Here is a 118,530-nt window from a genome sequence, read left to right on the forward strand (position 1 = left end):
CCTCCAGCACCCTCCACCTCAGGAGCTCAGAGGAAAGAAGACAGATCACAGTTGGAGGAAAAGTGACCAATGCTAATTTAAAGGACAAAGAAATAGTAAAAAAGCACACCAACTCAGGAAACAGTCTAGAGGCTTCAGGTGACTGAAAGTGACTGTTGTGTGGAGAATGAACTGTAGGAGCACAAGCAGAGGATACTATCAGGGGGCTGTTGTGGTCAGCAGTACAAGCAAGACAGAGTGTCTTGGCTAGGACTGTGTAAGTGGAGATTGTGAAATGTGGTCAGATCTGGGATATATTTGGATGACAGGGCTGATAGAACTTGCATATGGATTGGGTATGAGAGATGAGGGCAAGAGAGTTAAACACCATTGGATTTGGGGCTTGAGCTTCCTAATGGATTAAGGTAATACAGGTGATCTGGAAGAAAGGTTTGGAGAGAAGGAAAGACCTAGGGCATAAAATGGGGAAGAAGAGTCCATGTTGGGAAGTCAAAAGGAATCAAAGTGAAGAAATGGGAAAACGATTCAGAGGTCCTTAGTTCAAGCTTTTTGAGGGCAAAAATTGTTTCCACTGTACCCCTTAGAGTCCTCCATTGCTATTCTGCACAGAGAGTGTATACACACATCTAGGTACTCAGTAAACATTTGTTGCTTTTTAAGAAGCGATCCAAAAGGCAGCATGCGATGATGTAAAGAGCACTCAACTATGTCTCAGGAGCCCTGTCCAGCTACTGGTAGAGGGATCTCAGGATGTCAGTTTCCCTACTGGCAAAGCAGTAAAGGTACACCCAGATCTTGAGGTCCTTTTCTACACCAATTCTCCTTCCCTGTCTCTAAGACCAGAGTGCTGAGCTTCAGGAGCCCTTGAGCATGGTGGCATGAGGTGATCAGTCTGGCTGCTATGTGGAGTTTGGATGAGAACAAAGTCAAGGCCCAATGAGTGTGTTGGGACCCTCTAGATTTGGGCTGTGAGGGTCTGCCCACCAGGGTGGCTGGGAATGAGGAATGATCAATCCAAGAGCCCCCCGACAGCCCATTCTCAGAACTTCTTGCTGTGATGTCTCAGGTTTTCTCTTTCTTTCTTTCTTTTTCTTTCTTTTCTTTTCTTTTCTTTTCTTTTCTTTTCTTTTCTTTCTTTCTTTTCTTTCTTTCTTTCCTTTCTCTCTCTCTCTCTCTCTCTCTCTCTTTCTCTCCTTCCTTCCTTCCTTCCATCCACAACTTCTAAAAATTGAAATGTCTGGACTTGGTCAACAGATGTTCTTTATTTTCTATCTGTGCTTCTTCCTTAAGGGATTTCATTCAGTGCCACTCATGATTCTCAAATTTATACCTCCAGCCTGAACTTCACTACTAAACTCCAGACCTGTATATCAAATCTGCCTACTGGACACTTCTACCTGGATGCTTGACAGGCATCTCAAACCTAACATGTCCAAAGCTAACTCCCCTAAAACCCAGCTCCTACTACAGTATTATCCATATCCATTCATGGCAACTCCATGGTTCCGACCACTCAGGCCAGATCACTTGGTCTCATCCTGACTCCACTCATTCTTAAAAAAAAAAAAAAAGAAGAAGAAGAAGAAGAAGATTTCATTTATTTTTTTTTAGAGAGAAGGGAAGGAAGAGAGGAAGAGAAACATCAATGTATGGTTGCCTCTCGCACACCCCCTACTGGGGACCTGGCCTGCAACCCAGGCTTGTGCCCTGACTGGGAATTGAACCTGTGACCTTTTGCTTTGCAGGCCTATGCTCAATCCACTGAGCCACACCAGCCAGGGCTAAACTCCACTCTTTCTTGCACACCCTCCATCTGGCCTATCAGCAAATCCCTTGAATCTCTCTGCCAAGTATATCCAGAATTTGACCACTCACCACCACCTCCACTGTCACTTCCCTGTCCAGGCCACCATCATCTCTTACCTGGTATTATAATAGGCTCCATAAACTGGTCTCCCTGCTTCTGCCCTTGTTTTCTCAATCTAGTCTCAATAGAGCAGTAAGAATTTTCTGTAAAAATACATGGCAGGCTATGTCACTCCTTTACTCAAAATCCTCCAGTGACTCCTCATCTTACTCAGAGTGAAAGCAAAGCCCTGCTGTGACTTATTAGTCTATACATGATCTGGTCTCCATAACCTTGACCTTTTAGACCTATCACTTCTCCTCCCTCATTCTCTTTGCTCCAGCTGTATCGGCCTCATGGCTGTTCCTCCAACATACCAGATACACACACATCGGGGCCTTTGCCCTTGCTGTTCTGTTTGTCAGGAATCCTCTTCCCCAGAATCTGCATGGGTACAGAGCATCTGGTAAAATGGCAGGCTCCATATGCTGAGGGGACGGAGAGGGATAAGAAAGGAAGTGAAGAGGGAGAGGAGACAATGGAGTCTGATCCCACACAAGAAACAAAATGGTTCATTTTTCTTTCTGTCTTCCTCCTTATGAGGGACTTGCCCCACCCTGGTTCTTCAGGAAGGACCCCACTCTCCATCCAACCCTCAGAAGAGCCTCAAGCTCTGATGGCATCATTTCCCTCTAATACTTGCCCAGACCTCCTGAAAGGGAAACACCTCAGTCCCTAGTACTGAATGTGCTCAGCTCCTAAAGGCTGTAAGGAAGAACAGGTCTGTTCTAATCATGCACTCCTGACATTTATTCCCACCATCAGCCACTTGGGCCTGAGCCCATCAAGTCCGCCATGCTCCCCCTTCTTCACCTATGCTTCCTTCCTCTGCCCTTCCCACTAGCACCCATTTAGAGGCAGGCTAGGAACTGAAGGCTGGTGTGGTGAGGCAGTTAACAGCCCACCCACAGGGCTCTGAGTAGTAGTGGGGACTTGAGGGGAAAGGTTTGGGGGTGGGAGGGTGCAGAGACCAGAGAGGCCCCCCAAAAACTAAAGCAAAGAGAAACAAAAACTATGATGAGACGGCAGTTTAGGGAAAAGCAGAGAGACCATCAGCCAGGAAAAGGGGTCACAGTCAGAAGCAGAAACAGAGAGAGAAGCAAACGCTGACAGATGGCAGAGCTAAAGACAGGGCGTGCAAGAGAGAGTCAGACACCCAGAGAGACAGACAGACAGACAGACAGACAGACGGAGAGACAGAGGGAATCAGAAGCAGACCATAAGAAAGAGATGAGGAGCAGCCAGATAGGGAGGGAGGCAGAGGCTACCCAAAGAGATGGAGAGACAGAGACACAGAGGGAGCCACACGCTTGGGGAAGGACCAGAAGGCTGCAAAGAAGGCGAGGGAGAAAAAAAAAAGAGTGGAGGCGGGAGTGGCGGGAAGCGGGGGGCACAGGGCGGGCGCAGCAGAGCGGGCGGGCTCCGGGAGCCGGCTCGTAAAAGCAGCGCGGAGCGGGGAAATTGCCGCCAGAATCGCTGAGCTCCACAAAACGCCGCCCGCGCGGCCCGCCACTGCGCCCGCTCCAATCTCCAGCCTCATCGCTGCGCGGGCTGGTTATGCATTTAAATGTTATTTAATTGGATTGCGGAGGAGCTGGGGGCCAGAGCGGCCCGCTCCCGCCCTGAATGCTCCGCACGCCCGGGCTGCTCGCCTCCTCCGCAAATCTGTTTTCCAAGTCACAGATTGCAGTGCACCCCCACCCACAATGCTTCCCCTCACCCCTACAGCTCCCCTTCGTGTCTGGGCTCCTTCTTCTGTTCTCCCCTCCCCAATGAGCCAGAGGACACTCAGAAGACACAAGTCCCCTGAAGATACATGAAAATGCAGAGACTACACAAAAATACTACAGACACAAGAGCACCCAAAATGGGCAAAATGACACGTGTCCATCTGAGAGGTTTTTAAAAATGCAGAGACAAAAACAAATGCATGTAATACAATGGAGATTCACCCTCCAGAGGGAACACTTCGTCCTACCTCTAAGGTGATTCTTACAAAGTCGTATTACCCTACACCGTAACTCAACAACCTTACAGGGTCATACACATACCTTCTTCAAAGTTAGGTAAGGAGCGAAACACACACTCTCACACTCAGAGCAGAGCCATCACCACCCAATCGTTCCACTGTGTGCCTTCCCATAGTTGGAAGTCAAACCCTTCCTTAAAGGACATCTTGTTCTTTTCCCAGGCCACAGCAGAAGGTACCACCTGATGAGGTTCTCACAGGCAACTGCATCGGTCATCAAGTTTCTTAAAACTGAACAAAGAAATAAACAAAACTGAGCCAAAATTATAACAGGTAGGCTTGAGAGTAGTCACCAGGAAGGCCTTCCTAAGACAAAAAGTTTGAGATGCCGAGAGGTGAAGCTGGGACGCCAGGCTTCTCCTATGTCAACTGCAATAGGAGAGCCATCTCTGCAGTTTGGACTAGGAGTTAGTCAGCACCATCAAGATAGATGGAAGGTCAGAATCACCTGCAGAGGCATGTCCTCCCCACACTCCCAACTGCAGACAGGAAATTGCTGGCCTGAAATGATAACGGTCAAGCTGCTTCAATTAACGAAAATGGAAATGGCAACCTGACTTGGCACAGGCCACCATGCAGGACTGTTCTGGGCTCTCAGCCACCCTCTCTGCAAGCTGGACCTAGAGACTGGCATCAGTCTGAGAGCCTTGAGCTGGATGTAGGGGCAGAAGAATAGGCAGGAAGGTAGGTACGCAGGGAATTTTTATTGCAGTTGGTTTGTTTGGGTTTTGTTTTCGACAGAATGGGGGTCAAAACGAGGAGGTAAAGTTAGTTTCCCCAAATACATTATAATTCAACCTTGAGTGGTGAGGTTGGGCTGGGGCCAGGCTGGCACTAAGGCTGCTGTAGAAGAAAGCAATTCAGCTTCCTCCGAAGCAATTTATTTCTGCATCACCTGATGTTCATAGTGGATAAGTTTATTCATGTGTCTAACCTCAATGTCTCATGCTCCAATTGACATTATTCTATTTCTTTCTTTGGGGCATTAGGAAAAAATAGAAAACAGCTAGCCTACATCCTCCTAAACAAGAATATTTGAAGAGTTGAGATTTAGTCTGTGCTGGGCCATGGTCTCTATTCCCTTCCTTCATTCCATGTATTTTTCCTGTACAGCTATGCCCAGGTTGAGTTGCTGGTCTCTTTTGGCTCCAGCACTTGGACACCTCCTGACACAACCTGGTGTACAGTTTTCCATCCTGGAGGTTCCCAAACAAGAGATCAAAGAGGAAGCCCCACTTCCTGTCTCCCATAAAGCCACGCCCAACCCTTGGTTCCTGCCAATTCCTGGCACCAAGCTCCTCCCCTCACCCTGTTTTCTATCCCCTTGAAGGGAGGGCTGAGAAATTCCTTGGAGAGACCTGACATGGTGGCCCCCTTTTTGAACAGCCAGTCCATGGAAGTCGCAAGATTGAACAAGTGATGAAAGAAGAACTCTCCAATCACTGTCCTGTTTTCACAGGCACACACACCTCCTACCTACACTCTAAGGGTTAATCATTTCCTCAGTGTGCCCAGAGCGCTGTGTTTAGAACCTGTTCACACACGTGTTCTATTTGATTTATACTACAATTATATGCCTGTGTCTCCCAGCACCAGTCGGTGAGCAACGTAAGGGCAAAGGACCACCTAATTTACCTCTGTCACTCCCTACAGTGCCTAGCAAGTACTCATTGGACATCAATAAATGTTTGTTGAATTAAGAAAGGAAAATGACCACACAGTGGTCAAACTCAGGACAATCTTTCTTTAAGCCATCCTATCAGTACAGGAAAGAAGAGGAGGAAGAGTCTCTTTCTTCTCCAACACACTCCATCCGTCAGTCTCAGAAGCACCCAGCCCCAAGCAGAATTTGGCTTCTGTCAAGGTGAATGTTTTGTGTGTTTGTATGTGTGTGTGTGTTTGTGCGCACACACACATATACAGATTTTTAAACCTCCATCACTCCTCCGAACCAGAACTGAATCACCATCACTGGGAAAACACAACAACTCTGCAGACACTCATGTTGCTGCATGGGTACCCTCGGGCATGGCTCCAAAACCAGGTTCCTGTACTACTTGCACACTTGTCCTGAACACATACTTTGTACCAGGTGTGGAGTTACATGCTGGGGAAAGAAAGAGACCCACTTCTTGCTTTCAAAGCACTAGTGAAATCCTGTCTTAGTCTTGGCTACAAAGCCATAGTACAAAGAGAAAGATATCAGGTTGCACTTCAGACCTCCGAAATCAAAATCTCTTAAGTGGAGCTGGGACACTTGCCTTTTTTTAAACTTCCACAGGTGAACCGATTCACAGGCAGGGTTGTAAACCACTGATCTCTAGATCGGTGCTGTCCAACAGGACTTTCTGCAATGATGGAATCTTTCCTATCTGTGCCACCCGGTCAGTACCCACTTGCCACGTGTGGCTATTGGGCACCTGAAATATGGCTAGTGATTGAGGAATAAAACTTATTTTAATTAATTTAAACTTAAAACAGCCACACATGGCTAGTGCCTACTATATCAGACTGTAAAAACTCTAGGTGATCCCAAATCACTTCAATTTGGTTTTAAAATACTTTTGTAGCAGCCTAAGTCTCCATTCCCTTTGGCTCAGATGAAAACAGAGCTCCCCCTTACTAAGGACACTATTTATACTGAAGAAACTGCTCTGGAATGAGTTGGGGGGTGTGGGCCAGTTGGTGGGTTGGTTAAGTCCTATCAGCTAGCTAAGCCACCTCATCAGCTTCTACCCCTAGGCTGGAGAAAAGGCACTCCTGAGTACCTTCTTTTGTTAGAGGTTGGTATTGGTGGGGGACAGAAAAAACGGTGACATGACTTTAGGTGCCTATTATGGACTGAGTTGTGTCCCCCCCAAATCATACATTGAAGTCCTAATGCCCAATGTGACGGTACTTGGCAATGGGGAGTTTAAAGAGATAATTAAAGTTAAATGAGGCCATGGGGGACCCCACCCCAATATCACCAGTGCTCTCATAAGAAGAGATCTACCACGGACGTGCACACACAGAGAACAGGCCATGGAAGGACACAGGAAGAAGGCAGCCATCTGCAAGCCTAGGAGAACAGCCTAGAAGAAACCAAGCCTGAGGACACCTGCATTTTGGACTTCCAGCCTCCAGAACTGTGACAAAATAAATTTCTGTCGCTTAAGCCACCCCATCTGTGGTATTTTCATTACGGTAGCACACTAGCACAGTCCCCTTGGAAAAAGGCAATGCCAGGACCCTAACCAGCCCCCTGACAAGATGCACCCCAAGAATAGTGATTCTGTGACACCTGTCTTCAAGTCATCACCCTGGTCACTGCTGTTCAAGGGCCTCTGTGAGCTGCACCACCCCACCCCACCATCTCACAACACTCACCCCAAATCTAAGCTTTCACCCAGACTCTACTATCCCCCATGACGTCTTCCCTACACAGTAACCCCCGCCCTTTCTATTTCTGACCCTTTTCACCTACACTGTCTGCTACATGGCATATCCCTTCATCGCAATCTGTGGGTTTCCACTTACTGTTGGGTGTTTTGAGTGTTTTCTGTGCATCACTTTCCCAACTGGACTTCAAATTCTCTAAAGTTGGTCTAGCATTCAAGACCCTTCATAAGCTGTCCCCCACTTCCCTCCCCAGCTTTTCCTCTCAACTGGGCCAAGTCAATGCTAATCTGCTTGCCACCCCTTGAATATAGCAATGCTCTTCTCTAAGCTCTCCAAAACTTTCCCTCTAAGGCCACCTGAAATGCCACCTCCTCCAGAGAGCTTTCCCTGACTGCCTCAGCTAAATGCATAAGGGAACAATGGACTCTATCTTTGTGAAGTTACTCCACAGTGCTTAATCCAGTCCTCTGCAACACAGAGCAATGACTACTTATCACTATAGTACTGACAGCAGAGAGAGAAAAGACATCTAAGGCATATGGGGGTACAAAACTGTAGTACAATTCTGTCACTACACCCGGAGTTAGCCCTACTCCACAGGTTTAAGAGCAAAGTCCCCTTATTGGGGGACTGCCCTCATTTCAGATGCCAGCTGCAAGTCTGGGAGTCCCCAGGCCACCTACATACAAATGCAGGGGTCTCTGTGAGCCCCTCAAGTTCAATAATTTGCTTAGTAAAGCACTCTACTCAAAATTACAATTTTATTATAAAGAATACAAATCAAGGCCAGCCAAATGAACAGACACATAAGGGAACATCTGGGAGGGTCCCAAGCACAGCTCCCATGCCCCTCCCCCACAGAATCATGACACATCCCCCTTCAAAACACCCATGTGTTTGCCAACCAGGAAGTTCACCAAAGCCTCAGGGTCCAGAATTTTTTACTAGGATTTCATTATGCAGGCATAAGTGACTGAAATCATTGGCCTCATGGTTGAACCCAATCTCTAGCCCCCCTCCCCTCCCCGGAGGCTGATATCATCTGGCTCAAAACCCCACCCCTCTAACCACAGGTTGGTCTTTCTGGCATGGTCACCCTCATCCTGAGTCAAACTACATCCAAATGGAGGTGTGGCCTGAGTGATCCACCATGAACAACAAAGAAATTCCTATCACTTGGGAAATTCCAAGGATTTAGAGGTTCCCTCCAAAAAATCAAGGACAAAGACCAAATTTTTTATTATACAATGTGGGGTGGGGAGAAATGGGGGGGGACTTGGACACTTATACTAAAAATCTTAATTTTGAAAGCTGAAGATGACCTGTCCCAGGAGAGTCCATGTGTTCCTCATTAATGTAGTCTCAAGACCTGCTCCACTCCCAACTTGATTCACTTTCTTGGTAAGGTCTGGGCACACCAATCAGATATGCAACAGACTTATAAAAAATTAGTTAGCTAGAGATACCAGGCTCCCATCCACCCATTGGGGCACTTGTCTGCTACAGTGCCCTGAGCAGCAGACAAGCCCCTGGGCAGGCCCCTAACAGAGACCTTGCTGCTTTGATAAGGCAATTAGAGATCTGTTTACATCATCCCCCAGCTGCCCAAGAGAATCCTTTGCAAGCAGAGAAGAGGTAAGAAGGGAAAACGCAAGAGAGGGGGAAAAAGCACCAACGCAAAAGGATTTAGGATCTTTTAATGCTTAGGCTGAAAAATCACAGATTGGGTTTTTCATAAAGTCATTGGCCCAGCCCTGGCAGGGCAAGTCTGACCCTCACCCAGGCCACATGTAGAAGCCAAGACACCTCCTCCCCCACTATCTGCTCAGCAAGGCCTTCAAGTGGAAGGGCTGCCTTTGTAGTGCAGTGACTCCCCAGCCCAGAGGAGGCAAGAAAAAAGAAGTATGATGAGCACCCATGTGTCAGGCACTATACAAGGCACTTTTAAGTGTTGCCTCAGTTAATCCTCACACCAACCCCATGAGGTATGTAGGGATCCCCACTTTGTGGATGAGGATCCTGAGCCTTGGAGATGTCAATCAACTTGCCCAAAGTCATAAAATTCACAAGTCTCAAAAGATCTTTGAGCCTTTCCCACTCTGCCCATTGAATTCTTTCTCTCTCTGATCCAGCCTCAGTCTTCCACAAAAAGTTCATTCTTAATGCCCATGTTCCATGCTTTGTCCTGGTCCCTGTGAGGAAAGGGGTCAGCTGAAGACCACTGTTCTAGGAGAATGGTGGGAATCCTGGCAGGATCTTTCTTCTACAACAGCAAATATGGCCTTGGAAGTCACTCTCAGATGAACAGAGGCTTCCAAGGAAACAGTAAAGTAAGCAGTTTGCAGGTGTTGCCTCTCGCTGGAGTTACGTAGTACAGGACCAAAAAGGCAATGCTCAGAGGAAGGGGAAGAAAACAGGCATCAGGAGGGCAAACAGGAGTAGTGTCAAAACTGCCACGGCAGGTCCCAGCAACCAGGCAACCAGGAGGACCTTCTCACTCTACTCCAGGAGGCGTGTAGTCATCTGCTTGCCCAAGAAGGATTTGGGGGCCTTGAATGTGTCCTGTGATGGGCCCCAGGGGCACTCATTTTGTTAGCAGCGGCAGCAGCCCCAGCTCATTCAGTCTCTCCTTGGCCACTGCCTCCCAGCCCCTGTTAGCCTGTGGGCTCCGAGGCGAGGGGTGAAGAAGCCCCTCCACCTGGACCTCAGGCACCAGGCCAGCCAGAGCCCGCCGCGCTCGCTGCTCCGCCACCCGCCCCACTCCCACTACCAGCCGCACCCCCAGCAGCTGCACCTGCCGGCAGAGAGCAGCATCACAGAGCGAAAGAAGCTGTTCTCGCTGCTTGGCAGGCAACTCAGCGGGGGTGAGGTTTCGCCCACTGGGAGCCAGGAAGAGCAGAGGACACAGATTGTGGACAAAACAGTGACGGAAGAAGACCTCGGGCTGTCCACAGAGGTTCCGGAAAAAGCCCCAGAACCGGGCACCGCTCACCTCTGACTGTGGGCACTCCAGACCCAGCACTGGTCGCTTAGGGTGCTCTTGGGGAGGGGTCAGCACAGGGCCCTTGATGCCCAACCAGTCCCGGACTATACTCACTTCCCCAAAGGGTACCTGTGGGGAAGGAGAGAGACATAAGGGCTTCAAACTGAAGAACTGACCCTTGTTCTCTGGACCAACTGACCCCTTTTCACCCTCCACAAGGATCCAGCCTGAACACCCCATGCACACACCCTGCTGCCTTCACCCAAAGGCCTGAGATGAGGACTCCTGTTCCAGTAGTTTGATTCTGTCCTTCTTGCTCCAATTTTTCATTGGGGACCATGGTCCAGAAGAATCTATTTGTTTGCCTCTATCCCCACTAGCCTCTGGGACCACATGCAGGGAGTATATGAGGATATCTGGCCCTTCACAGGGTGTGATGGGTAGTACGAAGGACAGACTGATGGTCTGAGACAGAAAGGCTGCCGAGGTTAGAGAAGGCACAAGGACAGGGCTGACCACTGCTCTCTGGGTGTCCTGTCAGCCCCAAGCCTCAGGCTGTCATTTCCATCGGTCATCATTGATCACCTTTCATCCCCAAGTTGGGGTCAATAAAAACGATTGAGACTCCTGCCCTGAAGCCTCTTCTCCTCCCCCACCTGCCAAGCACCCCCCACCGAGGGGCAGTCACTCATCCTGGGGTCTGAAAAATAAGCAGGCAGGCCCTGGAGCCTGGCTCTGTTATGAACCTCTCCTCAGCTAACTAACAGAACCCAGCTTGCCTGAGTACTCTGCATTAGTTCCATACCACCCCTGTCAGCCAGTTCTCCTGTGGACTCAGTAGTCCTGGTCCCTCCCCTGATCCCAACCACATTCTAGGGAGAGGAGAGATCCGGCAAGGTAAGGTAAGGATGGGGCTGACGGAAGGAAGGGCCCTCCGAAGCAATTAGCAGACAGCACACAGGGGAAATGGAACTACCATTAATGTCCTTGATTAACTATGGGCAGTGAGGCCAGGAGAGTGTCTGAGACCCACAGGAGCCAGTGTGTGTATTGGGAGGGGATGGGAGCCCCACGCACTCATATGTGTCCACATCTGCACACATGCTCCTCCTCCACAGCACATGCAGTTGAGCATCCACCCTGGAGCCTCCCACTCCACCCACCAGGTGCAGCCATGCCCTTTACCCCAGTCTGGGCCATGCCAAAGGGTCCAGGATTCATGCCCAGGAACAGCACTTCCTTGGGGCCCTGGCAGTAGCGGGTCACGTAGCTGCGATGTGGCTCCCATGCATACTCCACAGGATTATAGATAATCCCCACAGGCTCAGGAAACTGCAACTGGCTCAGCTCAGCATTGAGCCGAAGTTCCTCCTCCAGGAAGCCCTCAGCCAAGCTTCGAAGGCAGGGCTGGGGCTCCATCAGGGCACCTGCAGGCTCGTGGAAGGGCCCCAGTGGGAAAGCCTGGGGCACAGCCCTGTCACCATCACCTGGAAAAGATAATGGACAGAGGCCCCCTTAGTCCCACAGTGGGAGGGATCCAGGCTGTCCAGGGCACCTACCACCACTTCCTGGGCTCAGGAGAAACTGTATCAGTCATCCCCAATCTCTAGGCAGGACTGAGCTCATTTCAGTTCTTGGTAATGAAAGGACCCCTTCTCTCTCTACTTCAAGTATCCTTCTTCATTCACCATCTGATGAGAATAACCCATAACCAACCATCTCCCGTTCCAAAACTCCTTTCCAACAAGCAGAGGTCTTGAGTCACTAGTTCCTAGACTATGCCAAGCATATTAAGTTTCCAATAAATATTTACTGGTGGCAAAATATCAGCAATTTTAATGTCACTGTTAATAAAACAAGCCCAGCCAGGATGAGCTGCATCCTGGAAACCAATGTGCTGAAGAATGAGATGCAGGTGCAAAGCCATAGCTCAGAGAGTAATTACAGAGAGCTCATTATAATAGCTTCCAGGTGGCAAGTGCTCTGTGCCAGATACACCACAGTGATACTCATAACAATCCCATGAGGCTAGGTATTACTGCTCCCATGTTACAGGTGAGAAGACTGAGGCTTAGCAAGACCAAGCAACTTGCCCAGGGTCACACAGCAAGTCATGAAGCTGGCATTTGAACCCAAACTACCTGACTCAAGGCTGTGCTGTTAATCACACACACCATCTTGCCTTAGATGGTTCAATCAGCCACCCTGCTAATTCTACAACTTCCCCAGGCCAGTCCAGCTTCCTACCCACATTCAAGAATTCTTAGTGGTGAGTGGGATGACTACCAGACTTAGAATAGACTCTTACAAGCTATGTAACCATGGCCCGAGTCTCCAGTTTCCTCATCCAAATACTAAAAATAATAATATCCACTTAATAATATTGATACAAGAGTGATTTCACTTAAATGTATAGTCTAAAAAACAAAACAGTCCTCACTGGTGTGGCTCAGTGGATTGAGTGCTGGCCTGTGAAACAAAAAAGTCACAGGTTCGATTGCCAGTCAGGGCACAAGCCTGGGCTGCGGGCCAGGTTCCCCAGTTGGGAGCATGTAAAAGGCAACCAGCTGATATATCTCTTGCACTGATCTTTCTCCACCTCTTTCTCCTTCCCTTCCACTCTCTTTAAGAAGTAAATAAAAATCTTTTAAAAAATAAATAAATAAGCAGAAGAGAAACAGACTCTATTAGATAAAGAGAACATTTTGACAGTTGCCAGATGAGAGGGAAGTTAGGGAGATGAGTGAAAAAGATGAAGGAATTAAGTACAAATTGGCAGTCATGGGAATGGAAAGTACAGCAAGGAAATATGGTCAATATTTTAGTAACTATGTAAGGTGTCAGATGGGTACTGGATTTATCAGAACGATCACTTTGTTAAGTTATATAAATGTCTAATTACTGGGTTGTACACCTGAAATGAATATTATTGTATGTCGACTGCAATTAAAAATGTTGATATGAGAGAGAGAATGAGATGTTATGTGTCAGAGGGGAGGGAGGAAGGAAGGAGGGAAAGGGAAGTGATAAAGAGGGAAGAAGGGGGAAGGAGGCAGAGGGAGTACTCAGGCAAGCTCTGTAACCTGTAAAGGCCACTCCTGCCCATCTTCCCAATCTCACCATTCCTCTGAAAACCCAGTATTCCGGCCTGACCACATCATTCACACTTTCAAAATGCCTTTCCTACCCCAACTGTCAAAACTTTGCACGTGCCATTTGTACAAACACTTGAGTCAGCTAGGACTGAGACTCCCCCACTCTCCATACACCCAAATTATACTCATCTTTTAAGATGCAGTGCAAACCACCCCTTTGGTAAAGCCCTCCCTCCTTAACACACTGCAGAATTTGCCATAGCTTCCCAGCCTCACCCCACATGAGTCGGTCTGGCATGGAGCTTGGGAATCTCTATTTTGAACAAGCTTCCCCAGGTGTTTCTGATGGTTGGTAAAGGCTGATTGTGTGTCACCATGGTTACCAGCTTCTTCATGAATTCACACCTCGAGATCAGAAGCCAGTCACTATTCAATTTCCCCCCCTATAGCCAAGGTCCTAGCTCTTACTATGAAGTTAACAAACACCTGTTCAGCTCTGTCCATCCCTGTTTAAAACTACCTTCTACCAAGGAGGCTTTCCTGATATATTGCTCTCCACTCCTACACATTCTGATTCAGTGAAGGCTCAGCTGCCCACTTGTAGTCTGCTTGCTTCCCAGGGCTTGCCAGGCTCTGGGTGTGTTTCCATCACGTGCGGACCTTCCATAGGGAAGACCATGGTTCTTTCTCCCTCTCAATCTCTTGCCCAGGTTAAGAATAACCCAGATAGGAACTCGGGTTTGACTCAACGGCTTGATCCATCAACCTGTTCTCTGACCCTAGCCTGGAGGGAAAGAGAAAGAGAAAAAAAAAAATCAGGGGCCAAACCTAGGAAGTCCTTTCCCAGAATGATCTCAGAAGTCTTTAATTAATCTATCCAGGTGGCTACTCAAGGCCAACTAGGCTCAAACACATTCTGAGAAGGAAGCTGTGGAGAACTCAAATGTCTCAGGGGCCCTTGCTTTGTACCTCCCCATGTAGCATCAACATTGGTGGATTGGCTGCTCCAGATGTGGAATTTCTCCCAAATCTTAAGTTGGACCTACCTTTGATTTTTAGAGAACTATGCTGGAGACAGCAAGGCTGGGGGTACACAAAGTAACAAGGCCTTATTTTCAGTGTTTCAGGTTTCTAAGCCTAATCTGATAGCAAAAGCCACAGAATGTGTGTCATTTTACTCAAATTCTTAGTTTCAACTCTAAGGAGGTTCTCTGAAAGAGTCACTTAACTTTCCTACCCTGGCTGTTGTGGCTCAAAGGATCGAATGTCCGCCTGTGAATCAGAGTCACTGGTTAGATTCCCAGTCCAGGCACAGACTTTGGTTGCCAGCCAGGTCTCCAGTAGGGGGCGCGAGAGAGACAACCACACGTTGTTTCTCTCCCTCTCTTCCTCCCTTCCCCCCTCTAAAAATAAATAAAGCTTAATTTTTTAAATAATTTAACTCTCCTATCTATGACATGAAAATGAGAGATTCTACCTGCCACAAGTAGTTAACTCATTAATTTTTTTCGATACTTATGAATCTCTTACATATGATAGGTACTGTAACGGTCTTGCTCCTGGTGAAGAAATCCAAAATGGAAAAAAAGGTAGGCCAGGCTCATAAACTACCGAAACTACAGATGAACAACTGTAATACACTGTGATTCGAGCTTTAATGTCCCAAACGAAATACTGTAAGACCCCAAAAGAGAAACTTGGAAGTCCTATCTAAAGTCGTCAAGAGCCAGAGACTTCAGAAATACACATACTTCATAAATTACAATGTGCAAAGGAAGCCGAGGGCGATCCAGTGATAAGTTTGGCCACCTAAACTTTATGACATTAAATCCAGAGAGTTAAGGGACAGTGCCTTATGGGGCACTCCAGGAGCCCACAGGGACAATCAGCAAATAATTAATTATAAAATGATAATTAATAACTATAAATGGACTAAAAAATACCACTTAATCTTTCCTCCTGATTCCGAGGAGGCAGACGACTGAAGCTCCAAAGAAAACCTCTGCTAGCAACCAGCTCAGGCAACTTTATTTGTGAAACACGGAAATTAAGGCTTAATTCTCTTTACAAAAAAAAGCTAAACAAACAAGAAGGAAAGAAAAGAAAAAAAAGAAACCTCCGCGTCCGCCCACGGGCTCCGCCGAAAGAGAAAGCCTAGTTCCCTCAGGGCTCCGGGGCAGTTCCACGGAACCTGCGCTACCTGCGCTGGGGCGAGCCACAAACAGAATGAGGAGCCCCCACAATACAGATTTTACGACCCCCGCCTGCCGCCGCCCCAGGGCCAGGTGAGCGCCCCCAGCGCTATACCTTCCCAAGTTCCCACTCCCTCACCTCGTCCAGCTCCCAACTCAGTTTCCGACTCTTCATCCCACCCCCGAGCGCGGAGGACTCGGGAATCGTAGTCTACTTTGTTTTGGGAAGGGGATTGGCCTAGCCCCAGCCACTTCCGCCGGAAATACCCAAATCCCCGGAAAGGGTATTAAATAAGGGCTAAGCGATGCTGGGACTTGTAGTTTATTCTCTCCTTAAGGGCTAAAACAAGAAGGCTTGCGAAGCGAGGGTATCGCCCTTCCTAAACTCATCCACAACATTTTTTCCCAAAGGGATTATGAATCAAGGACTTTCAGCCATCCCCAACCTCTCAACTCAACTGAGGGTGTTAACAGCGGCTAAAGACCATTTCTAGCCCTCCTGCTGCCCCAGGTATAGGAGACATCTCCTTTGCAGCCCTCCAGGGACTGTGTACAGAACATCCACAGAGCCAGTTCTGTCATGTACCAACAACTCTTAAAAATGTCTCTTACACTCCCTGTCTCCACCTAACTTCCCTCCCTCCTCTGTCCTGCTATTTGCCCAACCAATCTCCCATCATTCCCAAGTCTCCCCTTTATAAACTACCTCCGGAATACTTTCTCTAACCCATCCCAACCCCATGGCTACACCTAACGGTACATTCCCTCCCACCTCCTCCCCAACCCAATACCAATGTGCAAAGCTGTCCCACTCCTAGTTTTGTTTTTTAGATTTTTTTTTATTTAGTTATCTTTAGAGAGGGAGGAAAGGAGAGAGGGAGAGAAACATCAATGTATGGTTGCCTTTCCTGCGTCCGCTGCTGGGAACTGGCCTGCAGGGAACTGGCCTGCAGGGAACCGGCCTGCAACCCTGGCATGTGCCCTGACCGGGAATCGAGCCGCGACTGTCTGGCTTGCAGGCCCGCGCTCAATCCACTGTGCTACACCAGCCAGGGCCCACTCCTAGTTTTGTTTTTGTCCTCTCTCTGGGTCTGTTTCCGTGTTCTGACCATAAGATTTTCATTGGACTGGAACTGCCCCTGAAGTCAGTTGTCTTCTCAATTCCTCCCACCTCCACCCCCTGCACACTTCAGAACAGCCATGACTGAAATCAGGAAAAAGCAAGATCTTCATGTAGGTAGTAAGGAAGGAGAACAATAAACCCCAGAATAGAAAGAAGTTAGAGAACAAGGATGCCGCCCTCTTCCCAAGCTTCCCTTGCTCTCCTATGTACCAATAGAAAAAAAAAAAAAAACCTTCTTAATGAGTGCAGCAGAAGGGAACTTCAGGGAACTGCAAGCAGTGATCCTCTGATACCAAAATGAGAAACCACTCTCACCCTTGCAAGATTTTGGAAGCCAGATTAATCTACTACCTCACGAAGTCCATTACTTCCTGAGCTTTCGTTTGTACCGGATTCACTCCCTCTCTATCCCTTTGCCTTTCTCTCTATCTCTAGTCTCTTGTCATCTGTGTGCCTCTGTCTTTCTGTGTACATCTGTTTCCCTGTCTTTGCTTCTTTCTCTGGAATGACTGAAATAAGAATATCCTGAGTTTCTAGAGCTGACTTCCCCATCAGGCTCCTCTGTCTCTGTAGATCCATATACTTGTGTGTCCCTGAACAAAAATTAGTGTGGAAGTGGGAACACTAGTTAAGAATTCTAGGAGCCTCACCGCCCCTTAGACAACCCTCCTGCCCATCCCACCCCTCTGCAACTTGCTTGCTAAGCACATTCAGTTTTTCCTTGTGGTGGTCCCTCCACACTTCAAGGCAGCTTCTGACCAAACAGGAATGAGTGAACTGAGGGACAGACAAGAGGAGATGCCCTAAACTCCCACTCCCAATTTCAAACACCTGAAGGAGTTGGATAACTGTTTCTGTCCCCATAAGCCCATTCACCCCAGGGAGCCCAGAAATAGGGAGTCCGGACACAGAAAGAAACTGAGTCTTGGGAAACCCACAGAGAGTCCCTATAGCTGACCCCAGGGGGGTCTGGGGCCCTTCTCTGCCTCTAGTCCATGTTACTCCTCCCCACCGAGACAGTCCCGCTGAGGGAAGATGGAAATGAAGAGTTCCACACCTCCATGGTGTGAGCTGCTTAGAAATAGATACCCATAAACTTTCAAGAGACAGAGCTTGAGAGGTGAACTTGGGCTGAGGTGGGGCCCTCCCAGCCTGTGTTGTCCATGCCTCAGTCTCCTGGCCTACTGAGAAGTCCCCAGGGGGCTACCTGACTGATTTATGGATAGAGCCTTATGAGGCATGAGTAGAAGCAGACTTAGGCTGTGATGGGGACAGGGCCTAGAGAGCCGGGTCACTTTCTAGGAGCCAGCCAGTCCTGGGACAGGGCCCTCTGCCACATACCAGCCTGTTCCTGGAGCCAGAGCCCAGGCCGTAAGGGGTTAACTTACTGGCTTGTTTTCCTTTGGTTTCCTTGGGCTGTCAGGGCTGTGTTGGGCCATGAGCGCCATCTATGGGCCTCTAGAGGTAATAGCTCTGACTCCCAACTCAATTTAGGCTCGCGGATCTTTCAGTCTTTCACCTGCCTCCATGCTCTCAGAGTAGGAAGGAGTTGTCTAGCTGCTTGGCTCCAACACAGAAATAGATATTTGGGGTTGGAGAAGTGATAGCCATGTTTTCCCCTCCCCAAATATCATGTGTCACCCTTGTCAGCAGCTCCTGCCACTTCTGGGCTGGGGAACCCCAAAGGTTTTCCTGTTTGAATTTCAGTGTAGCCATCTCCCCTAGTTCCCCTGCACTGGACAGTTACCCTCCCTTAGCCCAATGAACATCAAAAGAGCATTGGAGAGGAGAGGCGACCTGGCAGAATCCTTTAGAATGTGGACTCTGGACTCAGACTGCCTGGATTTGAACCCCAGCTTTGCCAATTTACTTGTGATGACCATGGGCAAATTACTTAACTTCTCTGTGCCTCAGTGAACCTAGTCGTTAAATGGGATAATTATTGTAGCCCATGTCTTCTTTTGTGATAATTAAATGACTTAATTGCATAATGTGCTTAGCACTGTGTCCAGCACAGAGTTAATGCTCTGCAGGGCTAATGGTTGTTGCTATGACCATGTGCCGGATTCTCAGGCAGATGCCAGTCTGAGGGTTCCAGATCCAGACTGTAGAGGCATGTCACACACACAGGCACAGAGGACAAGATGGGCCAACTCATCTCTGGCTATTTCCACAAAGACGGTGACCCATTTGGGCTAGGGTTGGGGGACGGAAGTTCAGAACTACAAGAAAAGTACTTTTAAAGTGTCCAAGATCAGCAGGAAACAGAATGACAGAGTCAAAGAAACAACTTGAGGTAAAGATATACAAAGGGAAGGTGTCCAGAAAGAGGCATTAACAGACCTGTAAAAGGACCTACGTTTAGAGAAGTGGAGAGAGGTTCCTGATGTGTGGGGTGAGCAAGGGCCACTGCATCTAAGCACAGATACAAGGTCTCAAGTTTTGATGAGGTTCTCCAAGCTTCCCAAGATATATTGTATCACAGCCCTATCCTAGCTCTGTGGGAACTTTACCTTCTAAGTCTTTCCCCCAGCCTGGTTAAATGGAGAACACCATCTGCAGGTCCTACAGGTCCCATTCCCACCTCCCTCTTGGAACTAGAGCACCAGGGCAGGCAGGCTGTGAATACAAGCATCTGTTCATTAATAGGTTCAGCCATCTCCCTGTCTCTGTGTCTTCTGTGTCTCTGCCTTCATCTACTTTACTGGGAAATGGGTACATAGGATTCTTGTCCAAGGGGAGACAGTGATAGGGAGAGTGACACTTTCCCAGCTAAGACAGAAAGGCAGATCCAGTGGAGTCCCTAGTCCAGCCTAACCACCCCAATCGCTAACCCCAAGGCAGCACAGACCAGCTTTATGGATTGATGGTCACTTAACTAGAGTCAGGTGACAACTTCCAAGTCTCCTCAACTTAGTTGTTCTCCCTCTCCTGGAGCCTGGATGCCTGGGTCCCCAGGAGAGGAGCAGTGACAGGCTGGATGGGCTGATTTGCATCACTTACTTGGGAAGCAATTATTGGAGAAGCTGTCAGCTCAGCGCAGCTCTCTCCTTGCTAATCGGATTTCACCAGAGCCCGGGGCTGGGGGGGCCGAGTAATTTGGCTTGATGCAGTGGTGGGAGATGTCGGGCCAGGAAGCTGGCCAATCTGTCTGAGTGGTGTTAGAGTTGTCCAGAGCAATTGTTCTGAGAGGACCACACAGACATCAGACAGACAGAGAGCCAAGGGGACAGGACTGGTCCCCCGTCCTGCAGCAGGAAGATGGAAGTTACATGTTTAGCCGAGTGGGAGGAGTATCTCCCCCAGATTGAGCCGAATCAAACAACTAAGAGAAGTCAAGATGAGTCTGGGAGGGAGGCCAAGTAGCCAAGTGGGAAGAGGACCGAAGAACCCCAGCTTCCAGCCAACCCATCACCTGGGCCCTGCCCTCCCCTGTGCTCTCCCATGAACCAGCGACAGAACAGGGACTTGACCAGGGATGAGTCTTTACAGCCCTGCTCTTCCCAGGCCCCGCAGTTCTCCCACACCACACTTTCTCTGCTCCTGGCGCAGGCTCTGTCACTTGCCTTCTCTTGTCCCCACAGCCCTCTTGAACCTGTCTCCTTCCCACCCACACTGCTTCATTTCTATCCCTCCCCGAGTTTTGCAGCAGACTGCTGACCCTTCTCCCTGCCTCTGTGCTCCATTCCACACCTTTCGAAAGAGTGAGAAGGATGATAACAATAGCTAACGTTTACTGAGTTCTCCTGCAACACCCTAATTACTTGATGTGGATTCTCCCATTTAACCCTCATGCTAACACTGTGAGGGGCCCACTCTTGTACCCTATTTACTGATGAGGACACTGGTGTTGACCGAACTCCCTGAAGGAGGGACACACCTGATCTTTGCATCCCAATCTACTAGGGAAACCCTGGCCTGTTGTTAGTGCCCAATAAATGTCTATTTACTGAATCAAGGATCAAATGAATGATTTACCCTGTTCTTTACTTCTGGCTGGCCTCCAGGTTACATCCTTTTCCCTGGCTTGGCCTCTCAACCCTCTCACATCCTGACCCTTACCATCTTAGCCTGACCTCCCTCATACCTCTCCACACACTCTGGGCTCCAACATGGTGGAAAACTCCACTTTCCAACCTCATCCTCTCCTGCCTTTGCAGAACAGCCCATCTCGTCCCCTCCCCTGGTACATTCTTGCCTTCTCATCTCTGCCACTGAATACGTTCTACCCACTCCCCAGCCCATCTCCAATGCCAGCTACTCTCAGAAACATTCCCCGGTCTTCCCTTTGCTTGTGCCTCCTTGGTGACCCTTGTCCCCAACTGTGGAGTGTTTCACTAATTGCCAAAATGCCTTATGGCACCTACAAGACCATGTGTTTTAAGAGATCAACACTCAGTCTCCTGAGCACAGATCCACTGCCTTGTATCTAGTACTTGCTCAATAAATGCCTGTTGACCACATGAATATCCACTCTCTATTTTTGTCTCTCAGTCAGACACGCTCTTATGGTGGGTTGAAAGGAGTACTGAACTTTCAAGGAAATTTGGAGTAGGGGGTCTGGCACTTACCAGAGGTATGAACTTAGGAAGACCATTACCACTCTGAACCTAGGGCTGGTCATTTCCTTCTTCATCTGGAAGAGAGGATGACAATGCTGACCTCGGAGAACATGGGACACATCCTCATCTTATCTACTCAGGGTCTGTCTCTGAAGCTGTAAGGATTTGACTGTCTCCATCTTTCTGCCTCACTGCTGAACCCGTCTCACTGCTGAGCCTCTGCCTCCCTGAGGCCCATAAATTCAGGCACAGAGCCCAGAAGCCCTACCACTGAGCTCCCTCACCCAGGCATGTCAGTTTTCCTGATGCTACCCACCACTCCCAGGAGTGGCCTCACCCTTTCCCAGGGAGCCCAGAGGACCAAGCCCGCCTTGGCTCCAACAGCACCTTAAAAACTGAGACCTTTGAGTTCTCCCTCTGATAATATTAGTAATAAAGAAACAAGGCAGTGGGCTCGGAACTGGATGCAAATTGGCCCCAATTCTCAGCCCAAGAAAGAGAATGCCTGAGCTATGGACCCAGAGAAATACTGTGCTCGTTTGCATGTCATTTGCATTATATTTACATGTGATCAATTTCACGTTCAAATGCACAATCCTCCCTCCCCAGTTTTTCTCCCCAATGGTCCCCTCAGCTGCTGCCCCCATCGTTCCCCCAGCCCCAACCAACTTCCCCTAGGCCCTGTCACAGTCTTCCTCATCTTTTCCCTTCTTCCTGCCAGGGTCCACAGCGTCCCCCTCCCTTCCTTACTGCAAAGATCCACTTGCTCAACACCCAGAATAGATTCCTGGGGTCTTACCCCTAGTGCAAGAGGGGCATCCTTGCCTGCCCCCACCCGCCATGAGCCGGGCAGGCGCAGCAGACAGCAAGCGCGCCTCTCAGCAAATCCCAGCCCCATTCAGCCTGGTGATTAATGGCGCTGCCCTCCCCATGAACCTGCCTTTAATACTGAGGAAGTTATGAAACCGCTATACATCAGCAGCTCCGGCCCCGCTGCCCCCGCCCGCCTCCTCCTCTCCTCCACCCCCCATCCTCCAGCTCCCTCTTCAAAATCTCATTTGGGCTTCTGCGCCTGGGCCCACCCCTCCTCTGGCCTTTGCTGCCGGGAGGGGGTGCCTGCCCCTGCTGTGGTCCAGTGAGGACCCACATCTCATTTTCCCTTCCTCTTTCCCCCCTGCTCCGCCCTCTCTCCCTCCCCACCCCCCACGGCTGCATCTCCGGACCCATTTAGAATTGCTGACATTTTATCTGCATTACATACATCACTCCGTCCCCAGCAGCCATCTCTCATGGATTGTCGGAGGGGGGGCGCGGGGTGGTCCTGAGGTTGGGAAGATGGTGAGGAAACAGGGTGGAGATGATGAGATAGCACTTCTTCTACACCCCTTTCCCCTTGGGCTCTCTCCCCAGCTACCTAGGAGGCCGCGCGGGTGGGACTCTAGGGTAGGTGATGGCAGGAGTTGGTGCCCTAGCCTTCTCATGCACATCCCTGCTACCTCACATCAAGCCTTTTCTTAGACTACACAGGCTAGGGATAGTCATGTTCCCCATCTCCCTCCCCACCACCATGGGACTCCTCCATGGGAGACTATTTTAGCTGACCTATTGTAACATTATCCACACTGCCCTTTGGGGAAGTCCCTCTGAATGTCTAACCAGTGTGTCTCATGCTGCAGTAATTTTCTTCTTCTTTTGGCCTTAGAAGACTGAAATGCAGTATTGCCTCTCACATAAATTAAACCCTTTGTTCCTATGCCTGAGCAATCATACTTGTATTCACCTGCTCACATTTCTGAATCTTATGATGGGAGGCAGAGGATGAGCCACCTAGAAAACAGGAAATTGAGACAAATTCAGAAGGAAAAAAGGCAAGAACTTGCCCAAGATCAGGAGACAAAGACCCAGGAGTCCCACGATCTCAGTGGGCAATTTTCTCTCCATAGAGAGATGGCTAAGGCAGAAGGCTGCAGCAGATAGAGAGGTCTGGACCAACAGACAGGGCGGGGGTGGGGAGTGGGGAGAGGAAGAGCTGGGGGAGAGAGAGGCAAACAAACAGCTAGACAGGCGAAGGGACCATCAGCCAGGGACAGGTCAGACCGTCTTCCAGGGAGGCACTGGAGGCCAAAGGAGAGGCACGCGTCCCAGGCTGGACACATGAGAAGGGCTCTCTGTCTGTGTCTGTCACTCAGGTAGGGTCTCTCTGCTGGACTGTGTCTCTGAGGCTGTTGGATCACTGGGTTAGCATCTGCCCATTTTCCTGGGAATCTGTGTTCCCCAGGCCCTGTTCCTCCTCCGGCAGCCTCCCTGTCTGGGTTCCCACCCCAGCCGCTCCTTCTGTCCCAGGCCATCTTTCCGACCTGCTCTTCAGTCTCAGAAGATTCGGACGCTTCCTGTGGGCGTTGGGAGGCTCCCACAGGAACCAGGCCAGTCCTCCAGGGTGGAGGGAGGGGGAAGGGCTCTAGCTCAGGGGACAGCTCCAAGTCTGCAGAAGGAAAAGAGCAGTACAGGACTGTCCTCAGTCGTCAGTCCAGGCTTAGCCAATGAGCCAGAAGGAACTGCAGCAGGGAAGGTGAAAGGACTCTCCGCCCCACCCTCCTGCGGCTGGACCTCAGAAACAACAGACTACTAACAGGGGGTCCAGCTGGGAGTGGCTAATTTGGATGCTGTTTGCATCTCATCTGCATGTCCCTGATTCTCAGTCAGCCTTTTCCAAATCCAGGCTCCCTCCACCTTATTCCAGCCTCTAGGGCGATTGGGGGCAGACAGAAGGTGGGTAGGAGTAAGGGCAGAGTTCACACACTGGTGTCCATGAGTCTTTCTCCCATAACCCCTGCCAGCACAAGTCACATTCCTGCCCTGCCAGGGTCTCTTCTCTCCTGCCTTAGAGCCAGCCTCTCAACCCACCTGTGTGTGCCAACTACACACTGTCCTCCAGACAGGACTTTCATTGTCCTACCTCTGACCTTTGTCCCCACGTTTCCCCCAGCCTTTCCCACCCCTCCTTCTTTAGCTCAACATTACCATAGTTTAAAGCCAGGCACCAAGCCCTCCTTTTCCATGAAGACTCCCGTGGTAACACGGCCCAAGGTGATCATAGAACTACAGTTCTCAATACTGGAAGGCACTTCAATACCTGTCTTCAGGTAGATGATGCAACGTTATCCCCACTTTATAGATGAGGCAACTGAGGCCCAGGATCAGTGAAGTCAATTTCCCAGGACAGTATAGGCAACAAGCAGGGAGAAAATGGGAGCTCACTGCCCTCTCTGTCATTCATTTGGCCAAGAGAAATGCCATGTTCTGAATTTTCTTGTCCAGCCAGTGAGCTAACCATTAAACATTGTTACTTAACTTTTTATGGATTGGGATTCCAGTCTCCCACAAGTTCCCTGGGCTCCAGCCCCACAGAACTCCTGGCAGTTCCCTAATCCCCCCTGCCCTTTCTTGGCAACATGTCTTTGCCCTTGGTGGTCTCTCTGTCAGGACTGCCTTTCTTCCCATTATGAATGGGGAATACTCCAATTCACCCTTCAAAACCCAGCTCAACTACCACCTCCTCCAGCATCTTCCCTGATATTCCTTCTGGGCTCCCAGTACTATATTTAAGCCTCCGAGACGGCACTCCTCACACTGCTGTTGACAGCCCAGCCTCCCACCTTCATGAGTTTTTCAAGGGCAGGGACCATCATGTCCTGTTCAGCTCTCCCTCCAGAGCACACATTGTTTAATTGGACCAGGTTTCATTACCACCTTCCTTCCCCAACCCAGGCCCATGGAACAGTGGCATTGAGCTACTGGGGAAGTCAACAAAGACCAGGAAGTTGGGCCAATTTGCCAGTGAAGAAGTCCCAGGGACAGCCCAGAGGGGCAAGATGTGCATTTCTTGATTTTCTTTCTTTTTTTTTAAGGCTTAAATTATATTTTATTGTTTATACTATTACAGTTGTACAAATCGTCTCCCTTTGACCACCCCCACCACTCCCTCAGGCAATCCCCACACCATTGTCCATGTCCATGAATCATGCATATATGTTCTTTGGGTGCTCTATTCCCTGTGCTGTACTTTACATCCTCATGACTATTCTGCAACAACCAATTTGTACTTATTAATTCCTTCACCTTTTTAGCTCATCCCCTTGATCCTTCTCCAATCTAGTGACCATCAAAATGTTCTCTGTATTTCCAATTCTGTTTCTTTTTTGCTTGTTTATTTATTTTCTTTTTTAGATTCAGTTATTGATAAGCACACATTTACTGCCATTATATTGTTTGCATTTTTTGATCTTCCTTTTTTTGAATCTTCGTTTATTTTATTTTTTTCTTTTATTTTTTATTGATTATGCCATTACATTTGTTCTATTTCCCCCCTCCGTTCCCCTCCACCCTGCATACCCCTTCCCCACCATCCCCCCCTTTAGTTCATGAACATGTGTCTCAAGTTCTTTAGATTCTGTATTTCCCCTACTATTCTTACCCTCCCCCCTATCTATTTTCTATCTACTGTCTATACTACTTATTTTCTGTACCTTCTCCCCCCTTCTCCTCCTCCCACTCCCCTGTTGCTAACCCTCCATGTGATCTCCATTTCTGAGGCTCCACTCCTGTTTTAGCTGTCCACTTAGTTTGCTTTTGTGTTAGGTGTGGTTGTTAATAACTGAGTTTGCTGTCCTTTCACTGTTCATCTTTTTTATCTTCTTTTTCTTAGGTAAGTCCCTTTGACATTTCATATAATAAGGGCTTGGTGATGATGAACTCCTTGAATTTGGTCTTATCTGAGAAGCACTTTATCTGTCCTTCCATTCTAAATGAAAGCTTTGCTGGATAGAGCAATCTTGGTTGTAGGTCCTTGCCTTTCATGACTTGGAATACCTCTTTCCAGCCCCTTCTTGCCTGTAAGGTCTCTTTTGAGAAATCAGCAGACAGTCTGATGGGAACTCCTTTGTAAGTGACAGTCCCCTTAGCTCTTGCTGCTTCTAGGCTTCTCTCCTTCATTTTAATCTTGGCTAATGTAATGATGATGTGCCTTGGTGTGTTCCTTCTTGGATCCAACTTCTTTGGAACTCTCTGAGCTTCCTGGATTTCCTGGAAGTCTATTTCCTCTGCCAGAATGGGGAAATTCTCTTTTATTATTTGTTCAAATATGGTTTCCACTTGTGACTGTTCCTCTTCTCCTTCTGGTACCCCGGTTTAGCTGAGCATTTCATTGTTTTCGGACTCCATATTGTCGATTTTCTGTGTGGTTTGGTTGCGTTTATTGTTGTTAAAACTTTATTGTTTTTAGATTTGATTGTGCGAGGACGCAAGGTGTTTCCACCTACGCCTCCATCTTGGCAGAAGTCTGATCTTCTTCTTCTGCATTTCTTGATTTTCTAAAGAACCCCTCTCGCTTCACCAAACTTAACGGTGACTGACTGAATGAATGAATAGAGGAAGGTAGAGGAACAGAGGAATAGACTGAAGGGGAGAAGGAGAAGAAGGAAGAAAAGAGGTGGGTGAGGGAGAGAAGGGAGAAGAGTCAGAGGACAATGATGAAAGAGGGAGGGAGGAAACAGAACCAAAGAGAAGGAGGGAACCCAAAGTTTTTATCCTCAAGCATGTCCAGCAGAGACCCCAGCCTTGGGCCTTGGTATCATCCCTGCCCCCATTTTCCTATCTAGAAAATGGGTACATCTCCCCTTCTCCAAGAACAAGCGAGGCTGGGGAGGGGTATGGAGGATGGAAGCACCTGCTGTGCTGAGCGTCCGAGGCCCTTTCACACATGCTACCTCCCAAAGCTCACCTGAGAGGCAGGAGCTTTTATTCCCACCCTACGGACATAGAGGCTAAGGCAGAGAGGTCTGCCATTTGCCTCCATGAAGTGGGCAAAACCCCTCTCTCCCCAAAAGCCCAGAACCCTCTCAGCATTGGAGACCGACCAGAAAGAGGTAGATGACATTTCACATCACACTTGGGAAGTTGAGGTGCAGAGGGCAGAAGGGGGTCAGTCACTTCCACACCCTGTGGGGCAGTGTCACTGCGGCGGCGTCTCCCACCCCAGGAAATGCCCCCTGCAGCAGCTGAGTCTTTGTCTAGTAGGTCGATGATGTTCAAACTAAGAATATAATGACCTATTGGGCTCTGAAGAGACATTTAAATGGATCCGGAAAACTGCTCTGTCATTTCATTCTTCCCTCTGCCAGTGACCATCTGGGGAGGGAGTGACAGGGAGAAATGGCTCAGATATTTTCCTTTGAAAAGCTCCACATAGATCTCTTCCCATCCCCGAAGCCCAAGGATTCAGTAGCATCCGTGGTTCTCTGAGGTTCAGAGATGCACAACAGCAAGCAACTGTGCTCAGCCCTCCTCCTCTCTAACTCCACTAGGGAGTATAGCTGGTGGCTGTGGCCATACAGGTCTTTCCCCAACACACAGAACAAGGGCCCCTCCCCAGATGAGCAGCCAGACTCCCTGTTGTCAGCCTCCCTCAGATGCTAAACCCAGTGGTTCATGTCCCTCTCTGTCAGGAAGTCCCTCCTAAATTATAGCTTACATGTTTCCTGCTGCTGCCTACCCAGTCCTCAGCTGTGATGGTAGAGCAAAGTCTGAGCTTAATGGCCAGGGGATGTGGAAGAGAGTAAGTACTTCAGTTCAAGCCTGGGAGAAGGAAGGAGAGGTAATGCAAAAAAGAAGGAGCGGGAGGAGGAGAAGAAGAAGCTCAGTCAGCCTGATCTCTTCCACCTAGTAGCAACAGAAATGGAGGGTAGACAGCTGCAAGGACTTCCTGACAGAGAAGCGAGTTACTTCTGGAATGGGTTGATGAAGGGCAAAGGCTGAATCTCCTCTACCGGCCTCCCAGCCTGGCAGAGACCCTTCAGTGGCAGCTGCAGGAAGATGGCCAGCACTTCCAGAAAACCTCAGGGTGCTGGGGCTGCTGGGAATCCTTGCAGCTCTAGTGGAAAGGAGAAAAACCTGGTCCCGGAGCCCCCTTGTGGCCACGTGGAGGCAGGACAGTCAGCTCTGCCTCCAGCCCCCTGAGCAGTTCGTGTGCAGCCTGAGGGGGGGGGGGGAAGCCCTTGGTGCCCCACCTTCGGAGAGTGGAAGACAGGCCCAATCTGCAGCCCAGAGCTCATCACACCCACCAGCTGACCCCAGGGGCAGAGTCCAGAAGGGCCTGAAAAGGGGAGGGACAGTTGAAGAAGATACTGAGGACACTGGTGCCAGAGCAGGAACAATGGGCAAGACCAGAGTGGAAGGTGCCTCAGCCCACCCTTCAGCATCCGTGGGGCTCTGAGGAGCCCGTGAGCACGGACCCCTCCCCCAGCATCCATGAAGAGGTCAGAGGACAGGGCTTGGATGTGTGAAGAAGAGGAACTAGGGAAAGGAAGAGGATCTGTTTCTCCCCGGGATCCACAGCCCCCTTTCGGGACTGCTCTCTTTGGCTATTGGGAAGTTCTCCCAGCATCTAACCTCAATCCTTCCTTCTGGGATCAGAGAGCATTTCTCCCTAGGGATTACTCTGGCTTTTTCTTTGCCCCTGTTATAAACCAAACAAACAATTCTGAAACTTGAAGAAGGAGGGGCAGAAATTGGCAATAGATGAGAGGGAGGGAGCAGTAGACAAGGGGGAGTTGGGTAAGACAGGTGATGTTTATGACCCTCTCTCCTTCCCATCCATGAGGACGGAACAGGGAATATGGACTCCCCTTGGGGGAGGGACTTGGGGCAGATATCAGGGAGAAGTTCCCATAAAAGTGTTGATAAGGGCATTCTCTGAAAATACTTTCAATGATTAGCACCTGGAGATGACAGTCAGCGAGAGGAAAGGAAGAGGAAGGGAAGATGTCAGGGCATGAAAAAGGGACGTGTCATATCCATAAGGAGAAGAGAAACAACACAGAGAAGGGAGGCGGCGGATAGACCTGAAACAGAAAAAGCTGAGGATTGTTCCACACACCAACTCTGGGCTTCAGTTCCCCTTCCAGGACGGAAGTGACAGTGCCTGTCTAGGGTCTAAGTAAGTGCAGCTCGGTGCCTGGCACTGTTGCAAGTCAAGCAAAGTGGCTCCCTCCTGAGAGCAGTGGGCAAGTGAATCAGGGCAGGAGGCAGGAAGGGCCCAACGAGGCCCTCCAGCCCTCCAGCACCACCACCCATCACCTGGCTGTCCATCAGAACCATAGATGGCCTAGACAAACAAAGCCGGGTACTGACCCTAGAGCTCCTGGATCAGAGAGCCCCAGGAATCTGAATCCTAAGCCCCAGGTGATTCTGAGCCAGCACCTGAGAACTGTTGACTTTGTTTCATGCTGTCATTTTTCAGGGAGGGAAATTAGGCCCAGAGAAGCAGAGCAACCTGCCCAGGTCCTGATCTGCATGCTGGACCCCGCGGGTGCAGGCAGGAAGGGCTTCTCACTTGTCCATGCCTCCTCAACACCAACTTCAAGAAAGGTCTTCTTGGCTTTGCCTCTCAGTTCTAATGTGAGAAAGGCAACCCTCCCATTCTCTGGTCCATGTAAGAACCCCTCCTCTTTTTTCTCCAGGACCTGAGCTGGCCCTGAGCATCTGATATCCATCCCAGCCCCAACCATACAAGAAGTGTTCAATAGGCAATGTAGGATGAATGACTCCATCAGTCAACCTCTCCTGGCCTCCACCCCTGGAAGAGGGGGCAGAAACTTTACTAGAGTCCCTGGGAAAAGGCCAGGAGGAGAGCTGCTTGCTCCTGTTCCCTCCAGTCTGAGTCCTGTAGGGAGTGGGACCCAGATGCTTTGACTCCCAGTCCTTCTTCAGCCAGCCGCATTTGGTGCCAGGAGAGCAGCAGGACCCAGCTTTGCTATGGGCTTTCTTGGTGAGCTGCTGGTTTACTCATTCCCCAGGTAAACACATTAGGTCAGGAGACCCCTTGGAAGGCCAGGCAGTGTCAGTGGCATGAAAAGCCAAGGGTCATAGGTGCTCTACTGCACCCCCAGCAGAAGGCCAGGAGAGAGGTCAACCCGAATGCTTTCTGCTGGACACGGTGTGAGGTTCTGGGGGCCCCCATCTAGCTTGGCTGCTGTAGGAGCTCCATCCCAAGCCTAGATGGGACCTATCTTCTTGCTCTAGGCCCTCCAAGTTAGACAAACCCCACTCTGTCAGCCTCAGGAGGTTTGCCTGCCCTGAACTTCTTCAGCTGCAGAAGGCCAGAAGGGCACAAATCATGAGATCAGACTGAGCAAGAGGAAGGGACAGTGGAGCTGTCCATGCAAACTGGTCAATGCCATTCAAAATCACATGTGGCTCTGCATGCTGCCAGGCAAGGAACAGGTAGAATAGAGTCAGTAAGATTGAAACAGAGACAGGGTGAGATTCCAGGGCACAGAGTGTGGGTATGGCAAGAAGCAAAGAAGGGAGGGGAGGGATGAGAAACCAAGGGAGAAAGGATGGTATCAATGCCAGGAAGGCTACTAGCTTCCATCAAGGACTCATCCTGCGACCTCCTATGGGAAGCCCCAGCCCTCCCATCGCCCATTGGCTAGGCCTCCTTGTGGATTCCTGGGGCACCCAAGGCCCTTTCAGGAAGAGCATGGGGCGCAGGACTGGAAGTCAAGAATATCGGTTCCAGTTCCATATCTGCCACAAATGTGCTTTGGGATTTTGAGAAAGGACCCAACCCCACCAGGGCCTTACTTTTCCCAGCTATATAAAATATAGCCTGGGGGCTCACCAGGAGGTCCTCAAGGTCTTCTCCCCATTTTCCACAGGGAGAGACCATGAAGCCAAGTGCTTAAAGTTGGTATTAGGCAGTGGTGGGGGTGGAAGGAGACTGAACAGAGAGTCTGGACTCTTAGTGTCCTTTTCTTTTACAGATGGGAACAGTGAGGCCCAGAGAAGGCCCATCGTGCCAGGTGTGGGAAGAGCCATAGACCCTAGTGCTCCAAGTATGGTCCACGCACCAGCGCCACTGGAAGGAGTTTATGGAATACAGCATCCCAGGCTCAGCCCCAGATCTACTGGACCAGAACCTGCATTTTGACAAGATCCCCAGGTGATGTAAATTCTGAGAGCTCCAAGCTAATAGACAGCTAAGTGTGTGGGTTTTACACAGAGCCCGGAGAGAGGTCCGGCTCCTCTGCTTGTTAACTGAGCTTCTATTCCCTCATCTGCAAGTGACAATAAAACCTACTTTGCAAGGTTATGCTGAGGATTAGAGCCCATATAGATGAGAAGTGTACGGCATGTGGTGAGCACTCAGTAAGCAGTCAAAGCGGTTACTGGGGTAGAGCCCACACCACTGATACATATGCTTAGTGCTTGGAGCTTCCTGGGGACAGCCTGATTACCAGCTGGCTGTGTGATCTTGGGCAAGGTCCTTGACCTTTCTGTGCCTCCATTCCCTCATGTGTAGATTAAGAATAATCAGAGTGTCTCTCTTGTAAAGTTGTTGAAGGATTAAGTAATTAAGTGATCTGATACATGAGGCAATAACCACTCTACAAATGTTTTTACTGTTGTTATTACGAGAGCTCTGATCTCCAGAGACCTAGAAACTAGGGAAGAAGGCAATCTCCTTGGTCCGGCTGGGCTGTGAGGAAGAGGCCGGAGCAGAGCAAGGGGAGCCAAGCAGGGGAAGACAGGACCACTTCCAGGAGGCAGCCTCGGTGGCCGGTGACTGACCAGGCACTTCTTCTGAAGCCTAGGCTTCCGAACGGAACAGCACACACACCTAGATCACGCTGACACACAGACATGCACTCGAATAGCAACAGAGTAGGAGCCTGAAAGCTCTGTGGTAAACTCGATGTGGAAGCCCAGACAAGCGGCTTGCCCTCTCCGAGCCTCAGCCACCTCATCTGAAGCAGGTTGGGCCATTAGACAATCTCTGTCCCTTGTGTTTCTAATATGCTACTCTGGGGGTTCTGTGACATTCCAAAACCTGCACCTGCCCTGTACACGTCCCAACGTGGCTGACCACAGGGCAGGACACCCTCTCACACATAAAAGGGCACAGGGGCAGGAGAAAGGCACCCAGGAATCAACCTGGCCTTGCCATAGATGCACAACTACCAGGTTGTCCTCATAGTTCTAGGTGCCTTTTCTGAGCAGGGCCAGGTAAGCTGGGGCACACCCTTTCCTGCTCTTCACAGTTTCGGGCATCTGCTGCCCCCTGCTGGCTTAAAGAGGGATGACTGCCTGGTTAGCAGAGCCAGGTCTAGGAGCCTGGGCTGGTCTAGATGGGAGGTAGGATATCCAACACGCACCCTGTCCTTAGATCCAACCTCGTCCTCAGTCACTTCCCTTCCAGGACCCAGATGAAGGTTGAGAGAAGAAACCGGGGAAATAAAGCCCATTGGCTAATCCGGATCCCTCAGCAGGGAGAAGAAACGGAAATAAATGAACGTTGATATTTATTAACAGACAATGAGATAGCACTGTATGTGAGCCAGGCACGGTCCTAAGTGCTTTACAAATATTACCTCATCTAGCCGTTGAGATACATACTAGCATGATTCCCCATTTTACAGATGGGATGAGTAAAGCAAAGAAATCCCAGAGTTACACAGCCAATGGGCTCACATGAGGGCTGTACCACTGCTCAGAGAGGGATCTAGCAGGGGTAGAGACACATTGACACAAACATGGGAGAAGAGGGGGCAGGGAAGGGGAAAGAGAGCAGCAGGATGGCCAGGAGAGGGAGGGGAGGGAGGCGGGCTCCCCTTTGACCCCAGGGCCCCAAAGATGCTATCAGGCCAGACCCTGCCGGAAAATCCTTCCTGGGTCCCGCCACATTCCAGCCTCTGCTGGGCTGGTTTTACAGCCTTGCAGTGCAGCCGGACACTGTTTATGGTAGCCCCATTCTCCAGCCCTTGTCTCCAGGCCCCAAAGGCATCTGGCCAGGCTGAGAGAGGCTTGTGGGGGCAGGGGTCCCCAGCCCATCCTCCCAATCCCTCCTTTGAACCCTGCTGGACGCCAGAAGGAGGGGGTGGGTGGGCGCCAAGAGGGCCCCTTCCAGGCTCCTTACTGAGTGTCTGGGAGGAAAAGGAAGACCCCCAGGCATACACCACCCCATAATGACCACTGAATTCCCCTTCTTCCAATTCCTTGTGTGACCTTGGGCACAGGATTCAACATGATCTAACCTTCCCCAGTCTCAGTTTACCTTTCTGTAAAATGAAAATAATAGTACCTCATGGTCATTTTGAGAATTTGACATTCTTTATAAAGTTTTGGCCCCAAAATGTAGCCGATATTATTAGCTATTGTAGAGTTTGTAAATAAGGCAAAGAAGTAGACACCACCCCATTTAGTGGTCCTAGAATCTTCCATTAATTCTGCCCCCAAACCACCACCTACACTACAAGCTTCTGTTCCACCTCTCACCAGTCACCACACCCCAGACTCCTGAGCCTCCACACTCTTCTGCCTGGGCTTGTGTGTGTTGCCCCCTGCTGTCAAAGAGAAGAACTGCATACTCCTCTCCCCTCGCCAGTCCAGAAATCTGAGACTTTGGAAGGAGAGAACACCCAGGAAGGCAGGGAAATTCTCTCCAGTGTTTCAAGAGTCTAGGAAAATCTCTATGGAATCCATGAAAGGACTGAGAGCAATAGGGTCCAGAGAGGTTTTGTAGTAGAAATCAGGGACCAGACCACTTGTGTTCTAAGAAAAAGTTTGGGTAGATGAAACTGAATGAAAGAGGGGAGCTGTAGGAAGGCCTTGAAGAAGGGCTTCCCAGTGACTCAGAGAGAGAGAGAGAGTTTAGGGGAAGGAAGCAACAGAAAAATATAAGACACCTCCTTTCCAGAGATGTCCCATCCTGACAAAGGGGGCAGGGAGGACAAGGAGAAGGAGGAATATCTGTGATGGCCCCAGAGACACATGGCAAGGGGGGCCACTAGGGGTGGAGGAGGTTGCCCCCACACACCCCCAGGATGGGAAGAGGTTAACTGAGTCTGTCTTCAGGCAAGATAAAGACTCTGGCAGAGCTGGAGCTGGTTCCCTGGAGTGTCTTCCAGAAAATGCTCAGAACCTGGCTGAAGATGAACAACTCTCTGGAGGGAAGAGCAAGGAACCTGGCATCCTCCATGCTCTGCCCTTCTCTCTCTACTCCCTCCCTTACAAAGAGAGGAATGGAAGTCTGACAAGAGGAAGAACTTACAGTCATGGCTAAGGCTAGGCTGTATCCCCTTTCCTGACCCCCAGACACTGAGAATCCACAGAAGTCCCCTCCCTCTGCTTCTCTAGCCACTCCCAGCACTGAGTGCTGTAGTAAGCAGGCAGGTAAGTCTCAGGAGACTTTAAATGCCAGACCTTTCCTCACAGTCATTGGCAATAAGTCCTCGAGCAATGTCAAGGGCTGAGGGCTGCAGTCTTTCTTTCTGCACCCCCAGACCCTCTAGTAGGTCTGCTCTCTCCTCTCCAACCCCTTTCCCACCAACTGCCCCCTCCTCCCCACCCACTTACCCAGCTGCAGTCAAGAATTCCAAACAAAAGGCTGGGTTCCAGGCCCCGTGTTTGTGTTTATCTCACGACAGGCTCTGTCTTGTCAGAAGCTGCCCCTGCGCCTGACCCCCTGCCCTGCCCCCAGAGCTCTGCTGAGAGGATACACTGAACAGGGATGCCAAGTGTACAGGCCCTGCAGGGGCCAGGGCCTGAGGAGTGTAGGTGTCCATATTCTCACAGAGCCTCATCCCCAAACAGATAGGGCTGGACATGTGAGGGCTTCTTCTCCTGCAAAGTCTCCGCAGTACACCAGGGCCACCCACCCCCTTCCTCACCCTAGGTAGCTACCCCTGCATTCGGCCTCCCCAGGCCAAGAGCAGACACCACCACCACCACTCCAAGGCCCCTCTCAGCCCAATGTCTCCTCAAGCTGCAGGGCCCAGGTTCTCAGACCCAGGCCTTCCCTCACCCTGTGCCCCCTCAGAGTGAGGTCTTGGGGAAGGGCCTGCAAAGAGGGTGCAAAGAGGAGAAATAAACACACAGTGCATGGGAGAGGAACTGGAGATACACAGTGAAACTGACCCCAAGCAGGTCATAAACAAAGCAGGACCTACTGTAAATATAGAGTAAAATTCACTGTAAACAGAAAGTGAAAGGGCTATAGCAGAGGGACCAGGGTGGTCAAAACATGATCACTGGGCCCTCCCCCCAAGTGAGCAGTGAAAAGAAAGGAACCTGGGAGCACCTGCCCCAGAGAAAAGGAGACCTGGGGACAAGGGCAACATGAGAGACAAGAGTTTACTGCTGTCTAAAGAGACACCACACAAGAATATGAGTTGATGGGATCTCCAAACAGCAAGAAGGATGGAGGTGAGACTTACAGAATGACTTCCTGGTGACAAGGACAAGTGTAATGTGCCACCACTTCACCTTCTCCTTTTATCCTCACGTCTCCCTTCCCTCCTGCCCCACTGGGCAGCAGACAGATTCCCAGGAGATAGCCAAGGGGAGAGATTCAGAAGCTGAGGCCCACTCCAAACCTCAGGAGAGAGCAGGTTCTGAGTAGGGTGGAATATGTGGAAAAGAGGGCACAGAAGGGAATCATCAGACACCCTAACAAGACAAAAATACGAAACCCTGGAGCTGGCAGGATCCCAAATCCAAAGGTGAAGAGTCACGTCCATCCTTCCCTCCCTCCTCTTCTTCCCCAATGTCCCCATGACTCCGTTTCATTTTGTCATCCCCCCCACTCCTCTGGTTTCTGCCTCCTGTATTTCTCCTCCTCCCTGACTGCATCTGCACAATCCCAAAGTGTCAGGTTCAAAGGCAAAACTCTGAGTCAATCCCAGCCTTGCTCATACATATCAACTGATGGGTCAGACTGACATTGTGGGGACATTTAGACAATTGGCTCTGTCTTTTCCTCTCCCCACCGAGCCATTGCCCTGTCCTTACCCTGTACACACACACACACACACACACACACACACACACACACACACACCCCTTCCCAAGTGCAAGTTCCCTTCATTTTCCTCTCACCTCTGTGCACATGTCCAAGGCTCTATGTCCTGCATCCATCTAAACTCTGGAATCCAGAAAAGAAGAATGGAATTGGTGCTTGCCCTTGCAAATGAACCAGGTGAGCCTATTCTGTTCTTAATCCCTAAGCACAGGGGTGAGGGAGGAATGGGGCCTATACACTTTTCCAAGCCCGCCTAGGACCAGGAGAGGGTCCAGATGCTGCCAGACCTTAGAGCCATAACTTGTTCCACCCTGCTCCCCCCACCCACCACTCAATTACTATTCATAGTACACAGCTGAGTGATTAATGACCTGATTAATAATTACTCAGGCTAATAAAATAATTAATTAGTTTGGCAAGTCATTATTTATCTGTTCATCCTCAGCCTGAAATTTGGCAACTAGGAGTTTGGGAATCTCCCCTCCAGTCTCTTTCAAAAATGTGCTCATTAATGTGGGCAGGGAAGGATAGGGGATGGGCTTCTCCACCCTGAGACCCTCCCAAGGTAGGAGAGGAGAAGGCCTGAGGGCCTGAGAACAGGGAAGAATTGAAACTAACTGATGAGATAACCTGAGTCCTGGAAGGAGCTGCCAGGGGGGCCCGGGTGGGGGTGGGGAGGGGCACTTTCCGGTGGGGAGAGCATAACAGGGAGCTTGGGGGTAGCTAAGCACCCATGCTTAGGGAATTCTTGGATGTAGTCTCTCTAGCAAATGATTGATGACACAATTTTCAACAAATGATCTTTATCTCACCTCTTGTCTCCCAAATTTATGATTTGGCCCCCAAGCCCCAGGCTAACCAAGCAAGGACTGGTAAGTTCTTGTGAGGGGGTGGGCTGACTTGGAGTGGGGTCCAAGAACCAGTGGGGTGTCTCCAGGACTCTGCAGGGAAGAGAAGTCTCCTTCTACCACCTGTTTCTGGGCTCTCGAGAAAAAGCTCTGACTGGAGTTAGATTTGGGTCTGTAGAACCTAGAGGATCTGCAGCACCCCCTCCCAGCAGGGTGGAAATCGAAAAGCAGGGAGAAAGAGGGAACAGATAATTTTGGGGGGGTCGGGGGAGGCAGAGGCCTGTCCCAGAGAAGAGTGAAGAAGATGACTGGCATGTCCAGAAAGTCTTTAAGCAGGTAAGGGTGTCTGCCATGTTCTAAGGCCCAGAGGCAGACACAAGACAGTGATTCTCCATGTCTGGGGCTGAGGTACCAGTTGGTCAGTCACTGAGCAAACCTCAGTTAGACTGTCAATCTGTGCAAGGACAAATAAGAATCGGGCTTTCACATGAAACCTACATAATTTTATTAACCAATGTCATCCCAATAAATTTGATAAAAAAGAAAAAAGAATTTAAAAAAAAGAATCAGGCTTTTCCCTAGAGGAGCTCAAGTACTTGGGGGGGGGGGGCGAGGTGGGCAGACTGGCAAATAGACGGTGCCCCTGCAAAAGTGCCATAAAAAGGGGGTGTGTACCAAGTCCACAGGAACACAGAAGCAGCCTGCCCAGAGGGATGTCAGAGAATAAAAATCCTGCAGAGGGGACATTTGAATTGGACCTTGAGGAATGCATAGGAGTTTGCCAAGTACAGCGACAGAGACATGGAAGAGCTGGATGTGTTTGGAGAACTGTGAATAGGGAGGCAGGGAAGCAGGGAGGCAACCAATGAAACAGGAGACCACACCATAAAGGATGGAGGTAGACTAAGCCCCAGTGAATCTGGGCCTTTTCTTGCAGGCAATGGGGAGGTACTGGAGATTTAAGTAGAAGAGTGACCTGTGTTTTAGAAAGAGGCAGTGCAGAGGAGAGATGGCAGGCAGGGGCTCCAGGTAGAAGGCTGCAGCCTGTCAGAGCTGAGGATCCTGAAGGACTAAGAGTCTGGGACTTGGCAGTGGCCAGGAAGCTAAGAGTGGGGAGGCTGGATTTCAGTCCGCCGTAAGTGTGGGTACAGACTCTACACATGAGGCTGCTGAGATTTTCCTCACCAGCCACCTTGCCACCATCCCGAGTGGGTGCAGAGATGGGTAAGAAAGCTGGTACTTTAATCTGAAAGATGAGGAGGAGCTGGACCCTACTCCACAGAGCCGAGGGATAGGGAGAGTTAGAGCCAGGCCTGGTTAGAGGATCAGACGTCTGGGTTCCTTCCAGTTTCCGCAGGGGAGCATGGACATGATGAGAACAGAGATGCGCAGAAACCCGCCGGTTGGGTGTCCACAGGAGAGGAAGCCGCGCGGCGGTACCCTCTATGGCCAGCAGAGGGCGCGCAGAAGGTGGGCCAGGCTTGGAGAAGACTATTGCCAGGGCTGTAGCGAGGTAGCTACACAGGCCTGGGCGCCCTCTGCTGGGGGTCCGCCCTATAAAGCCGGACTCACGGTTCCCACAGTGGGGTCTCCCATTCCGGGTTTCTGGATCCGAGCCCGCTGGGCTCCACCCAGAATCCCGCAGGGAATTAAGGGCCCGCCCTGGAGAATTGTATCCTAGGTTTGGAACAGCCAGTTCTGGGGCAAACGGTTGCACTCTTGGGTTCCCTCTTTAGCATCTCTGACAGTTGGCTCTCCAGCTTTTGCTTGATTGCCTGCAAGGACCACAGTTTGATCCCTCCAAGAGCTTCAACGTGTGTGTGAATGCGGGCGTACCTATGCCTACGCATGCGGGTGCCTGCGTGGCCCGAGCTCCCATAGCTCACCTTTGCATAAAACAAAACGCTTTCACTTCCATCATTTCTCGCAGTTCTCCTTTCAATCTAACAAGACAAGAGTACAATCCCCATTTCACAGATGAGGAACTGGACGTTTCAAACTTAGGTCACACAGTTAGTGAATGCAAGAATTAAATCCAGGCCTCTGCCCCAAGGCTACATTGGTGTCCCTACTCTATGCTCATCAAGTTGTGGTCCCTGTGCACAGATGAAGGGTCACTAGGGGAATAATAGAGGAGCGAGAGGACTCTGGCCCGGCTGCTGCGAGCATGACAAGCTTCTGGAAAGGTAGAGGGAGAACGTTTCAGAAAGTGGCCTGGATGCCCCAAAGTGGGGGGCGGGCGGGCGACGTGCTGCGGGAGCCCATGTAGGATCCTCGAGGAGGTCTGTGCCGCCCGTGTGCGGTCTGGGACTCGGACGCATCCAGACGCAGCTCGCCCCATCCGCCTGGGGAGAGCTCCCCGACTCCCCCACCCCCTGCAAGGCCCTGGCGTGGGGGTAGGAGGGCACTATCTCGGAGCTACCCCGATGTCTCTCTCGGTGGGAAGTCAAAAAGACAGCACCTGGTCGAGGCCGCCTGCTCTTCGGACACCGCAGGCACTTCCTTGGGGGAAGGGCTGCCTCCTCTACCTAGGCTTCCACCAACTGTCTAACCCTGAACTACATTATCTCTTCCGCTCGCACAATCCCGGAAGGTTTCCATGGTGAAAGGGTTTCAGGTAGTTCACCTCCGGCCCCGAGAACAAGGTCATCATCCCCGTACACCATCCCCCACCCCACCCCAGTCTCATTCCAAAGGGTAAGTCCTTTTTTTTTTTTTTTTTTTTTTAATTTTAAGAGATTTTATTTATTTATCTTTTTTGAAGGGGAAGAGGAGAGAGGGAGAGAAACATCAATGTATGGTTGCCTCTCCTGTGCCCCGTACTGGGAACTGGCCTGCAACCCAGGCATGTGCCCTGACTGGGGGGTTAGTCCTTTTTGAAAGTGTTTGCTTTAACTTTCTTTTAGCGAAACAATCCATACCTCCAGCCACTTTTCCACACTGATGTCCCATTTCTCCATCCTTTCAAGACCTCCGTTTAGGGGTCCCTATATTTCGCTTATCTGCCCTTAGTAGTCAAGGTAATTCAAGACTGCCTTCTGATTAGCTGTCCCCTCTCTTCCAACTTCCCCTCTTAATACCGGGCCTCTCCAGCTGTACTGATACCCAATTCCCACGCTCCTGGGCCCAGAGGCGGCCTTGATTTCCCTGGTAGGGAGTCCCACGGTCCCTGTGGCGCCCTCCTTTTGGTAGTGCGGGGTTCCTGCTCCACCGCGTCTAGGTCACCTTGTGTCCCTCCCCCAGCTTCTGAACAGGACACTGCCACACTCATTCATCTCAAAAACATGTATTGAGCGCCTATTACCTGCCCGCTCCGAGTTCCTCCCCTTGGTTCCCAGTCCTCTGGCTGCTCCCTAGGTTTAAAGGAAGGAGCAGGCGATCCAGGATTACAGATCTCCAGTCCGGAGCTCTGGGTCAGATGGCTGAAGGTCGTCTGCAATTGGGGGAAGCCACCTGGGTAGGGCGCGTCTGGGTGCTCGGTGACTGCCGAGAGGGCAGTACGCCAGGCACCCCTGCCTCCTAGCACTTCAGCCTGGCAGAATTTTCCCATTATTAGAGCAAGGAAGACCCCTTGTGGTTGTTGTGGGAAGAGCCATCTAGGAAAGAGGACCAGAGCAGGGGGATGAGAGTCCCTAGCCCAGACTCCCTTCTAGGTCTTGCCAAGGGTAGGGACTTTTTCCCTAGGGGGGTTGGTGGCTAGTTGTGCTCCGAAATCCTTCCCTCCATTCCCATACCCTCAGAAGTCAACAACAGGTACTTCGAGAATAGAGTCTTCTCGCCAAACCACAAGGAAAACTAAAACAGCAAGTGTGACTGTGGTTAGACTTCTGGAAGTACTTCTGTAGAAGCGGATGAGAAGCAGGAGGAAGGAGGGCAATGGAGAGGTAAAAGAAGACAGACCTTCCAACCCACCCTTCCCCAGTGGTGGGGAGAGAGAATTCTCTGGGGCTGGGGAACATGTGGGATTATCAGACCCTGTCTTGGGGCTCCTTTCCTCTCACGGTGTAGGATGGGAGTTCTCACCAGCAGGGGGTACGGGTAGTGTCTGAGCCACTGGCTGTCCCTCTGCCCACGCCTTAGGCAGGATGGGGGTGAGGGTGCACAGGTCAGGGAATAGGGAGAGGATCCCACGTTCATCGCGACAGACTGTCAGGGTCCCAAGGCGGGACCACTAGGTCAGAGAAGATGCACCCCCACACACACCCTGTCTGAACATCTTTGGGGAGCGGAAGAACACTAACAATGCTGCTCCCCTTCACCCACGCTTTTATGCAGCTAGCGACCAAGACTTGGCCGAGGAAACGCAAATTTGCATACATTTGCATAACCAGCTGCGCACAGCTGCAACCGGCTTTGGGCCATAAATTCGTGGCAGGCGGCTCCGGCGCGCGGGGGCTTCAGGCGGGTGAACGCTCTCTCTGCGCCCCGCCGCTCTTGTTCACGCCTAGGGTGCCGGCGGGTTCTCACGCCTCCCAGAGCAGCCGCCGGCGAAGCTCTGCCTGCCCCAGCTCGCGCCACCTTCAGGGCATCTGTCTGATTTGCACAGCCTCAGGCCCCACCTGAAAACCCGTATCCCCTTTCCTCCGTCTCTCTTGCACTCCACCTGGTCACCTTGACATCTCGGCCCAGGTTTCTGGTCAGAGTTTCCTGCCAGGACTAGTGCATACCTCTTAGAGTGGTAGTCCGGCCTCCGAGGGTACCTTGCTAAAAACCAGCTCTAATTATTGACTACAGCTTAAAATTCTGTGGACTTCCTAGGCCTGAGAATAAAGCTTATGTCGTTCACTCTAGCCAAGGAAAACCCCTTACATTAGTCTGGCATCCCTCTTTTCTTGATCTTTAGCCCTATCTCCGGAATCATAGCCAGACTCAGGCACACCACAGCCTGTGTGTTTCAGTTACACAAAACTGCAGGAAATTCATTAAATCCCCAGTAACCTCTCCCTCTACCTGGCCCTTAACCTGCACCTTGTTTCTACCTGGGCTGCCCCTCCCTCTTGTCTACTTGACAAACGAATTTTTTTTTTTTATCAGTGCTAAAACATTCTCTTCTCCGGGGAGAGCTCCCTAATTTCTTTCACCTCTGGCAATTTGTAACAATATCTATTAGCACTTATTGCATAAGCGGTTGATAAATTGCACCCACCAGATTGTGGAGCTTGCTCAGTTAAGACAGGGAACCATGTCTGTTTGTTGTTGTGCCCCAGTCCCCAGACACGGTCTGGCACCAGGAGATGAAACACTGAATGAGTGAATGAATTAATGAGGCTGCAATTTTCCCAGGCACCCGGAGTATGACATACGTACAGAAGATACTCAGGACTCTGCTAGTCACAAGCAGCCTTTACATGGCATCTGTGAGCCCATAGAAGATCTCCTCCTCCCCTTCTTTTTGCGTTCAAACTTCAGTGCAGCATGACCTTGGAAAAAAATAACTGCCTCTTTCTGAGGCTGTTTCCTCAACTGTAACATGGCAATCGTATTGACCACTTAATAGGGACTTCACAATGATTGAATGAAATAGTTCACGAAATGCTTACTATATGTCAAAAAGAGTTAGATTCTTTGAGATGCCAGGCAGATATGAAGATCCATCTTGCCCCCTTCTCTTAGGAGAAAAGTACTTCCACTAACCATCTAAGCCAAGAATCTTAAGGGATTGAGGTTTCCAGAGCCTTGAATTTCACCATTGTGCAAGAACATGTGGGACAGCAGGACATTCATCCCTGGGATGGAGTTGGCAGGCAGTTGTTTGCAGAGAATTGTCCTCACTGCTGTTCCCTCAATGGCTACCAGAGGGCAGCACAAATTCCCAAATCACCTCAGGCTGCCTAAGGGCTAGAGGCAGGTGAGCCATCCTCTGAGAACAGAGTCCTGGTCCCCAGCTCCCTGCCCGGTTCTTATTATCCTCTCCCAGGCAGGTCTGGTTTTTTTTAAGCCTCACTCGAGGACATGTTTATTGATTGGGGGGGGGGGGGGGGGCGGAGACAGAAACACCAATGCGAGAGAGAGAGAGAAATATCAATCAGTTGCCTTCTGAACAAACTGAGACTGGGGATCAAACCAAAAACCTAATTATGTGCCCTGACCAGGAATCGAACTTGCAACCTTCTGGTGTACCAGATTATGCTCCAACCAAATGAGCCATTCTGCCAGGGCCCAGGCAACTCTTGATGTCCTGTTCCTTTCCCCCAATTTCCTGTATCTCTTGTGTTTTCCAATGGCTTTGTGCTCCCTTAGCCAACTTACAGCAGGCTCCCAGGCCCACTAATGGCCCACCCTGCCCTTCATTATGGCCAATCTAGTCCTAAGTAAGCAGCCCAGGATTGGGAGGGGCACAGCCAAAGTCTCTGGACACAGAATATAGTCTGGAATTCTGGGGAAGACAGACCTGGGTTCCAGGCCTGGCACTATAGCTAATCAACTGTGACACCTTGGGCGGATCAAGAAGGTCTTGGTCTCCTCTCAGACTTGTGAGGTATAAGTATATTCACTGCATGGAAAGCTCCACTTTGCTTTATGCTTGCTTTATTCAACACTGATTTCTCTGACTCTGCCCAGGATTCACTCTACCTCTGCTTAGGCCAGAGTCTCCCTCGTACTAGCCCTATTTCCAGTCTGGTCAACTTCTTTGCACTGGTGCCAAGAGCCATCATCCTAAACCCTAATATCTCCTTGGATACACAGACTGAGTCCTATCCATCCAGGAGATGCAGTCTGGATCCAGCTTTACACAAGACGGGCCTCGTGCCCAACACTGAGGGAACAACATAGGGTTCCAGCACATTTCCACTTATAGAGCCCCACCAGGCACCTTTTCTGGGTGAGAAAACTAACAACTCATTACTTTATATGAGGCTGGTGTGTGTGGGGGTCGTTACCATGACATCTGCGGGCCCTCTCCCCTCAGCCCGCAGACAGAAGTACTTGAAGGTGTTCCTGCCGAGACTCTCATCGCCTTCTTTCCTAGTGATGGTGCACAAGAGGCACACGGACGCAGCTCTGGTGCTGCTCCTTCCTGTGGTATCTTCTCTCTCACTCCCTACCATATCTCATTCTTCTTGCCTTTTTTTAAAAACATTTTAAAAGATTTTATTTATTTTTAGAGAGAGGGGAAGTAAGAGGGAAAGAAATGTTGCCTCCCGAGCACCCCCTACTGGGGACCTGGCCCACAACCCAGACATGTGCCCTGCCTGGGAATTGAACTGGTGACCCTTTGGTTCACAGGCTGGCCCTCCATCCACTAAGCCACACCAGCCAGGGCATCTTCTTTTTTATTCTCTTTTCATTTCCTCTCTTTTATGCATCTACCCTTTCTATTTTCATTTCCTTTCTCTTCATTCTTCTGGGGCTTTGCTTCTTCCCATCCTTCTTACCCTCTAGAATTCCCATCCTTTCTTCATCCCAAATGCTTTCCCCTGCTCTCCTAGGGGAGCTTTCCATCATCTTCCTTCAATTCCCCTCTCTGATCCCTCCCAGACCTGAGACACCACTGGGGCCCTAATGATTTATGACCCACTTTTTGGAGATCTCAAACTCAGAAACCGCCACCTTCTGGGGCTTCAAGGGACATGATGTGCAGCCTCACTGCTGGGACAGCCTCACTGATAAGGGTATTGAGAACAAGACAGTTTCATGTAGAAAGTAAGAGGACAGGAGGGAGGTCTGTATGGCTGGAGCCAAAAGGGGCCAGACAGTTTTGGCCTTGCCAACAGTTGATGTTCTGGGTGAGTTGTTGGTGACAGTGGAGATACATCTAACCTCCCTCTATGTCATGTCATTCTTTAAATTATGTGCACATATTTAAATCCTTGTTCACTGTCCAACTGTATGTAGTGACCATCCCCCAATGCCAGCTATGTCTTAGTCTATGAGCCCCAGAAGGCAGGGATGACATGTAACTCCTTTAGTAAAGTTCTTTGCCTTGAGAAGTCTCCAGGATACTCAGGAGGAGGCAACAGAAGGCAAGTGGATAGAGAGAACAGAGAAACAGCTTTGGGGTTAATGAGTCTTATTTTAAATAGTGGTTGAAATTTTGAGAGTAGACACACTATCTCAGGAGAAGGAAATAGTGAGATGAGAACAAGAGCGGAGAATGATACACAGGCACCACCACTATTTCAAAGGTTCGAGGCTGAGTTGAAATGGCTGTTTTTTTCCCAGTGACCAGTTGTTCTAGGCTGGTGCTTTGGCTAATTTGGGAATGAGGTCAGTTGTGAGCTTATATTGCTTCCTAACCTCTCTTACTCCAAACTTCATCCTGCCCCTTTATGCCCTTGGCCTTCAAATAGCATGCTGCCCCTGAGGCCCTCTCTAGCCTCCCTGCCTTCCCACCTAAAAAGACACATTGCCTGCAATTTTTATCTATATGGCTGCCCTGGTGCAGATCTAAGAGCAGTATTCCTTTGCCTCCATTAATGACTTCTTCCTCTTTTTTTTTCCCTCTAAATGTTTCCTGCATGGTTTGTCTCCTCAGTCACTGTCCAAAGGACTCTGAGAAGCTGTAAGAATATGTAGGTGCAGACTCAAGGCCTGGCTTTCTCTCCAACATTGTGGAAAGGGTCTGTACATCACAGGGCTAATGACTTCTTCCTCTTGACCCAGAGAAGCCCACAAGGCACCTTCCAAAGCCCGTCCTGACTGTAATCCAAAGCCCCTTTCAGTTATACTCATAAATGACTTGGGGATTATCTGCTGCCTTGAATTACCTAGACTGTTGCTTCCCCCCGCCCCCATCAGACTGACTCAACCTGGACTCAAGGGAATTTAATATATTCAAGTGAACACAAACAGATATTCAGTTATATTCAAATTAATACATTCTTCCAACTCTCATACACACACAGACCAGCCATTCTGATATGGGGGGAGAGGGAAGCTGTTTACCCTATCTGTTTTGGAGACAGCAATAGCTATTCAGTTCTCAGAAATCCCTCATGTACTTTAGGGTGACCCTATCTGCAATCAATGACATCTGTATTGCCAACCTCTCAGTCTGCTCCCCTATACATATTCCCTTTTCATACCCTTCCTGGGACCACCTAAAGCAGGATTGGGGATTGAGGGAAGAAAACATCAAGATTCCAGGCCCTCCACCCCCGACACCAGAGTGGAAACTGGAGTCATTCAGGATGCAGAAGGGCCTCCTGCAGTAATCAGAATAGTTTTTAGATTCTCAGGGCAGTCATCCAGTCCAGGACAGAGTATTCTAATTCAAAACGCATGAGGGTAAGTGCTAAATTGATTCATTGCCCAGAGCTCTTCAGAAGTGAAGTTCTGGCCTTCAGCCTCAGGGTGAAGAAGACACTCTGCCTGAAAGGGCAGAGGGCCTTGCAAGCCCCTCTGTGAGCTTCCACATTCCACTCATGACATCTGTGTTTTGGCACAGTCATGCACAAGTGCACGCACGTGTGTGCACTCACACAAAGAAACACACCCTGTACCTTCCTTCCTCACTTCATTCCAGTCTCCCAGTTTCCCACAGAGACAACCTTATGCTTCCTCCTCTCTCTTTTATCTCCTCCATCCCAGTTTGTAACTTCATCCCCAACCACCCCTGACCCAGCTCCTTAAAGGAAAACAGAAACTCTCCTCTCTGCTTTGAGTGAAAGAACCATGGGAGAAGTAAAGGGTGGGCATGAGGGGCTCAACCACCATTCCTAACCTCCCTCTATAGGCAGGTTGAGAGAGGAAATCAGGGAAATGGTTTCTACCTGCCCATGATCCCTTATGCTGATGAATGGAGCTACAGGAAACCCCCCAAAGAGGGAAGTTGTTATTCCATGCTGAAAGGCAGCAAGAAATTCAGACAGAGTGCTCGCTTTGGCAGCACATCTACTAAAAGTGGAACATTAGAAACTTCCACCAAGATGGAGGCATAGGTGGAGATGCCAGGCTTTCTCACACAACCAAGTTTGGAGACAACACAGTATTAGCAACAGAAAACACAGCCAGAACACAGAAAATTGAACTTTTCGGAAGTCTGATAACAACGAAATTCTTCAGCCTGACCGGTAAGAGGGGCAAAGCCTGGAGCTGGCAGAGCAGGGTTGCACAGGAAAACTCGGTCAGACGGACTCAGGTGGGCGGATCCCAGGCGTGGGGTTGCAAAGGGCCGATCCAGTGAGCAACCTGGTGAGCGACCAGCGGACCCAGCGAGGGTGCAGGGTGGCGGGTTGACTGTGGTCGCGCATTCGTGCATTCCTGCGCAGATAGACTGGTGAGAGAGTGGGCGGTGAGACGGGACTGAGCAGGCCCCAGTGGAGGGAGGCGGCAGAGGGGGCTGCCATTTCCCCGCTCTGACCCCGCCCCCACATACAGTGTCACAACCCAGCGACCTGGGCGGCCCCACCCCGGTGAACACCTAAGGCTCCACTCCTCATACTTAACCAGTGTGAAAAGACCAAAAATGGCTCAAGAAGATCTCAAAGCACCAGAGCCCATAACTCTAAGCGACCAAGAAATAGCCAAACTTTCAGATGCACAGTTCAAAACACTGGTGATCAGGATGCTCACAGAACTGGTTGATTTTAGTCACAAATTAGAGGAACATATGAAGGCTAAACTAATTGAAATGAAGGGAATTACACAGGAAACCAATAGTGATGAAAAGGAAACTGGGACTCAAATCAAGGGAGTGAACCAAAAGAAAGAAAAAAAATGACCAAACAGGAAAATATGAAGAAACAAGAATTCAAAAAAATGAGGAGAGTATTAGGAACCTCCAGGATATCTTTAAATGGTCCAACATCCGAATTATAGGGGTACCAGAAGGGGGAAAGGAACAGCCACCAATGGAAAACTTATTTGAACAAATAATAAAGGAGAATTTCCCCAATCTGGCAAAGGAAATAGACTTCCAGGAAATCCAGGAAACTCAGAGAGTCCCAAAGAAGTTGGACCCAAGAAGGAACACACTAAGGCACATCATAATTACATTAGCCAAAATTAAAATGAAGGAGAGAATCCTAGAAGCAGCAAGAGATAAGGGGACAGTCACCTACAAAGGAGTTCCCATCAGACTGTCAGATGATTTCTCAAAAGAGACCTTACAGGCAAGAAGGGGCTGGAAAGTACAGACCTACATCCAAGATTGCTCTATCCAGCAAAACTTTCATTTAGAATGGAAGGACAGATCAATTGCTTCTCAGATAAGATCAAATTCAAGGAGTTCATCATCACCAAGCCCTTATTATATGAAATGTTAAAGGGACTTATCTAAGAAAAAGAAGATAAAAAGGATGAACAGGGAAAGGACAGCAAACTCACAGTTATTAACAACCACACCTAAAACAAAAGCAAACTAAGAGGACAGCTAGATCAGGAGTGGAAACATAGAAATGAAGATCTCATGGAGGGTTAGCAACAGGGGAGTGGGAGGAGGAGAAGGTACAGAGAATAAATAGCATAGATGGAAGGTAGAAAATGGGGGGGGAGGGCAAGAATAGTATGGGAAATATAGAATCTAAAGAACTTGAGACACATGGTCATAAACTAAAGGGGGGGAATGGTGGGGTCGGGGGGGTACAGGGTGGAGGGGAATAGAACAACTGTAATGGCATAATCAATAAAATTTTTAAAAAGTGGAACATTAGCACAGTCCCTGTGCAAGGATGACATGCATATTCCAGAAGCATGCCATATTTTTTATGAAAAAAAATGCCCCAACATCACTAGCCATCAGAGAGATGCGAATTCAAACCACAATGAGATACCACTTCATACCACTCAGAATGGCCATCATTAATAAGTCAACAAACAACAAGTGCTGGCGAGGTTGTGGAGAAAGGGGAACCCTAGTGCACTGTTGGTGGGAATGCAGATTGGTATAGCCACTGTGGAAAACAGTATGAAATTTCTTCAAACATTAAAAATGGAACTACCTTTTGACCCAGCAATTCCACTGCTAGGAATAGACCTACGAATCCAGAAACACCAATTCAAAAGACTTATGCACCCCTATGTTCATAGCAGTGCTATCTACAATGGCCAAAATTTGGGAGTAACCTAAGTGCCCATCAGTAGATGAGTAGATTCAAAAACTGTGGTAGATTTACCCAATGGAATACTACACAGCAGAAAAAAGGAAGGAATTCCTACCTTTTGAAACAGCATGGATGGAACTGGAGACTCCTCGTGCTCAAAGAAATAAGCCAGTTGGTGAAAGACAAATACTGTATGATCTCACTTATAAGTGGAATCTAATGAACAAAATTAACTACTGAGCAAAATAGAACCAGACGCATAGAATCATGGAACAGATAGCTGTAAGAAGGGAAGAAGGAGGTGGGGACTGATTGAAAGAAGATGAAGGGATTAGTCAAAGAACATATAAGAAGGACCCATAGACATGGACAACAGTGTGGGGATTGACTATGAAAAAGGGCAGTGAGGAACAAAGGCGGGAAAATTGGGACAACTGTAATAGCATAAATAAAAAATAAAAGGCTTTGGAAATGGTGGTGTTGGGTGCACAATGATGTGAATGTACTTACTGCCACTGAACCGTACACCAAAAAATGGTTAAAATTGTCAATTTTATGTCTATTTTACCACAACAAAAAAATAAAAATAAAGAATGATAAAAAGAAATTTGGACAGAACATAATGATCTTCTTGGTTTGGCTAGACACTAAAGAACAGTGATTTCCAGTCTTGTTACAATATCCCAAATGACTCCAGCCATTTCAAGGAAGGAATATAAAATTCTGAAGTTATCTTAAAAATTTTAACAGAAAAATACCACACAGAGAACTCACTTTGTTTTTGCGGGGATGGCAAGGGTCTCTCTCACATACGAAATCATGAAGAACCAAAGTTAAGAATCCCTGTTTTAGATATCACTGCTGAAAGAATCAGGAAATCTAAGGATGGAGAGAGGCTTCAATCTCCAGGAAAAGAAAGGACGGCAATATTCCCATTGCCCACATCTCCAAAGAGGAAAGACAATCTAAACTTTTCTTTCCCTCTCAACCTTTTCCTTCAAGCCCTCTTATTAGGTGTCTACTCTTCAAACATGGAAATAAAACAAACAGGGAGGGGTGGAAAACCAAAAAGAAACTTAGAACGTAATTAATTAAAAGGGAAAAACAGTAACTGAGAAAGGACAATGAAAGAAAGAAAAAGGGAGAGGCAGGCAAAAAGGGTAGAGAAGACATGGAAAGAGGGTGCATGTTCTAAGTCCTGGTCTAGAAGCCAGAGAGATGTGTCTGCACCCTGGAGAAGCAGGTAGCCCCAGCCTTACTCTCTCCAGGTAGTGTTGTAGTGTCTCCATTCCCTCTACCTATCAGCTACATACAGCGATGACTGGAATGGTAAGGCAGGAACAAGAGAAAGGTGTATGTGACAGAGGACAAAGGAACACAACCAGGTCTATGTCTCTCAGAGCTAAGCTCCCTGGTTCCTGCTATGAGTCACTGAAACGTAAAGCAGCAGAGTTATAGTGGGGCGGGGAGCCAGGGGGCACCAGGCAGCACAGGGAGGTGGTATCAGAAATAGTGTGAAGGAACAGTCCATCCCATTCTTACATGGCACAGACTAGGGCTTTGATTCACCCATCCTCCTCCCTGGGCTGCAGATCTCACTCGCCCCACCCCCACCCTTGCTGCAGACGTAGAATTTCATAAGCTGCAGTGGCTGTGGCCAATACCTCAGCTCCCCACCAGCTTCCTCAGAAGATAGCAGCAACAGGAAGGGGGAGAAAAAGGAAAGGGTGCCATAATAACCCTAAACCTCATCTCAGCAGCCCTCAATTTATCAGCAAACTCAATTCTCAGCATCTCTTTTTCTCCTCCTGGCTCAGAACCAAATGATCACGCAAGGCTTTGCTGAGAAGAGAGAGGCATGAGGCTTTCGAGCAGGCATTGCCTCTTCCCATCTGGGAGGGAGCGTCACAATATACACAGAAAGATGCACCTGTTTCCAGAGGTGGCACAGAGTATAAAGGTCTCATAAAGAGTCCCAGATTGTTGCAAAAAAGGTAATCATTTAATAGGATTGAAATTAAATGTCCAAATTGAGGTTGCTTGTGGAATTTAAAGGGGGGGTGGAAAGAACATGGAGTGGAGAGACCAGAAATGAGAAGATAAATGAAAAACACACGCCATATAGTTGACAAAAGAGAAATTAAAAAAAATACAGATACACAAATAATAAAGACAGAAGCTGAGAGGAGGGAGCCAACACCTGGAAAGCAAGATGTTACAGCTGCAGAGGGGTGGGGGAAGCAGGAAAGCAGACTTAGAGGAGGAAACAAAGACAAAGGAGCCAAGGAACTGAGGACCAGACTTCCTCTCCTGTGCCTGCAGTTTGTCCATGACTTTGACTAGGTGAGTTCACAAGGTTCCTCACTCTCATTTTCTTTCCTTCACCTCTACTGGAATAGCCCGTGTGTGTGGCTTGCTCACACACGGGTTGACTCCAGCTTTTGTCTGTCCACCCACCCGACATCACATTCAAGGTCTGAGTAGCAGCTTAGCACATCCACAGGCTGTAATGGGTTCCTCTCTGCACATGCTTATGCACAGCAGCCAACATTAAGCTCTCACCCCTCAGTTTATACTTCCTCCCAAAGGCAAAGGTTAGCTGGGGGCTCTTTGCTCTAACACGGCAATTCCAAGCTGTGTGCTCAGTGATCCAGTTAAGCACAGGCTCTCACACAGTGATCTTCCATTTTCCCCCAGCTGCCTGTGCTGCATTGATTTCACTGGCTTTGCAGCCTGTTAGTGGAGACAAAGGGAGACAGAACTGCTTGACTCCTGGCTTTTCCAGTGAGCCGGGTGGCAAGATTCCTTGGAGAAGAGTTATGAGCGATGATGAGCTCATCTGAATGAGTGCCATGCGAGCAGACCCCCTGACATAATGGAGGGAAACAAAAACAGACACAGTTGTTTAGGAGTGGGAGTACAGGTGCCAAAACCCTGGAGTCATCAGATGTGCCCTAGGCAGAGATACAGTGGCGTTGAAAGAGAACTATAAAGAGATCGAAAGGGAAGGGGCAAGCAGTCTCAGGCTTGAGTTAGGAAATAAATACCGTCCAGAAGGGTCTGGCTCTGAACTGGACCAAACTGCGCTCCTACCCTTTTTATGGGTCACAGACCATTAAACCAGCCAATCTACAGATGTCTTCATAAGACTTTACAAGATTAGACTGAAGAGACCCTATAATTCAGCAGTAAGAGAACACGAGAAGGGAGAATTAGAGAAGATGGTGGAAACAAGAGGGCTCGGCCTTCAGAGTCACATCTCAGCAGGCAGATGTCAGGGTTCTGGGATCCCTATCTTCCTCACTTCTCACTCGTTAGTTTCTGACCATCCCATTAGGACATCAGGCCTACACTACCCAGTAAATTCTCGGTTATCTACATACTTCCCCTCTCCTAATCCAACTTGCCATCTGCCCCCCACCCCCATGTGATATTGAGAGAGGAGTGTCCTTGGTATTTATGAAGCAAATCAGAAAGATAGTTCTATCACAAACTCACACACATTGAGACTTTCAGTGTGGTTTTCCACAAATTCTAATAACCAGGAACTGCCTCTTTTAGGGGTCCCTGAAAGATAATGTTTATTTTCTGAGCCATTGGGAACAGATAAGCAGGGACACCAGGAAGGCATACACCTGAACTGGTCCAGGAAGAGTAAGGAACAGAATACACGTTCTTTCCCTCAAGCTTGCGCCACCCTGTGGCTACCTCCAGAAAGTCAGAGACTAACAACCCTTAGGAAAAAAGCTCTTGTTCTCCAAAACTCACCCATCTTTGAGAAATGTATGTGTAACTGGCTAACATTCCAGGACCCAATTTAAGGAAGGAGTGAGTGTAAAACCCAGATCTTCAAACCACCACTCAGGATCCATATTTGAAAAGCAAACATTTATTAGAACCAATACAAGAGTATGAAAAGAGGGAAAAGAGGAGGGTGGGAGGGGGGAGAATGAGGTGTGCATTGGATGTCAGTTGTGGAAAACACATAAATTGCTTACTTTGGAACATTTACATTTAAAAGGCGAATGTGTGTGTATATATATGTGTGTGTGCATGATATATATATATATAACATACATAATATATGTATATATATATATATAAAATCATATCCTAAAAAATTTTAAAAATCAAAAGCAGACATGTTTGGCTAAAATAAAATCAAGACATAATACTCCCCCACAAACCAAAAAGTCCATAAAGAATTCAATTTCCCATTTTTCCACTCAGAAATCTGGCTACAAAGTGTGATTTGTTTTGCTACTCAGCATGGCAGAGTGCTGAGAAACCCAGCCTCTTGAGTCTCAAATCCCATCTTGTGGGAAGGCTGTGGGCCACCGGCAGTCAACTCCTGGCTACTTGGCAGGATGTCAGACTGTGCTCTCTCCATCCTCCAGAACTCTGCAGAACCACCTGGGGCCACCAGTGCTATGTGAACAGAGCTGAGTCCACAAAACACAGAGAACCAGAATGTGACTGCAGCAGGGGGCCAGGACCTTGTGCTTTTTCATGGGTTACACATCTGGGGCCAAGGAGAGGGAAAGGAGAAAGCCCTATGGGCAAGAGGAGCTGGGTGAGCTCCTAACTGAGATGGACAGTAAGGTTCTTGAGCCTGCACCCAGGCAAACAGAAATGGTGTCCACAGTTTTCCCAAACTGGAGGGGGGAAAAAAGGTCAGGTTCACACTGTGAGAGTTTGACAGAGGCTGAATGCAGTAAATTGGATGAAGCTTTAGAGAGTATCAATGCCCAGTTGTGAGTATTAAACATAACTCTAGAAAAAAAAACCTCTTTCCAGCGTGGCTTTTTTGATGGGGGCCAGAGGAAGCGTTTTTTTGTTTGTTTGTTTGTTTGTTTGTTTGTTTTAATTGAACCAGCTGGTTCCTGTGGGGTTATAGAAGCTTGGGTACAGATACCATGAAGGGCAGCAGTGTCCCAGCTGTCTGGGGGTTGGTTCCGGAACTGATAAGCAACAATATAAATCAAACCCACTGTCTATGCTTTGCTTGAGACAGCCCAAGTTTTCCAGGCTCATGGAGCACAGGACCTTAATCCACAACCTGCAGAGAGAAACAATCAGCAGCATCCCTGATTCATGATTCCCTAATCCAATGTTCTTGGGCCTGAAACAGCCACTCTTTGTGGATGTGAGATGTAGAAAATACTAAGTGCCTTCCCTCAAAACATCCTAACTCTGGACTATTAAGACCCCAACATTCACAAAAACACTGTCAACATCTGAACTAGCAGCTTTGATGAGGGGTGGGGGGCAGAAAACTTTCTTAGGTCACTTAGTAGTTCCAAACTTGGGGACAACTCAGTGAGAGCTAAATCCTGTATCAGGCCTAGCTTTCAGATCCAAGTATCCTCCACCGAGGACCCTAAAGTATTTTATCACCTTTGATTTACAATGCCTCACAACACCCCTGTGAGGTAGGTTAGTATTATTACCCCCATTTGACAGATGGGGAACTGAGGCATTGAAAGGAGTGACTTGCCCAAGGTCAGCCATCATGAATCCATTGAGAAGGTTGGCACATACATAGTCGGCATCCACTCAATTCTGTTCCACAACTTTTTAGAGCACACTTCGGAGCAAAAGGAAGCCAGTAAGAACACTTCACTCTGCAAACCAGATAAACTCAAATCAACCCACAAGTATTAACTGAGGGTTATTATTTATCTAGCATAATGCAAGAAACCTTGGAGAAACAAACTGCTTCTGAAAAAATGGATGTCTTGAAAATAAAAATACATTTTAAACATTAAGGTGAAGAACGAAGTCACACTGATTTCCCAAAGTTCTGTACCGAGCAACCCAAATTCCTTAATCCAGAATGAAGCAAGACCACACTCAAGCAGGAAGAACCATTTTCCCAGTAGTGGTCTTGGTAGTGCTCTGAGCTGCAGGTTGGTGGGGAAAGCCTAGCAATAGCGACAACAGAAGCAACATTCTCCGCAGACTAAACCAGGAGTATAGGAATCCCAACACCACCAACCACTCTCTGCAGCTTCTGGTCCCTCCCCAAAATTCCTAGAAGACAGCATCTTCCCAGCCTTTCTGGACTCAGCTTAACTTCAGGAGTTGTGGCATTTTCACAAGCAGTTCAAAATTAAAGATAAAAAATGGTGACTCCCCTACTTTTCATTTCGGAGAAAGGGATAAAGTATTCTCTGTAACCAGTCATAAGACTCTTGTAATACTCTTTCCTCCTACCAGAGGCGTAACGCTTAACAAAAGAGGCAAAATGAAAAACACTTTTTCTGCCTCCTTTTGATTTACAGTGGATTCTGGTAGAAATCACGTCCCTTATCCTAAAACTAGCATGGGGGCAGGGGAGAGTGGGGACTAAATCCACAGCCTGCTCTAGTTTAGAATCAAATACTAAAGCCATACCTACCCCTTTACAGCAGCCAGAGTGGCAGAATTCTACACATATCAGAAGCTCAAAGAATGATTTATCAACACACACAGTACATGTTCACCACAGATACTCTATTTCCTGGAAGGACCAACCATTCCAAGACCCACATATAAACCTTTTTTCATTGATTGCTGATCACAATGAACAAGTCCAGATGATGATAAAGTTCAAGACTGATTAAAATGGCAATGACAGACAGGTTCAGTCTGTTAGGAACTCCTCAAAGTGTGACAAACTAGCCACTGGGGCCTAGATCAACTGTGAGGGTCACACCTGCCAATGCCGGGGGACATCACACACACGAAAACCACAGAATGGTAAGATAAAAAGTTCATTGCATTCAATTTGACCTAATTTCTTGATAATAGTTCCCTATTAGATTTCCTGATTAATACCGATGGCTCTTACCTAGGCTGTGATAATTAGATTTTGATCTATTGTGACATTAATGATCACAATCAGTTGACTTTGAAATTGTCTTAATTAATGGCTCTTCCCTTGTAGGGTCTGCCTCCAGTGTAGTTCTGTCCCCTCCCCCACTGCCTTGTTTTAATTCCTTTTACTGATCTAGAGACAAATGGCATTTGGAGAATCACTTTCTTCTCATAAAACAGTTATTTTAAACTAAAAACATTTCTCTGACAGAGGAACAATATGACATTAGGTAAAATGAGAATCAGGATGAAAAGGCAAGAGAACATGCTGTCAACGAAGAGGGGAAAAAATCCATCTTAAAAAACAGCCAAAGTCAAGCATGTTAAACAGGCAATGGCAAGTTGAAGTAACTAGAAAGTCAAGATGAGGTAGTTTAAAATTCAAGAAATCCAGCGCAAGAGAAAAGAAACTAGTATTGTTTTTATGAAGCAATCTGTAAGAACCTTCACACTTTAATTTCCCAGAAGTTATTCAAATTCATGGGAATTTTGACTTCCAACAGTCATCAACTCTCAATTATCCAGGCAGACAAAAGTATCTTTTTCTTGTGGTCAGAACTAAAAAATGTCTTAAGGTCAGAATATTTCTGGGTAAGGCTAGACCAACCCCTAAATTGATCAAATCTAAAATTCCAAGGGATGTATACTCCTGGGACGGTTTCCACATAATTGAGTCAAGTCTCTGCTTAGAAATCACCATCTTGCAGTGTTGAATAAAAAACTACACTGCCCAGAATAGCTGCCAGGTGTTAACAGATGTGCCTCAAGCCTTCTTTTTAGCAAATCTCTTGTCATTTCAAAATATGTCCCTGTTTTAGGCTTGAAGCCAGCTTAATGTTACTTCCTCCAAAAGGGATGAGAAAATGAAAAAGGTTGAGCCACTCTGATTAAATGTCCATGAGGAATATGTTAGAAAACCCACAATAATATAACACATAACTGGAACTGCAACACAGGTAATACTATTCGCAAGCAGGGATTAACTACACCATTAAATACTTTGGCAAAAAGCCTAAATTAGGAAACAAAATCTTGGGTTCTCAATCCCCACTTGCCTGTTGTTCTCACTCAGTAATAGCAGCATTTCTAACTAACCATCAGTTATTTTTATTTTTTGCAATAAAGCAAGCCCTTGTTGCGGTCCATTTATGGCCAGTTAATTTAATTCATTCAAGGTCACAGGTCTTTTCCACATATGAACCAATTGTTACTCTTCTACTTTAGAGCCACAAACTAGATCAATAGCTATCTCAACCCCCAAATCAGAAATGTGTACCTATTTTATTATTAAGTCAGTTTATCCCACACCAGTATGAAAGCTCTTTAAAGTGAGGGACTGCATCTTTTTGAACTCTGTATCTCCTAGGACAGAAAATGTTGAATGAATGTTGATACAGACTAATGAGGCTGGATAAGGATGGCTCAATACAAATCTTCCACTATTAATTGGGTGGGGGTACTCAATTCTTAACATATATATTTTTTTCTGATGCAAGGCCAGTAAAGTCTCTATTTTGGAATCCATATTTTTTACAATTAGTGATAAAGCCAACATAAGACTGGAATACACTGGGTTCAGGACTTTCTTGCTATGGGGATGCTTGCTTCGTGGTCCAATTACAAAGGTGCAGACCTCAACACTGTAATTTTTACTCTACAAATCTAAACCAAAAGCATGGAGTCATGGGAGAAAAACACACTTTTCCTTTAACCTAAGTTGTAAAAAACACTTTCTACATTTTGAATCAATGACATAACCCTTTCTGGGGTTCTCATGTCATTGCAAAGTAGTATTTTAGACCCCTGAACTGAAACCCTAAGGGCAAGGACAATCATTCTCCAACCCAAACACAGATTCCTCTGTATTTTATGTGAGCTGGCCTAAACACAGATCCAACAAAAATCACAAGATGAAAATCCCAAGCACATTCCCCAAGGCTCTATAATTTGGCCTGAATATAAAGTAAATGCACAGCAGGATAGCTACAGAACAGGAATAAAAAATTAATAACTGCCCAAGCTATGAGAACAGGACCAACCCTTCATGAACAACTAAAAATAACACACAGATACGACTATAGGGGATAGCCAAGGACCATGAAAACTTCAATGTTAGGGAACACCATAGGTCCAAATGCTTCCTTGAGCAGACAAATACTGACTGCAGGAGGAAAAATAATATGGCTCTCTCCAGGTTAAAAATGGGTATTTCCATTAGGCCTGGTGTTCCTAATAGCTAATATTAATGTGAGAGTATCAGTCCAGCCCAGGACTCAGAAAAGTAGCTACAGTGACCTTAGTAGGTTCTGCTGGACAAAATTCTTATTACATTCTCTGAAAGGGGAGATCCTTGAATGCTGCTTACTAAAGAAACATTATCAAAAAGATGTTTTGAAAGGACTCGACACAGGAAAAACATACTGAGCACCTAAGATGTTAAAAGTGCTTAGCCCATGGCTACTAACTGTTTTAAGAGGAGAAAACAAGTTTCTGTTAAAAGATGCAATCTCCAAGGGCCAGGACAGCTTCTCTGAATTAACAAAAGATGGAGGAATAGGGTGGCATCTGGTTTCCTTTCTGCTGAGGGCTGAAATCAATACTGGCCTCTGGCTCCCTACATTCCTATAGAGGCACCTGTGGACAGGCAGAGAGGAAGAAAACAAATGTTTAGGTGGCACTCAGTACAAGACCTTGATTCAATAAACTGTGGACAGGAAAAGATGAATAAAGAGTAAGGTATCAAAAAGATGATGAATAGATAATACTGAGGTTATTTTGTTAAAAGAAAATCAGATTTTGATGAAGAACTTAAATATTACCTGTAACCCTGGTATCCATGTGTCCCAGGTTTCTCAGAATCACTGTCAATACAAAATAATTGTTTTGTCCACATGTTGGAATCTGGTTTTAAAAATATGGTCACTGTAGTTTACATGCCCGCTCCTCCTAGGAGACACACATCAGCAATATGGATAAGCTGTCATTTTCTCTACCTGCAAATCAAGACCCAGATTACCTCCTCAGAGGCTCTGGCCTAACTTTTGTACAATCCTTGTCTATGTTAATATCCTTGAATACTTGTCTGACAAATCTATTTCCTGACCACCCTTTCTTTCAAATGCCCATCAGATTAGTAGTAACTACCACCAAATTATCTAGCACTTGATCTAGGTCTTTAATTCCTTCAGAGAGTAAAAGAAAATGGAGGCATGGGTTATGAGTTCTTACCTAATCACATTACCATTCAGAAGAATTTAACTGGATAACTTAAACCAAAACCTTCTTTGTTCTAGTCTGTCATATCGTTGCTGCAACAGCTGTCTTTTCAACAGGGCAGTATAATTTCTCACATAATTTACACAAGCATACAGAATTTAATCAGCAGCTGAGCTGAGAAGCAATAAATGCTATGAATGGGTATATGATTTGCATATTATTCAGCTCATCTGTGGACTAGAGCAATCTGTTCATTTCCCTCATTACTCTGAATAATCTAGAAATGGCTGACTGCTCCCGATCAGCTCTGTTTTAAAAATCAAAGCAACAACAAAATAACCTTGATGGCTGGTGAACTCTAGAGTTAAGGCTATTTCAAGCATTTATCATTTCCTCAGCTTTGGGCTAGGACAAAGATGCTCAAAACCCTGCTATTTCCTTACTTTAGTCTTGATTCTCCAGACCCCACTCCTAACAGGAAAGAAGAGTAAACAGAAGTAGGACATTTCTTCGGAGACAAAGACAGGCTACGATCAGAAAAATAAACTCTCAATATAATGGCAAAACAGGAAGAAGCTAAAAAAAAAATTTTTGCTGAGTAGGGAGAGAAGGTTGTGTCAACATGCTAATGCCAGGGGCTGTTACTCTCTAAGGTGAATAGTCTTCCATGGTAAAAAAATACAGGTAAGAGTTTTAGGGTAGAAAAAGGAAGAACACTAATACTTTGGGGACTCTTGGCAAATCCAGGAGTCAACAAAGAAGACATTTATGACTATAAATGCTATGAATATTTAAAATTGACAGTGTGGCCAACGGCACCCCTCTAAGAATTCTCCATTAAAATAATGGCATGGAGGGGAAACTTGGATCCACTGAGAAGTGAAAATCAGGTTTGAAGCCTCTTTGGTTAACAGGAATGCTTTGGGAGGCCACAGAGGTTGGCAGGGTTGGAGGGTGCCTAGCACCTTGGCACAAGCAAGCACCAGGCAGTCACTCATACCTACATAAATATATAGTCCAAATGTGAGGGATGGAAGTAAATAATACATATATATCATATGTGATAAAAAAACAATTATATCCTACCCCATCATCCTCATGTACTAACAGCTAAAAAACTCCACAGTTAATAATCTTGCCATTTTATGACAGACTACACCACCTTGCAGAAGCAGAAGCAGAAGCAGAAGCAGAAGCAGAATCAGGTATTGCTAAGAAACAAAGCCAAAAGTCCTGGGGCTAAAAAAGAGTGCCTTGACAAATGTGAATGTAAAATTTCAACTCCTCCAAAGGATGGAGCTATTCTGGGAGGCTAGGTGAGGATGAACTACAGAGGGTGGCCCAGAAAACCACACCAGGAACCCTGCATTCCTGGGCAGAGCTGAATAAGGTTGGGAAAGCCCCAATTGGTAGGCAGTTGCAATTGGCTTTTTTAAAAGGTGGGCATCATCTTTTCCATCCCAACATCACAAACAAAGGCTAGCTAGTCATCAACATGTTTTAAGAACCAAAATGCATCATCGTTGTAATAAAATCCCCCAATCTAAAAAGTGACCAACCCTGAAAAGATCAAGACTCTAAGGTGGTTAAAAAGTTAAAACTTGAGGTCACAGGGGAGTAGAATAGAGAGATGAGGGCAAAGGAAAAAAATGTGGGAATTACACACAGCATGTAAATGCCTGGTCTTCACAGAGAGACACTGATCATGAATCAGACCATCAGTTATGTTACAAGAGAACCAATACCAATACTTCTCCTGTGGAGCACAGTGATAAGCACATTTTTTTATGAATATGTTTAGGACAGAAGGGGCAGGTAGAAGGGGGAGGAGGCAAGGAAGTGAATGTACTATGTACAAAGAGAAATGACAGAGACTAGCCCCTCCTTTAGCTCTTTGCTGTTTCTTTTTCTTTGTTTTCCGCATCCTCGGGATATGCATGCCACGTCAGTCTTTCTTCATAAAATGCTATCACAATCTGTGGACATTTTACATTAGCTTCTTTTGCAAGGACCAGGTCTGCTTCATCTGTGTCTTTCCTAGAGACAAAGAATAGGAAGGAGATTTAATAAGAGAAGAAATAAGAGTGGAAGTTTGTCCAAATATAGGTTTCTGTCATTATTTGGATTTAGCTAACTTGATTTCTTCTTCTGATTTCAAGTGAGAAGAACCCTACCAGTTATTTTCCTTTTTGAAAAAATCTTTATTAAATTATTGGGGTTTAGATCAATATTTTCAAGGAGAAATTTAAGTAAATAAATTAAATTATGGTAGTCTCCCCCTCATGTGTAGTTTTGCTTTTAGCGGCTTCTTACCCAAGGCCAACTGTGGTCTACAAATAGTAAATGAAAAATTCCGGAAATAAACAATTCCTAAGTTTTAAACTGTATTCTGTTCTGAGCAGCATGATGAAATTTCATGCTGTCCTGCCCAGGATGTAAATAATCCCTTTGTGTAATGTAACTATGCTATACATAAAGATATCATGAGAGAGAAAAGAGAGCTCACAGAACTCTGATTAAAGTACACCATTCTATTTTATCATTACTTATTGTTGTTAATCTCTTACTTTGTGCCTAATCTGAAAATTAAAATTTACCACAGATATATATGTATGTATGTATAAGAATAAACATAATACATATAGAATTCTGTACTACCAGCAGTTTTCAGGCATCCACTGGGAGGGTGAGGGTGGGAGGCGGGGGTGACAGTATCAGAATATATCCACCATAGAAAAGGGGAGACAACTGTATCAATGAATGTCATTTAACTACTACATCAGACACAAACGAAAATCTTCACAGCTAGAATTTAGTTGGAAAACATAGCAGGCTTAATCAAAAGGCTGAAAATTAAATTATATAAACTCTGCTCCCATAATTTTAACTTGTATGTATGAGCATGTCAGTGAACACACAATCAAACCACATTCAGCCCTACTGCTTATGCATAAACTGATCAATCCAGTTTCTGGATCATGTAAGTGAAAGCATCCTAATCTTCCTCATCTTGTAGCCTTTTAAACATTCTTTATCTTTTTGGTCAGAACTGTGGATTGGAACAGTAAGAAAACAGAAATTTAAGTCAGAAACTGTATTTATAAAAGGGAGATTATGCATAATCTAGTATTAAAATGTAATGTGGGAATTAGCTGTGTATTTTAATTATCCAAGTTACAGATGCTCTACTACAATGTATAACAAAAAAATCTAACAAGTTCCTTAACCAGGATTCCAAATCAAGAAAAAAAAATTAATCAGAATTCCACTAAAAAGGAGCAGAATAATGGCCTCATCGGACCCCCCTACAAGTCCTTGCACAACCACTCCTGTAGGCATTAATCCCTAGGGATAACATCTAGGCCTCAATTGTGTTTCAGCTCCAGGCCCAGAAAAATAGCAAAACCAGACAAGGGATGCCATGACTGACATCAGGACCAGCTGCAATGACTAATGAAACCCTACCCTGGTGCTAACCTATCAGTCAAGACTACAGCCCTTAAAAGGACATGCCTGGAAATCTGATATTCTATTGAAATCCTTCCCTGGGACTCCCCATAAAATCCCCCTTAAAACGCTTGAGGATGGAGAACCCAGCCAGCTCTCCCTCTTGCACCTTTCCTCCGAGGCCCCAAAGCATGTTACCTTAACCTTTCTCTCTCTTAAGCTCCAGAGGCATTTCTTTTGCCTCTATAAATTGTCTCCTGAGCACATTTCTTCTACCGGTAACTTCTACCTCTGTGACTTTATAAACAAACTTTCTTTTACAGTTTGAAAAAAATATTCCACTGAAATGTGAGCAAAGACAACTATCTCCTTGTTTAGAGAACTGAGATGTTTAATTCATAGAGATAAGTATTATGAGTGAGAATAGAAGGGGAAAAACCCAGTTTAGAGAAGATACTCAAATCTGGATTGTGATGGAAAAAGCTAGTTAATCATAAGTAACTATAAATCATATGTAACGCATATATAATCATGAGACTATAAATCATAAGTAACACATACAATTGAGTGGGAAAAGCAGTCAGTACAACTCATTTCTGCAAGTGTATAGTGATTCTTCAAAAATAGGCTTTTGGGTTAATTTACCAGCAAAATTTTGATCAAATAAAATGTTAAACCTTTTGATTATACAATATTTAAGGTAATTAGCTTCCTTAGTGGCACCATAGCATGAACCCTCTATTTAGACACCAAACATAAATCATTAAGCTCAGAATACATGAATACCAGAGGCAAGGGGGGTCAGACTATAAATCACCCTGTCTTTTAGAAACCAAGTTGAGGGGAAGTAACTACACTCTCCTCTAAGAGCCATTCCCTCTACTGGATGAAATAACTTGTGCTTTGGCCAGTATTATTCTTAATGCTTTTTGTTCAGATTATTTTTCTCTTTTAGACATTATTCAGTGGTCTTGGTCCTCAGTTGATGGCAATAAACCTTAAGCAACTCCTATCCCATGGCCACATGCTCATGGTAAGTGATTGGTAAATGATTCAGAACTGTGTAAAAAAGTGGGTAGCTCATGTTTATACATTACCTACCTCAAATCTACCTTTTTCTGATAGCTGGACTAATATCATATAATTTGGCTTAATACCAAGGCTTGAGAGTATCTTGAACTCATTCCACACCATAATTCCTATTTAATACCAACAGCTGGTGTCAGTTAAATATCCTTGACAATCAAACAAAATTCTTGGTTAGGGAATAGTCTTTCTCCCTATCTTCCATACAAACTCAAGTCACTGGTCAAAAAACCCCACAATTATAAACTAAAACCCGATCTCTCTCACCATTTCATTAGGAACATTAAATCACCACAGGAATCTGTCGCCCCAATGATCTTTTCTGGTTCCAGTCCTCTCTCAAAGCCCCGAGCAATATCATTGCTTTGCTACAAAGAGAAGATGAAGAAAATGTTAAAAAACACCCCTCTCAGCTTGAAAAAGCATAATCTAATTTAGTATCACCTGATATCATTTTTTAAAAAGTTTATATATTTTTAAAGAGAAAAAAGGAGGGAAAGAAACATCAATCAGCTGCCACTTAGCACATGCCCCAATGAAGTTAACAGGCCCACAACCTGGGCATGTGCCCTGACCAGGAATCAAGCCAGTGACCTGTCACTTTGCAGGAGGATGCCCAAAACCAACTGACCTACACTGGTCAGGACTCACCTGACAACCATTTTTGTCACAATTCATAAAGTTCTTAAAACTTAAAAAAATACAACATTACATCACCCAGTGACAGTGATGCCAAAAAATACGTTTGCAAGAAGATGTAGTTATCCTTCCAATATTCCTTCAAGATTAAGAGTGGCCCCTAAAAGTCTCTACTATCCATTAAAATATTCTGGAGCCACCATCTGGGAACTCCTCTAATCCAATCTCCTTAATGATATAAATTGATTAGCCTTAAATGGCTTCAGAAATGACAAACGACTCCATGTTTACCCAAACTAAAACCTTTTCACATTATACATTTCTCCACCCTTCTCAATCTTTCTTTTTTCAGACTTTTAGTTTACCTTAACACTGACAAATATTTTAATACTTCTTTTCACACAGTCATCCATATATATAAAAAAACAGAAGTAACAATCATTAAGGAAGTACCATAAAAAAAAATTTCTTTAAGAGTTCACATACTGCAATCACCCACGCATTTGGAGATGAGACCCTGGTCTGTGAGACCCTATCTGCTCCGGATGTGGATGAGTCACTGGGATTTGAGAACAGAATTGGACAGTGATTTAAAACAAACTGATTATTCTCTAAGGAAGTACTCAAATTTGGTCAGAATGCAATCATGTAGTCTAGGTAAGGAGTACAAGGTCTGATTCAAGTGCGATGGCACTGGTGAGAACAAAATGGCAAAATTTTATACTAAGCAGGTAATTTTAAAGATTTCACTTATTTACTTTTAGACAGAGGTAAAGGGAAGGAGAAAGAGAGGGAGAGAAACCTATCCATCAGTTGCCTTTCACTTGTCCCTCCCAGGGACCTGGCCAGCAACCCAGTAATGTGCCCTGACTGGGAAACAAACTGGTGACCTTTTGGTTTGCAGGCTGGCACTCAAATCCACTGAGCCAACAGCCACGGCAAAAGAAGATAATTTTTTAAGTTAATGTATTTTTAAAAGATTTTATTTATTTATTTTTAGAGAGGGGAAGGGAGGGAGAAAGAGAGGGAGAGAAACATCAATGTACGGTTGCCTCTTGCACACCCCACACAGGGGACCTGGCCTACAACCTAGGCATGTACCCTAGACTGGAAATCAAACCAGGGACCCTTTGATTCAGAGGCTGGCACTCAATCCGCTGAGACACACCAGCCAGGGAAAAGCATGTAATTTAAAAAATCTTATTATGGAAGATAAAGACTTTGCAAATGAACTAATATCTGATGTTTGATTTTCATAATAAAGTCTCTGATCTGACTTTCACCTTGCTTTCTTCTGAGAAAAACATTCAGGGTCCAGGTGCTCCCCAAAGATACCAGAACGCACACTGGGAGGAAATTTCATGCATAGACCAGATGAGATACTGACTGGAAAACATAGCCTCTTTTGGGGGCCCTTAAGTAGAGGAGGTTCCCAGATGTGCACACAGCTGCTCACAGCTGGAATGCTGGCACATGAACTGAGTTGTAAATCATAGCTAGCGGCTGAAAACAGGTTTGTCACATAAGGAGGGAAGGGAAGAAAAATGTTCAAGTTGCTGAAAAGGAGATGAGGTGAGGAAAATGCTAAAATCATCACACAAGCAGTAATCTTAAATCAGGCATAATGCCAACTAACAAGTTTTTTCTTTGGTGGTCTTAAAAAAAAGGCAACCCCCTCCTGGACCTTTAAAACATACAATCACCTATCTTCCAGCTTAGCTGCCTAGCTGACAGCCACCAGCACTGTTGAGAATGCTGTCAGAGGCCGCAGATGAACATTACAATGTAAGAGGCATGTGGGGGCTGTTTTTCAAGGTCAGCAGCATAGAACCTGGCCCAGGAACAAAACTCTCTGCACTGGCCAGTGGCTTTAAGCCAGACTGCTCCTTTTTAATAGGACAAAAACCTTAGGTTGAGGAAGGACCCACTGTGTCATAAATGGCTAGTTAAAAACCTCACAGTGTTATTTTTTGGTCTCTTTACTTAGCTGGAAAAGTAATCAAATGATAAAAGACTCCGAAGGACTAAAAAAAATTAAATTGTACACCTAAAACATATATAATGTTATTAGCCAATGTTACCCCAATAAATTTAAAAAAGAAAAGAATGAACTTAACCTTAGCTCCTTTGAAAAGGGAAGGCATTCTCAAATTATTTATTAGTGCTGGTTTGATTCCCAGTCAGGGCACATGCCTGGGTTGTGGGCCAGGTCCCCAGTAGGGGGCACACAAGAGGCAACTACACACTAATATTTCTCTCCCTTTCTTTCTCCCTCCCTACCCCTCTAAAAATCAAAAAATATTTTTAAAAATAAAATTAATGAGGGAAACAAGGAGATAGACACAAACCCAGACACAATTCACTTGCAGCCTCCAATCTTTCACTCTTATTGCAATCCTTTTGGGAAAACTGGTCTTCCATTTTCTCTCCTATGGAGACGAGGAATCATTTATATATGTCTTTATAAAATACTGATGCATAGGTCCAACCCACAGAAATCTGAATATAACTGGTCTGGGGCATATTTTGAGTGCTGAAGGTTTTTTAAACTGCCCCCCTCCACCCTACCCCTGTGGTTCTAATGTGCAGCCAAAGCTGAGAACCAATGCTCTAGAAAAATGGGTATCCAAGCAGAATGAAGATAAATAGGAATGCTTATGACAGTTATGCTAGAAGATTCAGATGCAGAATTATGCTTTTATTTCATTAAACTTTAAGGGTACAATACATCCTTCACCACAAAAGGCTTCACAACCTTGAATAAAGGAAAGGAGTGGAAGCTGGAAGGGGGTGTATATTTGTATGTACGTAAGTGTACAGATGGAAAAGATAATAGATGAAGAGAGGCAATAATGCCCTGGCCTAGTAGCTCAGTTGTGTAGAGTATCATTCTGATATGCCAAGATCGCAGGTTCAATCCCCAGTCAGGGCACATACAAGAATCAACCAACGAATGCATAAATAAATGGACCACAAATCAATGTTCTCTGTCTCTGTCTCCGTCAAATCATTAAATAGCCCTGACTGGTGTGGTTCAGTGGATTGGGCATCATCCTATAAACCGAAAGATCAATTCAATCCCTGGTCAGGGCACATGCCTGGGTTTTGGGCCAGATCCCCAGTAAGGGGTATATGAGAGGCAACCACACATTGATGTTTCTCACCCTCTCTCCCTCCCTGAATCTCTCTCTAAAACTAAATAAGTAAAATCTTTTAAAAAATAAATTAAAAAATAAAATCAGTAAAAAAAATTTTTTAAAGAGGAGATAAGTGCTTATGCTAGTTACTTGAGACCTAAAGATCAGAAGGACTAAAGCAACTGAATCAAACCAAAATTTCAGACGTTCCAAACTGAATAAGATTTAAAAAGATGAAATTGATTTATGTAAAGTACATTTTAAAAAGATCAAAAGAGGATATACATGCTCACTGAATTGTATACTTTAAAATGGTTAGTTATGTTATGTGAATTTCACCTGAATGAAAAAAAGAAAGAATATAAAGGATTGAAAATAAGGGCTGTGCTTGCTTCAGCAGCATATACACTGAAACTGGGTGACAAATTCATTGCTTCATGTTAAAAAAGAAAAAGAAAGTAAGTGCTATCTTTGGAACAAGAAGAAAAAAGCAGCAAAGTGATAATATTTTAAGCCCTTTTGTATTATTAAAAAAATTTCACCAAAGACCCTTCTTCTCTATGATAGCTTAGCCTTCTACTTTGGAGAAGATAAAGAGTGGCTGAATGTTTTACAGGGATTTAATTTTGGCACCTTATCACAACTCAGTATATATGTATTACATTTCTCATTCAGCCAGGAGGGGGCACTGTAGTTAATTAACATACCGTACCTCCCTGGAAGTTCTTTTGTTCAACAATTTTACCTTGTGGGCCATCCTTAGAACAGAAATAAACAAAATCAGGTATTTTGGGGAGAGATGTGGAGATTGAGGTGACAAAAGAATAGTATGTGGAAAAAAGGAGAAAGCTTACCTCTCTCTTTTTTTTAGATTTGATATCATCAGCACTGTTTGAGAAACTGGATTTCCTCTTGTTACTTTCTGATTTTTCCCTGGGTTTGTTATTTTCACCCTCCTTCATCTTCTTATACTTCTTCATAAACTCAGAAATTAGCTCAGGGCAATCCAAATTTTTCTCAGGTTCCCAAGTATTGTGCTCCCTGGGCAAGGAGAACAGAGAAAATGGAAACAGTAAGGTGGGGGAAAATCCGATGCCTTAGTTTAAAGAGGATAAGTATGAAAAATTAAGAAAGAAACCCTACACTTAAGGAGATAAAAATTTGATCCTAGGAATTTATCCAAAAACTTTGCTTAATATATCTGTAAAAAATTAGCATTTTAATAGCCAAAAGACAATTTAAATATCCATGAACTGATGACTGGGTAAACAAAATGTGGTATATCCTTACAATGAACTATACTATTCAGCAACAAAAAACCCACAATACTAATTAATACATGCTACAACATGGAAAAACTCAAAAACATTATTTATTCAAAACAAATGAAACCAGATACAAAAGACTATATATTGTCTGATTCCATTTATATGAAATGTCTAGGAAAGACAACTTTAGAAACAGATGAATGGCTTCCTGATAAGGGGGCTGGGTGTTGGGATTAACCTCATATGGGCTCACAGAAATTTGGGGAAGTTATAGAAATGTTCTAAAACTACAGTGTGGAAATGGTTGCACAACTCAGTTGGCTGAAGCACCATCCCATACACCACAAGATTACAGGTTCGAGCCCCAGTCAGGGTTCATGTGGGAGGAAACCAATCAATGTTTCTCTCTCACGCTGATGTTTCTCTCAAATCAATAAACATATCCTCAGACGAGGATAAAAAAAATAATTGAATTTTACACTTTCAATGAATGATATTTATGGGTTGTAAACTATTCTTCGATAAAACTCAAATATTAATTCTTCAAAAATGGCAAAATAATGATTTTATACATATAATCATCTATACAAATCATGAGAAGACACTAATAAATCATATGCCCTCCCCCCATTAAATGTTACTTATATTTAGGAGAAATATCAACAAAAGTTTGGAGGATTAGAAATAGTTATTTAGAAAAAAAGCAGTAAAGGCTTAAACCGTTAGAATATAGACAAACCATACGGAGAAGACTCAGAAGTGGAAACTGTAGTACATTAACTCAATGGTCTGGATTCAAGCCTACTGTCACTAGGTAGTCAAAAACACACTGTTACATTAATAAGTAAAATAAAAAACAACCCCCAAACTACATAGTTGGGTCTAATTAAACCTAGATCAAGGGAGTCCTATTATGAGGTTAACAAATAGTTGGTATTCACAGTTGTTCTCTGTATTCCTGGCATGGATTTTAAAAAACCAAACCCTCAACTCCATCATAAAGCTTATGAAATCAAATAAGAAATGTACCTATATGAGAAAAACTAAACCAGACATCTTCTTCATTCCTAGCCAGTGACAAATGTTCTTCTGGTTCCATATAAGGACTAATTTATATTAAAATACACCTATAGCCCTAGCTGGAGTGGCTTAGTGGACTGAGCACTGGCCTGTGAACCAAAGGGTTGCTGGCTCAGTTTCCGGTCAGGGTACACAACTGGGTTGGGGGCCAGGTCCCCAGTAGGGGTTACACAAGAGGCAATCACCCATTGATGTTTCTCTCCCTCTCTTTCTCCCTATCTTCCCCTCTGTCTAAAAAATAAATAAATTAGCCCTGGCAGGTGTGGCTCAGTGGATTGAGCCCTGGACTACAAAGCAAAGGGTCACCGGTTCTATTCCCAGTCAAGGCACACACCTGGGCTGCAGTTCAGGTCCCCATTGTGGGGCACACGAGAGGCAACCACACACTGATGTTTCTCTCCCTCCCTTCCCCTCTCTCAAAAATAAAAAAAATAAATATATTTTTTAAATAAATAAAATCTTTAAAAATGAATAAAATAAAATACACCTATAAATATATCAGAGAAGCAATTTCTACAATACCCTCACTGACTTGGGAACATTTTTATGTACTATCCATTTTAGATATTGTATTGTTCTTATTTTTAAAGTAAAGTACCTCTATACAGAAAATTTTTTAAAAATATTTTATTTATTTATCTTTAGAGGGGAAGGGAAGGAGAGAGGGAAAGAAATATCAATGTACTGTTGCCTCTTGTGTGTCCCCTGCTGGGAACTGGCCTGCAACCCGGTATGTACCCTGACTGGGAATCGAACCGCGATACTCTGGTTTGCAGGCCCGCACTCCATCCACTGAGCTATACCAGCCAGGCTAGGAATGGTTTGAACATAAGACATGACTCAAATAAAAAGCAGAATGAAAAAAAAAATTGAGATATTTATCCTAGACTTACTTAAAGTTCTGCAAAAGTAGCTTAAGAATGAGACAATTTTTTAAATCATTTGAGCTAAAACAAGAAAATCCTTTTTTGTTCATACCCCCTTTTCAGTATATATATATATATATCTCCTCATAGAGTAACCTTTTCCCAAATCCACAGACTATATATACAGTTTACTATACCAGAAGAAATTAAGGTACCAAAATCAAAGGCATGCCAACACTAGATATAGGGGTAGGAGAGTCCCTTTTCACAGAACAAAAAGCCAGTTCTACAATGGGATTATCACTTTTCCAACCATAATGATATTGCTGTTTCTACAGTATATCAACCAAAGCAGAACCTGACCACTGCCTAGCAAACAATAGATACTTAGATATAAACAAGGGTGAAGGTGCAAAATTTGTTTCAATCTTTAATAAAATCCTGGGCATTTCTGACAAAGGATAAATGCTTAATCTGTCTACCCCAAGCCTTGTCTTTCCTTCTTTTATCTTTCTTTAGAAATATGGAGGGCATATTCCGATTGCCATGTTACTCACCTTTAGTGCTAAGCATCCTATAGTGCACAAACTGTCCCACCTAAATCAGTGCTCCAGATAAGAAACTTTGATTCATTCGCATAGTGAAATAACCTTAAGTATGTTCCATAGGCTCCTGATTCATGCTTTGTCCAAAGGTACTGTCAAAACATTAAATCTTTTAGTATATTTAAGTCCTACACTTTAAAGCTGTGATGTTTAATATGTGACTACTGAGGATTTGAAAGGTGACAAGTCTGGAGTGAGATGTGTTATTAAAAGGTAAAATACATATCAAATTTTGAAGATTTAGTATGAAAAAATAATTTAAAGTATTTCAACAATTTTAAAATTAATTACTGTTGAAATATCATTTTGTATATTGTGTTAGATAAAATATATTATTAAAATTAATTACTTTTTTTACTGTGGCCACCCCAAAATTTAAAATTACAATTGTATCATGGCTGGTGTGGCTCCATGGATTGAGCTCTGGCCTGCGAACCAGAAGGTCACTAGTTGATTCCCAGTCAGGACACGTGACTCGGTTGTGGGCCAGGTCTCCAGTCAGCAACATGTGAGAGTCAACCAATCAATGTATCTCTTTGCACATTAATGTTTTCCTCCCTCTCTTTTTCCTTCCCTTCCCCTCTCTCTAAAAGTAAATAAAATCTTCAAAAGAAATTAAAAAATAAAAATGAAATAAAATTACACTTGTGGCTTGCATTATATTTCTATTGGACAGTACCACTCTAAGGATCCTAAACCATTTTTTGTCAGTTCATTGGTTATGAGAAATATGTTCTTTGTAATCAGGCATCCTAAGAGAACACTTAACCAGCAAGTGTCCCTGGCTGTTGTGGCTCAGTGGACTGAGCACCAGCCTGTGAACCAAAAGGTTGAAGGTACAATTACCAGTCAGGGGCACATGCCTGGGTTGTGGGCCAGGTCCCTGGGAGGGGGCATGCAAGAGTCAACGGACTGCCATATCTCAATGTAGCTCTCATACATCGATGTTTCTCTCCCCTTCTCCCTCCCTTCCCCTCTCTCTAAAAAATACATAAAATCTTCAAAAAAATTTTTAAATAAATTAGTAAAATAAAAAAATTAACCAGCAATTGGGGCAAAATGCCAAATGATTACACAGCTTCACATATTACCTTTCAAGTTATGTCTTCTATGCTTCAATGTATCTAGTTCTAGTTATTCCAAAGAAAAGAATAATCTACTTTAGTGCTTCAGCATAAAGCCAGTTACTAACAGACATTCTAGTCATCACTTCAGTATTATTCTTATAGCTGACTTAAAAAAGGAGGGTTTTCAAGGGTTTTTTAAATAGATTGATGGATAAAGGAGTAAGATTAATCAGTTATAGTAAAATGTTAATTGTAGAAACTAGGTGGAATATATCTGAGTGTTCACTCAACTTCTTTTGCCTCAGCTGTATATTTAAATTTTTTCAAAAATAAATATGGCCCTAGCCCAGTGGTTTAGTAGGTGCAGTGTCATCCAAAAAGGTTGCAGTGTCGTCCAAAAAGGTTGCAGTTTGATCCCCAGTCAGGGTAGGTACCAGGGGCAACTGAGAGATATTTCTCTCTCACATCAATGTTTCTTTCTCTCTCTTCCCCTTCCTCTCTCTAAAATCAATAAACATAATCTTGGATGAGGATTTAAAACACACACACACACGGGAGGAATACAATGGGATGGGACTGTGGCCTGAGATTTAAGCCTCATTAAGTACTTCAGCCTAGGTCCTGGCTGGTGTGGCTCAGTGGACTAAGTGCCAGCCTGCAAACCAAAGGGTCACTGGTTTGATTCCCAGTCAGGGCACATGCCTGGGATGTAGGCCAGGTCCCCAGTAGAGTCCACACAAGAGGCAACCACACTGATGTTTCTCTCCGTCTCTTTCTCTCTCTCCCTTCCCCTTGCTCTAAATATAAATAAAATATATATTTTTAAAAAGTACTTTATTCCAGGACAATTCTAAGATCTAGGGCTTTGGATAGCTATGGGCTTTGGAGTCCATGGTGATGACGACATTATCATCTTCATCTTATTCAATGCATGTATAAAGAGTAGTTAACAGTAAATTTCTACTTACACTGAGCTTATGTGTCAGGCTCTGTGTATCTACCCAACATCTGTAAGACAACTATCATGTCTTATCCCTATAATATTGAGAAGAAAAAAAAGATTAAGGAACTTAACCAAGGTCCCATATCATGTCAAAGTGGTGGTGGTGGGAAGCTGAACCCAGGCAATCTGGGTCCAAAGTCTATGTTCCTAACCAATTCATGATACTGCTCTCAAAAGCATTATCATTAGAATACTAGCTCCAAAAAGAAGGAAGACTTTGTTCAGTTTATCGCTGTCTTCTGACTCTTAGGAAAGGAGTGCAAATGCAAGAAGAAAAAGACAAAAGGTTTATTTCCCTACGGTGTTGTTCATTGGGAAATAAACCACAGGTGTCTACTTCTGTAGAGTCCTAAGGCCTAAGAGAAGGCACTTACTCAGAAAAGCCTTTCCACTTCAGCAGATATTCCACTTGCCCCTTAACCACACGCCTATCTAGCACCTTCTCCACGACGTACTCCTCCTCATCCTCTGAAGAAGAACTGTCAGCTGTTCGCTTGGTTTTCTTTCCCATGTCGCACGCTGTTCCACCTGAGGACTAAGGCCACTAGGTTCCTGCAAACAGGAAAGACAAAATGGTCAGGACACATGTGAGGAGTTAACTTTCTGTCTTCTCTTCTTTTTTTAAATTGCCCTCTCGTGCCATTAAGAGGCAGCCCTATACTCAGATAGTCCTCCTAAACTGAGAGGGAGACTGCTGTGTATCCTGCAGACTTCCCTGTTACAAGAATACAGGGGGAGCAGAGAAAGCATAGACCAGGACAAGTTTCTCTTTTTGATGAGATGCAAAGGGTAGAACACAACTGCCACATACTATTCTCTCAGGTCTTGAAGTACTCTACATACAATTCCTAAATTCCTAACAACCAAAAAATGGGTCTATTCCCACTTTCCCAAGCACAACTTTCTCTTCGACTAACAGGACCAAAATTAGATGGCACGATTGTCTAATTCCTCTAACTTCAGATTCCAAAAGACAAGTAGTGTGGCATGTTGCTCCTGGCTACTTCTGTAACTGTTTACAAGCCAGGGACTCAGAAATGTGGAAAACTTGCAGTTAAAACAACCGTAATAGAAGTAAAACCTTTCCCTCCAAATTAAATAAGGTTCTTTATAAAAATGAGAAAAGAAAAGGCACCAATATGTAACTTTCCTCTGCTCTTAGCATCCTGATTGGTTGGTCTCTTAGCAGCACAAAAAAGGCCTGCTCAGGCATCTTTCAGATTTTCAGTGACATGGTGTACATTTCCCTTAAACAAATTGAGCTTGTCTTTTCAGAGCATCCATCAGTTTACAAAAACAAGATTGATATCTCAAACACACTAAGCCTCCTTTCTCATTCCAGGGATGGGAGGGAGGCAGGGAGGAGAAAAAAAATGTTTTTAATCCTAAAAATCAAAATTAGTCATTGGATTGTTCAGTAATCCCCAAGGCTCAACTAATCCAAATAGTTAAGAAGGTACCTCTCCTCTTAACTGGAGTTGACTTCAGGCCAAAGAATGAGGAGGAGGAAAAAGAAGTCTGGCCCCAGACTCACATCAACATGAAGCCTCAAAACACAGAGGAACCATTCATTGGCCCAAGGAAAGCTGAATGCAACACAAATGGAAATTGAGTTAAGCTCAGAAATATGCACAACCAGGGGGTACTCAACAGAGAATCTAGGGTTTTTTTAAAAAATTCCCACGTTGTTACCATAATCATTTTTAAGAATTCTTTAACCATGCTAAATGGTGCCTACAGTCTGGATTACAGAGTACCAGGAATTGTTTTCTTAGCTGAACTTCATATTCATTTTGTTGTAATCTTTACAGATTCTTTTTGGCACTTTCTACAAATATTTCCATCTCCACCAGAAGACCATTCCCAGGATTAGGGAAGGTGACTCTAATCTCAGGATTTTGTTCAGGTCAAGTAGCATAAAAAGTTGCATTTACTAATTTACTTCAAATTGCAAATTTGAAGGAATTATTCCAAGAATATAGTTGAAAACTGTACCTGCAGAATTTGCTAGCAATAGGTCTGCCCACCCAAAATACGGCCTGTACCCATTATTGCCCTGTAATAAAACTAAGTTTTCATTAAAATTCTTTATTTGGAAGAGGGGGGTGGGCGAGAGGATGGAAGGGGTTTCAAAATAATTTTTCCATGAATGTAGAAGAGAGTCGTAGCTTCAAGAACAAATATCTGATTTGATTTATTTAAAATAAAAACAGCCTGCGACCTCACCAGAGACAGGAAATGTCATATTCCAGGGAGAGTACCCCACCCCACCCCACTCACCTTGGAATTTCCGGGAGCTGAGCAGTTTAGGTCAGAGCGCTGGGGTTAAAACCAGCCCTGGGTTAGATGCATGCAGTTAAGCATTGTGGCCATGGCCTCCCCTGCCTCACGAGGAAAAACAAGGATTTACATATGTGTTCTTCAGTTTGAGGGAGAAAAGAGGAAAATCTCCCTTTATACCTTCATGCAGCGGAGACACCCCAAAGGGAGAAGATGAATGGGGGTTCCCTCATTTACCTACCGGATCGCCCCGATTCTTTCTTTCCCTCTGGGCTAACAGGAGGGACCTCCCCTCCCAGGTCTGGGACTTGGCGGGCTGGCAGCTCCCCCGCCCCCACCCAGCTGCCTGGGCGCCACTGCGCAGCTGTCCCAGTCCGTTACCATGGCAACTGGCAGCAGTACTAGACTAAGAGGGGGAGAGGCAAACTGAAAAGTTAAAAAGCCTTAACTTTCCTTTTCAGTGAAGACCAAGTGAAGAAGTTGAAAGGCACCCACTTTGGCCTCAAGGCTAAGGACATCGGAACTCAAGAGAACTGGTTCTTGGGTTTTAAATCCAAAATTTATGCTTATTCCTCTAAGAGCACTGGGAATTAATCAATAGCATTTTAAAATCATCTAACAGGATTATAGCTCAACAGGACGGGGGAGGGGAAAGGTTAGGTCCTTCTACAACAGTATTGGGTCAAACCACCACCCCTTAATCCAGCCCACCAGAAGCACTTTACACAAGGCCTCTTCTACCATCTGTCACTTGCTTGGGGGCGGGGAGAGATAACACAAAAAGTGGAAGGAGAGTATTTGGGATACTACATAACTGTCCTTTGGGAGATTACTAGATAAAGAAACAGAACCCAGAGCCTTGAAAAACTACCAAAGAACCTTTCAACTAAAATTATAGACAGAAAAAAAAAATTAACCCTTAAGTAGTTTTAAAAGGGAGGAGAGCAGTTCAGTCACAACTATCACAGTTAAAGCCACTTCTCATTAGTTGTTCTTGTTATATAACAAATTTTAAGATAACTAATCATCCAAAAAAATGTATCACTAAAAATTACTTATATCAATAATTCCTAATACTTGAGAAAAAGAAAACTGAGATAAAGAAAAGATACTTAGAGCTTGCAGTCCCATATATTTGTATTTTTTTCTGAGCCTACAGAACATGTTAGAGAGCTCCAAAACCCTGCTCTACTTTATAGATACTCATCTTTAGAGCCAGAGATGGCTGCCATAAGATGAAGAAAAGGGACATCAAAAACAACCTGACTGAGGAAAAAGCAGAGAATGGTGATTATTTGGTTATCAAACAGAAAAAATTATAGGGTAAAAGAACAGACAGTTTTCAACTACAAAAGATTTCCTCAACTTTGAATGGACCCATCATGAAATCTCCAAGTTTCCCTTTTTGACTTCTAACTTAAATTTTTTTTTTAATTTGAGAGAGACATCTCCTTGCCATTATTTATACACTCATTGATTGTTTCTTGTTTGTGCACTGACCTGGGATCAAACTGACAGTATTCGAGTATCAGGACGGTGCTCTAACCAACTGAGCTAGAATGCCAGGGCTTCCTAACTTTTTTTTTTTTTTTTAAAATCCTCACCCCAGGACATGCCCATTGATTTGAGAGAGAAAGGGAGGAGGAAAGAGAGGTAGATAAACATCCATAGGTGGCCTCTTGGCACCCAGACCTGAGACCAAACCCCCCAACCCAGACTGCCCTGACCAGAATCAAACCTGTGACCTTTTGGTTTACAGGACAATGCTCCAACCAACTGAGCCTCACCAGCCAGGGCTTCCTAAATTGTTTTTTTTTTCTTTTTTCTTTTTACTTCCTATAGTTAAAGGATGACGAGAAAAATATTCTGAGACGTTCTAAATTAAAATTATAGCAGCCAGAAAGCGAAAGAACATTAGTCTGTTAATAACTGTGGATCAATCAGCTCTGACAAAAGAATGCTCAAATTTCCTGTGTATCTGTTGGAATTTAGGATTAATTTCCAGGTGGCTATTTCTGAGATTATCCAAGAGAGAATAGCCAGGTGCCACAAATCCCAGGAGTCTGTCTATGCATCTTATTTACACATCAATTTTCTAATCTGCTGCCCACAGCTAATCCACAGGAGTGGGCACTTCTTCAAGGACCCTACTGCACCTATCCCAGAACTAGCCCTGTTTCACCTACTCCCACCCCCTTTGTCTGTAGCTAATGTAAATAAACACTTTCAGAATAGTCACATCTTTCTCCTCCCTACCTGATGTATAAAAACTGGGCAATGGACATGTTGTCTACCTAGCCATGCTGCTGGCGGTTTAGACAGACTCCTTGCCCTAAGGCCTGATAAACCCTTTCTTTTAAAAAGACTTTTAACCCTGGCTGGGTAGCTCAGCTGGGTAGAGGTTCATCCCAACATACTAAGGTTTTGGGTTTGATCTCTGGTCAAGGCACATATAAGAATCAACCAATGAATGCGTAAGTAAGTGGAACAACAAACCATGCTTCTCTCTCTCTCTCAACCGATAACTTTTTAAAAATTTGAAGACTTTCAGCTGTGGATGTTAAAATTTTTTTGTTTAACTCTTATGTGAAAACCATGCCAAAGAAATTAGATCAAGGTTCTGATTCTGTGATTAACTTACCATGTGTGATCTCAGTAAATAAATTTTGATCTCACTCTAGAATCACTAAACTGGGCCAAATATATCCCCACTGCCTACCTCCTAGGGAAAGGGTGTGTTTATGTTGAAACCAAAGAGCTGTTCAGTCCCTTAAAGAGAAGCTTTTGTAAAAATATTATAGGGCAGAATACAACAGCAGCAGGAAATATGACCTTTCAAATTCCTAAGCCATTAAACCATATCACATGCAGTAACTCCTGCCGCTTATCATGTTAGGTAGACAGCAAGAAAGGAGGAACAGTGTCTTTGTTAATTAGACAACAGCAAACTAATAAACCTTGAGAGAAAGGCAGATACATTCTCTCTCAAGGGTAAAATACTTGTTCTTATGCCTTAAAACCCAGAAAAGCATAGGAAATGGCAGAATGAAAATACTGATTAATAGTAAATCCTGTGAAGGAATAAAGGACAGGACAGAATGAGAGAAACACTAACCTTCAGGAAAAAAAAAAAAAGTGAGTTCAAGGAAGAAAGGGATAAAAATATTCTGGAGTCCACCCTTCTCCCTAAACCACCAGGGAATAAAGGGATCAATTCCCTCTACCCACTCTTAAGACCTGCCTAAAGGGCACATGGCTGAGGGCCCTTATTCTTTGGGAAATGGTTTTTGTAACAGCTGACAAATCTAATTGGGCCCGATGCCAGGAGTCAGAGTCCAACCATAATATTCTGTAAAGAATGGCATGCAATTGTCTTGTAAATCTCCTGGACAGTCACAGATCAGAAGCTGGCAAGGATGACGACATAGTTCTGATGGAATGTGTCTTATCTTAACCTTGAAGTTACAGATCTGCTCAGGAGCAGCAGTAAGAAATGAGAAATGCACTCAGACATCAGAGGGGATATAATTCTCTTTTAGACACTGCGACCCAGTGTATTAGGGTCAAATGAAACACAAAGCCAGACGGACAATTTAAGAGCTAGAGTCCGGACCAGATAAGGCATCAAGACTGGAGGTTCACGCTGAGCTTGGGAGGAGGGAGCGTTCCAGTATGAGAAATGAGACATGGCTGGCAGGATGATGGAGTGATTAAGGTAGAATCCTGATACCATGAAGAAGGAAGAGAGAGAATGAACCTCTAAGAGCAACCGTATCCTTGTGGAAATCTCCATGGGAAGGGGTGAGTAGCTTCTCAAATTTCTTGTGTCTTTCAGGCATAACAGCTCTCAGCTCTCTCTTGAATGTAAGCAGTAACTCTCTGTTAAAGGCAGCAGTATCTACAGATAGATTCTGGCAATTTAATTGCCCATAAGGATACAAGAAGACAGCAGGCCCCACCAACCCTTCATATCAACAATACAAGGCAAATTCACCTTACAGGCCTCTGAGTGCCAGGGAAAAAAAACACCTAAACTATGGATCTAGGGAGAGTCAGCCTTGGAAAAACATCAAAGATCATTGTAGTCAGGCACAGTTAGAACCCACATTCCAAATTGATGACAGGAGACATCTTTAACAGATGAATCTTCCAGAAAAATAAAAAGGGGAAGAGGTGAGGAGATAAAGCAGAAAAAGAAGAAAAAAAAAACCCCACATATAAGGATAAAGGAAAAAAACATGTTAAAACTGCCAATCCCCAGAAATTAGAGAGGAAAACTGGGGAAATCCAGAAGAACAACAGATGATAGTTAACATTTGCATTAACCAATCAATCCTGGAATCACAGAACCAACCAAATTGGGTCTCAGGATATCTGTCTCCTCCGTAAAATTCAGGCTCTGCTCAGGTCCCTCCAGTCCCTTTCTAACACCGGCTGTCTTGGTGGCTTTTCTTTGATCTTGGTGTAGCAAATTATATTTTCATCACTACTTACAAGCAAAAACATACATATAAGTATATACACATATATAATCTTACAATTCTAAATCTTTCTCTAGGCTTTCTTTGTATTATTTAAAAAGTAATAGAAAATAATTGGTAAGTTGCCTCACTGAACTACCCACTCAACCATTTAAAGGTGGTACTCAGACCAAATGTCAAAATGCATAATCAATGAGCTCCCTCCTCATTTCAGAGTTTCAATATAAATCCTATAAGTCTACTAAGGGCAAAATCCTCCAGAAAAAAGAGCCATTCTAAAAGTAGCAGAGGTTGAAGGCATATGTGAAGCACCCTGTCACATGCACCAGCAATTGTTAACCAGTTGTGCACCAAGAGCTTTTAAAACATGCAATACCTGACTAGTCATGGGCACTGACCTCTTTTCCCTTAGACTGTCAAATAAAAAAATGGTAACAGCCAACACAATAATAGCTGTCTGATGTGAAGGAAGCAAAATTATACCTATTTTTTGTCAGATCAGCAAACTCTTAGTAATTATTTTATGTGTGCGACAAGATTAAAAAGGTTGAAAATTACTGAAATATGCTACTGATGAGTGGCTTCAGTAGGCCCAGGCTTGAGAAATTCCTATTTCTCTCCTAAGGCCCTTGGGAAAGACTAATGGCTCAAGTAAAGATTAAATTGTCAGCTATAGCCTTGTCATCAAAGTGTTCTCCATCTAGCCTTATTGCAATAAAACAGATGAAAAGAAACCAAATTTACAAAACCATTTTATTCTTGTCTGTTATTTGCTCTATAAGATCTAGAAGTACCAGTGGTTTTAGGTTTGTAACACATACTGCATAAAAACCAAAATACCTCTATAAAGATTTTTTTTCTTCCACTACATAGATTTATGATTTCCAAAGTGTTAGCCATGTGGCATTTTAACAAAAATACAGCATAGAGATGCACATTACAGCTGTTATGGCCACCTCAGATTTTGTTAAATGGGCTGATAACTATCATTCCACCTCCACCAAAAACCCATGAGCACCCAATTCAAGAGGAGTTAAAAGCTTTTTAAATGTCCATTTAAGAGACTGGATTAGGGAAGAGTTGAGAAGAAAGATTAACTGTTGTCATTAACACCCCTATCATTAACAAGCCACATAGAGACAACACAAACTTTGTAACAGGGTGTGGAGAGAGGAAATGCTCTCCCTTTGGCTAGCACAGGTCCCGTTTGTAATCCTTAAAAAGTTAGGCCAAGGTACTACTTCATCCAGGCACAGAATGATTCTGGGGTCAAGTATCTCGTCTGTTGATTATCCAAGCCTCCTACTCCAATGAGCAAGGGAGGAAAGGGCCCTTTTTTCTTTTAGATTAAACCATATACATCATAAACAGAGATAAAGGCTGCCTTATAAATTTTATTTGGCTTCAATGTCCTCCAAGGTCTGACCACCAGGGAAAAATATAAGTGAATGTATACTACAGCAATGCTCAGAACTGCCTGAAGTGGTAAGTTTGTTTTACTGGTATTTAGCAGTAACACAAATTCTTGATATCTCGTTACCAGATCATATTCCCACAAAATAATAATTTTATATGGGATTTTCCCCTTTATTAAAATCTACTGAATTTCTTCTCTCAAGTGTCAGTCTTTAAATTTAGTTAGGGTACACTTAAACCATCACTGGGTAAGAGGTTACATACCAAGATCTGTAAGAAAATAGAATTTGGCATCACTATGGGCAAATGTCTTCCAGACAGTACTTTCCAAAAACTCTATCCTTGAAATGTACTGACCTCATCTCAAGGCACTATGGCCAGGATCGCATTAATCTCACATTCGCCCTCTCTTAATTAAATGTGATGACACATGAACTGGTAGATCCTGTCACTTTTCATTAAGAAATTGGAGATTTCATCATAAATAAATCTTTTAACTTAAAAAATATGTTGATTGATTTTAGAAAGAGAGGAAGAGAGATAGAGAGAGAGAAACATGGATGTGAGAAACATCTACTGGTTGCCTTCCATACACAACCCAACTGGGGATTGAACCTGAAACCTAGGTATGTGCCCCATTGAGGAATCGAATCCCCAAACTTTTGATGTACAAGACAACCAACCAACTGAGCCACACCAGCCAGAGCTCATTATAAACAATCTTAAGAAAAATGAGTAATAGCCATGTTGGGGTACACTGCCATGAATCTTAGATTTTTACATTCCACTTTAGCAGAGCATATTCACAAAATATGGAAGGGTTAGAAGAGAATTAGCCCTGGCCAGGTAGCTCTGTTGGTTAGAGCATCACCTGATACACCACGGTTGGGAGTTGGATCCAAGGTCAGGGCACATAAAAGAACCAACCAATGAACACATAAATAGGTGGAACAACAAATTGATGTCTTTCTCCCTTCCTCTCTCTCTCTCTAAACTCAATAAATATGATAAAAATATATTATTATATATGGTTTTTTAATCCTCACCCGAGGAATGCTTATTGACTTTAATGAGAGGAGAAGGGGAGGAGAAAGAGAAGGAGAGAAACATTGATTGGCTGTCTTTTGTAGGCACCCCAACTGGGGACTAAACCTCAACCTATGCATGTGCCCTGACTGGCAACCAAACCAGAGACCTTCAGTTTGTACCCAACCAACTGAGCCACACAGGCCAGGAAATAAAAATAAATCTTAAACAAACAAACAAACGAACAAACAAAAATGTCCATTCCCAAATAAAATTACGATTATAAAGCATTTTCCAAACAGCCATAAAATTAAGATTTGGTGGTGCTTATCCTGTAATTATATAGTTTGTATAGATTTTCGACATTAGCAGCTTAAGGGTTACAAAGGCCCCTTCAGATCAATTCAACAAATACTCTACTTTAAGGAAGAGTTTCTACTATGCCAATTTACATTCCCTCATAATCTAAATTTAGTGAAGATGTTCAAGAAACATAAAAATGAATTTGCATAACCATAACACCTCTAACTTAATTGTTGAGATGGCATTAGAATTTAAACCTATAGGCTAAAATCTGATCAATACATGCTAACAAAAAAGGAGTTTTTGTGTAATTGGAATAAGAAAGATATCTCAGACTATAAAACTTCAGGGAGTTAAAGAAAGCATTCCTTCAACATATGGCATAATTTTGTGCTTTGCTATTCCCTTGGTGTATTTGCAACATGAATTATACTGAAGTCATAGCCTACAATTTAGATAAATAAAATCAAGCCAGTATTGAACTTTTTCCCATCCCATACACCAGTATCCTTGGCAGCTCCTTGGCAATCTATTGTGATCCTGACCAATTTCTCTCTGAGGCCATTTAAAAGCTGTAAAAAAAAATACATAATGGGTGATGACAGGAGAAACAAACCCACACCAGAAATTATTGAACCTTGTAGGTCTTTGCAAGTGTCTCTACTGACATTTAAGTGTGAGTTACTATGCCACAATATCATAAAAGTGTGCTCTACACTTCAGATATATTGATAGTTAAATGCAAAAAAAGGCCACCATCAGATAAACAGCTACAGGGATGGCCAATCTCAGACCACCAAGCTCTTCCACTGAGCATTCTAATGTGTTACTTAAGACAAAAAAGATGTTCCTAACTCTCTTTTTGTCCAGCTCCTGCTACAATCCTGATTCAAATCCTATACCAAAAGGATGATTAATATAGTAATAATTCTGATCCTTGTTCTAAAATTGTTTGGTCGGGCCCTGACCAGAGTGGATCACTTGGCTGGGTGTCGTCCTGCAAAGCAAAAGGTTGCCAGTTCCATTCCCAGTCAGGGCTTGCATCTGGGTTTCAAGTTTGGTCCTGGGCCCAGATTCATACTAGAGGCAACAGATTGATATTTCTCTCTCACAATGTTTCTCTCCCTCTTTTCCCCTCTCTCCAAAAGTTAAATAAAATCTTTAAAAAATCAATAAAATCGACTGGTTCGTTACAGGATATCACTGAGGGCTTAAAATATATGTCAAGCATTGCAATGCACTGAGTCTAGCCCAATCTTCAACCCCAAAGCTGAAGATTCCAATAGTTTGTGCTTGGTTAAATGAGTTGTTAGACCTGTCTCCAAAGGTTGTTACAAAAAAAGCTACTAAATGGGCAACTTGTTAACAATGGCAAGATCAGGACTAGGTATCAGATGTGGGTCCCCTCCCAACTAAATAAATCACTGAACGGTCAGACTGGACAGTTCACTTAACCTTATGGGTATTAGTTATTTGCCCTACTTATCTCATAGATCTGTTGTGTGAGAAAAATAAAACTAGAAAACACTTCAAAAATGTAAAGCAATGGAAGTTAAATGTCCGTTAGCAGATAAAGTTAAAAATAACAAATGCTTTGGTAAGTGTTCCCTCCTCTTCTATTTTCCTGAAGACTTTGTATAGAATTGGTATTATTCCTTAACTGTCTCTTACAATTCACCAGTAAAGTCATCTGGACCTGGACTTTTTTTTGTGGGAAAGTTTTTATCTACAAATTCTATTCCCTTAACAGATAGATATAAGGCTAGTGAAGTTCTGTATTCTTAAGTGAGCTTTGGTAGTTTGTCTTTCAAAGAGGTGATTCATTTCATCTAAGACACTGATTGAATATATTGGCATAATTGTTCATAATATTCCCTTATTGCTGGTTTAATGTCTGTAAGGATCAGTAATGATAAACCTCCTCTTATTCCTGATACTAGTAATCTGCATCTTCTTTATTCCTGATCAGACTTGCTTGGTTTTTTATTTTATTGAAACACCTTCTTTCAGTTTTATTGATTTTTCTGTTTTTGTTTCATACTTCATCAACCACTTGCTGCTCCCTTTGGGTTTAATTTGCCCTTCTTTTTCTAGGTTCTTGCGAGAGAAAACTAGGTCACTAACTTTAGACCTTTTTGCTTTTTTCTTTAATTGATTTTTAGAGAGAGGAAGGGGGAGACAGAGAAGAAATACTGATTTGTTGTTCCACTCATTTATGCACTCATTCGTTGATTTTTGTACATGCCCCGACTGGGGATCAAACCTGCAACCTTATAGATTGTATGTACACTGTTAGGTACACTGTATGGGATATGAAGTGTACTGAATGCCGCTCCAACCATCTGAGCTACCCCAGCCAGGGCCCAGTTCAAAATATTTTCTAATTTTCTTTGTGATCTCTTGTTTGAGCTGTGGGTTACATAGAAGTGTGTTGTTGCAGATGTATAGGTTTTTTCTTTCATGTAATTCAAATCATTATTCATTGTGCAAAATTTAGGACAGTTGTGTCCTACTGATAAAATTGATCCCCTTTATCATCTAATCAGGTATTAGCTCTATCTCTTACCTACTTCATGTCTATTATGGAAAAAGAACAAGAAAACTCTAGAAAATATACAGGAAACCAAAGGTAAAAGGTTTGATGATACAGGAAGTTAAAAATAACCTTAATGAGTTTTCTGAACTATCTGTAAGTTTTATCTATGCTTGTTTCCAGCTATTCATATAAATAGGTTTGCCTAGGTTTTATCAGATCCTTTGATATAATTTATTGTTGTAAAGTACTGAACAAATTAGCAGTATATTACATTCCGCAATTACATTTGAGGTAAATTGAGTCTTACTGATTTACTCCATGTGCCTTGATGAAAAACAAGTCCGAGTATTTGCCTTAGAAGCCAAACTTAAAATTTCCCAACCTGTTAATTGACCTCTTTAGCACAGGGCATTTTATTCCGCCATAATTATGCCTTCTGGCTCAGATATAAATTTGCTTTATTCTAAGAAATGTAGATTACAATCAGAAAAATACTTGAATTCAATTTGGTTTCTCCTTTCCATGGAAGAAACAAGCTGTGTGTTATAAAACTTGATCTTGAAATAGTCCTTTCAACAACACCATCTTAGTCCCATGCTTTCTAGTGTCCTTCCCTAGCAATGGAACACAATGGAACAAGGACTCAGTAAGTTTGAAAAATAAGACTGCATGTGAAAAATTCTAAAACTAGGCCCATGACCTAATTTCAAGCAGGAAAAAAATCTGTCACTGTTTAATTTTGACAAACTACTCTTACTAGAAGGGAAATCCAGACTACAAAATCCACAGCCTCATTAGGATGAAAATAGAAAATGGCCCAGCAAGTCCATAACATTCTCCTTAGAAAATCACACACAATTAACAAGTATAGATTTGTTATCCTGTATTAATAATACTCCAGGAAGTTGACCACCAGCCAACAATTCAGTCTTCTGTCTCTTGAGAACTAGGCAAGACCACACCACAAAACTACATTAATCCAAAATATTGGATGAGCTCTTGACTTACATTTAAAATTACTGATTTCAAAAACAAATTCTAAGGCCCTGGCTGGTGTGGCTTAGTGGATGGAGTGGCAGCCTGCGAACCAAAGGGTCACCAGTTCAATTCCCAGTCAGAACATATGCCTGGGTTGTCGGCCAGGTTCCCAGTTGAGGGCACGTGAGAGGCAACCACACATTGATGTTTCTCTTCCTCTCTTTCTAAAAATAAGTAAATAATATCTTTTTTAAAATTCTAAGACATTTTAGGAGTCACTTCATGAAAGTGTTTCGTCTACAAGGCCATTAGCTAGCTATCATCTACACAAATCCTTCCATATACTATAAGATGAAGAAACTAAGGACCAAAGAGGACAGATGGCTCACCCAGGGTTACTATATCACAACTTAATGGCAGAAATAAGCACCCAGGTCTCCTGAGCCTTTCCCCCCCACTTGCCTGCCTCATTCTCTCTCTCTGTTTTAAAATTTATTTAATTGTTGTTCAAGTACAGTTTTCTGTCTTTTACTCCCATCCCAGTCCACCCCCTCCAGTGCTCCCCACCTCCTTCCCATTCCCCCGCCTTAGTTTTTGTCCATGTGTCCTTCATACTTGTTCCTGTGAATCCTTTCCCTTTTCCCCTGAAATTCTCTCATTCTCTCTCTTAAGTAACCTTTCCTTTTTTGAATTTGGTAAAATTTATTTGGATAGGTGGTTAAAGAAGAAGGGAGGGTATACTGATCTGAATGCTGGTTAAAAAAAAAAAAAATCATGTCCAAATCCCTAGAACCTGTGAATATTACCTTATATGGCAAACAATGTGATTCAAAGATGTGAAGGGAGAATTTATCCTGGATTACCCAGGTGAGCCTTAAATGCAATCACATGTATCTTTACAAGAGGTAGAAGAAAGAATTCTGAGAAAAATAAATAAGAGAATGTGAAGACGGAGAGAGACGAAGCCGTAAGATGAGGCTGACAACCACCAGAAGCTGAAAAAGGTAAGGAAGGGCCTACCCCCAAGACCCTCCAGAAGGAGCTGAACACCTTTTTTTTTTTTTTAAGATTTTATTTATCTTTAGAGGGGAAGGGAAGGAAAGACGGAGAGAAATATCAATGTATGGTTGCCTCTCATGCGTCCCCTGATGGGAACTGGCCTGCAACCCAGGCATGTGCCCTGACTGGGAATCGAACCACGATCCTTTGATTCGCAGCCCTGCACTCAATCCACTGAGCTACACCAGCCAGGGCTCAACACCTTGATTATAGAATTCTGGCCTCCAGAACTGTGAGAGAATAAATTGCTATTGTTTGAAGCCACCAAGTTTTTGGTAATTTGTTATAGCAGCCACAAGAAACTAACACACAGGGAGCCAAGAAAATAGAACAAAAGAAACGAACAGAGAGGGGAAATGCAACTTTTAAAAATCATAAACTGGACAAATATAAAACTAATTACTGATCCATAAAAGAAGTGTGCTTCAAGTGACCCAAAGATTGCCTAAAACCTCTAGTCCCTCATTTCAAAGGATAAATTGAGGCAATTGCAGCATGCGAGTTACCTGAAAACACTGGGAGATCTAAGAAGACAAATTCAGAAAGCTTTAATATTACATAATGTTAGACGGCTACTGAAAAAAACAGTTTATGTTTTCCCCAACATGCTAGCTGGTAGAGCTCCCGGACAGACTAAACATAGGCAACAGTTGTCACTATGGGTGTTCTGCCAACACAAGTGTAAAGTTGTCATCAGAAATAAATATGTGGCTTCAAGTGGCTCACAAAAGTCCAACAAATCTGCATCTTGGACTCCGCACAAGCCAACTCTTCTCAGGATGATCTGGACTCCTTCCCATTAATTCAACGATCAACTAAAGCCATTCTCTTTAAGGAGCAAAGGAAAATCAAAGTTTACATCAGGGAAAAAAGATGAGACCCCAGAGTTCAAATTCACAAATAACATCATATAAATAGCAGCCACACTGAGTCAGTTACAAGTGGTATTTCACACTGTAATTTATTACTTTTTAAAGTCAATACCCATAGCACACAACTTGAGGCCCAATATCATGCAAAATGAATGAAAATAAAAATAGAGGAAGTAAAAAGAACAAAAAAGGAAAGAAATTTTTCCCAGGAGTTGTTGAATGGGCTATTCTAATAAGATAAATAAATCATGCTATGCATTGAAATAAAACATGTCAATAAAAGCAAAAAATACTTGTCTTCCTCAGAAACCTTTATACCCTGGACATTCTTCTCTTTTCCTAGAGCTATTGTGAGGGCTCTGAGAATCTCCAGAACTTTCCTGGACATATAAAAATCCAATCACTCCAGAGGTATGTTCTTTTTTCTCAGACATCATTCTGCTCACCTACTGACCAGTTTTCCGTGAAGATGTGTTATTTTCCCTTTTAGCTTTAGCTGCAATAATATGCCTTTGAGGAATAAGCACAAGTGATTGAAATTTAATTTTTATAACATCGTCTCAACATTTTGTCTTGTTACCAACCAAGCCAGGTTCTCCAAAGGCAAGAAAAAGATTCTGAAGTTAGAATTTTCAATGTGATATTCTTGAAACTTCAATGAAAAATTACGCACAAAAATTTTCCCACCAGAGAAATGTTCATCAGACCTATTAACTGTAACATTGAAAGAGAATTCATAATAAAACAAGTAATTTTTACTTCCACACCAAAGTACCCAAAAACTCTATATTCAAATCTTGAAATCTTTCAAATTAAAATATAATCTAAGGTGGTGTAATTTGGTTGCCTAATCTACAGAGCAGTTGTTTTTCTTTTTTCTCTAAACTGTGGGTCTGTGCACAGCTATGTAATCAGTTCAGCAGAAAACTGCATACATTTTTAAGAAAATGAAGTACTGCAGATGCAGAAAATATTATACTTTTTGCACATTTACTTATACAGTGAAACTTATTTCAATATTGTATACAGAGTCAGTATAAAATGTGTTTCTTTCTGAGCATCAAGGTAAAAAAAAGACACTGATCCAAAAGAATCCCAGTAAAGGAAGGAGGCTTAACTCAGATGAAATACAAGAAGCATCTAAAGCAAGTCTACCTTCTTAGAAATCATATTTGCCATTATTTTAGAACAGCAGTCCTCAACCTTTCCGGCACCAAAGACTGGCTTCAAAAAAGACAATTTTTCCACCAGGAGCATTGGGACCGGGCCTGCCCTCCCTCACCTCCAGCTGTGTAACCTGGTTGTGGGACCTGATTCCTAACAAGCCACTGACCGATTACTAATGAAAATTTCCTTTTATCCAATGAAACAATGATCACTCTACAGCTGAAGAGATAATCATTAGGATTTAATAATCCATTTACCAAAAGACACTTCCTAAACCCTTTACCCAACTTCTCCCTCAAATTTCCATCTGGTTAAAGATTTTGACAAGATAATCAACTCTAGCACCAGTCATTTTATAAGACCAATAGTTAACTGGTGGAGATTTTGCTCCCACATAACCCCCCAGGACATCTGGCAATGTCTGGAGACATTCTGAATGTCACAAATGGGGATGGGGGAAGGGGAGGTACATTCACCCACAGAAATGTCGAGTCCTGAGGATGACAAACTCTGTAGACCAAGAATGTATTCTTTTCGAACCTAAATAAATTAAGGACAGATACCTTAACCTACATATATCCCTTTAGTTCCCTTGTTGAATGGGCTATTCCAATAAGTAAATCATGCTATGCGTTTAAATAAAATGTCAATAAAAACAAGACATATAAACTAATATTTATAAACTAATTTTATAAGCTAATTTTATTACCAAATATGAAATAGGTTTGTCCTTTTTCAAGTGCCAGAGAACATGGAAATCCCTCCTCTGTTCACTGTATGCTAAACTAAAATCATCTGTTTTTTTGTCAGAAAGGTCTCTAATCAAGGGTACTTCATATGTAGCTGAACTTTAATTACAGTATTTACACACTTTTCCCCTTGACCCTAAATAAATCAGTGAATGGAGCAGTATATATTGATACAGCAAAAGGACAATGAAAATTTCTGTACCTTAGTAAAAGTACTGGAATAAGTAGAATGGGCATTACCAAGAGATGGACTGCATGTTTAAATAAACACTGTGAAGGAAATATAATCAAATGGTAACAAAGTAATCCAGGTGATGGATCACCCTCCTTAAGCAGCTTCCTTCTTATCCGAATTCAGACATCCTCAGAGGAACAGCAAAAACAGGCTTAGGAACTCTTTAATGGTGCATAGAGATATATGTAGTGGGGAAAGTTCCTCAAAGGTGAAACTAAGGATTTTGAGGACTTGGATAATTCTTGCAAAGCTCTTAGCATGATGCCTAGCAGGTACTAAGTACTCAAAAGTTACTTTTTTATTTATACTTCCAGACAGAGAATTACCTTAGTTTCTAAGAGAAAAACGGGGCTTCTCTCCCCTCTTTCGAGGTGTAAGGAGAATGGAGGTGAGAAGTACGTGATTATGAATGTAAACACAAAAAACAGCTGACTTTTTAATTTAATTTTAATCACAAATTATGATTATCCCTGAGGAGATTTAAGCATTAGAGATCCAATCTGCCTCCATCTCCCTATATCCCTAGAGGTAACACATTCTTGTCATGTGGCTTTCCAAAAACTTTCTGGATTTTCAAATACTGAGTTCTCCGTGGAAATATACATTATGTAGATTTTACTCGGGTGCCTTTCAATGACAGTAGTAGAGATTTATCCCATTCGTTCTAACATATCAAGTCAGTCTTCCTATAGAGGTTTATCTCATTCGTTCTAACATTATCAGTCAGTCTTCCTAAACAAGCTAATTCTCAAAGTCAAAAGACTTTCCTTACTCCCCCCAAAACCTACAGTGGATAGTGGGATGTAGAGATGTGGAGGGAAAAATGGCAAACTCGAGGTATACAGAAGCAAACGTACCGTTTCCCTACCAGGGAGATTTACGGGATGGAGGCCTAATCAGGCTTCGTTAGAGAAGTTACCGTGGATAAAACATCCATCCCACGCGCCATCTCAGGCACTGAATCTCCTTCCTCACAACCACAAACCTAAGACCCCTGCCCTTTGGAGCACTAATCGAACGACCCAACCGAGCGCTCTCCATAGGTTGTCCTCTTATTGTACTGGTTCCAGATTTGGTCCATCCATCTAACCGCGCGACTCCCTCATTCCCCATTGGAGTCAAACCGCTGCCTCGCCGAGGAGCCCAACCTACCGCGCGCTTCGTGGTCATTGGATCAGTGAGACGCTGCTCAGGAGGAAAAAACCCGCCTCCCACATTCCGAACGCCCAAGAACCGAAAAGTCGACAGCTAAAGGCAGACCCAATTGGCCTACACACTTGCCAGTCAAACTCTTCGGCTGCAAAGCTCTACAGAACCAACAGGGACAAAACATCCGCCCCTGTTCTACTATTGGTTAGTCCAACCAACCGCTCCCCCTTCACTAGCCCCCACCCCACCGTCCATTCATTTCACACAATAACTGGCCCAATTGGAGTCGGCTCAAGACCTCATCTGGGTAGGCAAGACTGTCCGCCACTTACCCGGGATCGACACCGATCACTCACGCTAATGTCTCCCCTGTTTCTCCGTGATGAGGCCAGACCACAAGCCACCACTGCCACCGTCTTCTGCGCAACGCCAACCGCCCGCCAAAACGGATCGTTTCCTGCGCCTGCGCGACCAATCCTGGAACCAGACCTTTTCTCCGCCCACTAAGCCTGCGCAAAACCCGGCAGAGCTCCCGCCACTACGCAGGCGCTGTGAATTCACTGCCGTCTCCTACCCGCCATTTCACGTGTTTCTTGAGCCAAGCGGAACTTCTTAATGCGCCTGCGTAAACTCGCCATTTTACTACACATGCGCTCAGCAGTAGTCGTTGCAATAAATAAAACTATCACATGCTACTTTTTGAAATATAGCATTAATCATGCCCTGACAATTGAGTAGAATGTATATTCGAAGGGTGGAGGATTAAAAAGTTATTTAAATACCCTAGGTACATTCAAATATAAATGATTGGTTGACTAGCCAATCAGATTAGTTAAGAGTAATATTGCGCGAAAACCAATGAACTCCGAGGGGTGGAGACTACGTAGACCGCCCAAAGGGATGACGTTACAGCAATGCGGCATCACAGACCAACAGTAGCAGGAAGCTACTTCAAATGTCCAATCACAGCTATTCAGGGGCGGAGCCTACCAATGCCGTAAGGGAGGAGGCGGGATAAAAAAGAGAGGCCGAAGGTAGGCTGGCAGATGCGTTCGTTATATTACTCCTTTCTGCCGGTGGACGCCGCTGAGTAAGCATCGTTGAAGTTCTCTCTTCTGCAGCTGTCATGTCTAAGTCAGAGGTGGGTAAGATGCTCTCTCCAACTTAATTTCCTTGCTCACGTCTTCCTGCGTTCCGTGGGTTGCAGTTTAGGTTGGCTACTTGCGCCAGCTCATTCGGCAGTTCTTCAGTCGCGGCCCGGGCCTACCCCTCCCAAAGTTCAGGTCGCCATTTTGTCCTCGTCGTGGCCATGAGGCTGCTGTCCCGTAACATGTAGTTATTACGCCGGGTTTGTTCCTCCCAGTAAAACTCTTGGGTGTAGTAAGTTGGCTTTTTTTTTTACCTTGTCTCAGTAGGCTAGTTTCTTAAAAAGCAGCCTTCGTCTCTTTTTGGCAGTGGGCCCCTCCCGTTCACTCCTTTTGTTGCGCGTGCGTCAAAGGCTGTAGGGACGCATGCGCTCGCGCTTTCGTACCTTCCAGCACCGTGTCCCCTGTGGGGAGAAACACGTGGCTTGCGACCCGAAGGAACAATAAGTACTACGTGCACACTGTATAGTTCTGTTTAACTGTATAGTTTTGTTTAAGTGAACGGTGTTTTGCGTTAACAGACTAATTTAACGCTTCCCTCCCTTCCCCATTTCTAGTCTCCCAAAGAGCCGGAACAGCTACGGAAGCTCTTTATCGGAGGTTTGAGCTTTGAAACAACAGATGAGAGTCTGAGGAGCCATTTTGAGCAATGGGGAACGCTCACAGACTGTGTGGTAAGACTTGGAAGAGAAAAAGGGCAATACAATGGGCTGATTTGCTTGGCTTCTCCTGGTATAGGTCTTGTCTGAGTACTTGATGGATATTGTTAACAGGATTATAGTTGGAAATAACTTGACAAGGGAAGGTGTGGCCTTTATACTAGAGTAATGGGAAACTGAAGGGCTTTGTACAAAGGCTAGTATAGTGTCCTATTACCTAATTCAAGGTAGAAATGACAGTAGTTTGGGCATCTTACTATGTTTCAAATGAATTACATTTCAGGTGATGAGAGATCCAAACACCAAGCGTTCGAGAGGCTTTGGGTTTGTCACATATGCCACTGTGGAGGAGGTGGATGCAGCCATGAATGCAAGGCCACACAAGGTGGATGGAAGAGTTGTGGAACCAAAGAGGGCTGTCTCAAGAGAAGTGAGTGATTTATTTTTCCCCCCTTCCCTAGTTATTTAGAAGTGTGCCACCAGGTAGATAAGACATTTGGGGATTATAACAAACTTGAATCTTAATTTTGGGAAAGTTTTGCTAATCCTTAATGTAATTGGGGTTTTTCCCTTTCTTAGGATTCTCAAAGACCAGGTGCCCACTTAACTGTGAAAAAGATTTTTGTTGGTGGTATTAAAGAAGACACTGAAGAACATCACCTAAGAGATTATTTTGAACAGTATGGGAAAATTGAAGTTATTGAAATCATGACTGACCGAGGCAGTGGCAAAAAGAGAGGCTTTGCTTTTGTAACTTTTGATGACCATGACTCTGTTGACAAAATTGTCAGTGAGTATCACGACACACTTGTTAGCTAAGGGTTTTGAAATTCTGGTTGTATTCCAAACCCTGAGGTTTTGTTCTTTTTATCTTCAAATTTTTTAGTTCAGAAATACCATACTGTAAATGGTCACAACTGTGAAGTAAGAAAAGCCCTATCTAAGCAAGAGATGGCTAGTGCTTCATCTAGCCAAAGAGGTGGGTTTGTTGCTTTTGTTAAACCTTAAAGACAAATTCCAGTTTTTTATAGTTTAACATAATTCATCTTTTCTTAAGGTCGAAGTGGTTCCGGAAACTTTGGAGGTGGTCGTGGAGGTGGTTTTGGTGGGAATGACAACTTTGGTCGTGGAGGAAACTTCAGCGGTCGAGGTACATTTGGTCATAATTTAATTACTTCGTGTGACTTGTATTTTATGCAATCTGATGGCGTGGTCACTATTCCCAAAGTTATATTTTAACCTAAATGTAGTTCTAACTTCTCACTAATCCAAAGTTAAAGTCCTGTGCTTGAAAATTATTTTTGCAGCACAGGAACTACTTCCTAAAATTTATACTTAATAAGGCTGTAATTTGTATGGAATTCATATACTTCAAATCTGCTTTCTTCCAGGTGGCTTTGGTGGTAGCCGTGGTGGTGGTGGATATGGTGGCAGTGGGGATGGCTATAATGGATTTGGTAATGATGGTAAGTTTTGTGGGTTTGTTTATTTAGAAATAAACAGGCAAAAAATTGGGGGTTGTTTGTTTTTGGTGACTTATAGAATAGGTTGGCAGAGACTAAAACTAGTGCATGACAAGCTAAACTCTCACCATAACAGCATGTGAGCAGGCTGTTACCCATTACGCTTAAACAGGTTTTGATTGTTGAATACTTTTGTCTTATTGAGAAGAATTGTATTCTTGTAGGTGGTTATGGAGGAGGCGGCCCTGGTTACTCTGGAGGAAGCAGAGGCTATGGAAGTGGTGGACAGGGTTATGGAAACCAGGGCAGTGGCTATGGCGGGAGTGGCAGCTATGACAGCTATAACAACGGAGGAGGCGGAGGCGGCTTTGGCGGTGGTAGTGGTAGGTATCCAGTGATCCAGGTACTTGGTGCAGTAGCTAGATTAGCCTTGTAGAATTTATGCCCATGTGGGGATTAGATGCATTATGTGGTACACTGCATGGTGTTTTTTTTTTAATGGGCTTGCTGTGCTACCTCCTAGCTTTAAGCTGGGGCCGCCTCACTCCCAAATAGATGAATAAGTGGATAGTGGCATGTTCAGCTGTTTAACTGGAACTAGATTAGCTCTAGTAGGGTTTAGTGTCTTAACTTCTTTGGGACCATAGGCACTTAGTTGATGAATCCAGCATGTGTTTGTAGTGCCCCTGGATGGGTCAAGGACTTCAAGGCATAGAATATGGTCTGTGTTGTCATGGTGAGTTGGGTGAAATTTTAAATACTGGATTATTCAACTGAATGCCTTGCCTGGAAAAGATGAAATACAAAGATAAACATTGGAGCCATCAGAGTTTGGGAGGAAGGCAGGTCATGCAACTTTTTTTTTTTTCTTTTTCCATTTTGAGCACTAGATTTCAGAGCTATTGTCTTTCCTCAGTAATAGATAAAGGTCCTCTTTCCATTCCTAGGAAGCAACTTTGGAGGTGGTGGAAGCTACAATGATTTTGGCAATTACAACAATCAGTCTTCAAATTTTGGACCCATGAAAGGAGGAAACTTTGGAGGCAGGAGCTCTGGTCCCTATGGTGGTGGAGGCCAATACTTTGCCAAACCACGAAACCAAGGTATAGTGAGTGTGGGTGGTGGTGGTGGTAGTAGTAGAGGGCTTAGGTGTCTTTAACTCTTACTGCTAAAGAATACTTTAAGTCTTTAGATGACATTGTGTGAGCTATAATAGCCTGAAAAGTTTTAAGAACACTTAAAGTAAGCGACTGGTGACACAGTCAAATTGAAAATGTCATCTGAGCTGAAACTCACATTTTATTGCCTCAAATATGAAAGTGTTACTACTAGGCACTTCGAAAGTTTAAAGGAACAAACATTATTCTTAGGTGGCTATGGTGGTTCCAGCAGCAGCAGTAGCTATGGCAGTGGCAGAAGGTTTTAATTATGCCAGGTAAGTAAACACCTTTTTGTATTTCAACTTAATTTTTATGATTGAAAATGAACCCAGTAACCCTAATGTAGCTAAGCAGTGCAACGTAGTTAATAATGTAACTGCAGTAAAATTGTGGATATTAAGTTAATATTCAGATCAGCAAAATTTGTGGGAAACAACTTGCTATTGGATTGTAGCCTTAAGTCTTAATATGTTTAGATTAACAACTTTATTCCATATTGTTCAACAGGAAACAAAGCTTAGCAGGAGAGGAGAGCCAGAGAAGTGACAGGGAAGCTACAGGTTACAACAGATTTGTGAACTCAGCCAAGCACAGTGGTGGCAGGGCCTAGCTGCTACAAAGAAGACATGTTTTAGACAATACTCATGTGAATGGGCAAAAAACTCGAGGACTGTACTTGTGACTAATTGTATAACAGGTTATTTTAGTTTCTGTTCTGTGGAAAGTGTAAAGCATTCCAACAAAGGGTTTTTACTGTAGTTTTTTTTTTTTCCTTTTTGCACCCATGCTGTTGATTGCTAAATGTAATAGTCTGATCATGACGCTGAATAAATGTGTCTTTTTTTTTTAAATGTGCTGTGTAAAGTTAGTCTACTCTGAAGCCATCTTGGTAAATTACCCCAACAGTGTGAAGTTAGAATTCCTTCAGGGTGATGCCAGATTCCATTTGAAATTTATTTACAACCTGCTTGGGCACATAATACCATTGTCTTCAGAAACCTTGGTGTAGTTGAATTGATAAGTTACTGTGTTGTGACCTGGAATTCACCATTAAAAGGGTCACCCAAGCAGAGTCATGGAGTTTATTTGGTTACTAATGGTTGTTGGCACATCCTATGCTATATACTAAATTGAATTATGGTACCAGATAAAATTACAGATGGGAATGAAGTTTGTGTATCATCCATTATCATGTGTAATCAATAAACGATTTAATATCCTCTTGAATGGAATGACAACTGTATGGATTTGGGACTGGCAGAGCTTTGGACCTTCCCTACCCACTACCCATGAATGTTGAATGCTTCTGTCACCAATTCAAATTCAAAACTTTGCCAGAGATTAGAAACCAGGTATTGGCTAATGCAGCTCCAAAAATCCACAGATTAGAGGTATTTTGGGAGATGTTTTTAAACTTAACAGAACCAGTAAGAGTTTCTTAATCCTACATTACATTAAAGGAAAACTGCAGTTTACTTTGTTCTGGTTGGGTGGGTTTTTATAGATAGAGATTTAATAGATTTAATCACACTAGTTGCTTATTTGGAGATTAACATTATGGAGATGTTGAGGAACCATACTGCTTTACAAACATGCTAACTGCAGTTTTCCTTTAAACATGGCACAAGATGACATAACCATCCTAAAATGTTAATTGTATAGAAAATGATTTCTAAAGTTAATTTAATATCCAGTGATTGTTTTTTGTATATGGGTTCTTTTGAGCCTTCCCTTTGATACCCTCAATTTCAGTGCCATTGTACCTAACTAGTAGCATAGAGATTTGTTTATCACTAGGATTGTATTTCATCCTATGGGTGTGTTACTTGGAAGTTTGGGGAGGGGAGGGTGGGTGGAAATGAATGGGAGGTGGATGTGGGTGGGAAAGCATGGATGGATAATACAGTTCCATGGGTTTGATACTGGCTGAGTTTGCAATGGCAGGTGGAACCTTAACTATTGAGGGAGTTTGCAGATACCTCAGGATTCCTGACAATGCCTTTAAAGATCCAGGAGAGATGTTCAGCTACTAGGAACTGCTAGCAAGCATAGCGCGAATGACTGCGAGCTCAGACACTCTACAGCTGAGAGTAGACACTTGTGGTATGTGGAGTACAGATAAGCCAGGGGCAGTCCACGACACGCTCCATGAAAGCTAGGAGGGAGTGAAGTTTCAGTGACCATCGCAAGGAAGGAGGCAGACATGAGTAAGGCACACCTGACTCTTAGGACTAGCAGTCAGATCCAGGAGGAAAGGTTTTATTGCTATGCTGGTAGGTAAGAACAGATTTTACTTACATCCATATAGTTATCAAAAATCCAGTTTTCTGTTATATTGTCCTTAATATATATTGAGCCAAAACTAGTCCAGTTAAGCTGAACTTGGTTTTCTGGAGATGGATTATTTTATAAATTGACACCGTAGTCTTAGTGGATCCCGATGGAAGGAAATGAACACTTTATCTCTACTGATAAACTTTTGCCCTTTAATTTTGACCCTTCCTTCCTTTAACCCATTTCCTTAAAACAATGGCTCAAAGTAATGCATTACAATCTTCCCCAAAATGATGGTGGGAGGGTGGGTGGGCCTCTAGTGGGGGGTGGGGGGTTTAGCCTGAGATGGGTCTTGGTCTCAGAAAAGCTAGTTCTAAAGGTTATTTGCTTTTCTAGGGAGGAGTCTGCTACTACAGGTTGTCAACTTTAAAAAAAAAAAGCATCTGTTCAAGATTATGGTTAAAAGGTAAGTTTTTATAAAGTAATAGCAAAGTGCTTGGTATTAACGGAGTAGAGAATGAGCTTGTCTCAGAACCAAAAAGGACTCATAATCTGCTCTCAGAAATATGTTAAAAACAATTGGGCTTGACCCGGCTGGTGTAGCTCAGTGGATTGAGCATGGGCCTGTAAACCAAAAGATTGGGTTTCGATTCCCCATCGGGGCACATGCCTGGGTTGCAGGCCAGTCGCCAAGAGGGGCCAATTCCCAGCAGGGGATGCACCAGAAGCAACCATACATTGATATTTCCTCCTCTCCTTCCCTTCCCTTCTAAAGATAACTAAATTTAAAATTTTATTTAATTGGGTTCAATTAAAGGAAATGGGGATCTTTTGCCTACTTGTATAAATATCTCATAACTTTTTTTTCCCTTCTTGCCAGGAGCATCCTTTTGAGGACGGCCTTTATCTGAGCCACTGTGTACTTCATTTTCACTGCCATGCAGTTTTCATTCAGCTGTGCTGCAGCTTGAGTTTTACTCATTCAGTTTTATGAATGGACTTTTTAAATAAAATGCTTTTAATTTGTTACTGCTTACTTTCTTTTTCTGCTTTCACAATACAGTAAACTTGATACTGAACATTCCAAGTTTGGGAATGAGAAATACAGGAGATAATTACATCCAGGTGTCAGCAAAAGTTTTTTAGCAGGGTCAGTCTAAAGGAGCAGGACCTTAGGAAAGTTTATCTCATCGAATGTACTATTGTTTAGTGGGATCTGAGAAATGGTTCCCACTTGCAGTACTAAGCCCTGTCCCTGTTGGAAGTAAACTGTTAACCTATTTTTTCCACATTTGTACATACCCTTTTTCTAGTTCCCCTGGCAAGAGAAAAACAAATTGAAAAAAGCCAGAGCTACCTACCACTGTCTTCTGAGAGTTGAACCTACTAAGTTCTGGAGGGGCATAGTGGATGTCATCTTTGGTGGACAAGCATGTATGGGCCAGCTATCTTAGGCTTCGAAGAAGTCAAGCCAGGGGAAAGAATATGGGAAGGAGAAGAAATCTTAGTTTCTCAAAGGTGATGAATCCGAAATATTTTTAGAAGCAATTTTAGCAAGCTCATAACTTTCCCCTGCCGTTTTCAGGAGGGAAGGAGGTCACACAGCCTCATTGAGGGGGTTGGTGAGGTATGTGAATCCATAGGTCAGCCACTTTGCTACTTTATCTCCACTTAAGACTAAATGTGGTTTCTCAAAGACTTGGGAAGACAGGACAAGGGCTACCGGAGATTCACTAAATTAGCAATTTATTGAGTTGACAAAGCATTCTTACTGAAAAACTTAATACATCTATTACATTCTGTACTTTGTGAGGGGTGCTTTACAGATACAGTTTACAAGAGGAAGATCATTTCCCTGTTCAAGTTCTTGAAAACTGATACCCTAGTTCATGCTGCAAAACCATGTCCACCTTCTGCCTTAGGTACATGGTCTCCACTGCAGAGCTTATTAGGTGCTTTGTAAATTTTTGTTGACTAAGGGTCTAAATTTGCCTCTGAATTACTTTTGTGAGACTGGCTAGAGTGAATTAGTATGATGTCCCTTAGGTGGACTAATTAAACTGAATAGATAGCGTCAGGCCATGCCTTTTACAGTTTGATCCTACGTTTTTGAGGAAACAAAGTTGACGAGTTGGACAGTCTTCAGATCTACCAGGCATAGAGTAAAAACCTTAAGTTACTTTAAATTCCCTAAACCTGGACAGAAAACCATGTTTTTCAAAATGTATAGGTATGAAGATTCCACATCTCTTTAGATCACTTTTCCTTCTGTTTTTGTTAAAACTGTAGTGTGTTAGCTGAAGCTGGAAGTAAGGTTTCCCGATTGGAATGGAGCTGGTAAAGTCAAATAGAATACATAGAAGCAAAATTCCCCAAATAATGTAGCTTGTGTAATTTAGACCCAGAGAAGACTGGGAACCACACTTCAAAGATACAGAAGTATGGTGTCAGGGAAGTTTAAACTTTGATGTGGCATCTAAAAATTACTCTCAAGAAAATTATGTCAGAAAAGAAAAGTATATGTTTCTATACACACTAGTAGAAGAAGGAAGACACAATGGAAGGCTCTTTCTGTGGAGGGCTTTATATGCCAAAGCTTAAACAAGAGGGGGAGATTGGAGACCTGGGAAACAATTCCAGCCTTCCCTCACCTACTTCCCTCAAGGCAAGCCTCATTAAACACACCTTGACCCAACAAATGTCAGGTTTTTCAATGTAGTCCCCTTAGGGGCCTCAGGGTCCAGGAATACCTTTATCAGAAGGGAATGAAGGAAATCAGCAGGACCACCATGCTGGGCCCCCTCAGTTTGTGGCCTCAATCTTGGTCCCCCTGGGCACCAGGAATATGGCCCCATCAGCAGCCTGTTGCAACACATACTCTTCAGGAGAGTAGTTGTTGCCAGCTTCATCACGCAGGTGCTGGAAAATGTCACAGTACAGCTCGGTCAGCTGTTGGCGCATCACCTCTAGGGTCCGGTCGGCCTCCCCTCGGGCCCTGAGTAGCCGCTCCCGCTCGCTGCTGAGCCTCTCCAGTTCCCGCTCCAGCTGCACGATTGTCTCCAGCTTCCTCTTACGACAGTTCTGGGCAGCCACCTTGTTCTTGCCCCTACGTCGAATGTCCCGGACTAATGCCAGCTGACTTTCTGTTAGCGGGTACCGTGCCAACAGCTCATTAAAGTCATCTACTGGCAAGTTAACAATCTTGTCCGTGGGGAAGGGGATCTTCATGGCCAGGGCCCGACGCTCATCCCGACTCCCTGCCTCCCCCCGTGCAGTGGGCTTGGACCGCACAGGGCCTGAGGAGGGCTGTAAGGCTAAGGGGGTCTCAGCAGGTGGCAAGGCATAGTTGGGGTGGGCCAAGGAGTTGGGCATAAGTGAGTAGGGGTACTCCACCGGGTACATCTCTACATACTCGCTGCGTCGCCGACCAGCCTCTGTCCCCTCCAGCTCAAGAGATTCAGCATCACTATAGTTGAGGGATAATCCTGAGTCAGATTCTGGGTCTTCTTGGGGCTTGGGTGGCCCAGCTGGTAGCCCAATATCCAGGAGGGCTAAGGGATCTGGGAGGGGCTCACTGAGGAGACCTGAGAGGGTCAGTGGCTTTGAGACTGGTATGGCAACGTTACCATAAGAGTATGGAGGGTCTGGGACATGAGCTGAGGTTACTGGGAGCTCATAAGGTGGTGGAGGAAGGGAGAAGCCAGCATCTGGATGGATTGAGCAGGGACAATAAGTTGGGGGTGGTGGGGGTCCAGGGTACAGGGGTGGGGCTGGGGGCTCAAACGATGGCTCACTTGGAGCATTTAGGCCCTGCAAGAAAAGACAAAAAAGTTTGGAGACAGACTGAGGAAGAGGGCCAGCTCTCTCAGGACCACGCTGGGTTCTTCTGAAAGGCCCAGTGAGATAATAACAAGGGAACAGAAAGGTGCTAAAAATCTTTGAAAGCTTCTAGAGTCGCAATGAAGCTATTTCAAGAAGAAAGCTGCTTAAACAGGAATGGAAGTCACTGAGGTCAGAGTTCAGAAAGAACTAGCATTACAACAATCATAGAAACTCCTCCTCAGTAGATCTGACTGGGTTGAAATACCTCATGTTCTTTTATTTCTTTCAGGAAGACAAGGGGTTGTAATCCAAGATGACCCCTCAGAACCCTTTCCTGCTGTGGTTATCTAGGGTCAAAAGGTCAAGTTCAGATCTTGTCTATGCCCTGGGTGCCCAGCAGAGGGAGCTGCTGTGTGGGAGCAGGGTTTAGGACAGATCATGAGGGCCCGGGCATGGTGGCAGGGGAGAGAAAGGGGGCAGGCACAGGGCCAGATCTGGGGGTTAAGAGTCATCTTGGAGAGCTGGCACAAGCTCTACCCTCTACTCTTCAGTCCTTCTGTCCCTTCCCAGGTGCAGAGAGGAGAAAAGAACATGCTAGAAACAGGGCCCCCAACCCACATAGGGGAGCCACCCTGCTCTAGCCCAGCTGGGGACAAAGGCATCATTGTTAGGCCAACAGATACCCCTTTGTCCAACTAGTAGGAGGAGAGGACCCCGGCATTGACTGACCCCCCTTCCTGAGGTCCCTGAAGTACTACTGCTCAGCTACCTGGGGGAAAGGGGCCCAGCTGCTGAGGGCAGGGGGAGAAAATGAAGGAAGAAAATGAGCAGGATTGGAGAAGGAAAGTCAGAAGGGAATAAGGTGAGAAAGGGAATGTGGAGCAGAAGGTGGGGTAGAGAGATGTGAACAGAGTGGCTGCTGAGAGAGATTATACCCCTAATCATTCCTTTCCCCAACATTCCTGTCTCCTGCTCTTCCACACCCCTTCCCCTTAATGTTCTTGTCTAACAACTAGATCTCCCTGCTTCTCCAGCCCTTTCTTTTTCAGTCCTTGGAACATTTCTAGCTTGAGACCCTGAACTCTCCTTGTTCCAGCTGCTGGCCTCAGTGCCAGCTAAACTTCCTGCTCCTCTACCCTTCCCTTCCCCTGCTCCCTCAGTCCTACTCACCTGCAGCTCAGTGATGGACATGATCTCTTGCCACGTTAGTTCCATCTCGCCCAGCTCCGGGGTGGGCAGCTGTGTCACCCTATTCCTGCCCTGCTGGGGAGGACACGGGGGCATCCTACTGGGCCAGGGCCAGGGCCTGGTCCAGGGTCCCCCAAAGCCCGAATGGCCCCAGCAACCTGTGTTGAAGGATAAATGGGAGTTAGGGCTCTCCTGCTAGGGATCAGCAATTTAGTCCTGCCTGCCTCCACAGAGAGGCTCCTTCCAATGTCACCTGATAGAAGGAGAGACCTCATCCCCTCCCACTCATGCTGGACTCATCAACCAACTCCTTAAGCTATTGTAGAAAGTCTTTCTGTGGTGTGATCTCTACCTCACCTGCTATGGCTGTAGTCAGTTCCTTTGGGAGCACATCAGGTCTTTACCTTTTTTTTCAGACACGATACCTTCTCTTTTCCCTACCTCTTTCTCCCCAGAATTGTATCACTGGCTGGGACAGAAGCTATGTCTTCTGGGGGGTTTCCCCCCATTTCCTGGGGCAACATCAGAGATCATGCCTGCTTTCCTCCTCTGTTCTCAGTTTTATGATCTCTGTCTTTTCTTCCCAAGATGAGAGTGAGTGCTTGGGGATCCCCAAGGAGTGCGTTGTGGGAAGAGCCAAGCAGACAGTCCCTCCCCTTCTCTGAGATAGGGCCCAGGCCTGCTGGCTGATAGCAGCCCTGCCCCCTCCTCCTATCCTGGCCCTGGACTCCCCTGTCTTGGCCAGATAAGAAGTTTATCAGCTGCAAGCAGCAGAGGGAGGAATGGTCTCTGGAGTCACTGGACCTCTGCCCTATATCCCCACAGGGTCATCTTGGCCATACCCCAACCCACAGGCAGGGATCTTTCCTCTTCTAAGGTAATACAACAACTGTAACAAAGACTTATTAAGTATTGGTCAAGCACTGTGTTACAAGTATTCGTTTATGAGACTGACTTTCACAAAGATCCTATAGGGTCCATTCAGAAATTGAGACCCAAGCTGGTAAATAGCAGAGTCAGGTCTGGAACCTCTACTGACTGAGACTACCAGCCTATATCACTTTCCAGGCACCTTCTCATCCTGCTCCTCTATCTTCATACCACAAGCCTTTAATGGTGGTCTATATCACTAGTTCTTTCTGTGGGATCTCAGTCTCTTTCCTCCTCTTCTGGAGAATATCTCTTTCAAGCCTTGAATACACATTCCCCTCCAGTCCCTTTCTCTTTTGATCTGGGGTCTAGCTGTAGGTCTGGCGCGAAGTAGCAGTGTGATGTTGGGCAAGTCATCTCACTTCTCTGAGCCTCTGTTTCCTCATTTGTAAAACCAGGGTGTTGGACAAAGTGGAACTTGGAGGTCTCTTTCTGCTCACATGGCTTAACTTTCTCTGTAAAACCTCACCTCTGCCTTCATCTTTTCTCTGTCAGCCTTCTCCTCACCCTACCAACCCTCTTCCCTTGCATCTGTTCTCCCTGCCTTCAGCAAAAAATTCCAAGTAGATTTGGTAGAAACCTCCTGATCTCTTACGGCTAGACACTATACCCTACTCCTGCCATTTAAGTAAAAGCTAAGGTTGGAGAAGAATTATAGAACAAATAGGACGGGATGACCTTGAACTGCATGACCTTAGATTACCACAAGGATGGCCTATCACAGCTTGATATGAAGTCTACTCTGATTTACAACATAATTAGTGAGAACTGCAAATTATCTCTTGAAAGAGGATCTCCCCTACCTCCTACCCCCAACCTCTTGTGCTGTTGCCATCCCCAGAGCTGAGAGGTGGTATAGGCACAGGCCCTTTGCCCAGTGGGCAGAATGGGTGGGGTGTTTATGTCTGTCCAGGATGCCATTTCAACACCGGAACCCCACCCTCCCCCACCCAGGTTCTGGAGGAAATTGCCCAAAGGCAAAGTGAATGGAGAAGGGGTTTATGGGTCAGGGACAATAGCTCTTGCCTCATAGTCCTTTACACACACACACACCTACCCCCACCCTTTGTCCCTCTTTGTATCTTCCGGAATAAGACTCTTAGGTGCAGTACAAAGACCCTGCCCTAGGAGGCAGGATACAGGTTTTCTGGCCTTCCAGATGCATGCGTGGCCTTGGGCAAATTGCTTCACATTCAGTCTCTTCCATTTAATGGAAGAGGACTAGGAATCTTTTTGCTGTGAGAGGCAGTCGATTGTGTCTAGCTCAGGCAGTCACAAACTTTATTGTGTACCACATTCACCCAGGGTACTTGTAAAAAACAGAATCCTGAATGCCAACCCAGACCTACTGAATTTAATTAATAGGTGCAGGTACCTAGCAATTGGCATTTTAACAAATGCTCTGGTGTTTCTGAGGCCAGAGGCCCATTGCACTTTGAGAAATACTACACTAGTCCAACCATATGAATTTACAGGAGAAAACACAAAGCCAGAAAGGAGTCCAGCAAGTGATCTCTAGGCTTCTCTGAGCTTCAGATCCTTGACCCAGGCAACACACAGGTTCTGACTGCCCCAGTATCTGAGACAAGGTATCACCTCCTTCTCATGAAGACATAAGCTCAATCTCCACCTCATCAGAATCCAGTAGGGGCTCAGAGGGAGGCAAGAGGTTGGAGAAGGGGGAGTTGAAGAGAACCTCTGGATCGACTCTAACCAGCTTTCTGATACAGTGGCAAGTTTACACTAGGTCAAAGGAGAGAAGTATGTTTTTCCCTAAACACTCAGCAATGTTCTTCTATATACCAGGCATAGGTCCCTCTGAGTCTTAGGAGCCTACTCTTCTGAGGACCAGCCAGAGGTTTGTCAGCTGATGGTATAAATCAGGGAAAAGGATATAGTCAGAATTGAATCAAAAAGAATGTCACAGAGGGTACAGAAACTAGAGAGATACTGGGAAAGTGGAGCAGGACTTCCTATGTCCCTTTTCTTTTACAATAATCAGTTCCCAGTTCCTGGTTTAGCCCAAACTTTGTGGTCACACAGCCATCTTACTCCTCAATGTTGTGTATCAGGTAGGACTGGAGCCATCTCCAGGAACTATAAATCCATCTTTTATTCCCATCCCAATGGTCCTACCCAGAAAGATCTTATCACAATCCCTGAATACTCACAGAATGACAAGGGGCTTTATGCTTAAGGATGCAGGATGAGAACTGTTTAAAGAGGGATGCTGGGGAGAGGAAGACATTTGGTCTCAATTGCTGCCCCAAGGCTCTAACTGCCTTGACAAGGAGGAGGGGACCCTTTGACTCTGGGACCCTGATTTTTTTTTAATTGAATTTAGAGAGAGGAAGGAAGAGAGAGAGAGGGAGAGAGAAAAAAACATTGATTTGTTGTTCCATTTATTTGTGTATTCACTGGTTGATTCTTGTCTGTGCCCTGACTGGGGATTGAATACAGAACCTTGGCATATAGCCAACTGAGCTACCCGGGTAGGGCCCTGGGACCTTTTTCTGAGGCTTATTAGACCACTCCACCCTTCCAGGTGTCAACAGAAGCAGTGAAAGAATGAAGAAAGATCAGTGAAACTTGGGGTGTGGAGTGGCAGGTGAGCAACCTACTCAGAAAGATTAGGAAGAATCCCCAAAGAGGGAGAGGGACACAGAGATGAGAGAGAAACAAAGAGAATAAGAGGAAAAAGAGAGAGAGATTGAGTTGATCAGAGTGTGGTCCAATCTCCTGGGAACATACATAACTCAAACAGGTGTATTGGAACAAGGAAGAGAGGGACAAGTGTCTGCCATCCTGTCACTTGGTCCTTAGACCCCAAACTGCAGTCTTTTGGGGGCCAATGACTAGAGAGTCCCAGACTCAGCCCCTCTGCTCTTCCACCGCTTCCCAGCCCACTCCCTTCTGCTGCCTGTATTTCCAGCTGGAAGGGGCTATCCTAGGAGTGGGATACCTTTCTTTTCCTTCCAGTTCCAGCTGATCCCTATTGCCCAGAGAAGAAAAAGGGCAAAAAAGGAGGCAAGAACTAGCATTCCTTACTTCTACCACCCCATCTTGCTGCAACAACACTTCTCAGTGATTCAGATATCCGTCCAGTTCCTCAGCCTCCACCAAACCTTCCCAACCATCTGGCCAGAGCAGCATGATGGAAAGGAGAGGAGAAAGGGTGGTACTATTTTTTCCAGGGCAACCAGCCTGCTGAAGGGTTACTCAGGGTCATTCTCCAAGCACTCAGGGGTACCTCAAGAGACCACTGTCTGGCCCCCATACACAGTGTTTTGCCCCAAGAATCCCGAAACATTCTAGAAGCCATCTAGGTCTTCTTACAGAGGAATACCCAAAGATGTCAAATTCCTAAACCAGGTAAGCCTGGAAGGTCTAAGATCTCTTAAGAACATGTGAAAGTTGGGTATTTTCTCCCTCTGCCTCCTCCACCTCCCCAGCCTGTCCCTGAATCCCACTGGAATCTCCCTCCCACCCCGCCCCTCAGGCACCTGTGTCAGGGTCCAAGCAGAGTGCAGAGAAAGATGAGGCTCCGAGTGCTGTCTCTGGGGAGGCAGGGCCTTGGCTGACACCTCCTGGGTAAGGATCCCTGCTACCTCCGAGAACCCGGGAGGTCTGTGCCCCGCCTCCTGACCATTGCTCAGCTCTTAGTGTGGAGGCTCAGACTGATCACAGGGAACTCCAGGGCGGCACACCAGTCTCCTCTGAAGCCCTGGGGCCTGACTTCTTCGTCCTTCCTCCAACCCTCCCCTTTCTCCATGGCCCTCCTCTCCTTCTGCCCCTTCTGGCCAAGAGAGGAAACTTGAGCCCGTGTGGTTTCTGCTCATACCCCACCCCCACCCTGATCCCGGCCAGCAGGGGCACACATGGCTCCAAGCCTCTCTCAGCCCTCCTTTTGAGCCTAGGAATCCAGCCAGGTCTGTGTTTCTCCCATGCAGGTGATGAATTCCAGGCTGATGGTCCACTCCAAAGTGACCTCTAACCTTTATACAAGTTGTAACCTCCTGTCCTCTGCTCTCTTAGGAACAGGGAAACTGAGTCATAGCAAGGTGGAAGGCAGCTGAAGAAAAGGACCAGGTTTCTAGTGTTCCAGCTGTTTAGCCAAGTGGGCATTTAGGGTACTGCTTTTATTTAAGGAAAGCCTGGGTTCTGGTAAAGGAGTAGGGGAGCTATTTTGGGAAGGAGGGACAGCGGGCTGCTTTGATGTATCCTTTCACCTGTAGCCTTTTCCCCTCCCCCTACAGCCTCAGATGTCCCAAGACAAAGGCCTCTTTCTTGGCTAGGTTTGTTGTCAGTATGAGGGGAGTTGGGGGGCGGGGTGGTGGCCAGCAGGGACATTATTCACCTCCCTTAAAGGGGACCCCAGTTGCCCTCTGTCCTTCTTTCTTCCGGGCAAGGCACCCCAGACACATGGACAGGCCAGGACATGTGTGTAGGATATCAGGTCTATCCCCCAGCACCCACGGCAACCCTGTCAGATCAATAAATACCCCCCGTAAGTCATTCATTCTTCCCTTTGCCTTCAACACACGACCCAAGTCCCAAGCCAAACAGATCTCTTTCCAGAGACTAGGAGAAAACAATCTTGCTTCCTCCTAGCTTTTAGTGGAAATTTTTCCTATGTCTAGCTCCAGTACTTACAGCTGCAGCTTACACTTTCTTTCTCTCTCTCTCTTTTTTATGATAGTGTTCAAGTTAAATTGGAAACAGTTAAAGACTGGAGAGGCAGACAGATGCCACCCCATGGCAGGTCTGGCATTCTGCCAGTATTCTCTGATAGAATTGTTGGAGAATTCTAACAATTAAAATAATGAAAATGTTCTGCTGCCCCTACACCAAAAAAAAAAAAGTTCTGCTTCAGTTGATAAAATTAGTTGCTGGGATTCCTCCAAATGTTTCCTACCACTACATCAGCCACCCCAGTTCACTCTCAGGACCCCTGACAACCCAGCAACACACCTAAGCATCTCAAGAGGCAATGCAGTATGCCTCTTTACAGCCTCCCTGCAGACTGTGTGTGGGACCAATCAATGCCCAGGCCAAACCCATGGTTAAATGTTTTGAATTCCTTCCTTACCCCATGAGATCGTGATTCTGCATGTATGATCTATGTAACACAGGAGGTGACTCATGGCTTCATTTCATGTTACATGTGGGTTCAGAATCTTTTGATGACTTGGGCATTAATCTGGGTCATGAACATGCATATTCAGATATAGCTCTCTCACTTGCATACTACTTGGGCACCTCAGAGGCGATTAGGAGTGGCAATAGTCACACTTATGGCTGATTAAATAATGATATCAAGTTACAGCTAGTCAACAAACATTTATTCAGTGAAAACTACCTGTTTGGGACAATGTGGCATGGCAGATAGAACTATGAATAATACAAGCCTCATCATTCATTCATTCATTCATTCATTCAACAAATATTTATTGACTATCTACTATGGTTTACACTCCAAGAACAGAAAGATGAACAAGATGTAGTCTATATCCTCATTCATAATCTAGTAGGGGAATTGCACTAATAAAGGTCTATATAAAGTTATATGGACCTGAATTTCTACCTGGTAAAATTTAGGGAAGACTTCACAGAGGGAGTGACAATTAAGCTGAGCTGTGGAAAATGACTAGGCACAGAGGTGAGAAGGGTATTCCAAGCAAAGGTGTGAAGGCACAGAGACATAAAATACAGTGTAGTATTTTGTGCTAACTAGGGTAGGGTGTAGGAGTAGGAACCATTAGAAGATAAGCCTGGGAAGTTTAACGGCTAGATTGTAAAGTGTCTTGAAAGCCAAGCTAGGGAAGATGTATTTCATCCTGTAGGCAATAGGCATTTGTAGAAGTGTCTGAAGTAGTTACTACTTATGAGGAAGACAGACATGGTCACATAAGCTGAATTAAGTGAACAGGCAGCCATCACTCAGGCAATGAGACAGGCGGAGGTATCTCTTCCACTCCCCTCTCTCTCCCCTTCTGTAAAAAGAGGCCTTTACTGTGGTTCCCAGGATGTGTACTGCCTCCAGACAGACACCCTTTACAGCCCTTTGGGTGAGAATGGTTCTGTTAGACCCCCTCCTCTCTGATTCCTTATGTCCAGGGTCAACACTCTTTTACCTTAAGTCTCCTTTGCTTAATGTACAATTAGCAGAAGATTAGGAGTCTGAATGGGTTGACAAAGTAGGATACCTAAGATTTTTATTATCCCCCAAGATTATCCCATGGCAGCAAAGGTATCAGAGACAGAACATGAAGAAAAATGTGGCCACATCTTTACTGCTATACCATTCCTATCCATGCTGCTCACCCACCCTCAAAAGACTGATTTCTCGTCAACCCTGCTCAATCTACCTCCACCCTCACCCCAAAGCGTGTGCACACCACCAGCAGCATCAGGTCAAGCCACAAGCAATGTTGCCAAACACCCCACTGGGTTATGCAACCAGCTTCCCGAGTAGGGCAGGGCGGGTAGAGGTGGAACCAGGGGAGGGCCTTGGGTCCCAGAAGGAGCCGGCTGTCTTGCCTGCTGGTCTGACCGCAGTGGCCCCAGGGGGCGGGGGCGGGGCTGTCCCTTTATCAGTGCCCTGCAGGGTTGCACCCAACACCCCCTGGCTTCCTCTCTCAACAGACGGAAAGGGGAGGCAGCCACAGGGGGCAAGGGGAGGGGTGGGCGTTATCCTAGGCAGCAGAGCCTGGCGGTTACCCCGGATGGTCGGATGGTCGGAGGAGGTGGTGGAGGGGGTCTGGGACCAGGGAATAGTGAGGCCCCTTCTAATAAAGTAAGCAGCAAGAAAATGGGGGATATAAACTGAGGCACAGGTGGTGGAACCAGATCTCCTAAGCCATCCATTGTTTTCCCTTTGTGTTCCAGTTTGGGTCAGGGTAAGATAGAGAAGTCTTTGAGAAGGTTCCTTTCCACAGATAAGAATTCTTTGAAGATTGACTCGGGAGTTGAGAGGAATAGAGCCTCACTCTCAGGACAAAACAGCTTGCTGCTCTCGAGGGTCCAGGTAGTTGATAGGACTGAGGTTCCCAGACCTGGCATTTAAGAGTTATGCCTAGCTAGCAGAGCCCAGCACTGAAACCAAAATAGATGAAGGCTGATAAATGGGTCCACAATAACCCAGAAGAAATAACCCCTGGGGCTTAATTCTAAATCTAGAGAGAGAAGTAGGTTGTATGGTATATAGTAGAATGAGGGAGGACCAGATATCAAATCTTAAGGCCTGGATTTGAATCCCTGCATTTACTAGCTATGTGGCTTTGAGCAACCAAACCTTTCTGAGTTTTGTTTCCTCACATGAAAAATGGAGATAATGATGATAATACCTATTTGGTGGAGTTGTTGGGAATATAAAATGGGATTGGTGAGAAAGTGACTCTGTTATAATTAGAAGATGGCAGCTTAGAAATATGGAGGCCAGAGGGCCTCGGGGGCTTGAGAAACTGAAAACAGTCTACCTAGAAGCCAGATTCTGGTAGAGAGGTGCTTGGGACAGAACTAAAGCCAGTGAGCAGCCTGACTCTGGGAGAGAACCAGCACCACGATGCAGCAGTGTTTGGGCAGCCTCTGGATTGGGACAGTGGCCAGACTTCCAGGAACCAGCCCTCAGGCCATGGCTCTCTCTGCTCAGCAATATTGGACAGAGCCAGTTTTAGCCACACAATTGGCACACTGCCAGCTTTATGGGCTTCAGTCATCTTCCAGGAACCCCAGAACCCCTACCCTCACCCTATCCTGTTGCAATCCTCTGCAATGGGCAGAGCTGCTAGGAAGTCCCGCCCTCTACTCCTTAGAAGATAGAAGGCTTGATGCCTATTTATTTCCTCCTTTTCATAGGCATCCTGTTTATTCCAGCCTATCTTTGCTCCGGCTGCTCCTCTCCACCCGAATGCTCTCTTTGGCTCTATCTACCAAACTTGGCTATAAGTGGAAGAGACATCCAGGTTTGAGTCTCAGCTCCACGCTTAACAGTGAGGATTTGGGAAATTAACTTCTTTGAGCTTCAGTTTCCCCTTGGTAAACAGGGAGAACAGAACTTCCATCACAGGATTCTGTGAGGAATCAGATGAGACAATGTACATACAGTGTTTATTTAGGAAGTATATTCATGTTGGTTCTTTTTCTCTGATCCACTCTCCAAGGCCCAGTTCAGTTCAAGTTCAATCTTTGCAATACCTTTACTGGCTACCTCCGACCACACACATATTTCTCTTGTCTAACTCCTTTTGAAACTATTATATGTACCAGAGAATTAACTGCATTTAAATATTTTATATTCTAATTGAATCATACTGTGTCTTATTATATCACTCTGTAATAGTAGTGGTACAAACTTCACTGTACAAAAGTTGTCTCAAATACCATAGGATAATGGTTAAGAGCATGAGTTTTAGAGTCAGAAAGACTCAAACTCATGTCTTGGCTCTGACAGTCACTTTGAGATCTCAAGCAAGTTCTTTAATATCCCAGAGCTTATTTTTACCCATCTGTAATTTGGGAGTAATAATAATATTTATCTTACATGTTATCATAAGAAGTAAATAAGTTAAAAACTGAGTTTGTGTATTTAATTCAGTGATTCAGGGCCTGAGATATAGTAAGCATTATTAAGTGGCACATACAGGGTGGGGCAAAAGTAGATTTATACTTGTTTGCTTATGTAAAAAATAATACAATAATTAATAAATAATAGTAGACGAATGAAATGTGTTTCATGTACTCACAAATGTAAACCTATTTCTCCCCCACCCTGTATATGGTACATTTGCTGTTAAATAGTTAAATAAATGTTTAATATATTAAATCAAATTGTTAATTAATTGATAAGCTTTTTATTGAGAGAAACTGAATTTTATATTTTATCTTTTTTATATATACCTCAAGGTTTCTAGTTCTGAGTACATTGTACCATCACTCAACAAATACCTATAGAGTATTTAGCAAATTGCTAAATTTGGAGGATACCAAATTAATTAAGGAATAATCCTTGCCTTTGCCCTTTGGGCTTTCACATGATGCAGACACATGTATAAACAGATAAAGGGATGTGGCCAATGAGGTGAAAATGGATAAGTTAAGTTTTGGGGGAACAAAGAAAAAGGAGCAAACAGTTGTCTCAGGGAGGGCCTCAGAAGGGATGTAAACTTTGAACTAGTCTTAAAAGCTGAAAGATACCCTGGCTGGTGTAGCTCAGTAGATTGAGCGTGGCCTGCAAACCAAATGATCGCCACTTCTATTCCCAGTCAGGGCCATGTGAGAAGCAACTACACATTGCTGCTTCCCTCTCTTCCCCTCTCTCTATAAACAAACAAACAAACAAACAAACAAACAAATAAATAAATCTTTTTTTTAAGCTGAAAGAAATATGAATTTTCTAGGGAAAAAAATGGGAGACAGAATTCTGGGCAAAAGAAACAATGTATGTAAATGCACAACTGTCAGGGAACCCCAGGGTTGTAAAAGGAGGTTTGGGTACAAAGGAAGTTTCTTGAAAGCAGGGTAGATCATGGTGACCGGTGCAGGCCCATCAAAGTTCTCAAAGTAGGTTGGGAAAACTCCAGACTTCACTGAGGTGCTTCCAGTTTCCAGGAGTGAACATCTTGGCCAAAACCAACAAAGAGGGAGCATCCTGGGATTCTCTTCACTGTGGTGAGCTTGGGTCCTTTTGATTCCTTGGGTCTTATGTACATACGGCACACGGGATGAAGGCTGTCTAATTTTCTCAGTGCCTCTGGTCCCCTTCCCAAATTTTCTCTTGTGGTTAAACCTTTTCCTGAGAAAACTCTTCCACTCAGGGCCTCATACTCTACCTGTTGGCAGTTCTTGTCTGTGTTCTCTTAGGTTGCACCTGAAACCATGTTCATTCGTAAACCTGGTTGCTGCTGCCTTTGGCCATGTTTTCCCTAAGAAGTCACTTGCCAGAGCATGAGACACCCACCCACAAGGAAAAAGGTTTTGGGTTCCTGGCTTCATCTTCCCCCAACTCTCAGCTTTCTTTTTCCAAAATAAAGAGACAGAAATTCACATTGAAGATTGGTAGAGCTCAGTCACCCAGACAGAGATTAAAAGTGACTTCATTGCTTCTATCTCTCCAATGGGAGGAGAATTAGAAGAAATAAAGGAAAAGCAAGGGTTGGAAAAGAAAAGAAAGCTGATACAATTCAGCCCAGATAAAATCCTCTGAAATGTCCAGTACCTTACCTTGTTCACCATTTTCTGCCTTTCCTTTTCATACCCTAACACCTTTACTCCTATCAGAATACCCTTCTTCTTCAAGGACATCTAGACCGTCATACTATATATTTTTTTATTTTTAAAAATATTTTATTTATTTATTTTTAAGGAGACAGGAAGGGAGGGAAAAAGAGAGGGAGAGAAACATCCCTGTGTGAAAGATACATGGATTGGCTGCCCCTTGCACACTCCCAACTGGGGACCCAGCCTGCAACCCAGGCATGTGCCCCTGACCAAGAATCGAACCAGTGACCTTTCCACTCATAGGCCAACACTCAATCCACTGAGCCACACCAGCCAGGGCCTTTGGTACTATATTTTAATTTTATTATTATTATTTTTCAATTTATTTACTGATTTGAGAGAGAGAAAAAAGGTGGGGGTGGGATGGAGAGAGAGAGAGACATTCGTTGTTCCATTTATTTATGTATTTATTAGTTGATTCTTACATGTGCCCTGAGTGGGGCACAACCCACAACCTTGGACCATGCTCTAACCAACTGAACTACCTGGCCAGAGACTAATTTTATTTTTTAAATAATCCATTCACTTCTTTTCATATCCAGAACTATAAACTTATAGACACTGTCAACTTCCTTGCCCTCCACCCTCCCATTGGATTTTCTTAGGAAAAAACTATTTCGGTTAAATACAACAATTCAGCTTCTCCATATCTATACTAGGATAGCTAAATATTGATGGAGAAAAATCTCATAATTTTGTTGACTAGTACCACCTTTTACAACATTGTCAAATAATTCTATATTTTCCTGGAAAATTCTCCTTTCTGTTCTGCTCAATAAATATTTCACATCTTTTCTCTTCTGAAATTTCCAATAATCCTTCCACTTCTCTCTCAGCAGATGACCTTGCCTCATATTTCATTGATAAAATAGATGCAATTAGATCAGAATGCCTTATTTTTCTAATATCAAATCTATCAACTTACTTAGATCTATTCCCTCACGCTTGGCCTTCTAACTTATCAAGATGAAAGAAGCATCCTTGTTCCTAAATAAGGACATCCCTCTGAGCTCTGTGAAGAGATGAGAAAATTAGATTCTTCTGAGTGCATAGCTAACATTCAATTCCACACCACAGCAAGGTTGCTCTCTAATACATCTGACTATATGGATTTAGTTCTGAGGAAAGTGAGAAAATAATTCAGAGGTAGGGCTGAATCACAAGGTGACAGTCTTAAGAGTTCATCTGGGTAGAACTCCCAACCCATTCTCTTGGATGGAAGCAGCAGCTATATAACCCTAGGAAGCTTCCTTTTTGTGGTCTTAAGTTTAACCATAGCCGTGTGTTAGGGAGACACTTCCTATACCTCAGAGACAAAGACAAACTGCTGCTAGGTCAAAGAGATGCTACCTTATTCTATTTTCTCCCAAAGGCCTGCCTATTAGCAACTGCCCCACTGAATACCCAAGCTTGAGATGTCCTCACCAACTGTCTTGTGGAGGACATGTGCCCACATGTCCAGGCTAACAGTCGTAGCTGCTGCCATTCCACAGTCTGTGATTACCACTGATTGTGCTGTTTCCCATTCAGTGGTGGCTGGAGTAGCAGCAATCTAAGATTGCTTTAGCAAGAGGCAGAGCAACCTGGGAGCTGGAAAGTAGAGTGCTTTGCACCTAATCTAGGTGAACCCTATGTAGCCCTAGGCAGCTTGAATCACTTTTCTGAATCTCGGTTTCCACCCAAAAGGGAAAAACAAATCAACAAAAACCTCCTCTTACTCTCTCTCTGAGTATATATGAAATAAGGCTCCTTCCACACTGGGGTTGAAGTTAGAGTGATGACTGGAGATAGAAACATTGTTTTTTCTTCTTTAAGAGGATCCAACCTCAGCTTGAATGCTCAGAAGTTGATTTGGTCAATTAATTCATCTTGGGAGAACTCATTTATGCTGCCCAAACTTAAAAGAGCATGATATGTAAGCCATATGGTTGATTTACATAGTTCTACATAAAACATACAGTGGCCTAGACAATCCTATTGGCTGATCAAAATATTTGACAAGTCCTGGTTGGTGTAGCTCAGTGGATTGAGCACAGGCTGCAAATCAAAGAGTTGCCAGTTCGATTCCCAATCAGGACATATGCCTGGGTTGCAGGCCGGGTCCCTAGTGGGGCCATGTGAGAGGCAACCACACATTGATGTTTCTCTCCTATTCTTTCTCCCTCCCTTTCCCTCTCTCTAAAAGTAAATAAAATATTTTTAAAATTTGATAATTTTGGAAGCCAAATATAATTAGAAGGTTGCTTAGTGAACAATAAGAATCAGTGGGATAATAATAATGTCAAATAGAACTGCATCCACATCCTTTATAAATATATAAGATAATATTTATTTATGTTGGACAAACAAGGAATCTTTTTTCTTAAATGCCACTGGAGAAATGTTGACAAACATTTTCTTTTTTTTGGTTGGAGGGGAAATTCTATGCATATAATCTCCTCCTTCTGTGAAGACAAGGTATAATTCTATTGATTAGGTTTCAGCTCCAGCTTCAGCTCCAAGTTAATATAATTAATTCTGCTTATGTTCACTCCAGCCATTTTATTATAATTGATTGTGTTAGAGTTTGATTGTGTTAGAGCTCCAGTCATTTTACTTTCAGTGATTATACTCTTACAGCTTTAGATATATTGATAAAATTATGCTTTCCTGAACTATACCAGGTCATTTAATACTTTTACATTTGGCTGATCTCATCCATTATACTTTGATTTTTCCTAATTTCACTTGTACATAATCTTTTGGGGGCACTGCCCCACTGTTACTATTTTGTGCTCACTGCAACCTGAAAAATTGCAATGGCTTCTTAGTTGGTCTTTCTGCCTTCATCTCCCCTCTAATCCTCCTGCACACACAGTTGTCAAATGAATCATCTTAAATTTTTTTCCCATACAGATTACAAAATAGGAGAGAATACTTGCAACCCAGATATCTGATAAGAGTCCAGTATCAAATATATAAGAACTCTCAAAAATACAAACAACCCAACTAAAAAAAGTGGATAAATGACTTGAGCAGACATTTCTCCAAAGAACATATAAAAATGGCTAACAAGCACATGAAAAAATGCTCAAATCATTAGTTACTGTGGAAATGCAGAAAAAAAAAGCCCCCAAAACAAAACCCGCACTGAAACACCACTTCACACCAACTAGGATAACCTTATTTTTTTTTTAAATTATATAAGAAAGGAATTTTTTTTTTTTTTTTTTTTTTTTTTTTTTTTTTGGGGAGGGGAAGGGGGGGGGGGGGGGGACGCCACCCACCACCACCCAAACCAACCCCCCCCCCCCCCCCCCCCCCCCCCCCCCCCTTTTTTTAATTATTGATTTGAAAGAGAGGAAGAAAGAGAGAGAAAGAGAAACATTGATTTGTTGTTCTACCCACTCATACATTCATTGGCTGATTTATGTATGTGCCCTGACTGGGGATCAAACCTATACATGCAACCTTGGCACATTGGGATGACACTCCAACCAACTGAGATACCTGACCAGGGCCAGGATAACCATTTTTTTTTTAAAGAAAATAAATGTTAGTGAGCATGTGGAGCAACTAGAACCCTCATACCTTGGGTTGTAAAATGGTACAGCTGCTGTAGGAAATAGTTGGATGATGCCTCAAAGTTAAACATAGATTTACTGTACAACCTGGCAAGTTCTAGAACCAAAAGAATTAAAAATCAGTACTCAAATATTTGTTACACCAATATTCATAATAGCACTATTAGCAATAGCCAGAGAGGGAACCAGCCCGCATGCCCATCAATTGAATGCATAAACAAAACAGGGTTTATTGAACAGTGGAACATTATATGGCATGAAAAGAAATGAAATAATGATACATGCTAAAAGATAAGTGCACCTTAAAAACATTATGCTAAGTGAAAAAATCCAGATGTAAAAGATCACATATTATATGTTTCCATTTATTTGAACTATCCATAGACACAGATAACAAATTGTTGGTTGCCAGGGACTGGGAGGAGGGGAAAATTGGTAGCAACTGCTTTATAGGTACCAGGTTTTCTTTGGGGGTGATGAAAAAGTTTTGGAACTAGGTAGAGATGTTGGTTGCCCAACATTGTGAATGTACTTACTGCCATTGGGTTGTACACTTTAAAGTGTT

At 44.6% G+C, this 118,530-nt stretch overlaps 4 protein-coding genes, 2 non-coding genes and 1 pseudogene across 12 annotated transcripts; 2 read left to right on the plus strand and 5 right to left on the minus strand.

Annotated features, from left to right (window-relative positions):
* Window positions 1–8,989: 8,989 nt before the first annotated feature.
* SMUG1 (single-strand-selective monofunctional uracil-DNA glycosylase 1) lies at window positions 8,990–15,791 on the minus strand. 3 transcript variants are annotated; one of them, XM_037137599.2, is made up of 4 exons: window positions 15,726–15,791; window positions 14,055–14,178; window positions 11,485–11,786; window positions 8,990–10,428 (listed from the first exon to the last, which is right to left on the minus strand). In XM_037137599.2, the coding sequence occupies exons 2-4, from the start codon at window positions 14,071–14,073 to the stop codon at window positions 9,901–9,903; spliced, it is 849 nt and encodes a 282-aa protein (XP_036993494.2). In that variant the 5' UTR covers window positions 14,074–14,178; window positions 15,726–15,791; the 3' UTR covers window positions 8,990–9,900. The 3 variants fall into 3 exon arrangements, with proteins under 3 accessions (XP_036993494.2, XP_036993492.2, XP_036993493.2); XM_037137597.2 differs by lacking the exons at window positions 14,055–14,178; window positions 15,726–15,791 and adding an exon at window positions 13,915–14,046; XM_037137598.2 differs by lacking the exons at window positions 14,055–14,178; window positions 15,726–15,791 and adding an exon at window positions 13,671–13,900.
* Window positions 15,792–45,422: 29,631 nt separating this feature from the next.
* Window positions 45,423–45,616, minus strand: LOC119043550 (small nucleolar RNA SNORA73 family). The gene has a single exon (XR_005081438.2). It is a non-coding gene; the product is annotated as a small nucleolar RNA SNORA73 family (small nucleolar RNA).
* A 2,908-nt stretch (window positions 45,617–48,524) lies between these two features.
* On the plus strand, window positions 48,525–48,623 carry LOC119043549 (uncharacterized; annotated as a pseudogene).
* A 4,204-nt stretch (window positions 48,624–52,827) lies between these two features.
* Window positions 52,828–91,962, minus strand: CBX5 (chromobox 5). The gene is made up of 5 exons (XM_037137600.2): window positions 91,816–91,962; window positions 73,607–73,784; window positions 68,198–68,384; window positions 63,835–63,935; window positions 52,828–61,071 (listed from the first exon to the last, which is right to left on the minus strand). Exons 2-5 carry the CDS (start codon window positions 73,741–73,743, stop codon window positions 60,921–60,923), a joined length of 576 nt encoding a protein of 191 aa, XP_036993495.1. The 5' UTR covers window positions 73,744–73,784; window positions 91,816–91,962; the 3' UTR covers window positions 52,828–60,920.
* On the minus strand, window positions 73,858–73,994 carry LOC119043563 (small Cajal body-specific RNA 11). The gene has a single exon (XR_005081448.1). It is a non-coding gene; the product is annotated as a small Cajal body-specific RNA 11 (non-coding RNA).
* Window positions 91,963–92,516: 554 nt separating the features above from the next.
* Window positions 92,517–99,213, plus strand: HNRNPA1 (heterogeneous nuclear ribonucleoprotein A1). Of its 3 annotated transcripts, XR_008390953.1 has the most exons (12): window positions 92,517–92,624; window positions 93,186–93,302; window positions 93,571–93,717; window positions 93,867–94,077; window positions 94,174–94,266; window positions 94,345–94,437; window positions 94,679–94,753; window positions 94,975–95,133; window positions 95,698–95,853; window positions 96,121–96,185; window positions 98,581–98,650; window positions 99,065–99,213. XR_008390953.1 is itself a non-coding variant. In XM_037159659.2 (11 exons), exons 1-10 carry the CDS (start codon window positions 92,610–92,612, stop codon window positions 96,174–96,176), a joined length of 1,122 nt encoding a protein of 373 aa, XP_037015554.2. In that variant the 5' UTR covers window positions 92,517–92,609; the 3' UTR covers window positions 96,177–96,185; window positions 96,418–97,137. The 3 variants fall into 3 exon arrangements, 2 of the variants coding, with proteins under 2 accessions (XP_037015554.2, XP_037015556.2); XM_037159659.2 differs by lacking the exons at window positions 98,581–98,650; window positions 99,065–99,213 and adding an exon at window positions 96,418–97,137; XM_037159661.2 differs by lacking the exons at window positions 94,975–95,133; window positions 98,581–98,650; window positions 99,065–99,213 and adding an exon at window positions 96,418–97,137.
* Window positions 99,214–99,293: 80 nt separating this feature from the next.
* NFE2 (nuclear factor, erythroid 2) lies at window positions 99,294–107,898 on the minus strand. Of its 3 annotated transcripts, none has more exons than XM_037159677.2 (3): window positions 107,628–107,898; window positions 103,177–103,352; window positions 99,294–101,994 (listed from the first exon to the last, which is right to left on the minus strand). In XM_037159677.2, the coding sequence occupies exons 2-3, from the start codon at window positions 103,288–103,290 to the stop codon at window positions 100,987–100,989; spliced, it is 1,122 nt and encodes a 373-aa protein (XP_037015572.1). In that variant the 5' UTR covers window positions 103,291–103,352; window positions 107,628–107,898; the 3' UTR covers window positions 99,294–100,986. The 3 variants fall into 3 exon arrangements, with proteins under 3 accessions (XP_037015572.1, XP_037015573.1, XP_037015571.1); XM_037159678.2 differs by lacking the exon at window positions 107,628–107,898 and adding an exon at window positions 103,636–104,804; XM_037159676.2 differs by lacking the exon at window positions 107,628–107,898 and adding an exon at window positions 103,552–104,804.
* Between the last annotated feature and the right edge of the window lie 10,632 nt (window positions 107,899–118,530).

Source organism: Artibeus jamaicensis, unplaced genomic scaffold, assembly GCF_021234435.1.
Source record: "Artibeus jamaicensis isolate MK-2021 breed Jamaican fruit bat unplaced genomic scaffold, CSHL_Jam_final contig_233, whole genome shotgun sequence".
In the NCBI taxonomy this organism is placed as follows: Eukaryota; Metazoa; Chordata; class Mammalia; order Chiroptera; family Phyllostomidae; genus Artibeus; species Artibeus jamaicensis.

Coding starts and splice junctions, on each gene's coding strand:
- SMUG1 (XM_037137597.2), bottom strand. CDS start 13,963: ATGTGTAGGAGTGGAGAGCAATATATCAGGAAAGCCTCCTTGGTAGAA. Junction 11,787..13,914: donor GAAAGCCTCCTTGGTAGAAG/GTAGTTTTAAAC, acceptor TATCTTTTCCAG/GTGATGGTGACAGGGCTGTG. Junction 10,429..11,484: donor TTGGCATGGCCCAGACTGGG/GTAAAGGGCATG, acceptor CCTTCCCCACAG/GTACCCTTTGGGGAAGTGAG.
- CBX5 (XM_037137600.2), bottom strand. CDS start 73,743: ATGGGAAAGAAAACCAAGCGAACAGCTGACAGTTCTTCTTCAGAGGAT. Junction 63,936..68,197: donor AATCTAAAAAAAAGAGAGAG/GTAAGCTTTCTC, acceptor TTCTCTTTGTAG/CAAAGCAATGATATTGCTCG. Junction 61,072..63,834: donor TTAATGTTCCTAATGAAATG/GTGAGAGAGATC, acceptor CTTTGTCTCTAG/GAAAGACACAGATGAAGCAG.
- HNRNPA1 (XM_037159659.2), top strand. Junction 93,718..93,866: donor AGAGGGCTGTCTCAAGAGAA/GTGAGTGATTTA, acceptor TCCCTTTCTTAG/GATTCTCAAAGACCAGGTGC. Junction 94,267..94,344: donor TGCTTCATCTAGCCAAAGAG/GTGGGTTTGTTG, acceptor TCTTTTCTTAAG/GTCGAAGTGGTTCCGGAAAC.
- NFE2 (XM_037159677.2), bottom strand. CDS start 103,290: ATGCCCCCGTGTCCTCCCCAGCAGGGCAGGAATAGGGTGACACAGCTG. Junction 101,995..103,176: donor TGTCCATCACTGAGCTGCAG/GTGAGTAGGACT, acceptor CTTTTCTTGCAG/GGCCTAAATGCTCCAAGTGA.